The sequence below is a fragment of the Lutjanus erythropterus genome, chromosome 16 (assembly GCF_056507025.1).
Source record: "Lutjanus erythropterus isolate fLutEry1 chromosome 16, fLutEry1.hap2, whole genome shotgun sequence".
In the NCBI taxonomy this organism is placed as follows: Eukaryota; Metazoa; Chordata; class Actinopteri; order Lutjaniformes; family Lutjanidae; genus Lutjanus; species Lutjanus erythropterus.
In genome coordinates, this window is record NC_139332.1 from 3,511,638 (window position 1) to 3,655,816 (window position 144,179).

A 144,179-nucleotide genomic window follows, 5' to 3' on the forward strand; every position below is an offset into this window, starting at 1 on the left:
TTTTTAGAGTGCAGTATATGAAATGACTTGACAATATGGAGATTTTTTCAGCTGCCTCTGCACATGTGTGTTTTCATGTGTGATTTTGTATGAAAACACATCGTTTTGCGTTGAGCAGATGTTGTGGATGTTATCATAACTATTAGCAGTAATCCTGCAGGTTGTGACACTGATGATGAGTGTTAATATGTTGGAGTTGCATGATGAAGAGCAGCTGTTGTGCTGTGTTTGTTCGGGTTTGAGGCTCTCTGGTTTGGGGCCGGGTGGAGGAGGTGGAGGAGGGGGTGCCTGGAGTTATTGGCAGCGGAGTTGTGAATGTCAGCTCATTCATCTACATCAGGCGCACAAACAGCAGCCAAGGTGAAGCGCGTCTTCCTCACCAGCGTCTGTTTAAGAAAAAAAAAAACTTCGCTTTCTTCCTCCTCGCTGCGTCTTGGACCAATCTCCTCTCGTTTTATTCGTCTTTTCCTGCCTTTTTTCTCTCCCCCCTCATCTCGTCCCTCCCCCCTAGAGCGCGAGGCTCCCTGCTTGTGTTGTAGGCGCGTGTTATAAAGCGCAAAGCCCCGCCGTCCCCCTCACATCGGAGCGCTCCGACCGCTGCGCGCACCAGCTATCAGACAATCAGGACGCGAACCTGCTCTCAGCTATGACCCCGCTGCTCCATCTACCTGGATTAACTCTCAAGTAACCGCTGTTTGTCGCCCCCACCCCCCTCATACACCATCAGTGACCCCCTGCAGTAGCAGCAGCCTCCTCTCCGGCTCCTCCGTCCTGCGCCCCGCAGCCACCAACTCTCAGCTGTGTTCCGCGGTCATGGGGTGCGTAGTGTCCTCTCTGCTTGGGCTGCTGAGGGCTCTGACCGTGCTGTGAGGCGGATACCAGGTGGATTTATGGTCCGCAAAGCCGCGACTACCAGCCGAGGGAAATTAGTGGAACTTTGAGCTCCGGGAGGATGCAGGTGACGTGTTGGTGCGCCGTGTTCCTCCTGACGCCCGCGCTCTGTCTGGTGAGTTAGACGCCTGCACTACTAGCTCAACTTTATGCACTTCACACTGCTCACACAAAAAGTCTAAAAGACAAAAGTGTTGTTATTTTCTCACTATTAGAGGACTTTAACCGTGCGCGTTTCCACACGCGTCCCCGCCGCAGCTGAGACGCGGCTGTTCGGTTATTATTTCACTGTGTGGGAAAATGTAAAGAATGCCAAGTGTGTAAAGGACGGATTCGAACTTTGTCTACGCACTTTTACTTTGTTTAAGTGTTTGACACTGAAACCTGAACCAGGTAGGCCTTTCCTGTGCGTAATAACGCCATGCGTAAAATGCACATCGAAATCAGGCTTTTATGCAAAAAAGAAAAAAAAAAAAACGTAAAAACACCTGATGTGATGAAGGTGAAATCTTTCTAGACTGTTTCTATGATTGTTGTTAATTTGGTGGTTTAAACAACGATCACTAACCGGTGGCACAGGCAGTGGAATGGGCTCACGGGGGCGCTATAACAAACCAAAACTGCACATCGACAGTGTGGCTGCCTGGAGAACAGAGTGCTCTCTCTACAGACTGGGACCCAGTGACAGACTCCAGTCAGAGCGGGTTTGACTGGTTATTTAACCAAACAAGTGTAACAGAAAACAAAATTATGGAAAATCTGCTGGTGTAGTTCAGTTCAGTGTTTACAATGAGTCACCAAGGAAATTACAGCAAAAACGCGCCAGTAGATTAAACCGTAATTCCAGGATTATGAACTTAATTTTCTTGGTTATAAATATGAAAATATAAAGTAATACACATTTTAGTTTAAGTGGTTTGATATTAGAACAGTTTTTAATCGGACAAATGGAGCGAAGCTTTACTGTGCGTTATTTTACTGCAAATTCATGGCAAAATTTCTATTAAAATAGTAGATATCATCCTCTCTTATGATTCTTAGACAGCAAGAGTGTTAATGTACCACCGTAGAATTAGGAGTTTCATCTATTTGTCTGAATTTGGCAAAGAAACGCTCCAACAATAGATTTTGACACAACAAAAAGACAAAATTAGGCGACTGTACGCTGTCTTTTTCAAATGCACACAAGAAGAAAGAAAGAAGAAAAGAATAAATGCATTTGTTTCAATTTCCTAAATTCGACTAAACTGTTTTAGATCGTCAAATTTTATAAAATATCAGGCCTGGAAATCTAAGTCCTTATCTTCTCTAATTAGACACACACAATCAAGATTCAAAAGTGTCCAGTTTTATTGAATTTCCTGTACATATATTCCATTATTCTATTGCCAATTGATAATTGATCTAGTTGATCTCACCTGATGGATTTCACCCCACTTCCAACAGGTGTAATCTCTTAAAAAATCTGAATGATTTGACTTCACAAAATGATTTGTGTCAAATGTAAGTATTACGCATACTGATATGTCAGTAGTTTTCTTTGTAATACCGAATATTAACCGTGTGTTCAAAGCTTTTTGTGGCAGTGATGTAGCTTGTATCCACAGTGGGTTTAGTGCGCAAATTTGTGTGACTTCTTCATTTATCTAAAAAGTAACAGACAGTAAAACACACAGCTTGTGTGTGTGGAGCTCTCCAAGGTGCTGAAGCTATTTAAACACACTTTTCCCTTTTAAATACACACAGAACTAATATGTTTTATGGAGCCATGGGGGGGTTACGGGCCTTAACATTGTTTTCATTGAAAAATATACATTTCAAATTGACTTTCTAAATTAAAAATTAACGTTGAAAGCCGGGGTTTGACCTCTTTTTGACACCATTCTCTGCCTGTCACATTTTTGCCTGCAGAGCTGAAATTTTGGCCACTCTCCCTCCTCTTCAAATAATTCTCCTGATGTCCCTGCACGTGCCTCTTTCTCAATTAAATTCAGAATTAAAGCCTGAAGTCTGGTGTCATTAATAGACACCGAACGCACGCGTTAATTTGGTGTAAAATTCCTCGTGTCGAGGGAAAGGTGTGATTTTTAAACACAGCGCACGGCTGATGAAAAACCTCTATGTTCGCCGTGTTGTTTGAAACACACACACACACACACACACACACACACACACACACACACACACACACACACACACACACACAAAGCCATCCCGCCCAGAGTAAACGGATCTTATTGTGCAGCCCGTTAACAGTGAGTCTTATCCGCGGCGGGCGGCGGGGATTAGAGCTGAACTTTGATGGTTTTATTTCGTGTTAAAGGCTCTTGTCTCTGCTTAAGCCTCTTGTCTGAGAGCCGCGCCTTGACCCCGATAACAGCACAGGCAGCCCGGGCAGGTAGACAGCAGCACAGCACTGTATATACCAGCACAGAGCGGGACCAGCACCTATGGGTCCACTATTTAATTAACGCGCCGACTATTGTACCTGAACAGCAGAATTCCATCCGGGATTAAAGTAATTTTATATTCTGACTTTATTCTAATAGAAATCCCACATATTTAATTCAGATCATTTCAATGGATAAAATGTGAAAGGTGTTGTGTTCAATTCGGCTTATTGCTTTATACGTTACACTGCTTCATAAAGCTCCCATCCATAATCAAAGTGTAGGAAATCGTTTTAAATTCTCTGAAATTTTAAAACCAAACTGTATTGTTGTTTCCCCTGATTTTCCTCTTTCAAGTTGAGTTAACAAGTTGTCAAATATTTATGATATATACTGCAAATATATTAGAATTGCATGCAATGTATTTACAAACAGGAATAGTATTTGTTTCATGGTTGGATTAACACCTATTTGCAGCCTTTTGAAAGCAGAGATTTTAATTCAAGACTTCCAAACAGCTGTTTGATTTGAATTTTTTGCTGAAAATCCACATATTTTCAATTATATAAATCCATATAAATACTGCTGTCATCTAAATGTTTATTCATAGTTTACATTCTCAATCTCCCAGTCTTTTTAATCTCTGACTGGTCTGGTATTTATCTTTAACACATTTGTGTTGCTTAGTCCAGTTTGTTGAATTTGCCACTTTTGAACACTGTGTTGCTCTTCCTTATTGCTCCGATATTGTTCATATTTCTTGTTGTTTTCATGTGATTGTTCTTCTGTAGAGGGGTCATTAGATTTCATTTGGTCTCACCAGTTTGGTGTCTTCCTGTAGTTACGTGTATGAGCCCAGTCTAGAGGAATGATTTAAGGATTTGAGCCATGTCGACTCTGCTGACAGTGTTTTTAAAAATCTGGCAGATGTGGTTGTGGTCTGGGCCTCTGTGCCGCATTGTGACTTGAAGCCGGTCGGTGAGGTCTCTGTGGTTGCTGGCTCAAAACCAGTGGTGTAAGGCAGTTATGACGGGCCGCAGTGCATCACACTGCTATCACATATTGTTAGGGCTGCAGCTGATGATTATTCTCATTGTCAGTTAATCTGTTGAATAATGTCAGAAAATGGTGAAAAATGTTGATCAGTGTCTCCTAAAACCCAGGGAGATGTCTTCATATATCTTGTTTTGTCCACAAATCAGATTTTCAGATATTCAGTTTACTGTCTGAGAGGAGGAAAGAAACCAACAAATATTTACATATAAGAAGCTGAAATCAGAGAATTTTGACTTTTCTTCTTAAAAACACAGTCAAAACAACTATTAAATTATAAAAATAGTTGGCGATTACTTTATTAGTTGACAACTAATCGATTTATCTTTGCACATATCACCTAGCACTATTCATTGCTATACATGAGAGCTTGACCAATATCTGTCTGCTGATATTATCGGCCCACTATTGCTCTATCACAGCTGTATCTGTCTATATCGGTATCAGGACACATGTTGATCAATTTGTGGCTATTTGAAAACTTTAATTTATAGTTATTGAAATATCAGTAAAAGCTTATGGTCATTTATCATTTTAAACAGCCGTCGTTAAACTTTAAAATATCCTGCCTCCATTACATCTCTTTGTCACAAGTGATAAGAATGTTTTAGGGGCCACTGCAAAAAAAAAGTTTATATTCTATATTCTGTATATTATATTCTGTTAAAAGAATAACAGTTGATATATCAATCAGATTTTACAGTATGCGTCTGGATGTATATAAAATATCAGAAAATGGTGAAAACTGTCAATCAGTGTCCAAGATGACGTCCTCAAATGTCCTGTTTTGTCCACATCTCAAAGATATTCAGTTTACTGTCAGAGAGGAGTAAAGAAACCACAAAATATTCACATCGAAGAACCTGAAATAAGAGAATTTAGACTTTTTTTTTCTTAAAAAATGACTCAAACTGATTAACTGGTTATGAAAATAGCTGGTGATTATTTCAGTAGCTGACAATTGACTAATCATTTTAGCTCTGCATATCAGTCATCATTGCATTTCTATATATGTCAAAAACAGGAAAAGAGATAGGAAATTATTCATTTAATTGAACAGTTTTATCATTTATTTATAGATTTTAAACTCTATATTGCATATAGCTTTGTTATAGATTACTACTGAATACAGCTGAATAATATATCAATATTATATCAGTATCAGTGTATGAGTGTAGATATCATAGTAAATTTTGGATATTGTTATATCGTGACATAGCACTCTACTGTTCTAGATGTTCTATATTTGCCTTTTCTCACTCAGTCATTATATCCACATCATTGTTTAAATATTTTGTGAAATTACCAATAGTCATCATTGCAGTATTGTTGTAAGATTGATAAGAATTGATAGGTATTGAGATATTTGGTCAAAAAAATTGTTGTTGTCCATATCAACCAGCCCTAATCATGTTTGCACAATCTGAGAATTTACAGTATGTAATTTTAGAGAAAATGAGGATATTGATTATTAATATTAATGTTGTCAATTGACTATATTGATAAATATCGATACTGAATATTTGAAATGCTCTTTTTGTTTTTGTTTTTTTTTGCAGTGTCAATACTTTGGTACAAGCTATACTTTCTCAGTCTCTTCTCTCCAGTAACAAATTGACACACACATATAAGTTGCAGCGCCCTCATAGTCCCGCCTCCTCTCTCTTACCCACAGTGCTTTCTTCCTCTCATCACTCGTCTCATTGGCTATATCCACTCTATTGTTACAGCCTTGTTAGATTCATCTTTGTAAAAAAAAAAAAAAAAGAAAAGAAAAAAGAAATATTATGCCCTACATATTGAGTCAATTTTCCTCCGTAATCTTGAAAATGCTGTAGAATATTGATTTTTTTCAAGGTTTTGTATCAATCTAGGAATTCAAGTATTGTGGCAACACTATTTTTGCCTTTTCAAGGGTATATGTAGCAAATCTCACGCCACCCCATGGGGCTCCAATGCCACTGCAGTGCCTGCACTGTCTGTATTTACACCCCTGCTCCAACCCTCACCCCCGCCCACCTCTCCCTCCTCTCTCCTCAGGGAGCAGCAGATGCATTGGTCCCACCGGCAGCAGTCGTAACAGTCACATTAAGGTGTTATTATCAAACAGTGCAAATGGGGCCTGTAGCGTCAAGCAGCCTGCGCAGTGGGGAGCAAAGAAAGTCCCACTGAGATCACTACAGCACAGCTCACACAGTGTGAACCCCCCTCCTCTAACAGTGCCCCGCTGCCCCTCCATCCAGCCCACACACACACACACACCTCCAAATGAGCTCCTTATAATAAAAAGCAAAGTGTTTTCATTGAACTGTTTGAAGCTGAAATGAAGAGCGCGCAGCATTAATTCAATTATATAGCAAAGGCATCGGCACAAATGCCCCCATGCCGCGCAACTCAACAAACACACACAGATGTAGGCCGCACACACTCGGACAAGTGCATTGTGTGGCTGTCAAGTGAGCGCCGTGCAGAGTGTGTGTGTGTGTGTGTTATGTATTTTCAGGCCAGACGTCGACTAAGTGAACATTTCTCTCAGTTCCTTGTTCAACCTTTGTGCTACTTAGCTTTTAAAGCAGCATGGAGGCGTCACTTTGGAGCTATTCAGGCCCGGCTGCTGGAGAGAGACGAGCACAAAAGGGCTGAGAGTTCAGGTTCGGAGAACAACACTGCAATTCCCCCGCCACCACCACCGCCACTGCTGTCTCTGTGGCCTCAGCTCAGCCCAGTTACCCAGCTCGGTTACATTTGCTCAGTGACAAGTCATCGCCAGCTGAGGAAGATGCTTTTATATATTCTCAAAATGCTCATCCAGGGACTCCAGGGAGCATGAATGGGGTTTTCAGATGACCATGAAGGAGGTTCCGATGGTGCTTGAGGGATTTGTCTCGTTCTTAAGGAGGTTCCAGGTGTTATTGAGGAGGGTCCACAGGTCGTTAGCAGGCTTCATGGGATGTTCAGGGGTCATTCAGGGTGGTTGTATACGTCCTCGAGGGGGTTTTAAGAGTCCTTGAGAGGATCCCACATGTCATTGGCTTGTTTTTATGAATCCTGAAGGATGACAGATCATCTGTAGCAAAATGAAGATTAGATCAGTTTCATTCACAGCAAATGATCTCACTCAGAGAAGGTATGAATGACTGTTTCACTTTCACTGCCTGTGTTTTCATAACTACAGTGACACAGTTGTTGAATTCATTACTGGATCAATACAAATAGAAATATTCCCTCTTTGTTGCCATGTTGGAGGATCACACACTGAACGTTTTTATTCAGGTGACAGACGCTGTGAGGGTGTAATGAACGCTTCTACCCTCCAAGACCTCTCTTCCCTCCATGCAGCACACCCTGATGACCAGTTGGAGTTACAGTAGTGCAGTGAAAGATGGCATGATCCCTCACCGGCTTCCCAGCAGTTGTGTTTCTGGAATGCCGAATCAAGCCAGAGGTATCAAAGCTGGGAACTGAAGCCCAGATCTCAAGTCAAGTGAGTTTTATTGGAATAATATTCCATGGAATTACATCTATTATTGTAATTACTTACTAAAGATGAAACTAAATTTGATTGAAATACATCAGGGACAATAAAGATCAATCGATGATTTATCTTTAATTATGTGGTTTATCAAATAAAATTTAATTGATCTGCTAGAGAGATTATTTTTATGCAAGTGTTCCACATGTTATCCAATATTTACATGTATGTGTTTAATATGTAGGTCAGAATGTTTAGTTTATTTGATTTATAAAAGGACAGTGTGCAATGACACTGATCATTTACAAGAAGTGAAAACATCGTTGCACCAGATTTAGCGAGATGCTAACTTCCATCTGTAGTCCCACACATAACAAGATACAATAAATAAAATTATAATAAAAACAGTAAGTGCACACTGCACAATATGAAATATGAAATATACAATTAGTAAATTTTTTTTATGTGACCAAGTTACCAACGACCGCGGCTCACACAGTAAAAATGGTGGGAACAGGCTACACAATACAAATTACTTTATATGTTTCATGGGCTATATAATACAATATGTTGCTATGGAAATAAAGCTTTGATTGAGTGGGGAAAAAAACAATGGGTGTTTTTGATATAAGCTAAATTTTTAGTTGTTTATAATAACAATTAATTAATTAATTGATTGATTGATTGTTAATGTTACCAATGATCAATTAAGGAAAGTTTTTTCAACTGGTTGTATTGTCATCAGCATCAGAGTATTTATTATATATACATTTAATACTTGATTAATTAGTTAATTTAAGTTAATGTACCTTCATACTGTTCTTTTGTGTTCTTAATTTCCAAATTGTACTTGGTTTAATAAAACTAAGTAGCATAAAACCATAACTCAAACACTGAGGTCTGAACCCAACCACATATGAATCCTCAAGAAAATGTGTCTCTATGCCATGTGTTTTGTTAAAAAACCAAAAGACCAATCAACTGAAAAATCATATTATCACATTAACTCTTCAGATATCAATAAAGACTTATCAGTTTTAAACACCTAGTACCAATTATGTAATAACTAATTATATTTTAATAACTATAACCGGTCATTATATAACAGGAAAAATGCAAAAAATAGTCATTAGTCACTTTCTCAAGTCAAATGTGCCATCTTCAGATTAAATGTTTTGCCTGGCCGACAGCTCAAAACACAAAGATATTTAATCTACAATAATGTAACAGACTGAAAAGAAGCAAATTATCATATTTGAGGAGGAAGATCCAGATAATATCATTTTTACTTGGAAAATTACTGAAGCAATTAATCAATTATCAATCTTTTTTGTTGCTCTTTAATCTACTTAATCTAATTTAATTGTTCAGTAATTTTGTGTTCCTGAATAAAAGGGTAAAGTGAAGAAAAGAGAAAATGCAGTTTTCAGTTAAATATATGGATTATTAAATCACTCGTTCAGGATTCTGAACTAGGAGAATGAGTGAAATTAGAGTCCCAGAAATAAACATTTTATTGAATATATTTTAAAAATCTAATTGAAACTATGGTTCCATGAGTGAATCTGACCTTTGACCTTCAATCAGAGTGCTGCTGTGCATCTCAGTGGAGAGAGATTGATGGTGCACAACTCTGGAATTGACACATCAAGGTGACTCGTGTTGTTGTAGTGCTTTATATTGCGTGAACTGTAACCTCTGTCTGATCTGAGCTCAGCCTCCCCAGGCGGCCCGCCGCATGCTCCCACAAACAGCCAAAACAACACTTGACCTTGGTGTTTGGCCATAAAGTCAATGATAATAGCACCTACTGCGGTGTCTGGAAACGGCGCTTTGGTTATTTTTCTTCTCTGCATGCGTCGTCGCAGGATGACTTCACGTCCAGAGGGGGGTGAATGAGGGAAATCTGCCTCCGATCTGTGATGGTGTTAAATTAGGGGGGAAACTCCCTCAAATATTCCCAGTATAAGCACCCGGTCTGACTTTGCAGGCTGGATGTCTTCAGTGTGTGTGTTTGTGTGTGTACGGTGTGTTTGAGTCAGTCGGCGTCTGTGATTAATGACCACAGCCTCTATTCTCTCCTCCACGCGCTGCTCCAGATTTTCAATCGCGTTCACAGTTCAGAGGTCAGAGCTGGAGCTGATCGGTGAAGGGCGTTGTTCTCAGAAAATCTCGCCCGGCTCCCGACCCGGGTTTGATCCTGAGGGAAGCTTCACCGCCACCCCGCCCCCCACTTCTCCCCTCCACGCCTCCCCTTCCTCTCGGCGTAGAGCAATCCGTTTATGGTGAAGCGTGTGGTACCTTGATAGCAGCACTTTGAAGCAGCCCAGGGAGAGAAGTGTCTCTGAAGGCAGGAAGCGATTAGATAACCTCGTCCAACCTGCTTTACATCTCCAGGTACTCCTGTGACTCCAGAGTCGGCCGCCGCGCGCCCGGCTCGTCACAGCTGAAGTGATAGAGCAGACCTCTCCAACACTCACACTCACATCTGCATTCACATGAGATGATTCAACAGTCTGTCTGATGGCACTCAGTCCCTGCCTCCACCGTCTATCAGCTCTCAACATGTAAAATCAACACAGATAGGAGATGTGTATCTAAAATGTTACAGTCTGCACTGTGTTCACATGCTTGTGTAGAGCTGCACTTATCAATATTTTTATATTAATGATTAAATAAAAATGAAGGTCTGTAATTAAGTCATTTTTAAGACAAACACTTTGATAAATTCAAAATTTGGGGGGCAATGCAGCAAAATATAGGGAGGCCAAAATCAATTGTGCAATAGTTATAAGTGATAATTCTATTTCATGAGAAAAACAGTATTTGTACAATTTAGTAATATCAAGTCTGATCAGCCACTCTCAGCAATCAATACAAACACACATTATTAGGCTGTAAACTATTCAAACAAACCAATAACTAATCGCAATCAACATCAGACAACCTTGTCATAATTTAGAAGTTATCTTGTGTTTCTGTAGCCTACTGGTGACAAAATGTAAAAAAAAAAAAACACAAATATTAGCAGTTTGTATTAAACTAACTTATTGTGAGTCTAGCAATATTCTGATTTAACCTATTAAGCCATTGTTGAGTTGCTTGACTAGCGGGTGACTAGCACAAATTGTGCAAGTCTTGAAATAATCAGCTCAATTTAACAAATTCTATGCTGCAAAATGCCTCACAAGGACAGGATACTCCTCTATTGTTACAGTAAATCCCAAAATATTCAAGAAACCAGAAAAGAGACCACTGCCGTTCCGGTTATTTAGCTAACTTTAGCTTAGCTCAGTGTTTCTGTGTTGTCTGTGATAATTAGCGTTTCCCAGAACTCTGCTGGGGACTGCAGGAGGACACTCACAGAATCGGAAAAGAGAATCATTTAGAACCAGAATCGATAAGCAGAATTGAAATCAGAATCAGAGTCGCTAAACTCCAAACAATACCCAACCCGTCACCAAACTCCCTTTAAGAAATATGACATATGAACAGTTCCTTAAGTGTCTGTTAAAATGAATAACTCTACAAACACAAGATAAACTGTGTCAAATGTTGACAGCTGTCTTGTCAATAAACTTTACATTTGGGATTTTGCCACTTTATCTTGCTACCAGCCTATGTTAGCTAGCTGCGCTATTTAAATTTGAACCATTTCAAAAATTTATATTTTTAATTAAAATAAATGCTGGTTGATGGATTAGATATATGCCAAGTTAAACACAGATTCTATTGGGTTTGGTGACTGGTGCTGGTAATATATCAACCCATCAGATCTCACAGCAAGTTATAAACTCAATGAAGAAACGTTATGCTGTGATGAAGTTATGCAGCAATATCCTGATGAACTTTAAAACACACATGCATTAATACTTAGAATGTACAATATTTATGCTTACAACACAACTTTAATTGTTAGCTAACGCTAGCTTGCGGGTTAGCTGTTAATGTTTATCCTACACATTGAGGGAGTAGCAGAAATCTTGCACTACTTTTGATTGTCCACCATGATGACGGAGGCGAGGATGATGAGTTTGTTTAGGCTATTTGCTGTGTTGCATGTCGTTTTAAATGAGGAATGAATGTGTGATATGAACTGAGTCACTTTTGGTGACTAACACAGATGTCTGTGTTTTCCTTGTGCTTCATTGAGCCTTTTTACATCCTTCAGCTCATTGTTATAGTTTTACTGCCCGTAGGTTTACGGTCAGTCTCAGTGCTCTTCAACCTCATCTGCAGTGACAACAGTTAAAGCTGCCTTCTTAGCACCAAACAGACTGTTAGCGACAAGCTGGTGAACATACCAAAGTGTTTAGAACACTGACATGAATAAAGATGGAGTCCGTGGCTTCACTTCCTCCCACTATACAAAACTGAAGCAAAAACACTGTGGATATGGGCGCTTGCGCTGGTGAGTTGTGTCAAACCATGTTTGGTAAAAATGTATTTGATGTGTACTTTGATGTTTTACTTTGGGCCATGTCATATCTGCTAGCATTGAGGAGGCAGGATTTATGACCTGTACTGCAGCCAGCCACCAGGGGGCGATCCAGACGTTTTGGCTTCACTTCTGGAGAGCTCGCACATTGTCCATTTCTATATATAGTCTCTGATTTAGAAAGCTGAAGAGCCTGGTGTTTTTCTTAAGTATTGGTGGTGACTGAAACGGAGGAAAAAGGACAGTGAATATTGGGCTTTTATTCATCAGGTGGCCAAAAGAGTGCTAATGTTGCTCTGTGTGGTGGGTGTGTTAATAACAACTCTTTGCTAACACATTAGCCATAACAGCTTTAACTGGTAGTTTGTTACTGTTGTGTTTTCAGCTTGTTCTGCTGCCACTACATGACCAAAAATTAATCTAGGCTGCAGCTGCTTTTTTCATATTTGCATATTCATGAGCTAAATGAGTAACACTCATTTTAAATTGATTTTAGAATCCACTACTGTCATCAAATCCCAAATCTTCCCAAATTACAGCTATAAACTGTGTCAAGTTCCAAACCATCAAACGTACAAACAACACAGGTCACATTTTAATTCATTTTAATTAATTGAAATATTAAGACAGAAATAGTGTAAATAAAGTCCTTATTTTAAGATTTTCTGAAAAATGAAATCTCAGTATTATTAGCTAACGTGTGTGCATGAGTGTGTGTAATAGTGATGGCTTCACTGGGTCCATTTGCCACAGTTGGTCTGATCAGAGTCTGGCTGCCCCTCACTGATTCTTCTCCAGTGATGCTCCTTAAAATCTGCTCCACAGCTTTTCTCACGCTCTCCCAACTGTGACATTCTGGCAGCCTTATCTTTAAATTTTTTTTCAGTCCTGTTTGGTATATATTTTGGGCGCATCCTTGCCTTTATTAGAAAGTTATTAGATAGTAGAGGTGACAGGGCATGATGGGACAGGGGAAAGGGATGACCTGCAGGCATGCGTCCATGTGTCTTCAAGTCCAAGTCCACCACGACTCCTCCAGACTCATTTTTATCACCTAATAAAACAGAACTTTTGAGTACAATTTCATTAACACTTCATGGCTGCCTCGCGTATCCTGCGTCCATTTGGAGAGATGGTTGTGCGCGTCCTCAGAAATTAACGCTACGCATACGCGAACACAAATGCATGGTTAAACAGCAAGTATATCTCTGACCTTAGTTGTCAAGTCAATCCAGTCAATTCAATTTTAAGAGCCCAGAATTTGATTCAGATAAATTAAGAACTCAAACTCTTCATGTCCATTTAATTTTGTCACACTGCCACAATTTTGTTTATTGATATTCTCAATATATTACAGAGGGATATGATATGAAACCCTCTATGCTTAGACCCTCAATTTGGATAAGAAAAAATAATAAAACACTACCTACAACAAAAAGAAACCTGAAAAACAAACAGGAAAAAGGGAGAAAGAGAAATAGAAATAGAAAAGACAGAAACTTAAGGGACAAATTGTTTTTATTTGTTGGGAAGGTGTGTTGTTTTTCCTTACCTGAATCAAGGGTCTAAGGACATTGGGTGTCCTACATTGTACAGATTGTAAAGCTGAGGTAAATGATGATATATGATATAGTGCCACATAAATAAAGCTGCTGGATGCTTACTTCATACTAACTTCAATAGAAACTATATGCTATGATCAAGTAAATAAAGTATTTTCTAGGGGTGAAACAATACACTGATCTGGATTTATCGATATATCGACTCAGTGTTCAATGATGCAATATTATATATTTAAAGTGAAAATATCAATCTATAGCTTCATCTTTAAGAGATGCCTTTATTTTGAAATTCCCATGACATGTCTGTATCACAAATGTCTGGATGAGCTCAGAATTCATCGATTCAGAATTTAGTTCCTTTTTTGTAAGTTGTCATAAATGTAACTGAATATGTTAAATGACATAATGATATCATCTGATATGGATCGCAGACCCCTGAACTGAATCAGATCAAATCATATCATGGCAGATGTTGTGATATCTGCAAACATCGTATCATCGTCCAAAGAATCAATATATCATATCATGTTGAAACTAATAATTTACACCCCCAGTATTTCACCTTGAGACTTTAGGATATTTTTTAAAAACTTGTTTTTGATCAGCAGAAAAGTGAAAAAGACATTTTAGCTAAGATGAAAGCGACAATTTTTCTGAAATACCTGAAATACCTCACCTCTAATAGGCTATAATCAATCACTGATCACTTTATTTGAATATGATCACAGTTTTCAGGCTCTGCAGACTATTAGCTGCTCCCATTTTATTGAGAATAAACGCAGGAACAATTAGATAAAGGTTTTGTATATTTGCCCACATCTACACCGTGAAGAGCAGAATATGACATCATCTTCCCCAAAACACAAAGATGACTATGAGAATTTAAAATCACTGTGAAAAGCCAGTTTTATTAAAATAATAAGTGATGTTCACTGAACATCAACAAACTTCAAGTACACCATTAACACACTGATTGAAAGGCTTTTTTGAAATTAATGAAATACTTGCTGATGACTCCTCACGGGCTCATAGACAGAGAAAAAAATATGCCTTTTAGTATATTTTTTTAATTAAATTATGCTCAAAACTACAAAAGTAGGGAAAGTCGTTTTCTGGGATTCTCCTATTTTAAGAAAAAATATGTCCTGAAGGTTGAAAATTGAGACTAATGACTACATTTTTTTGCAGTGCATGACCAAGTCTCTTAATATCCATGTAGTGAGGAGATAAGTATTTCAGTTCCAGCTGCTCAGGCTGAATTAACTATGGTGAAAAGATACTGTACCACTAACACTGTGCTCTGTACCGACTGGATACAATGCAGGCGTTGGATCTGCAGTTGTATAGTGATGGATTGCCTTGCTTTCTAACCTGATGATGGGCTTGACTGACCAGTGAAACAGAGCAGGCTGGGATGCTGTACCCCTCACAGGAGGGGGAGGAGGAGGAGGAAATAGTGGAAATGTGTGTCTGAGTGTGTGTGTGTGTGTGTGTGTGAGCAGGGGGGATGCCTCCCTCCGCTGCGTCGGCAGTGATGGATCTGCCATCGGAGCTCACGTCTGCTGCACAGTCCGACAGTCACGGCACCCGCTGATGGGAATTACCAGCCATGTCCGTTATCTTCTCCTTTAGATCTTTCCATCCTGTTAGGTTACAGTGACTGACCATGCGGGCGCTGTCGTCCCGCTCCAGAGACATGTATGGATGACTTATACAAAAATCAATGAGTGATGAACACTCATGTGAGCACTTCTAACCGAGGGTTTAGAGCCATATATTGGGCGACAATATTGGGCTGTTTCTGCAGCAGGGAAATTGTTGCAGTGGAATGTGGGAGGATTTTACTCAACAGTGTAAAACCTGCAATGAACCCAGCTTCGGCCCGTCTGAGGAGCTGTAAAAGAATTCTATTAGTCTGAGGTTCACTGGAGAGTTTTAGTAGCAAATGCTCTAAGCGCTGTTTCAGTAGGATTTCCATCCTAAAATTGATAAAAAGCCTGAGCAATCTGCTGCATTAAATCCTGAATCTATCTAAAAAAAAACCATTCAAACACCATTACTGTATTTGTGAGACCTTTCAAGTTTGTCCAATCCTGTGTCTTCAGAAAACAGTGGGTGAAACTTTTCAACTTTAACCAATTATTGCCCCTTTTTATATGAAAATGTCTGTTCCAGAGCAGCTGTTACAAGTACTATGGCCTAACTTTGTGCTTAATTGGTCTCACAAAGTTATCTTGAGTTAAAACAAATGTTGCCAGGTAACTAATACCACCCAACAAATCAGCATGGAGGAGTTTTTGATTAGGCGTACATCCTGTTTAACTGTTAATAATAACATATTAATTGCAGTAAAATTCTTTCACATTATTCATGTTGGTTCAGTGCAGCCTGTTATGCTTAAACTGCGTTTCCACCAAAAGTATGCAGAATGTTTAATCCCAGGAACTACTTTTCAGATAACTAAAAAGTTCCTAGTTCCTGTGTTTCCAAAGTGGTCTAAAGACCCATAAAGATTAGGTAAACTAGTCCTCTGATATACGACTGTTTTTATGCTGCATTTTTGTGCAGGAACAGCAATGTCCTCAGCGTAAATGCTCAACAAGACCTGGACGATCCATCTGTCAAATGCATTTTACAATGAACAAAAGAAAAAAGGTTTGCAGCTGCAGATTTTTAAAAATGGTGGCTGAAATAAAATGCTGGAAGAACTCCATAAATCAGGAATGTTCTGTACTGCAGTCTCCTGTCCAAAGTTCTTGTATTTTTGGAAAGTGCTATCCTCTGAACAGAGACCTTTTTGGGGATAACCCCCCCCAAAATGTGCCCAGAGTCCCAAAGGTTCCACCTCCAGTGGTAATGCTGCTTTAAATTCCATCACTGTTGTCCCTGTTAGATGCTGCATTTATTCAAGTTCTTGTTGTCCCCTGGTGTCCAAATTAACCCTCAGGACTCAGTTGTCTACTTAAACACCCAGCAGACACAGAGCAACATTACTATTCTTTTGGTGTGGACCAAATTGGAATCCAATATTGACTTTGTCTTTTTAGCTCTGCTTTTGACTCCACCAACTCCTGAGAGCTCTAATGTCGGTTTGCACAGTCTTTTCTGTGCACCCTTGTGATCGGAATCAGCCTTTTTAAAAAGATATATTTTTCCAGTAATCACTGACTGTTTGTTTATGGAAGCGAGATACAAAAAAGAAGCTGACTATCTCATTTAGTACATGATTCAGGATTAAGCACAATCTAACTTTCACTTCAACAAACAAGTCTGCCAAAATAGACAAAAAATTTTTGATTGTCTTCTTATTACTACATTAAGATTAGAGGAAGTTTGTCGTCATAGTTACAATAACAAATGTGGTCACGTTTATTGACTCAACAGTCATAAGGTAAAAAAAAAAAAAAAAAAAATACTGACTGTCAGTTTGAAACAGGAAACAGGACAGTGGTCTCCTTTGTTGAAGTCAGATATTTTGTTCATCCATCCATCAACCCTGACCTCCTCCGTTTGTGGACTTCAATATCAGCTGACCCTAGAGGGCGCCGTCACTTCAACGCATACAGATATCTTTTTGTTGCACCTGCTGAAACGACTGATGCCGTCATTCGTCTCTGGAGGACAGTCTTGTTTTCTGTTTCACTGCCCCTCAGGATATACTTACAACTAGAGGCTGATCCAGGATAAACTAGGGGAAAAAGATCAGGAAACTGATTTATTGTATTAGCAAGAGTTTCTCTGTATTGAGGCTGCCTCCAGTGGGAGAGATAAGTGAATATCAATGTATCAGTAAGAAATATATCCGCCTTTCCATTAGGCTCTTGTTTATTATCTTGTCTTTCTTGTTTTTGGAGTTATACTGTGAAAGGATGGAGGCAGTTTCTTAGACCTAAGTGAACAAAACAGACAGACAAGCAAGCAAAAGATCACATAAAAGGAAAAAAAAACCCACTAACACTAACAAAAGTTTACTTAGAAACCTTACTAAAAAGCTAATAATGGTCATATAGTCCAGGTCCAAAAATTCCAGAAAAAGTCTATTTTTGATCCCCTTTGGAAAAGTGAGAAAACTGTAGGAAGCCAAGTTCTTGAAAAATAATGGTAATAATAATTCCTAGTGGTAGGAATTGTGATATTGGTCCTGGACCCGCTGAAAAGTAGGAGGAAAATTGTTTTTCCAAAATAAAAGTAAACATTTCTTTGCAAAGTGTCTTATGGTGATTAATGCATTTTTTTTTAGATCTAGTTGGAAATCTGGCCTATCATTTAATAAATACAAACAGGGCCAGCTTTTGAAGAAGTTTCTTGATGTAAGTCTAAATTGAATGTTTGACTGCTGTGCGTGGCATCCAGCATCAAAATTATTAGGTGTGTTCAAGATGCACCAAGCCTGACCGGAATCGATCAGCGGGGATCACCACACAAAGCATGCTGGTTAGATCTGTGGACGACTTCACCCCGACCTGCTCTGACTTCATGCACAAATGGGCAACGATACCCTCACAAGATCAAGGTGGCCACAGTTTTTGGAACCTGGCGCCAACTGCAAGAGCCTGGCAGTCACCTGATCAATGAGCTGACAGGCTCTGATTGGTTCTTGATTCAACCCATCACCATGTGTTGTATAAAAACTCATTTTCTGTGCAACACTAGATATATTAGTCTTCTGCTCTGCAATGAAGTTTTAATCTGTCAGCAAGCAAATGTTTTGTGGCTGATAATAATAATAAAGCTTTACTGTATATATGACTTATCAAACAAGTGTTTGACAAGGCAGACAAAAGAAGAGAGGTTCATGTAACAGAAGGAGGATCTCTTCTATTTCATCCTCAATCAGTGATCAAGAATGCAAGTTCTTTCTTCAGCTATGAACACAGTCTGCAGACTACAGGTAGCCTACAGGTGATCTAACAGGATGTCGGTGTCTCTTCCTGTACATTCTCTGAAGTCTGCTGGAAACTGTTGGACTTGACTGTAGCTTTTTTGTCACCATCTCCTGCTGCAGCGGCCTGAGCTCGTCTACTTTACAGGCGAGGTGTGGGTCATCTTGAACGAGCCTACTTTGTCACTGAGTCGATCATAATTGGTTGTTGCAATTAAACTAAGATGTAGCTGTAGCGTAGCGAGTTAATTTAGCTAGCCTAGCCCAGTTAAACAGTTGCTATTTCGGACTATGTTGTGCTGTTATGCTGCTTGTTTGTTGATGACAATGATGATGAGGATGATGATGATGGCGAGGATGAGTCAGGGACAGCTAAACACTACAGACAAGTCGCAATCTTTCTTGGCCACAGATCCACTCTGACCTTTTTGCTTCTGACCACTAGAGGCCCTTGTGCAAACATCGGTCTGAGGCATTTAGAATAACCAGCCACTCACACAAACCTACCAAAATGTGTCTGTCTGATTTAAACTTCATGAAGATACTTTTATAAATTGCTATTTTTTTGCAACATGCCACATAAAAAGCCACACATTTCATCTCAGTTATTCAGAGAGGGTTTTGGATATTCAGTCGCTTTGGACTTCTGTTATCTGAAAAACTCTTAAGATCTGCAAGCTGGTGTAGCTGCTCACTCCAAAGTGGGCTGTTTGTTAAACACTGCAATTATCCATGTGCTATATCTGCTCTCCTTCTCCAATCTTCATATCAGAGCACAGCAAAATCCTGGCATTAAAGCTTCAAAGCGGCAACTCTCCGCGACACCTGTGGTTCACTTTCAGACTTTGTAGTGCAAAGCCAGATGAAGTGAGAGGAGTGTGAGATGTGGAACAGAACTGGGGTAAAAGGAAAGGGAAAAAGGAAAAGAGGAGGGAGGTGAGCGTGAGTGACTCTCATGCTCGGCCCGCTTTACGAGTACAGTACTCCAATTTGTCGTCAACACCCACATGTCTGTCAGGCCGGGCTGTTTGCGCTGCTGCTGTCACTCCGAGCAAACAAGCTGATATTTAATGCAGCCAAGGAGAAGCAGAGGGGAAATTGTCAACACAGATGGCTTTTTGAAGAGGAACAAACGATAAAGTCGGATAGGTTTAACAACAAACTGACAACATGATGTTATTCCTCTCTGCTCGAAGATGGTTGGGAAGGTAGAGAGAACAGTTAGCATCAGCAGCTGTCAGCATTTCACTTACTTAAGAATATAGTCACAAATGACGTGCAGAGCAGGAAAGCTGAGGATTTGTGCGACCAGTTATAAGTTTTATTTCAAATGACTTCATGCAGAGCAGCTTTGAGTTGATTTATTGCAGTGAACACTGGTCAAATCTTCCCTTGGAAGGGTTGTTATTTGAAAATGGTTCCATCAACCTTACATTATGAATAATCCTCTGCACATCCACAAAACCTCAGTGGTCGTAAGGAGACACTTTGCTAAAATTCAGTATAAGAGAAACATACATTAAACCAATCAGAGCTCCCTTACTGGTCACGTTTTCAAATATATATGTGCAATAACCTGAATTAAAAAATACAGTACAGCTGGTACCTGACTTTTTCTAAAAGTCTGTATTTTCTTTAAAAGAAATTATGTAAATCACACAAAAGGCAAAGAAAATGTGATAATTTCTATCTGTTTCACACAGAAATTGTTACTGTTATATAGTTACTTTTTGCACAGTTGGAGATGCATCTTGGTTGCTTAGCAACGATCATTGTCTCTCTCAATAAAACATTGCAAGTGGTCTCAACTTCCAATTCCCCCTACATTAAAATACATAAAATTTGTTTTATGGGCATTCTATTAATTCTGGTACTTGACTGGATGGTGAAGTCATGTCCCATGGGTCATGACTTTGCCATCCTGGGAAAAAAAAAAAATTGCATCCTTGTGTGTCGCCAGAAGCTTCTCCCATTCACACACAATGGTTTGTTGGACATCCTGACCGGTGTTGGAGTTATTTTATTGAAATAACAATACACTTTAGACTGTTTAGCCGTGTTTTGTGTGGCTACCTGCTGCCAGACCCTTGTGTTCCTGTAATGTTAACTAGGCACGTTTGGTGACGTGTCGGTACCGTCCGCATCAGACTGAAACTATTTCAACAGACAGCTCAGGCATGTGACATTGAAATGAGGCACCATAATCTGTGCTGTGATTTGATCTGTTAAGCACTGGCTGTGTGGGAACCAGTACCATGTTGGCACTGGATTTTGGTACCCAACCCCAGACACTCACAAAGGCTGTTTTTTTTTTAGTTGTCCTTCACATCTGCCTCTGACGAAATATTATTTGAATCAGTCAAGCTGTCTACACACACCATGTAACAGCTTGTGTTTTACTCACACTATAAATGCAACCTAAAGCATAGATTTTTATTTTATTACTTATTTAATTTTCTTCAATTATATGCATTACCTAAAAAGAAAAAAAAAGGAAAAAGATGACAAATTTCTTTTACCATTTAGTTTGTTTCTTTCCCTCATGTATTGAGATGTTCTTTTGGTTACAGGCAGCTCTTTGAACCACATTATGGAGTTGTAAACATACTGAATACAAAAATTTAAATCAGCACAATGGAATTGGAGTTAATTAGGCTTCCTAAAATATATAAAATAATGAATAACATGTGATCCATGTAAGATGTATGATGTATGAGGATTTATATGCACATCATTGTATGAATATCTTGTCAACTTGACCTTTTTTACCTATTGTAGATTTGTGATATTGATGACAGATGTAGTCAAAAATATTTGATACTACATATATTCAAGCTTGGGCTGCCCCTTCATGTCCAGTTGACCCACAGGTCTCAGTTGTCTACTTACACATCCTGCAGCATTTTTTGGCTTTTGTGTCCAATATTCACTTCTCCTTTAAGCTCTGCTTTGGTCTCCACCAACTCCTGAGAAAAATATATGCCTCTACAGCTGCAAAATGCTCTGCTGTATTCACCAGTTCGTCTCTAATGTTGTCTGTCTGCTGTTTCGTGCTGAGCAGGTAATATACAGTGGGTTTTATCAGTGGGTTTTAACAGCTGAGAGCAAAGTCTGTGGGCTAGAGAAACAAAACCATTAGCGTTAAGAAGCTAAGAAGCTAAAAAGCTCTATAGAGCTGATTGTATCTGCAGATATGTGTTAATAATTATTAACTTTCTTTGGGTTCAGCCCTGTTGTTGATATATTTCACACTGTAAGTAGTCATTTAACCCTTATTCAAAATATTGATGAGTGCTGCTTTAAATGTCTAATGTATGTCACATTTTCAGTAATGAACAAACTCAGCCTCTTTTAGCTTGACTACTGTGCATTTTGAAATTTACATCTTTGTTTTTTTAAAAGGTTTCATAAACCTGGTGTTTGTACGAGTTGTAATATCTTCTACCTAAAACTGAATGAATCAAACATGAAAAAATTCCATCATACACACCAAAGTTACAAGGCAGCAATATTCTCCCCCTGGTTTCAAATTAGCTCCCAGCAGCGCAAGGGGATCATTTTTATCATTGCTTAGACGTAATCTTGTGTAGTGATTTGGTGAGTTCATGCTTAAAATTACTGAGAAAGAAGCCAAAATTATAGTTTTTTTTTGCTTTTTTTTTTAAGTAGAAAAGCACTGCAGAGAGCAGAAAGTCTGGAGAGTCAAAACTAGTGATTTTCCACCTCTCATAAAATTAAATTTTGGTCTGAAAGTGAGTGAATAATTGCTATCATTGATTAGAGATAAGTTGCCATGTGTCAATCAGCTGCACCCCACTGGGTTAAATGGGCTGCAGCTGCTTTAAACTGCTGCTATGGGTTGATTTTTTTCAGCATGCACGCCCCAGGGGGCGCTGTTGGGCACTATAACAAAATTATGGCATTTAAGTTTAATGATAACAAAATTAATTTCACTGCAAACACACTTAAATGTAGCTTATCCTCCCTCACTAATCAATATTACAGAACAGACCTTTAGTGTCCTTTTTTTCTATCTGGAGCGCGGGCCGCTCCGTGATGGAATAGACCAATCACAGTCCTTATCAGCTCCCCAATGCTGCAAATGACAGCGCCTCATTACTTACAGCAGCCCTGGAGATTGTGCACGTATTGATTTTCAGAAATACAATTCTATTTTTTTTTTTTTTTTTTTTGCCTGTGGATGGCTTCCAGTCACAGCGGAGGGCAGAGAAAACAGCCACGAGGACCGTGGTTTAACGCTGACAGCTGTCAATCACGTGTCAGCGGGATGAGAGTGATCCTTCAGAGAGGCGAGGAGGGAGAGGAGGAGGAGGAGGTGGAGGCGTTCCATTCCTCCCTTCTTATCTCTCTTTCTCATTTACCGCTCCTCTCTGTCTCCTTGTCTGCTTATCGCGCTCTCTCTGACTTTCTATTCTCCACACTCTCCCTCCTCGCGCTCACGTGAACAAGTCGTGTTATCAAGCCTGACCCTCGCCTTCAAACGCCGCCTTCCTTCCCCGGGAATCAGATGTGCTCCTCTTCATTGTTTGCCATTTTCTGGATTTATTTACCTCTTATCATTCCAACGCCATCAATTCATGTTTTTCTACCTCAGGCAGAGAAAATGAATTCCATGCAGGGTGTTGTTCAAATAGACAGTGTAAACACGCTCACATGTGTGTCCCTGTTTACTGTCAGGCCGCTTTGTTCACACTACAACAGCCAAGGCGCTCATTTTCAAATTTGTATGTGCAATAACTTTGTTAAATTAAAAAATACATTAGCTGCTGTTACATGACTTTTCCTAACAGAGTTTGTATGTAAGTATATATATGTATATTAAAATTACACAAAAGGCAAATAAAATGTGATAATTTTTACCTTTATATCATACAGAGAGTGCTACTATTGTTAGTTTTTGCATAGGTGGAGATGCATCTTGGTTGCTTAGCAACTATCATTGTCTCTGTCAATAAAACTTCACAAGTGGTCTTGATTTCCAATTTCCCGTCATTAAAATACAAATGATTCATTAATTAGACTCAATTAAAAATAAAGTAGGGGAGACCAGGGACAGTTGTAACACTTTTTGTCTCAGCAATGTGTCTTTTGGTATTATTATACATTTAACTGTGTCTCAATCTGAGTAATTCGAGATGAGATCACTGATGGTTATTATCCTACAGAAAAATAGTGCTGTGAATATATGCAATCTTTATGGGTTACTACACAGGATGGCTGCATATTTATAAATATTTAAATAAACTTAACAAAAGACATTTTGGTGTTAATTCATTGTTAAAAAGATAAACTATCAAAATAAATGCATTAATCTCTTATTGTGAGAGAACAGAATTTGGCATTGTGGGACTTGTAGTGTTAAAGCAGGATGAATTCAGAGCTGTGCTGTAATAGAGGAATGATTAAAGCAGGTGATGGAGACACCACAGCAGACATGCAGGGAGACGTTCCTTTTTCCTTACTCAGCCTATGTTCAGTCAGCAGCATCACCTTTAAAGCAGCACACACTGCTGCCATGTGTGTGTTTGCCTGCGGACATAAAGCCTGTTTGATTTTTTTATCAGTGTTGTGTCAGCGCAGCAGCTTATGCTGCCGTTACAGGACACCACTGCAGCTCATGTGCAGCTGAAATTCCATCAAGTCCGAACTCTGTCACAGACAGTCATATTATTAAGAGGAACTTTATATTAATTTGCTTTCAAGCTGGTTGAATTTTGCTCTTTAGTGAGGATTTATGTGATTAAAAATTAGAATGTTTACAGTAGATTAACCCTTAAATCGTCAAAGACTTATAAAATTAAATAACTGCTATTTTCTGACGTATGTAGGCTAAAATAACAAAATTTCATCATTTATTTAGCAAAATGTGAAACTTTTTTCTAATTTAAATCAACCCATTTATGATATACTTTTTTAAGATTTTCCTGTTTTTTAAACAGTTAATGTGCCAACTTTTATAAACAATTTATTAGTTACTTTCTTTTCTGTGTATTACTGATTAATTCACCAGTATATATTATATTGTTATATTCATTTGGTATTTTACAACCTGGGAATCAGACGCTTATAGCAGTGTATAATTATAGTCGTATATGTATCATAACACATCCCAAGGCATTTGTAATGATTTATAAGGTTAAGAATCATAATACCTGAAAGTTACTCACAAGAATTGTAGTTTACTTTCTCTTAGTTAAAATACATTAAAATCATTGTATTCTCATAATGCAAAATAATAAACATTTTCCTTCTCTGATTTAGTTTTTTCTTATGTCTGGCACTAATACTCTTCAATACATACAACAGGACAGTCTGATATGAATACAAATCTTGTATTACAGTACATTTGATTTTATACAACTATATAGATATATCATGATATCCAGTGAATTAATACCCAGAATACCAAGAACTTTGAGTGCTTGTTTTGACATTATTTGAACCCACTATTGCTTTAAAGTAGTCCAGCTGATTTACCCACAAAGCAACCAGGGAAACACTAAAATCTTAATAAACAGATTGGATAACAAAGACATACAATCTACAAACTGTTTTTACCTGACCATAATATGACACTTGCTGCCAGGAAACAAAAAATGTACCATTTAAACGTAACCTTGGAATATTATATTTATAGAAATAGATGATTTGGATGTGTGTTGTAACTCAATGACTACCACTCTAGTTAATATCAAAACATGCTATATAGTGGCATATGTAATGCAGTATAGTAGTGTGGTGTGTCTATTGTCATACATGTATTTTTTTTTTATCTCTAGAGTGTATTGTGGTTTTGATATCTAAAGATGTATATTACATATAAAAGCCAACTAGAGGCAAGAGTGTGAAAATTAGCAAAAGCTATAAACTCCCTCTGTTGAATACTCTGTATTGAAACTATGTCAAATTTCATTGTCCCTATCAAATAAAAATGAAATGAATAAATAAATATATTAGATATTGGTATAAAGGGTGCATAAAAACTTCTGATGATAAAGACTTCTAAAGACTTAAAAGTTATTTTATCCTATGTCACCCAATCCTGACATACAGTACTAATTCTTACTCTAGTTTGAGTCTGTAGTCCATTCACACTGAGAATTAATGACAAATTAATGTATTTTTAAATTAAAAACAGCAGGCGAGTATCTAAACAGCACCTCTCAGGAACCACTTACAAAACTCTGCACAGGTGCACTTAAAATGCAATACAATTACCCTAAACGCTTATCCAGAGAATTATAATAACAATGTGAAGTATAAATAATGCAAAACTATTCGACTAGAAGACGAAGGAAAACAAATTTCCCCTACAGGGGAGATCAATAACGGTACATCTTATCATTAAAGAAAATGTATAGCAGAGACTGCTGAGGGCTTTAAAACCAATGCAAGTATCTCACACTGAAAATGTAACAGTAAAATAATAATCTGTGTGGTCAAAATAGAGTACTGTCTAAATTGGTAGATCATGTATACTTTATTCAGATTCTCAGGAACAACACTGACCTAAAAGGAAACTCCAACTGGGAAAAGTGTACAAGTCTCTTTACACACTGTGATTTAAGTTGTCGCTTTAACTTACAGCTCTCTGTGGAAACTAAGCATTTTCTTCTGTGGTGTGAACCTTTGTGGTTGATGTTTTAGAATCAAGTGGAGTCAGAAACAGTAAAGTCTGTTTACTGTGGCACCCATCAACTTTTTCACAGGTTTCTGAAATACTGATGTCATGACATTGACTTTTTGATATCAACTCCAAACATGGAATGCACTTCTGTCAAACTCTTTTATGATGCCTTTGTCTATAATGCATTATAAACATACTTATAATGTGTTATAATCTCCCTAGAGCACTGTATAATTATAGTGATAGTTATACATAATACATAATACATACATAATAGTTTATAACAATAATCATAAAATATTATGACATGTGTGTTTATAATACATTATGAATATACTTATAATAGTATGTTATAAACTGCTCATAGCACTGTATTATTATAGGTATAGGCACTCATAAATATTCATAATTCTTTATAGCAATAATCATAACACATTATGACACCTGTGTCTAGGATGCATTATAATAAAATATACTATGTTATAACATGATTAAGGAACTGTGTAATAATAGCTATAGACAATCAGAAACATTCAGATTTATAACAATAATTATGACACATTATGAATCCATGTCTATAATTCATTATTAACATACTTGTATTGTGTTACAATCTACCTACAGCACTGTATAATCATAGTTATAGGCATTTATAAATATTCATAATGCTTTACAATGCATTATGACACCCATGTCTGTAATGCATTATTAACACACTTACTGTATAATATGTTATAATCTGCTTAAAGCACTTTATGTCTATAGGTATAGACACTCATATATATTCATAATGTTTATAACAATAATTAATTAAACATATGCACAAACATGTTAAGTTTTATAATGTGTTTATAGCACTGTATAGTATACTATAATTCTCACAGTTGCAATACATTATAATAATTTTATAATGCATTATAATCACTGGGTTAGAGGTTAGCATATTATAATACACTATAATCCTTGTGATTCGTGACTTTATAGGGGATTATAAAATGCTTTATAATGTGTTATAATTGTCAGAGATTATAACTACAGTGCTATAAGCAGATTATAATGCATTATAAGTATGTTAATAATGAGTTATAGACACAGGCATCTTAGAAAGTGTTAGGCCAGCATTTCTTTCCGAGGTGTTTTTTGGGTGGGTTCTCAGGCAGCAAAGTCCATTGGATGAATCACTTCATGTTCAAAAGTCTAATTCCAGTTGGAGCTGAGGGTGGTGAAGTTGATGGAGGTGAATCAAAAGTTGTTGTTAGAAAGTGGAAACAGGCGTCTGTTTTTATCAAACCTCGCCGAGTGCAGAACTTTCTCTCTGTCATTCTGTGTGGCTCTCCGTCTCCCCCCTCATCCCTCATTCTGTGTATGCTCGAGCATTTATCAAATCAATTACTGCTGATGGGAGTTCCTCCTAACAGGTAGTGAGGTGTCTCGGCACTAATTCATCCTGTCGCTTTGATGGATTCGCTCTGCGAGCGTCGGGCCTGCAGCTTGGGGAGAGCGCGGCCGATCTGTCAGGCCTCACAAGCCATTACTTAAAACATTAGCTGCTCGGGACGCAGGGAGCAGCTCCGCCATGAGGATGTACAAGAGGGTGAACGGAGAGCGGACAGTCAGAGATAGAAATTCTGTGATTGGCCAGTGCAGGAGATGTTTCGCAGGGAGAATATGTATGAGACAGGAGGGGCCCTGAGATCCCCCATGGACATTTTAACTGTCCCCAAGTGCTGAGGGAAAACTTCTGGTGAGGCTGCATTAAGTTTCTAATCTCACAGCTGTTAGAACAACTTCCCAGAGGATCTGAGGGAGGCTGAAGAGTCCCAAGAGTCCTCACATGCTGTATTTAAACATCACTTTCAAACTCTACTTTTTAACCTCTATTTTACCTCAAGAGCCTCTGTGACTTATTATTCATTGTCTAATTTTTATTTATTTTTTTCCTCTTTCACTCAAAGTTCTACATCTATGCTTTATTTTGCATAGCAGACATATACAAACATAAACAGACATCCTTTGTAAACATACATAATTTTTCAAGCGTTGAAGTGAAATGCAGTAAAGAAAAGCAATGAAAAGAAAATTTGGTGGACAACTTTTCATCAGTCATAACACAAATGTAGTCAGTAGTCAGCAAAGTCCTGTGTTATACAATAAACTGATGAATGGTGAACAATATTTTAGCCTGCTCCTCTATATTTAAATGAGCAGGTTCACGTTCCATGATGCCCATGTCTATAATAGATTATAAACATGTTCATAATGAAGTATAATCTGCTTTTAGCACTGTATAATTATGGTTATAGTCACTTATATTTGAAATGATTTGTAACCATAATCATTACACATTATAAGGCATTTGGTAACACTTCATCGGGAGGGGTGTGTATAAGACTGACATAAACCTGTCATAGCCATAACATAAAACCTGTCATGCACATGAGGGGTCAGTAAGTAACAATGGATCAATTGTCATTTTTAATATAAATTAAGTTAGCATAAATTTTCAATGTCTTTGTTATGACAACTTGACATTACTCAAAGACAGCAATGTCTTTATTATGATGAGTTCAAATTGACCAAGACAGCAGTGTGTTTGTTATGACAACTTGACATTATTCAAGACAGCAATACTTTTCATTATCTGTGTTATAACAACTTGATATTAACCAGAACAATGATGTCTTTGTTATGGCAACTTGACATTAGCCACAACAACGTCTTTGTTCTGTCAATTTGAGATTAACCAAGTCTTTGTTAATACAACCTGACATCAGCCAACACAACATAACCGGTCAATGTCTTTGTTATTTCAACTTGGTGTTAACCAAGACAACAATGACTTTGTTATGACGTTTTGACATTAACCAAGAGAGCGTAACCTGTCAATATGTTTGTTTGAACAATCTGACATTAATTAAGGTAACACTGTCTTTGTTAAGACAACTTGGCATTAACCAGGTATAAACATCCCATATCAGGCACAGTTATCAAACTTAAAGAAATTATCTAGCTTTATGTGTTACCATTACATTATACTGTCGTATGAGGTTGGTATTGACATTGGCTTTCATTATAACACCATTACAACTGTGTCATAAATATTTACCTTGCTCTCAACTACAGTTGCCCCCTCAAATATAGTATTTAAGTATTATAAGGACTTACAACATCGTATATCGTAATACTTCATAATTGCTGATCACTCACTAATTTTTTTTTTTTTTTGCAGTGCTATAAGCAGAGTATAGTCATTATAAGTATGTTTATAATGCATTATAGACATGGGTTTTGAAGAAAATGAGCATTTGGTTCACTTCTTCACATGAGAACAAACAGACTGGACCTGATCTCGGATGATGTGGACAGACACACACACCGCTTTCAGAAGTATAACAGTAAAGCAGAAGTGTAATGAAGTGTTGTGAATTACAGCTCCTGGATGGAAATAAGTCGTAAAATTACTTTTTGAGTAATGAGCCCCACATTGAATAGAACTGGATGCAGTATTGCTGTTGCAGAATGTCTCCTGTAGTTGCACATTCCCCAATAAAACCCCAGTTTAAATCTTCGACTCAGCTAAAATTTAAAAACTATTTGGCTCTAAGTCTCAAGTTAATGGCTCAGGCAGTAAAGCCATTCCAAGAAAAAAAATGCAGCGGAGTTAATTGAATGTGTTTGCTCTTGCAGATTTCTTATAGTCAGCATAAATGCAGAGTTTAGGCTGCAGCAGAGCAGGAGGAGAGGATGGGACAGCAAATACTGTACTGATAGCGTGTGTCCGCTCCTGAGAACCCAGATACCCAGCTCACTGTGTCATCCCGCCGTGATTGACACACCAAAAGCGTCTTTAACAACTCGCCAGCGTGTCGGAGGAAAGCAGGATCTTCTTCGCCGTGTTCGGCGCCTGAGCATCATTTCTTACAAGCCCCTCGTGCTCGCCTGTCTGCTGTTACTCACCGACATAAAAAGCACCTGCCAATCATAAATCATGTCCTATCATTAGTAAGACATTAGCATGAGTTCCTTTACTAATGTATTCCTCACCCCGGAGGAACGTTTATGTATTTGGCTGAATGTTTTACACACGGAAATATTTTTAATCATTAGCCTGAGGATTGTGTCTAATGAATCATGCATTGAAATGCAGTTGCTGCTCTGTTATTGCACTGTAAGACAGCACGTTTCCCCCTCTCACTGTTTATTTACACTCTGAGAAACAAAGGTTCCACAAGGGTTCTTTCTGTAGGGCTGAGGTTCTACCCAGAACCATTTGCTTCTGAAGAACCCTTTCAACAAAGGGGCTTGTCGAGGGTTATTTGTGAGAATAGGGGTTTCATCCAGAACCCTGTTCATCCAAAGAATCCTTATTGGAAGAAAGAGTTCCTCTCAGATTGTTGAAAGCATGGCTGGTAAAAGATGTTTTCTCAAGTTAAATAACGGGAACTGTGACACTGACTGTTAAAATGATGGATGACCACAATATACAATGTGTGGGGTTCATAATACAATACAGTTCTTCATAGAACCCTCGAAAGACAAGAGGGTTATAGGTGAAACCCTCAAGTATAGATTTTTAAATCCCCCTGTGTAGGTTCTACATGAAACCATTAGAGTCTAAAAGAGTTCTGAGTAGAAGCCCCTGGAAATCATTGGGATATTAAAGGGCTCACAGTAGAATCCCCTGGTAAAGTTCTAGGAAGAACCCTTGCAATGTAAAAGGGTCTTGGTAGAACCCTCTGCATGGGTTGAAGATGAAACCCTTGAAATATAGGGGGTTCTAGGTAGAACCCCCTAGCAGGGATCTAGGTTGAACCCTTGCAATGTAAAATGGTCTTGGTAGAACGCCCTTGGTGGGTTCTACATGAATCCAATGGAATATAAAAGGATTCACGGTAAAACCCTCTGGGTGGGTTCTAGATTGAAACCCTTGGAATATAGAAAGGTTCTTGGTAAAATCTCCTGGATGAGTTCTAGATGAAACCTTTGAGATTCTTGGTAGAACCTCCTGGGTCGGTTCTCAATGAGACACTGGAAATATATATGTTAGGCAGAACCCTCTGCAAGTGTTCTAAGTGGAGAGGGTCTACCTGGAACCAAATGGGTTCTGCTATGGGGACAAACCAAAGACTCCTATATGGTTCTAGTTAGCACCCTTATTTCTAGGAGCGTAGCTTATTAAGACCAACAGCGTGCGATTCAAACACACACACACACACACACACACACACACACACACACACACACACACACACACACACACACACATACACACAGACACCCAGGCCCATAGTGGGGGAAGCAGCGATGGAATTGGCTCTCTAATCCCCCTTTTTTAAAAAGTTGGACTAAATCCTCAGTGGCCACGAGCAGCTCTCAGTCACCAGGAGAAATATCCCGCACGGCTCACACTGCAGCTGCTCGAATCGCTGTGAAACACTGTGGCAAATCTACAGTTTAACTCTGCAGCATCACATCACAGCTCTGTGCCACATTCAAATAGAGGAGACACAGTGACTGTATGCAGCGTGTGTGTGTGTGTGTGTGTGTGTGTGTGTGTGTGTGTGTGTGTGTGTGTGTGTGTGTGTGTGTGTCTCTCTGTGTGTCGTCGAGCAGGATGAGTTGTGGATCAGGCAGGCGATGTGATGTGTCGCAGCTTAGTTCAACCCAGGGAAATCACAGATGTTACCAAATAAAGACAGCTGTTTGTGTATGGATTAGTAATGTGTCTCACTTATAATCACTGACTTATTGATCAGGAGCACAGCTTTATATTGCAGAAACAAGCATGAATGTACATAATGTGTGAGGTTTATTATTCTAGTAGAGAGATGATTCATTTCTGCCATTTTCTGCTGTCAAAACATGAAACATGACTACAGTAAATCAAATAGTGAAAAAGTCTAAAATACTGGCAGGGGGCCTTTATTTTTCTCAAATGCAGCGATAATCAGGCATTTATTGAATATTGTTACGATGTGCTATTTTTAAAGCACATTATGTCATATTTTAGAAAAACATGTCCTGATGCTGTTTGCAAAACTAACGTAAAATGAACAAAAGGAAACTTTAATTAACTGACTGGATGAGGTAACAGAAAAGGGCAAGGGAACACAAAATAACAAAATCGTGGCTGGAGTCCAGGCAAAAACAAGCTCAACAAAGAAAAAATCCAAACAAAAGTGTCCCCAAAACAACAAAGAATAAACCAGAATGTGAAATAAGAGCCTGAGGAACACTGGGGAACAGACACAGACAACCTGACAACTGAAAGAGGGAACACACGTAAGTACTAAGTACACAAACAACTAATTAAGGACAGGGGAAACTAATCAGGAACCAAAAGGCAAAAAGGAAGTAAAACACAAGGCAAGAACTACAAAATAAAACAAGAAACAGGTAAATGAAAACTAAAACTATTACATTTGATTTACATTTTACAGGTTTTAGAGTAATGGTTGTAGTAAAGTTGAAACCAGAGAAAACAATGGCTGATGATAAGGCTAATGATTATGATCTGTGTTAATAAACAAAGTTACCGAGGCTATAGTGCTCTTAATCTATATTTCTGGTTGGAGTTTTGGAGATGTCAGCCATAGAAATGTCTGCTTTCTCTCCAATATAATGGGACTGAATGCTACTCAGCAAAGCAAGAACATCAAAACAAAAGAAAAAAAAAAGTTTGAAAAATAAATAAGCCACACAGACTGTGTTGCTATAGTAGTTCTGGTAGATTCTACTGCAGAAATAAAGTAGTTCCTACATGAAACTGCTCAAAACATGAATTCTAGAAGGAGAGTTTGCTTTTGAGTTTTTTTTAAATGTATCTTGTTGGTGTTTTGAGTGCTATCTAGCCCATGAGAAAGAAGGCAGACAAAACTCTGTAATTCACACCAAAAACAGTATAGATGGATAAACAGCACCAGAGGAAAAATAAGTATTTTTGATCTTGGGGTGAACTGTTCTTTTAAGAAGCAGCCTTAGGGTTAACTTTGCCGTCGAGTACATTTCAAGAACCGAAACGATGTTTAGGAGGGTTTGAGGGAGGTTGAAATCAATACTTGTGTGTGAGTTATAACTCAGATGAACCCTTAAATGAAATTTAAGAGTAACTTAACATGCCCTGAAGATCTTGGTTCCAGAGGTTTAACTAAACTCACCAAGCAGTGAAAATAGTTTTGGTTTCAGTTGCCCAGTTTTGGAGAAATCTGTTGCAGAGATTTCTGCCTTCAGTTTACAATAATGGAGGAGAGTGGATTATCATTTACTGTGTTAACAGAACTGAAAATGGACATACAGTATAGAAAATTATATAGTGATATTTATTTGCACAATCACTGTCCCTGTTACTGTGGATAAACCACAGTACACAGTGTCAGCAGTCTATTTCTTTGATAGAAAGCAGTTCCAGTGAGTCTTTGTGCAGAGACAGACATAATTTGCAGACATATTTAAAGTCTGAGAGAAAAAACAGTCCAAGTGGTCACTAGACACATCTCAACACACATTGTAGTCTAAGACAAGATGTGATGTGGTGAAGCGTAACCAATGAGGTCGCAAAAGGAAATAGGAGACAGGTTTGGAGGGAGGAAGACATGTAACATGTCAGTGACATGTAAAAGAACCAGCACTGGAGGAGACGGAGTGGAGAATCTCATCCAGTATTAATTCGGATCAAATGTTCGTAGAGAAAAATGCATTTCTCACCAGAAAATCTCAGCGCTGACCCCCCAATGAGCAGTCATGTCGGGTGATAACAGAGTGTGGCGAATGCCATTTAAGGTTAAATCTAGCATTTTAAATCCACTTTCATTTGTAAGCCTGCTGCTTTCCCTGCCCTGCCATGTCTGTGAGTCATTTCCAGCTAATCTGCATTCCTCCCTCTCACGAAGTTGTGCATCAGACACTGTAAGTGTAAGCTGCTCTGAATGTCTCTGCCGGACCACAGAGAGGGACGTCCACTGTTGTGTTGCATTGTGTCAATCCTCTGTTAACACCTGAATTATGGGTAGGGAGGATACTGGTGGCTGCAGGAGGAAGGTGATTCTCTCACATTTATAATGTTTTGTTTTTCTTTAGATCATGAAAATAACAAAATTGTAACTTTGCCAGGACTAGAAATAAAATTAAGACAGACTGAATGGGAGGTTTTATTCTGTGCCAGAAAACTTCACATTTCAAGGCAATGGATCAGCAAAAGATTTTTGAGTCCAACTCAATTCTCAAGTTTTGAAAAAGTTTTACCAACTACTGATCTTTTGTTGAGATAATTTACTTTTTTCCTTTAGATAAACTTAAAGGTTTGAATTTAATAAAAATTCAAAAACCATTGCCTTTAAAAAAAAAAATAATTCATTGAAGTTGAGCATAAATCTTAACTTTTTTAAAATATTTTCAGTTAAAACTATTTAATTTTTCAAGCACAAAAAAAGACAAATTCACAGCTCATTGTGACCAATTTTTGATTTTCTTAAGTTATAAATTTAAAAAACTCTTTACTTTACAGAGCTCCTGGGTAATGTCCTGTGTTTGTTTGAACCACCTGCTCTGTATGCTCTTTATACTTCTCCTGCCATACTAACTACGCCCACTAGAGGTCGCCACCAAACAATAAATCTAAATATCAGTTGGAAAAAGCTGTTTTTTACATACCTATTATTGCTAATTTGACCACAGAATAAACAAAAGTGCATTTTTAATGCCTAAGGGAGGTCTATTATACTTTATATCAAAGTTCATGAAATAGTTGTGAAATTTAATGATTTGTGTACATGGACACAAATTTTCCATTGTTTTTGTTACACAAAACTGATGTTCAAACTAACGTATTATCCACTGTTGTCTCCTTCTGTGGTCAAGCTAGCAATAATAAATCTGCAACACTCAGTTAGCTATTTCCTTAAAAAAAAAAAAAAAAAAAAAACTACATTAACCATCAGTCTCACATGTCCTTAAATGCCTCATTATTACTTTGAAAGTAGTGCTGACTGCACTGCAATGACCGTTTCACAAAATGCTGTGATACTGAGCTGTATTCACATGTTCCATGCACCTTCCAATCACACATGTCCATGACCTTCCATCTTCCCATCCGTCCATCCATCGCCCGTAACCGTTTATCCTGACCCGTCACGGTGAGGCTGCAGCCTATCCCAGCTGACACTGGTCGAGAGGCGGGGTGCATCCTGGACAAGGTGCCAGTTCATCAGTGTCACACAGGCTCTCCATATAAAGATTTGCTGCTCTTTCAGTTTCCATACATAAGTGCTGACAAAAATCAAAGGAATTTCTCACAAAACTTTCTTACTCTCAGTTCCAAGCTCACTGGTTCTTAAACGGATAACAAATATGTAGTTTCTTTTCTTTTTTCTTTCTTTTTTTTTAAACTCAGTAATGGCTGTACAATTTTCAGTGGTGGATTAATCCACATTTGCTGCTCCAGTGCGGTCATTCCCAAACATGGGGTCGGGACACACCAGTGGGTCACATGAGATTTTGTTTGGGTCCACAAATAAATAAAATCCTATGGAGGAAATTATATATCGGCTGTACACCTTCTATAAATCATTTAAAATGTGAATATTATTTTATCCTGGGGCAGGAACGAGAGCCTATTAATTCTGTCTAAATGCACTTATTTTGTCTTATTTATGAAGTAGGCTAAAATGTCTCATGTTGCTTTCCTGATATGTTGCTGTTAAAGTCAGCCTAAATGTATTTATTTCATTTATTAAGTTTAACATGTCTTTATGTCTTTATTGTTAAGGCTTTTTGGGACTTGGGTCATGATGGTTTGTCACTTAAAAAATTGGGTCCTCAGGGTAAAAGTTTGGGAAACACTCCTCTAGTGAGTATTTGGGGCAGTAGGATGTTATATGTGGGCTTTGTGCTCCTCTGAATGCTTTTGCACCTCACTTAATTGCTTATTCTGCACTTTCATACTATATTTAGCTTATTTTAGTACTCTCAAAATACTTTCGTACCATCATATTTTCTGTTGCTCATTTTGTACTGTCACTTTAATGACTCTTGTCTGTTATTATACTCTTATTGCTAACTGAATCTTTATTCTCTATTGCCTTTTTTTTGTACTTTATGCATCTGTTATCACTAGGTTCTGTATTTCTGTCTATTTATTCTTTTTAAATATGTGTGACTACAAGCACCATTTTAAAGATGATGCAACTGCAATTTTGTTGTGCCTGCACAATGACAAAGTTCTTGAATCTTGAGTCAACATAAACTGCAGTGTAAGCCAGTGCAACAGTGTTGCTCACGATGTGTTTTTTAACATTTTTTGGACAACAATGGAGCTCTGTGGCACAAAAGAATCAGATATGTAAGGCCTTAATACTGAATACACATAAGAGTGGCACACACAGTTTCACACACCACCATGCACAATCCAGCCCTGTACAATTAGACCCTGCCTTTGCCATCAGTCCGAGGATGTCAGCCACCGCTGTCCTCTGTGATTAATGGTACACAGCGTCAGGCTGAAAGGCACACTGTGAGGACAATCAGCATTTTAAATGGACATTATTCCTACAAAAGCCCCATCGTGCTGCTGGACAATAGGCAAGGTCCTGACACCGTCAAAGTCAACCTGTGCAGCTTTTGTTCAAATATCAGGGCTTGTTTTCAGAGCCAGGTCTCTACAAATGGGCAGTTCAGAAACATGGCCGATGTTGTAAATGGGTTTTGTTCTGATCTTCTTTATGTATGCAAGGTTGAGCTGTGGTGACTTACAAAGTGAAAGAGACTTGGGTTTATTTTCAAATGTATGAGGTTACAGAGGAGGTAAAACATTCACATAGAGACAGCAGCAGGGATCAGGCACATATTAAAACATCTACATATGCTGCCTTCAGTGTGTAGCTCTGCTGGTGCTTGAGCATAGGGATGGTAATGCCAGTAAGTCAAGTTAGTCACCGAGGTTGTCCATCCATCTGTCCAACTTGGTTTTTGGTTCTTCTTTGATTTGGTTCAAAGCAAGATATCTCAGTGGACTACTGGCCAGACTGACTGTGATACTCACAGTTCCCTGAGGATGGATCATCTTGTTTTTGCGACCTCCCTATTGTTCCTTTAGCACCGCTAACTGGTCAAAATATCCCTTTGATCAACACTTTTGTCCATGACAAGGTGACTAAGGGTGTTTTCACATTTGTGCTTTTTAGTCAGGTTAAATTGGACTCATTCATTTTCTCCCTTGGTGAGATTCATCTGGGTAATTGCACTTGAGTGTGGACCAAACACAACCATACAGAGACCCTTACGAGACGGTGGTCTCTGTCTGGTCCCAAACAAACTCTGGAGTGGTTTGTTTGTGGTGGATTCCCAACCTCAGTCTGACTTAACCACCATGTTTAGTCCACGAGTTTAAACTGAACGGCTCATGTGAAGGCAGTCCATCATCTTTGCAAAGAGTAAAGAAGTTTAGTATTTCCAAGATGTATCCTCAAAGTGCAGTTGATGTTCTGCTGGTATAGACTTGCCCAGATAATTACCAGTTACCAGCAAATTCCAACTCTGCTATTGCTCCATGTTAAATTACACAACTTTTTCTCTCACAGAAATACATGTCTAGAACTTTGGATTTTTCTGTGTTAAAAGAAACCAAACAAAGGAGAAAACACTTGAAAACCATCTACAAACTTATTGACTGGTACGGACCAGAGCAAACCATCTATGGGTGTGAGAATGCCCTAATAATCCAACAAATGCAATTTGAGTGTATGGCTATTCATGGTGCACTGGTGAACTCTACTTACTGTGGAATTTGCTGAGCAAAACCTTTTGAGGACCACACTTATTTATACCAGTCCCATGTGGTGTGTTTGTGGTCTAAATACAATGAATTGTACAAATGACAGTAAGGCACATTTTTATCCTCAAAAGAATTTATGGTATTGCACTTGGTAGTGACCTTAACTGAAAATTCCTTATTGTATCTACTTGTCTGATGGTTTGTGTGTTTCAGAAAGTTACAAAAATTGTTGGATGCAGCTCCCATAGATTTCGCAGTCAAAATGGAGGTTAAAGACACTGTTAGACGATTCTGGGATAAAGGGTGTCTCCTACTGGCCATAGTAAGAATGACACAAGAAGTATAAGGAGCAATAAAGTCCACAATTTGAGGACGGATGGATGGCTCAAACAAGGACAGGACATACAGAACAGAGACTGCCGTTGAATCCTGCGTGAAACAAAAACACAATGTGGAGTTATTCATTGTTTTGTTATTGATGTCACAGCTGTCGCATCACTTCTGTCACATTTCATGATATACATAATGTGGTTATTTTAAACCAAACTACAATCTTTTCCTAAACCTACCAAGGAGGATGTGTTGAACGTAAGATTTTGTGGCTACAGGCTAGGGCTGCACAATTAATCGTAATTGCAACAAAATCCCAAAATGGCCAAATCGCAGGACCAGACTAAATCGCAGTTTTTTGAAAATGAAAAAGTGTGTGAGAAAACAGCATTATAATGAGGTCCTGTAGTGCTGCATTGATGACCTTGTTCTCACATGAAAGAAAACATGTTTGTTTGATACAGACCTCAATAAATATTACATGTTCAGTTAACATGAAAGTTTTCATGCAAAACTGATATTGTAATATAACGTTTTTTTTTACCAAATGGTGCAGTCCTACTACAGGCCATAGGACCATGGTTAATGTCGAATCCTGCTATGTAACAAACACTTCACTGTAGCATACTGAGGTGTGACAGGCTAGTTGGTCTTAATAAGATACATTCATTTCAGAAGTTATCCATACAAGAAGTCTAAGTCTACTGTTATGTCTATGAGAGGTTGTTACAGAGAATAAAACATTAAATGAATGCTTGTATCTTGCAGTCATATTGGTGATTCTGATATCTTGTAATAATCGCAAGACATTTGCCCTCCTGTTCCTTTAACGCCTCATTGGACAGCTGAGTGTGTACTTGCTTTCATTTCTCTCAACCCTTACATCTGTGGTTTGTCTCATTTATAGATCATTTTGGTGCTTTTTTTTTCTGCGACAGCCTGTCTACCATGATGTGACCAGTACATACCCCACTGCCCCCAGACATACCCATAGATGGGCCCGGAGCCCATCTGAAAAGGATGGGTGACTTTTAAACAGGTCTGCTATATGCCATACCTCGACAGAGCGCTTTGATACAACGATGTTGCGTGGCCGCTCAGTCAGATCAGAGCCGCTGAAGTGAGCATAGATCTGATATGGAATTAAAGGGCCAATTAGTCCTCAGGTAACGGATAACAGCTCACGTTCCTCTGCTGCTCCGCTTTGATGAGGCACGGAGAGAAAGACAGACATGGCATGAAATGCGGAGCGTGGCGTTCACTTAGCGGCCTCCACCCTCTGGCTTCAGACGCGACACAGGCCTTTGATTTTCCCATTAGCAGTCGGAATAGAGGAAGCTCTGCCTAAACCTACCTGGCTTATGATGTTCAAAAATGAGCAGTGTAGATAGCGTTTGGGCCCTCCTCCCCCTCCCCTCCCCTCCCCTCCCCTCCCCTCCCCTCACACAGGGGCTCCAGTCGGCCTGATAAGGGCTAATCTCAGGCTAGCTGCTGTTCATTTACAGCTGAGCTTACCCAGAATCCACATTAATGTTGTGTGGCGGGCCTCATATCCACTCATCCCGGCCTCTCAGAGGCTGCCGCACTGAGATGCAGGTGAGCACTTGGTCGGCTTCATTGGAATGAAAATCAACTCCCTCCACAGCAGTGTGTTTAAGAGGTGCAGCTGGCCAACATGATTTGAATGGGAAGCAGCTGGTGTGAATTTAATTGGAATAGAATGATAAGGCTGGCTGAAAGCCATCGATTGGCCGTCACTTTCATTCTATTAAAAAAAAAAAAAGCTGTGGGAATACTTTCAATTTCTGACTTCTTAGAAATGATTTGAGCATATTTATCTTGAGATGTTTTCATTATTATTAAAACATTTCACTTCATTTCTTGTACTTATACCAGTCCTCTCATAATAATTTCTACTTTATGATGACAGCAGTAAAAAACATGGTGCTGTTTCATCTTTATTGGAATATTCATGAGAACATAAATATGCTAATTTAGATCATTCATGAGCCTTACAACTGAAGCCATTTATTTAGATTTTTGTTACCAGATTTAAATGATCTGAATATGACAATTAATGCAGTATTTTGTGTTGAAGAAACAAAGTTCTTGAAATAGATTAATGATGTCTCTATTTATCATCAACCCAAGATGAAGAGTCGACAAACTTGGTAGTGGTTCTGTGGGGCTGAGGCACAGCATGCTAACATGTGCTAACTAGCAGTAAAAGTGAAGTTTATGTTGAACATTTTTAAAAAACTAAAAGAAAAAAACATACATGTAGAAAAAAAACTGAAACAAACAATACACAATGAGCAGACTTTCAGCATAAATTAACATATCATGTCTGAAAAGGAGTAGGAAGAAGAAACATGCTCGTCTAATCCTGCTTCTGTTCTTTACTAATGCATCAATAAATCAGTTACATACATCTGAATCTAAATTATGAGTCTGATATTTTTAATTTGTTTGAATTTTTCCCCTAGTGCATTCTGCAAAATCACCCTGTGCTTACTTTTAATATTTGTGTGAAAAACAACCTTGTTTCAAATTTAATTTCCCTCTTAAATTATAGCCACCCTCTCTGTCCAAAACATTGTTTGTGTGTCACCAGGAAGTTAATTATTTCTTGCTTTGTACATAATGTGTGCCATCCTAAAATCCACCAGGTCCCTGAATGTCAGTGTGTGTGACTTTACAAAAAACACACTGTTAGTCAACATTATTTATTATCCTTATAGCTCATTTTGTAGTATGCATAATGGTTGAGGGGTGCTTTTGTAGGTGTTACCCCATTCCCCTACACAATAATACAAGTATGACAGTAGCAGCAAACAGTACAGAGTGTGCAACGCTTTATGATCCAGTATGTGTCTAGTTTTGCCTAGAACACTGCTCACACTGCTCCTCGCCAGCTTTGATCGAACATATGTTATGAGGTTTCCAGCAGAGTTTGTGGTCTTTGTGTAATTAGTTTTATTGGCATTTGGTCACAAACCAAAGTACTGGAGAAATATTTACCAAAGTGTAGAGCATCCAAGTTTTTAGAATCCATCCTGAGGGGAACATGAATGCCTCTACCAAACATGATGGCTATTCACATCAACCACACATTGCTTCCATATTGGAAGCAATGCAGATGAGTAAAAGAATGAACATCAGATTGTTTCAGTTTTCTTCAATGAGGACGTCCAAACCTGCTCTGTGCGTCAGCAAACAGGCTAAGCGACATGTATTTTGTTTGAAAAAACACTTCCCCTGGTTCAGTTTTTGGTAAGTTTCGTGTATTTGTTTCATTATTTGGTCAAAATTGATGCCAACGTTTCAGGTTTTCTGTTTCTCCTCCAGTCAGCAGTCAACCTGAACAATGAGAGACTAATTTATGAGGTTGAGCAGCAGCACATCTTATATTTAAGAAAATTACATCTGTCAATTTTTAAGAATACTTTGATACTTAACTTATTAATTTGCAGATGGATTTGCAGATGGATAAATCACACCAAGCTATATCATATGGTTTTTCACTCTTCTTCCACTAGAGTTTACTTGCTCACTGTGTGACAGGAAGAGGTGTCATGGTGGCACCTGAAGTCAGAGGATGAATGAAGTGAGTAGGACTCAGCAATGAATCAATTTACTCATTGTCACATTCAGACTGAATGCCCTTGGATGCAAATTGGACCTGACTTTAACCACACAAGAGTAGAGACTGAATGGATGTCACAATTTAAATATTTAATTGAAAATCAAATGTAGTGAGCTTTCAACATCAGACATAGAACTGAAAGGCAGAGGCGGCAAATCTGTAAGTTTTATTTTTTTTTTTTCTCTCCAATAACATGTATTTGCTGTACCCGACTCATGTCTGAAGAAAAAAAAATTAAAAGAGGACACAGCATAGTTTACACACCATTATATCACATGTGGTACCACATAAAATATCATGAAGAATCATTTTAAACTGTAAATGACAGTTGTTGGGGCACAAAACCCATAATCTGTTGATCTTTGAAAATCAAGACTAGATAGTCTGACAATAGAGTAACCATCAGTTCAATAAAAAAAAAAAGTTTAACATGGAAAATCAAATTGAATCATGACCTTAAAAGTCATATCAAATTGTGCATCATGGTAACATCCCTAATAACTATGATGTTGCATATTTCACAGTTCCATGTTGGTGGCAGCCATCTTGGTTGTTTAGAAAAATGTATTAGTGACAGTGACAGTGTTTACAGTCACTGTATCAAACCTGTCCTATTAAAATGGTTGTAATTGACTCAAAATGATCCAGGACAGGTGGAAATCTGTCTGACCAGAGCAAATGAAATGTGAGCTGGCAGATTCGACTTGTTAAAGTTTAAAAAAAAAAAAAAAGTGATAAAGCTGCCATCATTCCTGTCAAATAATTTATAATAGTTAAAGTAATGCTTTATACACTGTTATTGAGATAATGATTTATTTGTTTTGCACTTTTGTCATATCTTAGAAAGCCATTTGTTCTCACTTGCCTGCTGCAAAAACAATCATTCTGTGACGTTTTTTTGTTTTTCATATATAACTGTATCTAGTCCACACAGGCCTGTACAGTAGTTATGCTGGATGCTGATAGCACTCACACACGCTGCATTTTTAATCATGAATTATTCCAGTCTGCCCCCCCAGGACACATTTAGTTTGTAATTGTCTCAGCCCTGTGCCCACATTGAATCACACTTGTCTTGGTCTCTGACACTCTTGTAGGTTGACTCCACTTATTCCTGCCTAACAAGATTATATGAAGTTAAATGCACTGATTAGTCGGGTATTGAGTAGTGTGTAGGAAACAGATCCAAAAGCTCTGCATGACTTCTTTATCCCTACAAACTCCCTTAAAGCTCTTGGAAAGACTTGTATACCGTTGATCATCTATTTTAGACCTTTGATTCTCTGTCTTTTGCCAGCATGTCGTACTGGTGCTGGCGTGAAGTAGTGCTGCAAACAGAGATTATAGCGTATAAATGTTTCCATTCTGCTGCCAGCTTTTGATGATGTGTTGGTGAGAGGTGTCTCATTTCCAGCAGTGTCATTTTACCACCTTGTTGCTTTCTGTTGTGTGATGGCAGTCTCTAAACAGAGGGTGATTCTAAGGGAGTTGAGAGGAATTTGCATGAAGCCTTACTGTATCTTTATCCCCGAAAGCAAATCTGATTGTGATTGATTTCCTGAAACATCAGAAAAGTCTTTTGATTTGATCTTTCATCAAAAACCTAATCCTAACATTCTTGAATTTAGCCTTTGCTCTCTCATTGTGACCTTGACTGCAACTCTTTTCTACATTGTAATTGTCCTTTAGGAACTGAAATGAACTTAAGTAAATCGAATAATAAAATCTTTGATTCAAATATGATCAGCTCATGAAAAGCTCATGTGTAACTAAAAATATTATTGGCAGCTCTGTGCCATTTACTGTAAGTGGAGTAAGTTATGCCTGTGGGCAGCCAGACACAATATTGGCTTCTGGAACTGGAACTCATAAATGAAACAGAGTCATCCTTACTGATAGTTCTCACATCAGTGCTTCTCTTGCTGTGTCAAGTCAAAAATATTGCCTAGTCTCTGCAAGCCCTTTCATGTCATCAAATGAGAAAAAAGTACGTGGAGAAAAGCTGTTTCAGTTTCATTTATTGATATTCTGTCCACTTGGGGGCAACAGAACAAGCTGTAACACAACACTGACCTATTATCACTTTTATAAAGTTCTTGCAAACCTTAAAATGTCAGCATCGCAAACTGGCACAGGATGTGTGCAATACAGCTACAGCCTGCTCACCCTGCTGCTGTCTGGCAAGAGATACAGAAGTATCTGCTGATGTACCAACAGACTGAGGAGCAGCCTCTTCCCTCTGCGAGGCTGTGAAACTCTTAAACTCATTTTCAGCAATCCACCATGGAAATCTACTTTGGAAAAATGTGACATTGCTTTTTTGTGTTTAGCAAAAAAGGAACTATTACTAAATCTTGCTGTACAACCATATGTTGTGTAAGTATAAATAAATTGTGTACCTTGGTCAGTGGCCCTGTGCTTCAAACAATGGCGCTGTGCCACTGCAGCAGCTCCAGAGTCAAGATAGCAATAATAAATATGCAACGTAGACTTTCAAAATAAAGGCATAACTTGGTTCACTTCAGGCAAGTGTTTAGGTTCAGGAAAAGATTGTGGTTTGGGTCATAATATCTAACTTGGTTGCAGAAGCTGATGACATTGATGTATGTTATATAATGCAAGAAACTTGCATTATGATACTAGAAATGATATTAGAGGGGTACCTACAGAATCATAGTTGGAAATATAGGGCCATTGAACAAGCTGCGTGTTTGACGCAATATTTAGTCTCCTTTGAGCTCTATATTTGGTTAGATTGCTCAGTATGTCTGTGTTCACCAGCTAGTTGCAGAATGAAATACAGACAAGGATTCACTGTAATAATACATTTTAGCATTCTAAACTCAGTTCAGTGATTTTGGCCTTTCATCCTCTTACAGAAGCATTCCATTGTATTTCAGGTTGAGAATGTCACAGACACACATTTCCAAGTTTTAAAAGTTGGGAACTTGGTTTTCTTGAAGGCAAACAATGTTTCATTGTAGTTTCTGCTGTGCTTTTAAGATCCAACACATTTTAGTTTCACTGATTCCAGCCTGCTGGACCATGAAGCTGGTTTTAAGAGCTCTTCACCTCTTATAGTAACAGTCAGTTGTATTTCAGGTCCAAGTCGTCTGAAGCATTCCCAAAGACTGAGTTGGGATCCACAGGTGGGTCACAGGAGATTTTACTTGGGTCCCCAAATAATAAAAAAAAAACTATGGAAGAAAATCTGCAAATGTAAGATTTATATCTGCACACCTGTACCTGTACACCCTTTTAAAGCATTTAAAATGTATCTATTATTTAATTGAGGAGAGAAAAAAAAACAAGAGCCTGTTAATTCTGTCTAAATACACTTACTTTGTCTCATTTATGAAGTAGGCTAAAATGTTCAATGCTGTTTTCCTGATAAGAGGAAATAAAAACACCCAAACGGCCTGTTAACTCAGATTAAATGAATTTATTTCTCATTTCGTTAAGTTTTAACATGTGTATATGTTTTCAATAAAGCATCATGATAACATCAAGTGATGTGGAAATTGCAGTAAAAAATTTTCAGGAATATTCATGTATGCACAAATGAATTTATTGATGAGGCCTATTGTGAATTTGGTTGCAGTAATTCATAATTTTTTTAAAAAAAAAGTGGGTCCCCAGGGAAAAAAAAGTTTGGGAAACACTGGTCACATTTCAAAGTCAGAAATGTTGGAAACTTGATCTTCTTGAATGCTAGAGGTTTTTCACCAAAAACAGCAGCCTGCTGCTGCTGGGAAAAGGGTCGATGAAAGCTGTGATAGGCCATGTTAATATCATAGCCTACTAATATGTCTGCAGAATGTCTCTATAATGGACAAATGTCTTTTTTTTGCCCTGGAGCAAAAGACAGATTAATTCAGTCATGCTCAAGTAATAATAGTAATCATGTGAATAATCAGAATAATGAAAACAATCAATAGTTGCAGCCTTCATTTACTCATTTCAGTTTTTATCTTCTGAGTGCTGCTGCATTCTGTTCACATTCAGATAGAGCTTCATTTAGAATTGCTGATTCAGTGAATATGCAGTAACTCGTGGGTGGTGGATCATCCCCCGCTGCCCCCTCCCCTTCCTCTTTAATGTCACCCCCTGACCTGGAAATCAATGATAGACAGTCCCAAACTAAAAAGCATTTCTGAAATGCAATTACAGGCATCCAATAGAAGGAGCTTTGGTGACCCTGTGACTGTATCTTTTTGTCTCAGCTCAGTTATTTATGCCTTCAGCTCTTCTGTCATATTGATTACATCTTGTCAGGGGGATGAGACGAGGTCCTCTGGTGTCAGTGGAAGCAAAAATGGTACTTCATTGGATTATGGCTTTAATTTGATTTCAGCCAACAACTCTGCATAGTGATGAGACGTGGCTGCGCTCCTGTGGCTCTCTCTCCATACCTGACTGCTCTTACTCCCCATCCTCACACCAGACCCCAGGTCAGCTCCAGCCCACTGTCAATTCAGCTCTCAGCATCTCTGCTCTTGAGGGAAGAACAAACTTCATTATGCGCGTACAAGCAAATCAAATAAAGCCCCAGACTGGTCTCCATCATACTGCTGAATATATGTTGTGCGTGTCCTGCGGGGTCTGAGGAGTCTGGGGTCCGACACAGGGGAGGAACAGGAGGGTCAGTCCAAATAAACAAACTTTATCAGCCCTTCAGTGCTGCTGTAAATATGTCCCTGCTAAAACTTTGATGACATCCTATCTGTAAATATCTTGCTGATATCATTTCAATAACCTTTCTTGTTCATTTTTAGGTGAATAATTTAAATTAGCTATAGGGTATGAAGGTATTGTCACTGCATAGGGAATGATAAATTATCATTCCATGTCTTTTCACTGTCCTCAGGTTGTGTTTGGCCATCTGTCATTCATTGTCAGTAACTTCAGTGACACTTTCTAGGAAGCACATGTCTGTAATGCATCATAAACATATGTACAACCCGTTATAATCTGCTTGTAACTGTGAATAATTATAGTTAAGATACTCAAATATTCATAAAACCAACCAGAATAATTATAACACATTGTAAAGTATTCTTTAATGACTTATAAGGTCAAGTCATAATACCTCTTATTATACAGTTTTGTTAAATGCTTGATTCTGATTGGCCAATTACAGCATTCTAAGGTCACTGGAGAAGCAATAAAATAATTTTTAAATCGATAATTAGGGATGAGTCAAGACTCTTCCTCTTAATATTGGGGACCTGCATCATCCTGTTGGGGTTTATTTCATCATAATAACCTGCTGACTATACATTATCCATTACTCATTACACAGCTTTGTTAAATACATGAGTCTAATTGGTCCAATGCAGCATTCTAAGGTCTACAGAAATAAAATCCTTTCTATAAATGATAATGTACAGTGAGGAGGTCGTTATAAAATAAACCACAACAGGGGTACTGAAGGGGTTTATTTCATAATAGTGTCCTGATCACTGTACATTATCCCACTTATTACCATGGTTGCCAAAAATAAAAATAATAATTTGAAACAAAATATTAATTTAAAACTGATTTTATGATTTAAAAAAGTATTTTATTTCTCCTCCAGAGTCTAGTGTCAGAACTGCGTCCTTAGCAACAGTCTGTTCTTCATAGCAGTCTGTTATACAATGCAATGCAATGGTCTGCTATACAGAAATGACAGACATCAGAATGCTGTAATTGACCAATGAGAATCAAATAGTTAACAAAGCTATGTCATAAAAATAAGATTTTGTATCATTTTTTGTTTTTTTTGTTTTGTTTTGTTGTTTTTCCTTCAAGTAGCCATGTAACAAGACACTGTCTGTGTTTATTTTGTAATAATGACCTGCTCACTGTATATTATCACTAACATAATTGCTGGTCACTTAATGTATTTTCATTTTTTACATTATACACTATAGTCATATTATAATGCATTATAATTACTGCTATGATGCATTTTACTATGATTATAATGTGTTAAAGTTATTTTAATTAATCACTGGGTCTTTAAAGGAAGTAATGAAAAAAGATCAAGCAATTAACATTGCTGTTGTAAATGTACTCCTGCAATTTATCTTTAATTTAAGCCACTCTCTAAGGGTTGAGGTTAGTGTATTATAAATCACTATACTCAAGCAGTTATAAGCATTATGGATATTTATGAGTGTTTATAACTATGATTACACACTGCTATACACACATTATAATACATTATACATAATGTTTATGATGCATTATGTATGTGGGCGTTGGTAACTTTGCTTTGCTGAACAATGTGCAGCACTTGAGAGTCATAATCATTGCTACATTCAACAAAACCACAGCGTCGGTATTCAGAAAACAGCAGAGTCAAAATAACAGATTTCCATTTTGCCATTTATTTCTGTATCATTTTTCATCAATAAAACTGGACACTTCCTGCAAATGTTTCACATTAAAACCAGGAAAGTGAAGGCTTATCAGGCCTATAATGCTTATCAGCAGTAGAAAGAAATCTAATCAAACTGGAGGTGGAAATAATTAGCGACTGTAGAAAGAGCTTCTGTTATACAAGTAAAAGCAGCAGGATGGTGAGTCTGACATGATTCTGTTGTGCTGATAGAATTAGTGCTGTGGAAGTGACATTACAGAGATGTGGGCATGTTTTAATGGATTGGTATCAGCTAAAATAAACCAGATCAAACAGCACCGCTTACTGTCCTCCACTGTATTTGTCCTCCTCAGCGTGGTACTGTAGTGTTGCAGAGCTGCTCTCCTGTACCACAGACGACCGTACAGTCAGAGGTGAATACTGATTTTGTTTTGTGCTTTGTGCTCTGCAGAAGTAGTACAGACATTATATAACATGTCCCAACACAAACTGCAACAGAAACTCTTTGCTCAAAATAACTTATTGACCCTGTTTTCTTGCAATATCTTTGTAATGAAAGTTGAATGAATTTTGAGGTGGCAATTTGGCAGTCAAATATTAAAGTAATACAAGTTTGCTATTTTAAAATTTAAATATAGTGTGATTTTTGTTTAAATTCATATTTTTAGGACACCAAAAAGTGGTACCAGAGTTAAGAAAAACCTCTGAATGATTTTAATCTCTAAACACTTTTATATGTTATAGAAGAGACTTTTATAAGGAATAAACAGAAAGATTCTGATTTTCTGTCGTAGCTTGTGTGAGGTTCACCCCTTTATTAACTGCCGGCTTTCAGAGAGGCATTTTTGGTAAGGATATATTTCTTTTCCCTTCTTTCCCTTCATATAATTCTTTAATTTCTCTCACATAACATACTGAGGACACAAAATATCTTGAGTTTGTTTAAGTTGCAGTTTGTGTGAGGTTTGCCTACACTCTGGTAAAATGCCTCTCCATACATCTGTAAAAAATCACTGCATCTGTCAGAAATCTCAAATAATATTGTATGAAATGACAACGTGAATTTGTGCACCTCTTCTGCGTATGAATCCGAGTCATAGTTTTTAATCCTTTGAATGAGCTCATGAAATGATGCTGTTTATCTGTATTTAAATAATAATGTTCAATTTAACAGCGAGTGTGTTTGGACCAACCGTTGTCAATCAGCTGAACAATGTTCCTGCTTGATGTCTTATTTATTGAAGAGCATGTTGTCTGAGAAGGAAACAACATCCCTGCTGTACTGAACCAATTTGTGAATTAGATTAATACTAAATTAATAATCAAAATAATTATGCTAATCCCACAGCAAAATGTTTGAACAACACTTCCTGTGTGTTTGTGTGTGTGTAGACAGCGGCAGACTAACAGGGGGAACAGAAACTCTGCATACTTTACTTCTGAGTTCAGCTCAGACGTCAGGGGAATTCCCTAAAAAACACTCAGTTCAGAAGGAACAAATATTAGTTTAAACTTCTGCTCTGTTCTACTTTGTTCTTGGTTTGTCGTTCAGGAGTATTTGTGTTGTTTCTAGAGACTCAATAAAACACACATAACAACAAGGCGTTCACTAAGGGGAGGCTGTTGAAGTCATGGTTCAGCACAAATATAGTAGCTACACAGTTATCTAACCCTAACCAATGCTCCCACTGCCCCCATCTGTTCCTGTGCTCTACTAAACATGTCATTTATTTTATATTTTTTATTTCTTCAATGGAGGGATTTTAACCAATCAAATCTGGTTTAATAAGGGATGTTTGAAAGTATTTCTAACACTTACGGCCCCTGTGAGCCCGTGCACCTCATAGCATTCAGTTAAGAGTGCCACATTTTAACCCCTACCTAACCCGATACAGTAAAATACAGAAATTATGATTTGTATGTACAGGATATACTTATTTGCTTGATTATTTAATCTACAGTGTTTGTCATGATGTTACTGTTGAATTTGTATTTGTAAAGACCACAAGAACAGAATGAATTTGTGAAAAATAGCAAGAAAAAAGACATTTTCACATTTTGACATGAAATAGTCATCAATAGTTTCATTCAGGTCAAACACAGTCAAGGTGCTGCTACTGTGCATCACCGGAAAGGCTCTGCTACACTAAATGGGACGGGACATTAATAAGTGTCACTGGTAACCCAAGTGTTTACACTGCTATTTCATATCAATGTGTCTGTGGTTAAAAAGGTCTGTTGTTCACTACAAATCCTGGTAACCCAACACATTCTCACTCCCAACTCTTCAAATACTGCAGCTGTAGGTACCCCTTTACAGTCAGTTTTGTACCTGTGGAGTTCCAGGGTCAAGTTAGCGTTAATAAATATGTAACATCCAGGTAGACTTTCAAAATAAAAGTACAAAAATAACTTTGTTAGGTTTACAAAAATATCATGGTTTTGGTTAAAATAAATACATTAGTTACATAATATAAATAACATAACAAAGTCTGACAAATAAAGGGCACTCACCAGCTTCTGTAAAGTTAGGGCTGGGCAATACATCAATATTATATCCATATCGGATGTGATTACATTGTGATATGTCATTTTGATATGTCAGATGTCATTTTCTGAACTCACCAGACTGCTCTAGATCTTCTATTGTTTGTGTTGACCCCTTTAGTCATCATATCCACAGTACTGATGATTACTTATTAAGAATCTCATTGTGTTTTTATTTTGTAAAAGCACCAACAGTCATCCCTACAACGTTGTCGCAATATCAAGGTTTGGTTTGGTCGACATGAACTCCTGTCTCCTGGGTGAAAGTCCTGTGTTTGTTTGACCATCCACCCCACCTCCTCCATTCTAGCGCTGGGTGTCAGTACTCAGCACCTTTAAGGCATCAACTGAAATGACACTGTATCAAGTAGTATCGAAACTCAAACAACACCTTCAACCCATCCTTTTCGTACCCAGATCTAGAAAAAAAAGACTATTTTTATGGTTTTACTTGCAAACAACACAACAAACGGTTTTCATAAAGAAGAAACTTTGACGAAAGGTGTAGAATGAAGTAGGGTACTGATATTGCTATCACCGTTTTTTTCATTTTTAAAAATGCCCTACTCCATACACTGACTTTATCATTCTTTATGCTATGTCACCTGACTTTAATGGCACATCAACATAAGAGGGGTGCCTCCAGACACGATGCCACAGGTTTACCCACAGCATCATAGGACAGGTGCACTGACCAAGCTGCCATATTTTAGCGTGTTGGGAGAGAGGTCACTATGGCGCTTGTCTATGTCGCTGTTGTATTTCTCTAATGCAGTGTTTCCCAAACCTTTTTTGTGGGGACCCACTTTTTAAAAATGACAAACCACCGTGACCGAGTTCACAACAGCCCTTATTAATAGATCTCGGGGGAATTAATTTGTGCGTTAATGAACGTTCCTGACCATTGTTACTGCCATTTCCACATCACCATATACATATTAAATACTTTATAACAGAAAAAATGCATTTAGGCTGAGTTCACAGGCCATCTCAATATTTTTTATTTCCTTTCATCAAGAAAACAAACTAACTTCAACAAGTTTACTGAATTTTTGATTTTCGAAAACTCAAACGTTCAAATTTATCTGAAGAAGAAAAGTAAATTATCCCAATCAAAGATTAGTTGGTAACACTTTAAGAGCTCAAAACTCAAAAATCTATTGAAGTAAGTTACCTTGAAATTTTGAATTTTCTCCATTTTTTTTGTTTTTACAGTATAGAACATTTAGCCTACTTCATAAATGAGACAAAATAAGTGCACTTCAGTGGAATTAATAGGCTCTTGTTTCAGCAAATAATTATATACACATTTTAAAAACTTTCTTGTAGATGTACTGCAGATAAAAATCTTACATTTTGCTGAATTTCTTCCATTGTCTTTTATTTTTTAGGGGACCCAAATAATGACTGCTCTTGTGCCACAAGAACAGACTGAATTTCTGAAGTCTGACGCAACTGAACAATTATCCTGAGACCAGATGTTGAGCTAAGACAGAGCACTTTAATGTCTGAGGTTAACAATCAGACAGAAAATAGGTTTTCATGACAGCAGGAGGGGAACAACAGGATCTGGTTAAAGTTAACATCTCTGTGCGCACGAGTCAGGATGATAATCAGCTGCTCTCTATTAGAGCCTCTCAGTAGCCTGAGAGATTAACAGCGCACTAATCAAAACACTAATTACATGAAATAAAACAGCCTTTGCAGATGGCAACAGTCAATTTGTATTTAATTTAACTAATGTTAATATGCATATTTATCTTATTTTCATGATGTTTAATGACTCATTGTTTATTCTCCAGGATTGGTGAAGCTGCAGAAAACTGCTCATTACGAATAATGAAGCAAATAACATCACACATTTAACACATAGTGTAGTTTGAGCTGTGCACTGTGAATAATTCAATGCGATTTGTATAAGTAATAATCCTTCATAATGCATCCTTCACTGAGAGGAGGAGGAGGAATAGGCAGAAGGTGCAGGAGCGGTTGCTTAAAAGCAGTTCGAGGCGGCGGTGGGAATGGCGATGGCGGCGTGTGCTGGGGGAGTTATTGCTCCACTTACTTTACAAACTGGAAATCTCATTAAGTGTGACACTGAAGATTAGTTGAGAGGGACCAAAGTGGAAAGAGAATGAACTCACAAAGGGGCTGTGAGGAGGCTTTGGCTTTGTTTGCCATCATTAATTCAGCATTGAAACAGCTCAGGGGGAAGCTCCGAGCCGCTGATCAGAAGAGCTGCGGATATGACAGGCGAACAGGTGCCCTTTTTCCTCTCCAAACACTTTTCCCTCTTAGCTCCCCTCCTCAGGTCTTAATTGAGGTGAGTTGTGTATTTGGGCCATCTGCGTGCTGACAAAATAAAGCCGGCTTTGATTTATGGCACCTCGAGACATATTAGCTTCTGAATCTCAGCAGCCAGAATCTCAACTTCTCCTGTAAACTCAAAGACAATGAGAGAGGAAAGGATTTTACTAGGTTTAGGTTTTACCAGAATATATACATCAGGTGTGAACCAAAATGGTAATTATTCATATTGCATGGTTGGTAAAACTTTCTATGATGCCTATGTCCATAACATGTTATAAACATACTTAAAGTGCATTGTTGATCAAAGCTTTACATAAAATACACAACTACATGAAAAATTGTTTTGTGTACTATCTATTAGTCAATTGAGACTTCAGAGTGAGTTTTTCAGGGAAACATTAACATTAGTGAAATGTAACACATCATTCAGTTGTGTCAAATTCAATTGTGTTAAATTAGTTTTACAGAATTTTTGTTGTCTTGCATAAATTTATGTTTTTTTTTATTTTAGTGATGTATAATTTAAATCGTTCTCTACCTATACATCAGGAAGTTCATTACTTCACTTAAAGCACCCAATGACCACTAATAATAACTTATAATCATATTTTAATGCATGATAACAGACATTTTAGGCTAAATAAGAGATAATGTACAGTGAGTAGGTCATTACTGTGAAATAAACCACAACAGGTTGATGCAGAACTTGAATTATATTGATGGGGTTTATATATAAGCTGCTTACCAACATAAATCAATAATTTGACACAAAATATTGATTTAAAAATGATTGTCTATTTAATAATGATTTGGTTGTTCCTCCAGAGTCTGAACTGCGTCCATAGCAATGGTCTGCTCCTCATAGCAGCAGTCTGTTGCACGTAGAAACGGTCTGCTATACACAAATAACAGATCTTCAAATGCTGTAATAAACCAATCAGAATCGAGTATTCGATCCAATCTGATCACTTACAAATAGCAGTGCAGTCTGTTTTAAAGATCTGATTGGAGGAATAATTTGATTTGCCTGCAGTCTTAACCTGACACGCCAGGTGGTTTGTTACACAGAACCATCTGGGAAGTCATCCTTAGAAACTGTCTGGAAAAGGGCAGGCACTTAAAAAAAAAAAAAAAACACTTGGCAAATGACTGAATGAACCATCTGTCCAACACATTTAACATGTGCTTCAACCAATCAGATCAATCTCTTGCTGAAGCCAGTCGGGAGAAGCGTGAAAACATCTTTTCCGTGGAGAAAAGCCTTCAGTGCCGTTCTTCACTCTTCTTTCAATGATATAACTGATGCTATCACAGTAGCTACGTTAACGTCTTCAGAAGCCACCATTGTTTGCTCAAGAAGAGTCGTTTCCATGGACGCCTTTCGCTGTCATCATACATAAAACCACACTTGTAGCTGCCAGTCCTCCAGGGGCGCTGATTAGCTGCACCACTTCTGGCAAAGCAGTCAGTGGTATGTTTGCTTGTTCAGTCCAGGATTATTAAGGTACTATCAACACTGTGTCATCTAAGGATGCTAGCAGCACTTCAGATGTTTGATCTCATTAACAGAATTCTAAATACATCATCCTCATTTTACCACAAGTCATTACTATAATTTGATTTCTGAGTCAATATTCATATGAGTTGAGTTCCTGCACCTGCATGACTCTGTCACAGTGTCTGGATGTAACAGACGTGCCTAAACAGAACAAGGCAGAAAAATAAGACCAAGAGCATACAAGGCTGAAACACACACACACATGCACCGTGTGCACATTTGCACACATACACACACAGCAAGAGAGTCTGCTCTAATGATGTGTCTAACAGTCTGCTTACATGACCATTAGGCAGCTCAAGTACATGGGCAAACTGTGATATTCCAGCAGCACTTAGCAGCAATGTGGCGCCAAGCACCAGTAGTTTAACTCACATCGCGTGGTGTGGGTGTTGATGGCTGTTAGCGGCTGTGTTTCATGGCTTATTGTCTCTGAGGAACACTTGATGAGATGTGGACACAGGGACTGAGAGCGGCCTCTGAATGCTTCAGTCGTGTCTGAATGTGCTGCTCAATGTAGCTGAGCACAAAACACATCAGAGGATCGTTTGTAATCTGCGTTAACCACAAAACTTTTCCCCACATGGAGAATTTATTTGGGCAGCCCGCCCTGATATATATGTTCTGTATTCTGCACTTTTCTTTTAGTCTTGTTTTGCTGTTTGCAGTCTTCCAAATGCAAAAAACACGACACAATCATACTCTGGACACCCGGAAATGGCACTATTCAATTCACTCTATGATGTGCAGTAGTACTTTTATCCTGAGCAGTGCTTGCTGTGCACCACCATATACAATAAACTAGGGGTGTAAACACTAACTGGAAAGACAATACAAGAGTGAGAGGGCTGTACTGATACACAACCACAGATCTGAAGCAAATTTGGTGTGAAATCAATACAACTGTGAAAAATCAGTCCAGGCAGCTGTCTTTTTCTCTGTGTGCTTACTGCCTGAATGTGTGTGTCAGCTCTCCTCTATTAAGTTCTCTAAACACACCAGCACACTATAAAAATTAATACCTAAAGTGATTATGTGTTGTAAGTAGTGAAAACTTACTTCTTTCATTTGTGTTTTTTAAACTCATATTTTTTGATTAATGAGTGAAATAAGATCCCTCAAAAGGTCCTTAAAATACACATTTTAAGAGATGTTAAAAATCTGTTTTATTTATTACTATACTGAGTTTACTGAACATTAAATAGTGGGTTTCATACTTAAAATTTATTCACTTCCTCTAACTGATTGCAATGAGAGGGGTGAATGACAATTCTGAGTTGCTTACTGAAAATATTTGAGTTGGCTTTATCAAGTATTTTAATTTAACTGTAGTCAAAGAATGAATGTAACACTAACTCACCATATTTAAACTTTTGAGTTTATGAAATCAAGAAAATTGTGGCAACTGATTGGCTATTTTTTGGAGTACCGCTGACTTGTTCAGGTTTACAGTGCAGTACTTTGAGCCAACTACAGATAAAAACTTACAACTTCAATAAAGTTGCCATGAAATCTTTACTTTGCATTTGCAGTGAAACTGAAATTGATTCTGGCTTCATCTATATTGTTTATTGCAACAGTACTTACTTTTTACTGAAAATCAGCCGATGATTAGACAAAAGCAGGAAAAAATAAATGATTGGGGCCAACTACCCCACATTAGGGTTAACTCTTAACAGGAATTGGAACCTTGTGGTTGATCTTTTTCATCACCGTGCTGTTTAAAAGAAAGAAAAAACATATTTGGCTGTTCTATGTTCCCCTTTTTTTAATGCCGATTATATCCACTTGCTGGAAATGTTGCAAAAAATTATTTTTTTCCAAAAGCCAAGGAAAAAACAGATGTTGACTGGTGTGAAGCTGCTCTTTGGAAATGACCTCAAGTGAAACTTAAAATTGAAGTGAGAAAAAAATCTCCTGAGATTCTCTGTACAAGAAACCAAGGAACTTGATACTGCCTCCTGACTCACTAATTAGAAGTAGACTCAAAAACAAACAAACACTGTAACTTGCAAATGAACTGCTTGTGATGCATTCACTGTCGTAGTAAATTACATAACTTTCAATGCCAATAGACATATAACACAGTATTACCCATTATATGACAGTACTAATAAAACAAGGTTATAGCCCACAGTTTTATGAACAAATTAACCCAGGGGGTTACATAAATGTAGGCTAATAAAAATGTGTAGATTCTTCAGCCAAGGGTTGCATCTTAGATTCTTTAGTAACATGATACTAAGCACACCACAACAGTGTGTGAGATTTATCATATCTGAAACCTTAGTATGTTACTAGTTTAAATGGTGGTAATATTGACAGCAACATAACAGGAATGATATCAAACTTGCTTCCTCTGCACAAAGAACAACACTGTTGCACTGGCGACAGACTGACAGGCAGCAGGTTGTAGAGACAGGTTTGACAGGGTAGAGGGAGGGATTATATTTTGTGGTGTGTAAATACTCTAAATAAATAACAAAAAATCCAAAATAGATAACGAAGTTGCAGTTGAGACGTTTGGAGTCATTTTTGTTACTACAGAGAGAGAAAAGTACCCATAAAAGGTACCAGGATTTCAGTATTGGTACCCAACCCTACTCCACATCCACTGTCCTGTCACCTATTGTCTCTGCTGCATTTGCTGAATCCTGCTGGAGCTTGAAGACAGGGTTTACATCACTGTTTTCAGTGTCAGCAGGTAACAAAGATGCTGTGGGTTGTGAGTGGGAGACATGAGCTGTTATGTGGCCAGTGGAGACAAGAACATGCACATATTTGATCAAGATAGATTTATGGTGCTGTCATACCTGTGGGCCATTATATTTTGGCCAAGGGAAAACACTGTTGCATTTTAGTTCATACTCACACTAGTTTTTTCCAAATGAACCACAGAGTTTAAACCTGAGGTCATAGACAGATTGACAGGTAACTCATTAATTGGTTTGTTGATCATTAATTCAATTTAAAATATTCAAAAATAACTAAATTATCAACAGAATGTGAAGAAGTAACAGTTTTGACATTATGTCTAAGATGTTGATGTATTGTGTTGCAGAGCTATCTAATGAAGTTAGCACACTAACCAGCTAGCCCCAGCCCACAATACTACGTTGTGCCTCAAGAGCCACTAAACCAATAGTAGAGCTCTCCTGAACCAACTGTGTCTTTGGTCTCCCTGGAGGCAGAGTCCTGGCTGTAGCCGCTGTAAACCACCTCAGTACTGTACTCCCTGTTGTCAAACTGGTCTCTGTCGGTCTCAGAGGCTGTGTTTGGTCTCTGCCTGGACTTGTTCACTGGGAGGCTGCTGAGACCGGTTTAGTTGCCTGTTGTGCATCTTCACTCTGGGCCTGAAAACCTCCTCCTCCCAGTGGTCCAAAGCTTCTGTGCTACTGGGCTTCAAGCTCCCAGTCCCGGCAGTCAGCTAATTGAACTGTGACTAGTTTCATGGCTGGAGCTAGTAGCTCAAATCTGAGCACACCATTGAACTGTTACTTACAGTATATTCCTGTTTTGGTTTGTGCCTTTTTGACATATTTGTAATTTGTAGATCTACTTGTAATAACATTCATTGTTGAGGCAAACCATTTTCTGAGGGGATTTTGATTTTTTCTCCTCAATTATGCTGGAAATATATTATAAAAGATCAAACCTTGTAATAGACCAACCTTACGGTGGCCAACAAGGGCAAATGCACTGCATATACAAGAACAAGTTACATACGCACTGCAAAGAAGAAAACAATTGAACAAGGAAAACGTTGCATATCCAGTCATACAACAGAAGTGCTCCAGGCCTCTAGGGGCAGTGCTGAGCTTCCACCCGAGAGACAGACAACAGACATATCAAAGTATGGTATGGAGCAGATGAGGGAGTGAGTGAAAAGAAGAAAATTATGGTTGGAGGAAAGTTGGAGTCAGGAGAGGCCACACAAAAAGGTACATATTTTTCACATTTTATCTTTTTTATGATACGTCCGTTGCCTGTCTCTCAGGTGGAAGCTCAGTACTTCCCCTAGAGGCCTGGAGCACTTCCATTGTAGGACTGGATATGCAGCATTTTCTTGTTGCATTTGTTTTCTTATCTGCAGCACATTTCTGTATTTGGAGCACTTTCCTTTTGCATTTGTTTTCCTATATGCAGTGCACTTCTGTATTTGTAGTATATGGACATATGTATATGCCATGCATTTGCCCTTGTTGGCCACCATACAACCTCCTTGGGATTTAATTGTTTATTATATTTAAATGTAAATCTGACAAGTTGATGTCTTACAGAGTTGACAAAATGTTCCATTTTTTAATGGCACAGCACAGTGGTAGTGAACAGCCATTTTATTTTTTAAAGTGTCTCAGAGTTCTCTAAATGCTAATCAAAATACACATTAAACCATAATTCTTGTTTAGCTTTGATTTGGAAGGACTACAGAGTCGACATGTTATGGCTGAGATACATCTGATACCACCAGCTGAAACGCTGAAACACAAAAACAGTCACTGATTAATGTGTAACTCCCAAAGTAAGAAATAATGATACCTTAGAAAACATGTTAATAGTACATGTGCACAGCTCACCCTGTAAAATGAACATCCTTACGGGCCTTTATATAATGTTCACTTATCAGTGTGGAGCCTGTGAGGGCTCAGTTTTCTCTTACACTCAGCCGAACTGAAGGTTAATTGTCCGTATGTTCAGGGTCACTCCTCCTCAGTCCTCCTCTTCCTATATTGTTAAGCTAACACCCTCAAATTTTCCTCCCTTTCTCTTCCTCCCTTTCTGTTTTCATTCTCGGGAGCTTTCAGAAGCCTTCTTTCATTCGCCACATTGTGCTCGGGCCCTCATTCTTCACCCAGCATTTTATTCCGGCCCTGCTTTGCAGCTCCCTCTGCATGAGTCTGATGATTGGAAATTTTCAAAAGAGCCGCAGAATCTGGAGCTCATCTCATCTCAGATCTTTTGTCTTCTGTCTTAAAAAAGCAAATGAGATGGTGCCAGCCCACTCATTCTACAGAAACCAAAGCCTGGGATGTCATTCTGTTTGACTCTGTTTAATTCTTGTCATAATTAACAATATATGGTAACTGCTTGCATGTTCCTCCTGTTTCTGTTGTACAGTATGAATCAATCCAGTCTGCCCTCTCAGGCCCTTTTGCCTCTCCAGTCACCGAGGTGCAAATTACCACAGAGCTCACAATACAACATGGATTGCAATGCAAGTGTTGTGATTTGATTTATCGTCCCGCTCTTCGGCTGTTGGCAATAACACAGCCACATCAATAATACCTGTGTGTTCAGCAAAAAGCGACAAGTTAATTACAAGAACAAATGAAAGAACTTCCAGGAATTCTTCTAAAGAGAGCACAGTTAAGGACACCACAGGGTGAATCTGGAGCTGATTTTATTATCAGGGCTTGTCCTGGATCCAAATGAGGCTTAATGAGTTGTTGATGATGGCACTTGGAGCACTTGAGCTGGATTTACAGTAACAGCATGTCTGTCATTGATCCTTAGGTGCTGTATCAGTGTGTTACTGCTGCTTGGTTTTGGTCGATGGGAAGCCAGAGAGGGATTCTGTCTTGTTTAGGTGGCCTCCTGCTCTTGGTGTTTACCTGAGCCCACAAATTTACATTAGGGTGATATATGGGAAAGTTTCACAAATATTAACCATCATAATTTAAATATTCATAATTCAATTTATTATGAATATTTTTACTATTTTTGCAGGTCATCAGTTCTTTTTTGTAAAGTGGTATCAAATCTCTATGTTGGGTTTATGAAGCTGTAATACAGTTGGCCACTGAGGCAAAGCCCATCCTCACCAGACGAATGACCAAACTGCAACCGATTAACAATTTGAACCATGCACTGCTGTCAGAGCTCCTGCAGCCTGCCCGAGCTTCCCTCAGTCTGGGGAGGAGGGGGCGATGGGAAATAATTTGCTTCAACCAAAGATTGAATATTAAACAGGACTTCAATCTATATAATAGAACATCTATGGCTCCAACTTGCTAATAAGACTTCTGTACTCATTTTTGCACGCACAATATCTACATATTGCTCTTTTAAGGTCCAGTGGTACTCTCCAACGGTCATATATTGTTTTGAGAGTCATCAACAATTGATCTGTTCTGTCATTTAGATATAAGGACATGATGCAAATTGCAACAAGGCTGACAGACAGACTGACTGTGTTATTTGTTTGTGTTTTCTGCTCTGTTGCTGGAACTTAAGGTTCCACTTAAGCTCAAACTTTGGCAGGCTGTCAGGTGACTCCGCTCCTGACTCCAGTAAAATTTGTTGTTCAGTTCCACAATTCAATCAACATTGTTTTTTGGACTGTCTAACTTTCTTTTTGTCTAATTTTTGATGTTGTATATGAGTTTTGGAACACCACCTACTGCCCTGCTTCAAGCCAAATTACATCAACAATCAACAATTGTCAGTCATGTTCAGCTCTGGGAAATAGCTTTTTTATGTGATAAGCACGCGTTGCTTTATACGTTTTACAGTACTAATTAGGATACACAATATTATTTTTTTGTGAAAATATAATTATTCAGTGTTATAAATGTAAGAACAAGTGACAAAAGTATGATTTTTTCCTTGTCTTGCCACAAGTACACTTTCTACAAGCTTTACAGAACTTTAGCTGTTTTAGTACATATATCCTGGTGAATGGTAAACTGAGCTGAAGCTTAATTAGGCTGTAATTATTGATGCATTAAAGCTGGGACAGGCTGGGGTACACTTCCTCCTCTTGGCTCTGTTTTTAGGCTTTAGAAAATCTAGCCTGTGATGGGAGACTTTGGCCAATCACAGGTCAGTACGATACTTGATTGTTGCTTCTCATTCCCAAAATGTCAGTATCTGATGACCTGGGAATGAGATTCAACAATCAGCTATTTCTCTACAGAATTGCTTCCTACACCATTAATGCGTACACGATGTGAGTGTTTCAGCTGGTTTTGTCCTAATTTTAACTACTTTATATTCTGCTGGGTAGCTTAATCCTTAATAATATATCAGAACATATTATGTGATTAATATTTTGTATTTGTAAACTGACCTAATGTCAGATAAATGTCATGGAGTAAGAATTACAAAAAACTGAAATACCAAAGTAATGTGCAAATACCTCAAAATTGTACTTCAGCACAGTACTTGAGTGAATGTACTCACTTGCATTCCACCACTGGTAGTTTCTATTAAACTAAGGCTCAAGGCACTGAACCCCAAACATGGGAGCTCGGCAGTGTGTGTGTGTGTGTGTGTGTGTGTGTGTGTGTGTGTGTGTGTGTGTGCAGGTGGATGTAACATCGGGAGGCAATCTGTTCTGTTCTCAGGTTAAAAGCACATTATATGAGTAGTTCATTTACATTTTGAATTCCTACATACCTCAGCTAAAACGCTGGCGCTGTAATCTTGCAGGTAGCTTCTGACTGCTGCACAGATTTTACTGCCTGCTCATTTCAACCAGGAACTAAATGAAACACACCTGGTTCTGCTCATGATTTTACTTCATCCACTTCACTTCATGCAGGGTTCAATCTGACTGATCTTATGTCCAGCACATTAAAAGAGGACTTGAGCTTCATCAGTGTGTGTTTACAGGTGTCGGGGAGTACTCATGCACATGTGAAAATAAAGCTGTATAAAGCTTTTTGTGGCTCCAGAGGAAGCTGTATGAGGTCTGATAAATATCCTCAGGTGATGTCAGCTGAATCAACATCAGTCTGCTCTCTACAAGTCTCACAATGAAACTAATCTTAAAAGATGTGAGCTCACCTCTGCTGCAGACCTGTACAACCAGGCTTCTACCAACATAACACGTGCCAATATCTGACCCAGCTGTCAGCTGTGGAGGAGCATTATGGGTAATGTAGGCACCAGGCTTTGAAGAAGTACAATAATGCATGGAATAATAATATACATCGATATTCATCTTTTTTTAAACAATCAAACATAGGCTGCAATGAGTGCAAGGGCATTGATTAGAAGAGTATCAAGATTAGACATAATTGGAAATAATTGGAAGAGGAATTATTATTATTGTTATTATCATTATTGTTTTTTTATTGCACATTTCAGGAAAAAAGTCAAAATGTCAGGAAGAGAGTCAAAATGTAGCAAATAAAGTGGAAATGTCAACAATAAAGTCAAAATGTTGAGAACAAAGTAGAAAATAATGAAGTCAAAATGTCAAGAATAACGTTGAAATGTTGAAAATAAACACAGAATGTTAAGAATAAGTTTGAAATGTGGAGAATTAAGTCAAAATTTGGAAAATAAAGTCGAAATGTCACAATTTTGAGTATCAGTGCCGAGCATAGAAAAAATAAACTCAGGATGAAAGAAAAAGTTTGACTCTGTTCCTGATATTTTGATTTTATTCTTGACATTTTAACTTTTTGCTCCACATTCTTCTATTCTCCACACACCTATGTTTATTTACTGACGTTTCAACTTCACTTTTGAAATGCAAAATTAAAAAAAGAAAAACTTCCCTAACCCTCCTATCACTTTTCCTTATACTCTTCTGTACACCGATAGATGTTTATGAGTAAAGAACCTACATGAAGAAGCTGTATAGTTCATAATTTGTTGAATGCTGATACTATACTCTCCTGTCCTGCCTGCTTTCTGCTGCAGCACACATTTCATCTTTTAAAATCCAGTCTGACTGTACCATTACACTAAGTATAAATCACAGACAGCCATCAGACAGCCTACATCAAACACTCACACACACACACACACTGTGGCAAATGACCTGTGACTGGAAACAGCTGAGACATCTATCGGACAACTTGACACTGTTTCATAGCAGCTGGTATAAAGCTGAGGTGAGAAGGTCGAGCAATATGTGAAGAAGACGGGAGGGAAGGGGGAGTAAATGGTGAAGTTACAGAGAGCAAAAAAAAAAAAAAACAGCTGAGGCAGAGAGCAGGGAGCAGTTTGTGTTGAGAGGGAAATAACCGCTTTATTTTTAAAGTTGTATTGAGGTTGAAATGTTTCGCTTGAGAGGAGCTTGACACTAATTAACACCCAGACATAAGATAAAAACGATGTATAACACAATATTCAGTCTGGGTGTTGGTACCATAAAGCAGCAGCTGCCCAGCGTGCAGATTTTATGCACTGGTTAAAGCCGAGGATTTAAAATCCACACAAATATCTCTTTATGTACCTGATAAATAACAGAAATAAAAACATATTTGTCATTCACTCAATTTATAGCATACATAAGTGTGGAATTATTGTCCTGTTAGCACATGTTGTCAGTGTGTCACCAAGTGTCCAACACCACCAACCACCAGACATGCAATTCATAAGTAATGACACAAGTAAATCCACTGTGACAATTTCTGGCCTGAAAGGCCATTAATGCTCTCCATAAGGAATATTTTCTTTGATTCTTACGTTTTAAAAGATTTAAAAATATATATTTCATGAGCTAGGATAGTACGACGAAGGGAAACTTTGGACAACATAGCCCCTTTTCACACACACAAAATTAGGCTAAGCCTAGGGTTAAACAATTCATGCTGCACTTCTTCTATCCCTGGTGAAAATGTCTGATGGAACAGTGAATAATGTTAATATTAGAAAAACTACTAGAATGATAACTTAAGGGCTAACCCTACTCTGATGCAGAGCCAGAGAAACCTGGGCTAAAGTCGGGGTTAGCCCACTTTGGAACGTACCAGCATTGTGTCAGTATGACCGAGATCTTAGCCTGGGGCAAAGAAGGCTTATAAGGGCTTTTTAAACTGCACTTAGCACAAGTTTAAAAGCATTCTTAGAACCTTCATAGCCCTTGACAAAGTGGGCTAACCCTGACTTTAGCCTAAGTCTTGTTTTTTTGCCCTGCCCTGGACCAAGGTACTCTCTGAGTTTGTGGGGTTATTGCCCAGAAAATCAATTAAACTCAGGGCCAAAAGATGCCAGAGTGAAACAGGGCTAAAGGCTGTTACAGAGTAGTCATGCATCATTCTAATGTTAACCTTTGTTACTGACTTTTACACTGGGGCTACAAGAAGGACAACGTGAATCATATAGTCCTGGGCTAAAGTTAACCCTGTGTTAACAACGTGGAGGGCTTGTGTTACAAAGAGGTTGTCATTGATAACAATCTGTGGGTGAAAAGTGAAAGTGAAAAGTTATCCCAGGGTTAATTCTTAACCCAGGGCTACAATACATTCCATATTGTCCCCCACCCTTTGCATTATGTTTGTATTGTTAATAGTTCATCATTGTGGTAATTTGATAAGGTACAAATATATATTTAGACACTTCACGACATTGTGAAGGCCCACTCACATAGTGCTTAAGTGCTTAGAGTTTGATTTCTACTTCATCAGAACATTTAATTTTACCTCCATTTGTTCATTACAGTAAGCCTAATTAATGTTTATTGTAGATACATACAAGTTAAACAGTATTTGACTCACACATGTTGCCATTAGAAAAGTTTTGAGATCTTTTCACACTGCACTTAACTCCAGGATAAGAGAGCTGTCAGAGTTAATCTCAGCGCACTGCACTTTTTCTAGCCCTGCAGAGTTAAATGTGTGTTGGAGCATGCGACTAATGTTTACATTCTAACATTTTAGCCCGGTATTTTGTGTATTTTCAGGGGATAACCCCACAAGCTGGAGGGTAACCCTGTCAGAAAACTCTAGGTCTTGGTTAAAGTTAGCCCACATCGGAATGTGCCAGAATGCTTTTAGACTTGCACGGGCTACGTGCCAGGTGTGACAAGACCTTGGCACATTCCAAAGTGGGCTGAAACTGATTTTAGCCCAGGGCTAGGGCTTGCTGGCCCTGCACTGGAGCAGGGCTAACTTTGAGTTTGTGGGGTTATCCCCTGAATATAGACTTAACACAGGGCTAAAAGGTTCCCGTGTGAAACAGGACTTTGTTACCTTTATCCTGATGTGGTGTCACTTTAGCAAAAGGGAGATGATGTTTAACACCTTTATACTACATGTGTGGGAATTGGTCAAACCCAAAACGTGGATTTAAGATGAACTCAAACCTGACTTTCTATCTTCTGTTCAGCAAAGTAATAATGTGGATTAAACTGAGAAACAATTTACAGCTGATGTTAATGATTAACATTTGACTTGAATGTTTTTCCTTGTAAACCTCTCTGTCTGGTCAAACAAATGTTCATCTCTTTGTCTGTCATCTTGGTGGGTTCACTGCTCATGCTACAGTACGAGTTCAAGTTCTAGTGAAGTGAACTCAGAGCCTTTGAGACACCTGAAGGTCTGGGGCCCCAGGGCAGTTCCCTACTTCTCTGGCTGGTAATCCAAATTTAGGATTATAAAAAGCACCTTAAAGCCTCAGACGGGTCCTACCTGCTGCTTTTGCATCAGGATAGCAGAATATCTTCCAGTTCAGGATTTCAGAGGTGAGAGCCAGAGGCCAAGTTTTTCTCCCAGCAGCTGTCTGCCAGGACTCAGTCACACGTTATGTGTCGGACGGCAGTGGAGCAGCAGCACATTCCCCCTGACTGATAAACACCCATGTCTTTAAAACTTCACACCCTCCATTAACAAGTTGTAGTCCCCAAGCTCTTGGAGCATTTAATAAAGATCCTCTAGAGTTAGAAAAGACAGAATACAACACTCTTCACCAGCTGAGTAGGACTCGATCTGACAAGCAAACAGATGTGTAAAATCAGCGCAGTGGTGCTCCACTCTTCACATTGTGTGTCTCAATTCAGTAATCAATTATTCTGGCTTCCATCCTGTCAGGTGTATAAATTCAAGGTTTGTTAAATTATGTCATGCATTAAACTTGTGTATTTCTTTTAATGAAAATAAATGGCTTATTTCTGTGACATCAGTCTTGAATGTAAAAATGATGATTGGATGAGAGGTACAAATAGTCCGTCCCCATCATAAAGACTTTAGGTCATCTGTGCAAGCAGCTTATTACGACCCACATTTACGTTTGTTGTGAGCTGACAATGGTTATTGGCCATAATAATGATGAGGGAGCAGTATAAAGAGTGAGCAGGAGGTGATGTGGACAGATGGGTCAAACACAGGAAAGACTGGGGTTCATATCCCGTACAAAGCCAAAAGTCAAAGTTGACTTTTTTTTTAATGTTTTAAGTTTCTTAAGTTACATAATGTAAGTCTTATACATTATTTAGGTTACTTATGTCACACGATGTACATAAGATACTTCTTCCTATTTTTATAGTTCCCCCGTTTATAATGGTTATATTTTTTATATTACAATTTAAATTGTTAATATTTTAATATTTCTTCTTGCTGAATTTCATTTTATACATTTTTTATTGATGCTTCTTTTTATTTTTGCTATCCTCTTTGCTACTTTACACCATAAATTTCCCTGTTTTGGGACTAATAAAGGAATAAATTATCTTATGTTAATTGAATTCACAGTCTTTCCCAGAGGTGAGAAATAACTAAACAGACATCAGTACTCTTTTTAAGATCAGATTAAAGTCAAGTAAATGTTTTACTTTTTTACTTTTACTCCCTACATTTTAAGACATATATCTGTACTTTCTACTCCTTATATTTTCAAAACAAGCTCATTAATTTAGTTTTAATGTATTTCAGGAGAAATATTGATTATTTTATTTTACATCATTGCACACCGCCTTCTGATTTCAACCTAAATGGATGAAACAATAACACCTAGAAAAGATGGTTCCAGGTGTATGCATCAGTGTATATCACACACAACAGACATAACAAGATGAAGACGTAACAATCAAAAATTATGTAAAAGATATAACAAGATGAAAACTTTGTAAAAGACATAAATCAGAAATTATGCATAAGATATAAAATGAAAATTCTGTAAAAGACATAAAATGCAAAACATGTAACAACAATGTAAAACACGCAGCAAGACAAAAGAGATGCAACAAGAAAAAAGATGTAACAAGACAAAAAAGGCTTACGCGTTTCTGCACAAAGCCTTCATCAGAGCGTTTGTGACGAAGGCTTTGTGCCAAAACGCGTAAGTATTTGTCTTTGTGATGTGAGCCAAATAAATAACTGAAATGTGAGTATTTTGTCCTCCCAGACTTGAGATGTGCTACCTTTTTGATCTTTTGGAGATGTTTACTGGATTTTGGGTTTAGCACTCCACTGAGAATCCCATTGTTGAAGCGCAACCTTGGCGCAACCAAGACAAAAAAGACGCTAAAAGATGTAACAACAAAATTTCTGCAAAAGGCATAGGACAGAAATTATGCAATATGCAAAACACGTAACAAAAAAATAAAACATGAAAGATGTAACAAGACAAAATCAATGTATAATATCAAACAAGACAGAAATGACCCAACAACGAACACCATATACCAAGACAAACAGGAAGTAACAAGACAAAAAACAGAACAACAGAAAAAGATGTGACAAGACATGAAAGAAAAAAATCTAACGAATAGACATAACAACATAAAAGACGGAACAAAAGGAAAAAGACGAACAGAACAAGAAAGTCAGAATGAGACACAAAAAGATAAAACAGACAGAGAGGGAGATTTGACCAGTTAGCTTTGCACAGGTATAAATGTCCTTCAGAGGACAACTTTTTACTTTTATACTTTGAGTACATTTCAGAGCCTGTACCTTTTCACTGTTACTGGAGTAAAAAAAGTGAAGTTGGTTGGTAAACTGTCCAAACTGTGACTGTTTCACTACATGTTCAACATGTGACTTACATAACGAACTTAAGGTACGATGTTGCCTGTCACTGGTGCTCTCCAACAGTCTGTTGTTTTTGGAATCACTGTCAGTTGAAGTATTCTGTTGTTGAGGTAGGAGGCCGTGTTGCACAAACCACTGCAAAACATCACATCAAACTTTTGAGAGCAGTCAAGAAATTTAGAATTCCAAAGTGCTCTGCAGCATGTGCAGAGACTTTAGTAAAGAATTCATGTTTGGACTGAGACAGAGACCGTGCTGCTTGCCTTGCCCAGCAGTCTTCCTTGCCTGGGGGCAACCAACTGGCTGTCTGGCCGGCAGTCAGGTATCTGCGAGGCCTGTGCTGGCCACGGCGCCGGCCATGTTTACCAGATGCACCGCTCCCTCAGGTGAGCGCACCACAGCTGGCAGCTCCGGGATCCAGCCAACCCGCTGGCCCTCGGCCCGAAACGTTCTGGATGATGCCTGAACCTGAGAGCTGCACAGATAAACATGTCTGTATGCAGCGCAGAGAGCCCACCCACCGGACAGGACAAACAATGAGTACAGACAAACAGACACACGCTGCACGCTTTATTCTCAGTAGCAGTCGTATCACAACACTGCAATTAGCTGGGATTTAGACAAGTGTAGTTCTTCAATAGTGTAACATATTAAAACATTATTATATCAATAGCAGATTCTCTTCAGAGACAGAGTGGTATGAATTCCCAGGGGAACATCTTTGACCTAATTCAAGCAAGCTATTATGCACAAAACCAGAATAGATTGTCTAAAAATAATCATTTAGGGAATGTTTCATCTGCCTGAATTGACTGAGTTGAACGAAGTCTGCTGGTTTATTGTAACAGAGCAACATCTTAAGATGCATTGACTTTGAAACATTACATGGAGCGTAAAGGGGCAATATTCTTGGCTTTCCAACTGTCTTATGTGAGGAGCCAAACCAACAATGAAGGTATACATAAATGTATTTTGTGTGTATCAGAGCCTGATTCATCTGTGCCTTAAGGTAGATGTTTTCAAAAAGGTTTACCTGAGCGGGTTGTAGGGGGTCATCAGAAAAAGGAGGAACAGAGTATTTTAACTTTTATGGCAATTTTTGGAAGTTCAAACAAGAACAGACCTTGTTTGACTTCCAATTGACTAATTATCTTCAAACCTGAAAGTTTCCCCTAATTGTGAGTCTTTGGTCTAATGTCTATTTATAATGGAGGTTCATTGCTTTCAAAACTATGAAAAGCACATCAGTGAGCTACACTGATGCACTGACACGTCCCTTCAGCATGAACATGGTCAAAGACATTTATTTTTTAGTCCATCCTTCATACACATAGCTTTGTTCTGGACATCAGAATCACTATTTAGAATCATGATTCTAAATCCCCTTTCAAACAGGTCTGCTGTTGTTCTAGTTATGGTGCTGTAAGAATGAATTAACCAGTTAGACCTCTGAGGGGAGGATTTAGCTACATAGCCAGCTAGCTACTTCCATGCAAAATACTGAGAGAAAGATTGGCACAAAAAATGTCAAGAACTGTGAACGCAACTGATGCAGCAAGTCGACTCATCGATAAACATCTCAAAATGCTGTTTCCTCAATACCTGTGGAAAACATTAATGAACTCCTGGCTAGCTAACTGCTAATTATACTGTCTGGACAGCCTGATCTCACAAAATGGTTTATGAACAAGACACTAATGTCTTAAGTAATTTTGCATGTTATTATAACACATTTTTTGCTTTATGCGTGTCATATCCTTTCATCATTTAATCTGTACTGACGTATACAGAGATCGCGTGTCATTTTATGAACAAATGTGTGGATAGAATGTGATAGATTTCAAAAATGTATGCAACATCTTATGAAGAGAGACAGTCCTCATATGGAGGAGGTGGGGTTCCCCAGAGGACGTAGGTGTATGACTTATTTTAACTTTAGTACGTTTACTTAACTGTAATGTACTTAAAGGAGAAATCTGTAATATATTTACTGTAGTAAATCATAAAATGACCACAATGTGTCATCAGAGATCAAGGACATATGTTGAGTTAAAATAATAACTTCACACGAACACTTCAGCTGCGGTGTCCCCTTTGAAATTTGTATTCTAGATTAGAATAACTGCTCTGTATGTCTGTTTAACATTAATCAGAGTTCAAATTAATGCTGAATTTTTGCTGAATGAGTAAGTGTCTGTTTATGAGCTGTAAGGAATCATTAATAACCTTGTAGAAGGAGTAAATGTTTATAATTGTTAAATTGAGCAAAATGTAAATGAAGTTTGGCAGACAGTGAGACAGGCAGCCACTAAATGAAACATCCAGAGTGTGTTATTTCAGAGCAAAGAGCTTTTCAGTATAACAGGCTGAACTTAACATTGACTGACAGTTGACAGTTATAAACAGCTGATCAGCTGACAGTGGAGGACTCGTTCCCGCTTGTTATTGTCAGTTTACGAGGTTGTGCACATCCTGCGCTCCTGTTGAGCAGCCTGCCTGTCTCTGCCATGTCTAGGGAGGAGGGGGTCAGGGAAACATCTTGCTTCAACCATAGCTTGTTTACTGAACAGGAATGAAACCTATTTAATATACAGTCTATGGCAAAAAGCTTAGAATTCATACACATGACTCACAAAATGTCCTTAAAAGTGGTGTTATTTATACACTATCTTACGTTGGTCTGAGGGAATATGTCACTCACTATTGACAGATTTGGGCGACACAAAACAAAGTAAAGGTGAACAGAAATCGGCTCATGAACAAAATGTCAGCCTGAATGAAGATGGCAAAACAAAATGGCAATTCAGTTTGATGATCAGACTAACAAATATACAGTCCTGCCACTGTAAATACTCACCATGTGCATTAATGCACTGTTCACCCAACAAACACACCATTTATCTCTGTAACATTTGCTAAAATGTCCAGCTGTTGTAGGAAGAAGGTAACTGTCCAAAGAACCCAGAGGCTCAAAAGGCCCTCAGTTGTTCATGTGGTTATTACTTTGTGGTTTGACACTATGCACCAGTAAAGACCAATTAAAAAGTGAAAGAATAAAGACTCTGAGGTGGCTCCTGCATTCTTACCCAATATATTTTTTTCCATTGGGGTGCAGAGCTCATTTTGTTAAATGAATGTCCAGTTGATCTGGTCCTGTTGTACTGAACTACAGTACTTGTACCTGTGCTTTGTTTTTTAATGTTATGCTAAACTTTTACTCCACTTCATTTCAGAGACAATATGACAATATTAGGTGTAGTTACTTTTACTTTCTTTTGTAGATTAAGATTTTAAAAATGCATAAATGTGTAAATGAAATATGAGGCATTCCTATACATGACATAGTGTATGTATACATTAAAATTACTCCTATCTCTTCCAGCATAAAAAAGCATCAGTAATAATATCAAAACCCAATAATATAATATGCAATAATGTAAGATGAGTACAATTTTCAATAAAGCCATTCATGAGAATTGTTAAAAAAAAACAAAAAAAAAAAAACTTTAAGTTATTAATACCAACACTCTAATTCCATTTTCCTTGGTGAAAATGTATCTATTAAGGATTTATACACATGAAATATATGTCATTTTTGCTTTAAGTTTTTCTGATTTTCTTGCTTTCATTATTTGTCCCAGACAAGAATTCACAACTTCAAACAATTTAAAAATGTGATAAAAGTCTTCAAAATCTAAAACTAACAATACCTACTGACAACAAAGGTACAAAAATGTGCTATTATAATCATTTTTGTTTGAAATGAAAATGTTAGTCTTTTAAAGTTGTGTCAGATTTCTACCACAAACTCTGTTTTATTATTTTTACTAAAACATGATTTAATCAGGCATAAAAAGCGTTACTAGAGCTATACCCTAAGGACCCCTGTCTCACTTCCTGGTTTAAAAAAGGCGGGAAATTTGTTCAAGCACTGGTAAACTTTCTATTTTTAGACAAATTCATTCAATAATATTTCTATCAGATGTGTCTCAACCATAACATGTCAACTCTGTAGTCCTTCTAAATCAAAGTTAAATAAGAATTATGGTTTAAAAATGTTATTTTGATTAACATTAAGAGAACTCTGAGACACTTTAAAAACTAAAATGGCTGCTAACGACAACTATGCTCGGAAATGAAAAATGCAACATTTTGTCAATTCTGTAAGACATTAAATCTGTCAGATTATCCATTTGACCAAGTTTACATCTACGTTATATATAAAAAATGTAATCACCAAGAGGTCGTCCTGTTACAAGGTATAATAGCCAAGAGTTTGATCTTTTAGAATAGATTTTCAAGACCCTAAAAATATGGTTTTGGCCCAGTTCTCGAGAATGAGTCAGGTATTTACATGCAGTGGTTTATTTAAGTCCATCTGCAATCATCTTCTGCTGCTTAAGATAAAATAAAATCATGTCTGATGCTGCTGTGCTGCTGGTTTGTATCATATTTTTTTATTTTTCAGCTGACTACATGTGTGAGGACTGAATTTCTATGAGGATTAGAAGAGAAAAATATGATTTCCCTCAAAGCAACTGCATCTTAAGCACTTTGTCCTCTGTTTTTAGCTCATTTTATAATAAATTCTATTGAATGCACGGTGAGAGAAGGGACTTTTCCAGATCCTTTTCATAAGCAGGCATATTATCATAAATCCATTCCAATGTAATCCTCAGCCTGCACCAACCTGGGAGGTTCTTCAGCATGAGAAGGCCACCTCACCTGTGTGAATAGGAAATGATTGCTGAGTGTGTCTGCCTCGCGCAGCCAAGTGCTTTCTGAGTTTAACCCTTCAGGCTAAAGATAGATCCCTGGAGACCCTCTTCAGCTCCACTCAGCGAGCTGTTAACTTCACTCAGCTTCTGTTTGTTTCTTTCGTTTTGATTTTCCTCAGTAGAACACGTTCTCCAGGGGCTGACTGGTTTATTATTTAACGCTCTGTATTTAGTGTACAGTTCTCTCTGAATGTAATACATTGATTCATTGATTTGTTCCTCTTAACTCCAAAGCTTGGCTAATGATGTGTTGATCAATTAAGAATTAATTGTGGCACTTGATTGTGAATATTACTTTCAGTCATGTTTAAGTCATGATTGTTAGTTTTAGTCGACATAAACTAAACATTTCATTGTGCATTTTTAATTATTCTGTCTTATAAGCAGTCTGAGGCATCTTTGATGTGTACAGTTACCATGGTTACCAGTGTTATTCTCATCTATCAGGACATCAGCAGCAAAGGCACTGTTTATCTGTGTATACCAGACTGTAATACAAAGGGGTTTCTCTGTAGATCCAGTTCCTAAACTCTGGCTGTTTGGACAGAGCTGCTAACTCTCTGTGGCTCTCGCTCACTGGTCATTATTGCAGCTACCTGTTTTCTCCATGACAGAGCAACATGATCATTCAGAAGCTGGCTTCACTGCGGCCTAAAATACCTGATTTCATGGCAGCTAATATAAAAAATTGTGACACATGTTGCAATGTTTTTAGCGGTTTTTTGCATTGTAAGAGAAACTGAAAATTGCAAAGAAATGTTTAAATTTTTTGAACCAAAGGTAACTCCAGTGCTCCAGTGAGAATTCAACTGCGCTCTGTACTGAATTCTTACCAAAAAGTCTCAGGATTATAAAAACCCAAACAACATATGCTTTATTTGTGCACATGGGGGGACATTTCACAGAGGAGCTCCCACTCAGTCAAAACAGCAGTGCGCAGAGCGTTGAATGTTGGCGTGGGGGACTACTGTGATTGGTGGAACTCGTGGAAATCTATGACAATTGGTCAAATTTGTGGAAAAGTTGTGGTAACTGTACAAAATTGCAAGGTGGTGCAGAATTCATGGATTGAATTTGTGTGAATTGTTGTGACTGCAACATTGCAGCCTCCTGGAGGGACTGCACTACATGTGGGCAATACTGCAACACTGGGCTCTGTCCCAGTAGTAAAACTTGTTACTGTATGGTACCTGTATGATGCATACAGTTCCTGTGTTTTTATGCTATGGTCGACAGTTGGTAGCAATTGTCTAAATCTGTTTTTTTTTTTTTTTATTCCCCTCCTACAAATGTTGAGCAATTGTCACCAAATTTGGTAGGAAGCATCTCTGAAGCAAGGCGGAAAAATGTACTTTTACTTATTTTAAATGTACTAATATTTTTTAAATTACATACCGAAAAAAAAAAAAGCCATATCTCCAGTTCGCTTTGTGTTCTTACAACCACATTTGGAGGCCCTATATATTGTTGAATAAGGTTGTGTTTTTATGCTTGGTTGTTTTGTTGTCATTTCTCATTATTGTTTTAGTGGATTTTTGTATTCTAAGAACTGGTGCATTATAAAATGACTGGCATAACATTACTGAAATAGAAGAACCTGCTTATTAGGTAAATCAACTACTGATACACTTTTTTTCATCATCTTTGTAAAAATTTTCACTAAGTTACCTCTGGTGTTGATAATATGACTTAAGACAACACTGCATAAAATTTAGCATTTTTTAAAATTCATACACTGCTGTGGTGAATACAGCTTTGTTATGACGACATTACTTCTGATGAGAAACTAGTGGGTTGAGAACTTTGTTAACACAGCCAAACATCAAGCAAGTGTAACAGCACAGCACGAGATGTAGCAAGCTGCTAATGTTACTGACTAGTCCGACAACAAGAAGGCCAGCTCGCCGTCTGTCTGTTCTCGCCAACCAGTAAAAGCGAGTCTCACATTTACTCTTGTCTGGCGGCCTCCTGCTCAGTTACTCTCTTTTTCTCTTCTTAGCTTTTTCCTTCAATGTATCTTTGTCCCTGCCACGATGGTTACCTTGCCCGGGCACCTGGCTCCGGTTCTGGCACGGTGGTGCGGCACTCCTGCCCTGTATCAGAAAATAAAGACCAACCGCAGCTAACTGAGCTAACAGCTAACTAACTAACAGCAGCTACGTTTAGCAGCAGTTACTTCACTGTCCATCAGGAAACTCTATATCAGAGAGTTGAGGCAGAGCAGGAAAGAGAGGGAAAACCCAAAAAAATTTTCTTCATAAATGATTCAATTTAACAAAAATCAGTGACGTAGTTGGTGGTGTGTGACCTGGCGTTCAACACTTTTTGCAAGAGTGCAAGAACTTTTAGCCTCTTGTACATCAGTGCAGCATCACAGTGATTTTGAAGTTATTCTAAGGTTGGATTGTTACATAATTGCTTTAATTGTTTGATAACAGGCTTGATGTAGGTGTAGGTTTCACTGAGACACAAGACACATACTTTAACTTTTTAAACTTTTGAGCAATGCAAGCGACTCTGAGGCTGCAGTTGAGAGAAATTCTGGTGAATGTCTGCGCCAAATTTTGCAAAAATCCATGTATTCATTGTTAAAATATTTCACTCCCAACCACAAATGTGAACCTCATGGTGGCGCTGGTAGAAATGTCAGAGCCAACATTGCTCATCCTCCTGTAACCATGAATGTCTGTGCAAAACACAGCAATCTGTCCAATAGATTTAGAGATATTTCAGTTTGGAACCAACAAGCTGACAGACCAAGATTTCCTTCCCTAGAGCCAAGCAGCTAACATGACTTACATTTGCATATGTAGCTCAATTTCCCAATGTCAGTTATTTAGTGCTGTGGAAGGAAAGACTTGAACAAAGACAGAAAAGAGACAACAAATATACACAGATCTTTTAATTAACAAATCTTCATCCTTTCTTTTATGTCCTGTAGATTACAGTTGGGATTTATATTAGAAGTAATTCAATACAATCACTCTTCCTCTCAAGCTTTAATCCTAAACTCAGAGTCTCCTCTGAATCATATCTTGATTTTTATCCCGGTTCTCAGTCTGTGACACACTTCACAGTGCAGGTGTTGTCTCCATGTAACAGTATGTGTAAAGCTTTCTGTATGTCCCCATGGTGTTGAGAGACGCGCTGTGAGGCAATTCAATTCAAAGGGCCGACTGATTGGTAGCGAAACCTTATTTTCCAAGTATTGATCCTGGGGGCAACCCGCAAAATGCAAAAACCTCAGCAAGACGGATCTGCTGTCACGTTTTACAGTAGAAATCAGGCAATCAATGTCACATACCTCCACCAAGGCCTGTATGAGCCTAATTCCACTCATCGGCGCTAAATAGTGAAAACTCTTGGGTTCATCAATCATCAATTCAAGGAGCACTCTTTAGTTAATAGTCTGGTCTTTACCCGCTGAGCGGCCACTGCATTTATCTGTGCGAGCCAGCGGATACTCCCTCTATTTGACAGAAGGAGGAGATGGGAACAATATGTTTCTCTATTCTCTTTCTCGCTCAGCTTGCTCCACTATAATTCCCAATTTGTGCCTGTCTGCTATCATGATTTGAAATTGAGGCTTGCAGCAAAGATTGATTATCTCTAACCCCAGTGGAATACATTTGATTGGTCAATTTTGTAGAAAACTGCATGCTTGACTGTGAAAGTCAATATTTCCTGAATGATATAGATAAGTAATATCTCATGACGCATCATTTCACCCAATACAGAAGCATGGTCTTGTATCGGCAGGGTCGCCTCAAGCATTTCTGGGGCTTTAAACTGAGAACTCCCTCCTGTGCTCCAAGCCTTGAAATTTCACAGGATTCTTTAGGTGAGAATGGTGGCAATTAGGATGTAAATGACTAAACAGGAACACAGCAAACCAGCAACTCTTTTAAAAAATAGTTGTTTTCTTACAGCACCCTCACCTATCTAGATTGTTGACTTCCTTGTGTTGCTGGCAAATTTGCTGCATGCCGTCACCATGGAAATGTACATGTTGGTCAAAAGTGCAAGGAGCATATTCCAACTTATATGTCACTTTATTATTAGGCAGCATCCCCTGGTGGATGTAGTAAGCATGACAGAAGAAGTGTAAGGAGCAAGAAAGTCCACATTTGTGGAAGATGTGGTGGATGGATGTCTCAAACAAGCACAGGACTTATTTTTAGCAGTTATTCTAAATCCAAAACTGCAACTGTTATCTCGACAACCATTTATCAGATTGACTTTGCACGTGTTGGGTGTATTACTGAGGACCCAAGGGAGTGCAGTGTTGAGTGTGAAGTCAGTCAAATGATAAGTTCTCAAGAACAGCCACCGCAGCCCTCGACAATGCTTCAAGAAGCACTTCAGGGGCTGAGCGATCAGCCCACCCCAAACAATCGTACATTCTGAACACCCATGCCCCGAACATGCATGAGTTAGCTGCTAATTATAGGGATAACAGAACTACTATCTTTAAGACTTAGAAAATATTTATTCATTATTCACGTATTTGGATAACTCAGTTCTCCTTAAAGAAGTTGCATACTTGCCTAGTCACAAATTTCACATTTTTGTGTTCTCTGCTCCCATGATATGCACTGACTCTTAAATTTCATTAGTACACAAGTTATTGGAGTCAATTAACTGGCAGTGACCCAAATTACACTTTTTCCAGAAAACATTCTTGGATATTTAACATAACATAGTGTTACCAAGTGTCAGTTCATCTCCTGTGCACTGTCGAAGTGCCCTTGAGCCCTTGAACCCCCAGCTGCTCCCATCATCCTTCACTTTCCCACAAGGGAGAGCTATTTAGTCCTAATGACTGATGTTCTTCTTAAATGTTTTACGAAATTTGTTCAACACGTTTGTTGGGCATCAAGGATATAGAAGAAAACAAGACAGTACACTCCACAAAATAGCCATTCATTAACTAAACTCGCTGCAGTCTAACAAGCCTAACAAAGAAAATAATATATAATTATTTAAATGATGACAATATGGAACAAGGAATTCATCACATTAATCACACTAAATACCATCTGACAGATGTTTTTCTCTCTTCCACAGGTTACAAGTGCCCACGCCTCAAAGTCGGACATTGTCAAGTCGGGAAGCCCCAAATCCACACTAAAGCATATATGGACAGAAAGCAGTAAGGATATGTCCATCAGTAGGCTGTTGTCACAGACTCTACATGGCAAAGAAAACAGCACAGCCTTGGACCTTCGCTATGACACTCCAGAGCCCTACTCTGAGCAGGACCTGTGGGACTGGCTGAGGAACTCCACAGACTTGCAGGACTCGCGGCCGCGGGCTAAGCGGCGGCCAATGGTCAAGACGGGAAAGTTCAAGAAGATGTTTGGCTGGGGGGACTTCCACTCCAACATCAAGACGGTCAAACTCAACCTGCTGATCACCGGGAAGATCGTGGATCACGGCAATGGCACCTTCAGTGTCTACTTCCGCCATAACTCCACAGGCCAGGGCAACGTGTCCGTCAGCTTGGTCCCTCCAACCAAGATTGTGGAGTTCGATGTGGCAGCTCAGCAGTCAGTCATTGACGCCAAGGACTCGAAGTCCTTCAACTGCCGCATCGAGTACGAGAAGGTGGAGAAGGGTGCCAAGAACACGCTCTGCAACTTCGACCCATCCAAGACCTGCTACCAGGAGCAGACCCAGAGCCACGTCTCCTGGCTCTGCTCCAAACCTTTCAAAGTCATCTGCATCTTCATTTCCTTCTACAGCACCGACTACAAACTGGTGCAGAAAGTGTGCCCGGACTACAACTACCACAGTGACACTCCCTACTTCCCCTCTGGCTGAAGTTCCCATGCACTCACGCACAGAGAAGTGGACGAGTGGAGCACAGACTGGGGCCTCTACCCATACCAGAGAAACGTGTATGTTAGCCGTACTGTCCCTAAACATGTCCATACCAGAGTGTCAACCATCCCAACTTATTTCCCAATTTAATGTTCTGGATTTTGCAGTGAGAGCAGTTACCTTTAACTGTTGAAAAGTTGGTATAAAGGACTGTAAAATGCTTAAAAATTACCTGAAAAACTCTGTGATTACTATGATTATTATCAGTTAGAATTTTGTTGTTCCTTAGTTATGTTTTGTCCCTGTTGAACAGTGTGTAGATAGCAGAGGCTTATTGGTCCTTCTGGGATTGTTATCACGGTTAAACTCTGCCCTTTGTTGTTTACTTCATGTTTAGTTCACACTTCTTTTCAAACTTGATGTTAATGACTTTGTTTTTTCTCTTTTAGCATATTTCATATCCAATGCTTTAACTCTCTGGACTCCAACATATGGACTGTTCGCCCCTGCTGTGCTATTTACGCTCTGCAGTTTATCCTGCATAACTGGAAAAACAAAATTAACTCCTCATTTAAAAAGAATTATAAAAAAAATATGACGTTTTTACAAAATCCGCAAGGCAGCTGAAGAGGACAGTGGAGGTTCAAATACAAGTTAGAAATGGAAGGCGGTCCCTGCCTGTGTAGGGCTGAGCTGGAACTGAGCAGGCTTCTCCCTCAGGCGAGTTTGAGTCAGGAGAGAAAATGTGTTAACACGCTCAGATACTGTAACACTGTCGATCTTCAGCTGTCGCCAGTGTTCCTGCTAGTGCAGCTAGATGTTGAGTTCGTCGGACGATCAGTTCATTCTGGGCTGAATGAATGTCTGATCGCCTGACTGATTGTTTGTGGGGGATGGGGCTTGCTCATTGTCACTTAATATATCAAATGTAATGTATTGAATTCTATATCTTAGAGCCTAATTTGTATGAATGGTTTGTATTGTACATAGTTTATCCCAATTGCGCTGCTTCTGTACATGCCCCCCATGAGCTGTGTGTTTACCCCCTTACCCGCTAAACCCTCTTGTTCACTCCATTTATGCTTGTTCTTGGTTCCTCTAACAAAGAAAATGACGTTGCTGCCCTAGATGTGAATTTCATGAAAACAGCAATCCTGTACAGAAGCTGTAAAACTGACTAAATATATTAAAAGTATTCATTGAAAGTTTCTTTTTTGGGGGGGAAGGTTGGGCCTGGAGATGTACATATGAATTAAAGAATACAGTAAATTTTATCAATTGAATTGTGGTGTGTGTGAGTTCTTTCTGAGTCAGTGATCAATTGTTCAAGTCTGGTTTTATATCACTGCACCTCTCAGCTGGTTGGAGAAGAATTAGCTACAACCCCAGGCTCCTGTGTGTGCTAATACACTGAATCACAAAAAAGTAGTTCCCAAGAGGCTTTACAGAAGAATTAGGCAGCACAAAGAAAACTGAATTTACTATATTGTGCACTAGAATGTAGATGGTTACAGTATATTATTACATGTTTTGGAACTTGTTTTATTTTGGCCCCAAGCTATTTTTAATCTGAATCTTGAAAGATACATTAAGATTGTTTGTAGAAAAGCAGCAGCAAATCCCTAAACCTCATGTTTCATTATTTTATATTCAAATTCAAGAACAGTTAGAGAACTTTTTTAAAATGAGGTTTTTCAAATATGTAGCTATCCAGTCCAGAATATATTATTTTGCATGTATTTATTGTAAAATTATAACTGGTGCCAGCTATGGCAGCACCAATGTAGGCTACATCAGCTGCCTCTTTACTATAAGTCACATTTTCTCTGTTGCTCCTCATGTTTTAATATTCAAACATGGAATTTTTACAGTATGGAAAAGTAGAAAATAGTTTAACTTTGAGATTTCCCCAAGTCCTAGGTGAGAGTCCTAGGTGTTCATGCAGGGGTCAGAGACCTCTGTGTTTCACACATTATATGAAAATGAAAATGGTTTTTAATGCTGCTCTAACATATTACAAAATCTGTGCAGATTAAGCTCATGGTTGTGTCAAATAACACTACAACCCTGACTTGAAAGAAGTTGGGATGCTGCATAAAACATCAGTAAAAACAGAATGCAATGATTTGCAAATGCTTTTTGACCTCTATCCAATTGAAAACCACACAAAGAAGAAGTATTCCTTGTTCAAAGTGATACATTTTGTTGTCATTTAATAAATATACAGTCATTTTTAAGTTTTTTTTCCTGCAATGTATTCCAAAAACAGACTCAACAAAAGACTGTGGGTAAATCCTAGACATATATACATAGACGCTGCATTGGCCTTTGGATTGTACGCCAACATTGCTGCCATTTTCATCAGATCGAGACTGACCTGTGAACAAATATATGTAAACGTTTTTTCTGGATAAAAAGCACTATGTTTATTTCTTAGCTGATCTAAATTTTTCCTAACTTACTCCACAATGATCATGAACCTTTGATTTATAATACCACTCACCGAGATTGATTGAGAAATAAATTTAGTGTTTTATAGAAAATGCAGCTTCCCTGTTTACATCCATTTGTGCACAGGTGAGTCTTGACCTGACAAACATGGCTGCGAAGTTGACGTAATGCAGCACCAAACCAAAGCAGTCAATGCCGCATCTACATCTATATGTCTATGAGGTAAACAGATTAATTAACAGTTGTCATCATGATTGGGTATGAAAGGCTGGCAAGCAAGGATGGGTTGAGGTTCACCAACTGTGAGACCAACTACATAGGCTTGGGACCACTTCAGAAAACCAATGCTGGTAAACACAGTTTGTCTCTACATCTACAAATGCAAGTTAGGACTCTACCATGCAAAGAGAAAGACATATATCAACAACATCCAGAAACACTGCAGACTTCTCTGGACCTGAGCTCATCTGAGATGGACTGACACAAAGTGGAAAAGTGTGCTGTGGTCTGATGAGTCCACATTTCAGACTGTTATCACAAATCATGGACATTGTGTCCTCTGGGCTAAAGAGGAAAAGGACCATCCAGATTGTTACCAGCACTAACTTCAAAAGACAGCAGCTGTGATGGTATGAGGGTGTGTTAGTGCCCATGGCATCATGGGTAACTATCACATCTATGAAGGCTCCATTAATGCTGAAGGTACATACAGGTTGTGGAGCAACATATGCTGTCATCCAGACGACACCATTTTCAGAGATGTCCCTGCTTATTTTTGCAAGATAATGAGACACATCGTATCGTGGCTTCATAGTTAAAGAGTTCAGGTATTAGACTGACCTGCCTGCAGTCCAGACCTGTCTCCCATTGAAAATATGTGTTGAATTATGAAGCACACAGTGCAACAACAGAGACACCAGACTGTTGAGCAGCTGAAGTCGTATATCAAGCAAGAGTAAGACAGAATTTCGCTGTCAAAACTACAAGAATTAAAGTCCAATTAAAGTCCAGTTTTTTGAAACATATTTGTACTGTATTCAACTGAATATTGGTTGAAAAGGATTTGCATATCAGCACCTGCTGTTTTTATTTAAGTTTTACACAACATCACAGCTTTTTTGAAAGTGGGTTGTATGCAAGATGCAGTTAGGGTTAGGCCACTAAGACTGTGCCTGTGGCAACAAAAACACAGAACATTACATGTATCATGGGTTCGATTCTGGTCTGTGACCCTTTGCCATATGACATCCCCACTCTCTCCACTCTTTCCCGTCTTCTCTTCAGCTCTCTCTAGCAAAATAAAGGCATAAAAAGTCCAAAAATTGCACAAAAAAACAGAACCATCCAATATGAATGTAATTGCTTCTGTAGGGATACTGGGCTGGAAGTCACTAATGTCACACAAAACCATCGCTGTGTTAGACAGAACCTGATCATAGAACAAGTAAACAGTCTGAGCTGAGATAATGCTGTGAGAAAAAAATCTCAAGACACAGACAGTGTGACTCGATCTGTAAACAACCACCTGGAGTTCACCTCTGTCTGTGTTTGTGAGTTTTCTTGCCTTTCCCATTCCAAACAAGACAACCCGGAGCAACTTGAGCAGTGATGTACTGAATACTACTATTCTTTGTCTAACGCTGTTTGCACTGTCGAAGAACAAACACCTCTAAAATTCTACAGACAATGGAAAACCTCATAGTAACAATCACCATGCTGGTAAAATTCTACCCCTCATACACACAGAGGAAACCATCATTTCTGTTGTTTATTGCTCAGTGAATACTGTGAATACTCAGTGAATATCCTAGTGAATACTGATGGCCAAAGCTACATGCATAAAACGGATGTTGCAGTATATGACATTTTTCCTTTAAAGCTACACACCAGGCCTATTCAAGTGGCAGCCCAAATGAAAAATTTAAAATTTTTCCATGTCTCTCAAGAGGCTTCCTGCAGCCTCAGGTTGGCATACATGTGATATGATAAAACCACTCTGCACCTTTCATCCGTTCAGTCAAGCCTCAAAAGAACAGTGAAATTCACACAAACTCAGCTAACAACATGCTTCAAAATTTCTCTCTTGTGAAAATCACAGATTCCAGAGCAAATTGACTGACAAACATTTTGCTTTGCTAGCAGTGAGCTTGCAGATTGCAAACATCCCGTCTCACTGTTGCCTTCCAAGTATGTAGGAGAACCTACTTTGGCTGTGAAACTCACAAAAAATGCGGAAAGCCATATCTAGAGCCAGTGTTTGGTAACAGTTTCTCACTCCAAACTCGTCAAATCAGCAGCTTGGTCAGTGACCATACGAGGGGCATTCAAAAAGTTCTAAGACAAATGACATAAATTCAAACTGAGTCAAAATAGTGTAACAAAATGACCTTGAATCGTACCACTGATGACTTATAAACAAATTTGACAAGTTACAGCATTCTAACTTTGTTATTCAATGTTCCAGGTTACATATTACAAAACCAACTTTTTTGACCGTCCAAAATGAGCCAATTTGAAGTTCGAGCAAACATCAAATTTCTAACAAAACTTCAATGGAAACCTACAGAAGTCATTGAAGCTTTGCAAAATGTTTATGGAGACTCTTCACCTTCTAGAGCCGTATTTTGAAAGTTGAAGGAACGTTTGAAAGGAACAAGATTTCAGTCCATACTTGAAGCGAAGAGGGAGGTTGTGACCTGGTTGACTAGACAAGCTCCAGAATTCTATCAAGAAGGAATTTCTCGGTGGAAACATCGCTTGCAGAAGTGTATTGAGTTAGGTGGATCTTATGTTGAAAAATAATTTTGTATCTTTCATAAATAAAGTTTTTTTTCAATTTGTCTCGGAACTTTTTGAATTACCCTCGTACCTTCAAACTATGACGCTGTAGGTACCCCTCCAACATCAAATTATGATGTGCAAGGCTTTGCAGTCAAATTAGCAATAATAAATATGCAATGTCATGGTAGAAATAAACACTACTTGGATAGGTTAATGAAAAAATAATGGTTTGGGTTAAAATAAGTACATTACTGATGTTACAAAACAGTTAAATAAGAAGTCAATGTTGAGTTTTGGTTTCACATGATAAATGAATCCCAGTCTCCTGGGTGAATGCCCTGTGTTTATTTGACCTACCCATCCACTCCATCTCCTCCATATGTGGACTTGATGGCTCTTTATACAACATCACCTTATTTCGACAGCACATTAAAATTTAATGCTAGAGGGGTACCTCCAGAATTGAAACTACAAAGCTACCTACATTGTCATAGTTTGAAGCATTGGGGCACTGAGGCAGTGACTGTATTTGACATGTTGGAAGCAAGAATGGGCTGGTTTAGTCAATTCTGGACTACTGTAGATACAAAGCAGCCTGGCAGTGTCCGTGGAAAAAGATCCGCCCCATCTTTATATATAAAGGGCTCATTCTAAGATAACAAAAACACAATAATTCTTATTCTGAGGTGATTATACACTAATGAAAAAATACTAATTGTACACATAATATATTTCATTCCTACTATAGTCTGCTCCCTAAATCTTGCACACTGGACCTTTAAGATTTTTGAATCAGTCACAACACTGGGGGCGTGTCCACTCAACTGTCTCAGTGTCAAACACTACTATGACTGGAAAAACACCTGCTACATGGACACTCCACATAGCAGCTTTATTGGAGGTGTCCAGACATGTTTGAGCCACCAGTGCCAGAGGACAGTGACAGGATGGTATGTCTTTTTTTCTTCTGAGTCGGGTTGTTGGAACTGAAGTGAGATGAAGTGAATTGCTGGGCTGATTTGGACTGAGAAAGTCACTGAAGGTAGGTTTACAACTTACAGTTAAGGAAGGTGAGGGGAGGAGGAGGCGGTGTGTCAGTTCATGGGGCTTCCATAGTATTGGGGGACCATGGCTCCGGCACGTGACAAGTCATGTTTCAGATCCGTCCCAAAAATTCTGAACACAGAAATCATGTACAAAAATTTAACAATCCAGCTCCACAAATCAGTCCTACATAGTTCTTAATGTTCAACACTACCCAGACAGCACACCTATGTCTTGCCGACGTCGGCACGATGAATAAAGTTGCATCACCATGACCATATGGAGAGCGTTTGCTCATTGGGACGATGTCACCGAGATGTCAGTATTTGGTGCTCTCCAGATGATGTTTGGACGATGTATCAAAGCTGCACAGCGTAGCCTCTCTACAGCTTCTATGACCTTTATTTATTAAGGTCGAATCATTCTATCAGCAAATATCTCACTGTCTTACTTATAATGTAATAGGAATATGGCAATATGACAATAAAAAAAACAATATGCTTGACCATCAAAATAGCTTCCTAATTTAGTGTGTGAACAAAATAAAGAGGCACAAATGATTCAAGTTCATGATCACACATTTATTTCAGACTGCATAGTCAAAACAACTCCAGCACAGAAAAAATAAACAAGACAGAACAGATAAAAATATACAGGTGGCCGGTCGGGAGACGCACACGGACAGCATGGTCTGGACTGCTGGCAGACTTATGAACCTGCAAAGGGGAGAAAAAGACAAAATACATGAGCCCGGGTTACTTCACAAATAAACATGTACAAATGGACATACCAAGGAAGGAAAACGTAGCTGTGCCATTTTTCCCGGCCGCTGTCTGACCTTACAGAGCCACCGTAGTTGATAAGAGACCTGTAGCTAATAGTATTAGCCCTATGCTCTTTAGCTATTAAACGTGTTAAAAAGCACCACAACAAGACCTCCAAATAACCCATGTTTAATACAGTGTCACAGGCAACACTGTATGAAGCACCAGCAGAAAGTATGACTTGAAAATATGAACCACAAAAGGTTCGCGTGTATTATTTTGCGGTGCGGTCTGACAGCCACGGCCTGACTGCAGATAGCTGCTGAACTCCGGCCAGCTCTACAGGAGAGGGGGAGGGGCTTGGCTGGAGGGACATGACAGAAACAACTGGAGTCTGTTGTGTTTTCCACACACCTACGTGAAGTGGATATTAACTTCACTTACAGTGCAAACACACCAACAATACTCCATAACCAGTACCGAACTATGAGAAAATGTTACACCGAGTCATATTTACAAATGGAGCAGAGCAGAGCTTCCCTTCATTAGCTGCCAGTTAACCGCTAAAGTTAACTCCGCAGCTGTAAAAACACCTTAGCCCACCAGCTACTAGCTAACAGCTAACGCTTACTAACGTTACCTGACCCTTTCCCAAATTCAGCACTGATTTGTTGTCCAGATGGAGACTGTTCACGTGCTGGAAAGACTTATGGCTACCTAACAATGGCTAAATGAAGTTAGAGCTAGTTGATACATTTGCTGGTCAGGTCTAAGCAACTAATGTTTGCCAAGCTAGCTAGCTAGCCTGTTAGGAGTCGGCATCTGGGCTCTTCACCTGTGCTAACATACCCAGTCAGGGCTTAACAACTTATGTTGCTAAATCCTGACTTATCTTGCTAACCCTGAATGTCATATTTATAAAAAAAACAGCTATATTTTTTATATATTTACTTTAAGTGAGCTTACCCGAAGAACAGTCGTAGCTGACATGAAGTACCCTCTCTGTCTCCAACGCTTGCTTTCAGTTCTGTTGGCACCAATTGGATAACATGCAATGTATCGATCCACAACTGACCTATCACCGACTTTGAAATGGTGTGCATAATCCCGCCCTCTGGCAAACCATGTCCCTGCTATGGGCCGATGCTTCTCCGATGCATTTACAGACGTCAGGAGTAGAATGCTGACACACGATCTGAGGCCGACGTCGGTGAGACGTATGTGTGCTAACTGGGTAAAATGTAGGGTTGGTAAATGAAGGTCTGCATTGTATGACAGTGCTTTTCAAACATGTTTCAGCTGTGCAATGAACTCATAGTTGGTTATCCTCACTGGTTTAATTTATCTCACCATGACAAACAATTGTTTTTTCTTGAGGTGGAAAAAATGAATGACTGTATTGTGCATATGTTATGCCAAACCATGCAGCCTCCATATTTCTCATGTGTGTAGTGTACAAACAGAGTCTATGTAAACAGTCTGTGGAAAGCGTCACATTTTCTCCACATTACAGGGGGCCCAGAACACATAAGCTCCATGCCTGGCTATAATTACTTCTTGGATCTTCTTCTGATTTCACACCATGTGTGATCGAGCAGATTTCCTAATAATTGAGCGTGCCAGAAAGTTGGACACATAGAGGTGAACTTGTATTTCAGTCCCTGGGAGATGTGGAGATTGGGATGCGAGACTGATAGCGTCTGTTCTGGGACTTCACAGTGGCACCTGCCATCGAATCCTCCGACTCGGCAGTTAGGATCAGCAGTCGGCTTTAAACAGATTAGGGGCTCTGGGGGAGGGAAATCCGCTGCCTTTAGCTGGCTCACAACTTATCAGTAATTAAAGTGGATGCCAGGTTTGTGTGTTCATTGGCGGTCCGCGGAGTGCTTTTATAGCTGTCCTCATTAAGGAGCTGCCTCCAAAAGTTTGCCCTCAATGCTCACTTTTAACAAGCCAGCAGGGATTTCATAGTGTATGGCTAAATACCATCAGTGTAGAGGCAAACACGTAAAGAAACATGTAATGAACATGATGCCAGTTTTTCAACCTTACAGCCATGGAGGGAGGAAATGTTTTGATTGGATTTCCATGCAGAGACCCATAGGGGATTGTTATATTTCACATGGGCGCTGATAAATTATGTACGACTAAATAAAGAGGTACAACCGCTGAAGGAGAGAAAACACTGAGAGCTGTGAGTGAAATGAAGGATATAATGTACAGGCTGGCTGGTAGAATGGTTGTTACAGATGAAAATAAAACATTGGCAAATGACAGAGGGAGACTTTCATTAAACTAGATGTGATCCTACAGACACATTCGATGGATTGAATAATGTTTAGATTCCAACATATGAGTTTAAAGTTTTAGGAAAAAAATATGTTACTATTACACAAGTACAAGTATATATTCTGAACAACCCTGAATTAAGTTCAGTGAATTTCCTTTCACATCCGGTGCCCACATTTTAAAGTCTGTATAAAGGAAAAAGGGTATTTTTTCTTTTGGAGACATTATACATTTTTAGGCAGACCTGAATTATGGCTTGGTAATGTGCAGGAGCCATGGTGCCCCAACACTGACACACAAACGACACTGCCTCCCCCTCCTCTCACCAAGAGTCAGTTGCAAACGTACCTTCAGTGACTCTCTCAGCCCAAAACAGCCCAGCAGTTCACTTCAGCTCACTTCAGTTCCAACAACCTGACACAGATGAAAAAATACCATCTTGTCACCGTCCTCTGGTTCTGGTGGCTCAAACATGTCTGGACATGTCCAATAAAGCCGCTAGATGGAGCGTCCATGTTTCAGGTTGTTTTTAGGTCGTAGTGGTGTTTGACACTGAGACATCAGAGTGGACACGCCCAGAGAAAACAGCTCAGTATTTCTTGATTTTGAGATCTAATTAATAAGTAGCATTTTTAAGCATTCAAATTTGGCTAGGTGGTTAATAACACACATTTCACACACCAGTGTCTTAAGTCATTTTATGTAATTATAGCCCCTTTCTGTGTGTCAAGCTTTTCACGTTAAAGTTCACTTATGTAACATACTTATGTCACGCAGTTACATCATGTACATAATGTATGTTAACTTGCGTACATATTATGTTTCATTGTTATGTTACATACATAATGTAGGTTAACTTGCATACATAACTTAAGTTACATAACCAATAATTAATTAATTGCACACTTAACTCTTTCCCCACCATTGATGAGGTATCTCAATAACTGAGCAGCAGAAGAGGAAGATGGTGTTATCTAGCATGGAAACATCAGTGCTCAGTTGCAGACCATGGGTCAAAGAGCATTATGATCCGGCCACAGAGCAGGGATGATCATGCTGCAGTCCCCAGACCTCCACAGCAGTCGTGATACAGTGAGACTGGGACTCACACTGCAGTCGGGGCAGAAAACACTCCAGCACCTGGGCCTCTCACACAGTGTGTTTCAGGTGGGAGGCGGGTGACACACACAGCTAACGTTAACCACACTGGTGACGGTGATGTCACACATGTAATACGAAGTGATAAAATATTTCAAGTCAATATCCATAGCACTGAATATTCTATGGATGTTTAAAAATCAGTTGTCAAAGCTGTCAAAGTTGTCAATTTGTCAAAATCGCTAACTGGCAACTTTATTAAAAACACTGGTGGGGAAAGAGTTAATTTACCCCAACTCATGATCTTTTCATCAACCTGATCAAATAGTTTTGGTGCCGAAACGTAACCACTGTGACCATTTTATGGTCTGCAAATTTTAACCATGACGAATGTTCATCAGAACAACTAATGTCACCTGACTGAAGTTTACATGAAGGACAGGTGTATCACCTGCACACAAAATTGTACTTTGGTATAATTGCACATAATTTGAAACTATGAAGTTGTGTTATTTGTACGCAGATTGAAGAGACCAGGTTGGGTACTAAATCTGCATTGACAGAATGGCAACTACAGGGTGATTAAGGTTAGGGGAAGACTGTGGTTGTCAGCATACTCTGACCCTGGTTACTGCAAGGTTAAAGGAAAATTCCAGTTTATTTCAACATATTTCCAAATGATTTTTTTACATGAATCTTCTCTGAGTCTGACACAAGGTAAATACAGAAAACAACCACCTAGAGTGGCCAGTCAACTCGCCATTTCACATAATCACCCAACATACTCAATTACATGTGTAGGCACAGTCTTGTTGTACTATCTTCTGAGAAAACTCAAAAAGCTAAATGCAGAGGCAGATTATCCCATGGAGTATTATGACAACGATTATGAGTCATTTCACTTTGATGGCCAGCTGTATTTATTTCAACTGGAGTAGACGAAGAACAAGCGAGTACATGCAAAGAGCTAAATCAAATGGAAGAGGAGTCACTAAGAATCGAGGCAGAAAGACAACAGACATTAGCAAACTGGCGGTGTGGACTGCTGTGCACAGCTGACTATGGGGAAAAAAACTTTATCTGAAGAGGTTTTCATACAGATTATTACAACATGTAAAATGTATTGAGGGATTACAAGTGTAACCTGCCAGCAATAAGGCTAGTATCTAGTTAAAAATTTCCCATTGTTGGACACAAGTGCAAATTAAAGCTGCAAGCAGTGATAATCGGGGCCCTCGCACCTTTGCTTGCGATCGGGTGTGTAGGGCCTGCAGCCTCGTAGTCGACTGACGTTCATGAGGTTCACACATTAAAGTGCTGTTACAGGATTTTGCACACAGATTATTTAAAATGTAAGTAAGCAACCGATTTGTATTGTCTTACTCAGTTTCAGTTTATCACTGCCAAATGCACACATCAGTAACAAAATCAAGCAACAGCAGTGCACAGTGTACTGCTGCATAATGACTTGGTTTCACTTGGCAATGGAGGGCAACAGGAACACAATACTACCAGTCGACTGTACCTGTCAGTGCCTGTGTCTTTATTGTATTGGTGGTGGTGCTGCTGCTGCAAGGCAGGCTTCCAGAGAGTCAGAATGCCTGGACCCTATCTGGTCAGCAGGCTGAGCTTCTGCTTCTCTTTGTTGCATTTCCTCAGCAGTGGATTTTTCTTACACAAATCTGCTTTGTTCAAGGAATCTAAATACTATTGACAGTAGTTTTTTTTTTTTTTTTTTGCAAGATTAAATGTCAATCCTGTTAGCCGTGCTAAAACGCTAAAGGTATACAGTTTATCAGTACACTGTTTGCTAAGCATTGGGCAAAAGGAAGGACACTAGGAACTATTCAACAGGATGAACCTTCAATGGACATTTATGTACTTTTTTGCCAAGAAAGTGGGTTACTGCTTGAATCCATAACAGTTGCAAATCCCAGCTGAAAACAGTTAACACCCTCAAAGTACCTGCAAACTTTTCAGAGCCACTGTGTCCGTCCGTCCATCCATCCATCCATCCATTTTCTTCTGCTCATCCATGGTCAGGTCGTGGCAGCAGACGGCTAAGCAGGATATTCCAGACATCCCATTCCCCAGCAACATTTTCCCGCTCCTCTTGGGAGAACCCGAGGTGTTCACAGGCCAGATGAGATATATAATCCCTCCAGCAAGTTCTGGGTCTACCTTGGGATCTCTTCCCAGTTGGACATGCCTAAAAACCTCCAGAGTACAGGAGGCATCCTAATCAGATGTCCAAACCACGATGTGAGGGAACAGCATCTCTACTCCAGCTCCCTCTGGGTACCCAAGCTCTTCACCCTATCTCTAAGGCTGAGCCCAACTACCCTACTTAGGAAACTCATTTTGGCCACTTGGGTCCACAATCTCATTCTTTCACACAACTCAAAGATCATGACTATAGGTCAGGGCTGGAATGTAGATCGACTGGTAAATTGAAAGCATAACCTTCTTGAACTTTGAGCTTCTTGAAAATAAGTTGCTGCTCCAAGGAAGTACTCTGTAAACAGAGAACAAACACAAATGTCATATTTCCATCCTATTTTCTGCATTGCTTTTCACTACTCTTTCAATTACATTGTCTTGTTGCGCTCTCTTCTTCTACAATGGTACAAAGATTTTCAGGATGTTAACTTGACACTGCCCAATGCTTATCTCAGTTAACCAACTCCTAAAAATTGTGGAATGTTAGTGAATAGAAACAAGCATTAATTGGCATTTTCTTTCACCAATTTGCTCAAAAATTTGTCAAACTTTGGAACATATTTGTATGGAAACCAGTCCCTCCAGGAAGCTGTGATGTTGCAATCGCATCAGTTAATGCAAATTCAACCAATCTTCCTGAATTCTGCACAACCTTGAAAATGTATACAAACTCTGTGACTTTTCCACAAATTTGACCAATCATCATTGCTTCCCACAACTGCTACCAATCATAACACTCACCTGTGCAAATATCATACATGTACGTCTCAATGAAACAACTCAATGTTTAATTATTTACAAATTTACACAATTTTTGTATTTATATTTTGTATTTTCTCACTGGTACTGAAAAGAACACAAGCTTTTGTCTTTGTTATTGACATTTATCACCACTCTTTTGATTTGCTTCTCATGGTGTCAGCGTTTTTGTAATCCTGAGGCTTTTTGGCATGGTTACTCACAGCACTCAGAGCAGAGTGTGTTTTGCAGAGTTGCATTTGATTTTTAAGGAATTATTTAATTGTAAAGGAAAAACTACGACTTCTTTTTGGAATTTTCACTTGGTCCCGCAATTTTATTGCAAAACAATGTCTATAAACATTGCAACGTCCATCTGGAGTTTTTAGAAATGCTGCCATGAAACCAGGCATTTTAGGCCACAAGAATCCCAAAAAAAGGCCCGTGAAACCCTGGAGGGACTGGGAAACACAGCTATTGTGTTACTTATACACCTAACAAAAAAACAACAATTTACTATTTAGTGCAAGTAACAATGTTTATGACTGCAACTCCATAACTAAATAACAATCTGCTCCATCAAGCGAACATAAAACTATTCTAGTTACTTTTATGTGACTGAACAATAAATGTGGCTCATTGGATGATATATAGTATAGTAGTAGTATAGTATTTTTGCCAATATGAATGCTAAAACGGTTGTTTTTTCCAGTATAAATACCTTAATATGCAAGTAAACAGACTCTGGATAAAATCTGCCCTGAAATAAAATACGATCTGCTCTCCAGTTATGTAATTGACCTTGTTAATTTGCCTAATCTGTAAATCTGACAAAAAATTGTTTTTTACTCTGGTGGCTCAGGATGACTTCTGCATCGGCTACTATAATTAAGAGAAACAACACGTATTTAGTATCCTGCCACTGGAACAGTCCAACCCCCCCTCCTCTCCATTCAGGAGCTCATAACATTATTTCATGTCAATATTTCCCTGCACAGGTTGTGTCCCACTCAGCTGCATGATGAATGCCTGTAATAACTGCAGATCTGATATGCAGCCTGGCGTCCTCTTGTTCACGATAAGGGTTCTTCCCATGAGAAGACATATCTGTGAAATCAGGGCATCAGAACAATGAGTTTGGGATCCTGCCCACATTAAGCCATCTTTGCCAATCCCATCCTGACCTAAACCACGCTTTTCCCCAAACAGAATTTCTGCTTTAATCAAAAGCGGAATGGAAAAAGGACCCCGCGTGCCTCTGGGATATTTTTCCATTAACCATTTTGACACATGACTGACTGTGGGGGATTATTGGTTTTTGAAGAACTATTAACAGCTGTACATTTGCATTTTAATACAGTTCTCCTCAACTTACTAATGCAATTTGCTTCTCAGCTTTGTTGCCACCTCATTCCTTCAGCAATTCAGACTAACAGCAAAAAGCCCTCCAGCTTTAATCATTTTAATTGCCATGAAATATTAGTTTTCATTAATCACTTCTGAATCTTCACAATTAGACACCGGCCATTACAACTCCTCTCCACACTGTTGCTCGTCGCTTCCCGCAAGGTTTCGGGTGATCCACATGGAATTCTAAGTGGTGAGAAAAGGTTCATCTTGGGTTTGATGAGATGTTTACTTCATTAAAATGTTTGCTCTCCAGGCTTCTTTAGTTGTTTTTAAAGAAACTCCTGAAGAGAATTTCAGGAACAGAAACACCCGAAAGGTAGCACCGATTCCAGGAAACTTGAAGAAGGACATTAAAATTCACCAGCGCTCAACTAAACCTGAAATAACCATTATGATTACATTAATACAATAATAACTCAAATTTCCTATTTCTATTTTCCATCCCTGGCTGGCCTCGCTGGATTGGTGGGTGAAAAGGTTCTTGGAAGTTTGATAGAGGTGCCTGAAGGTCTCTGTACCACTGTGAAAAAGTTCCGCTAGATGAGTAATTCGAATTCTCACAGCACTCAAGCGTCTCTACAGAGAGACAAACTATCTGTACATCTGTCATACTTGTCCTCAGCAGGAGCTCGTCCACCTTCTTTCTTCAGCACAACGCATTAGTCACTGAATATTACCTGACTGTGACTGAGCAAGAAGAGTATTTGCATGACATTTTCAAAGGACAAAAGTAAACTGAAGATGTGCTTTTTATTTCTACTTTCTGGCATTTTGTGAATTGTCAGAAAGAGACATTTTGTACCAACAAATAATTTGGTTAAATAAGCCTGGACGCTGCAGGGATCTTTCCATGGAGACATTTTGAAAGGGCAGTGACAAACTGTTAGCATATCCAGAAGTTCTCTGGTGGGACCAAAAGCTGTATAGGAGAACACTGGTGTAGAATCATGGGCCACCAACATGTTCTCAACCCAGGTCGTCACATACGACACAAGAACTATGTTATGTTAAACGTAATGTGTTGTGATGTAGTGGACAGAAACCCTGGCCTCTTGGGTGAAAATCCCATGTTTGTTTGTCTCATCAATCCACTGTGACCTCCTTTATGTGCAAACTTAATCATTCTTAAAACTATGCCACTGAGCATGGAGTGGTTTGCACTGAAGTTGCAGAAGGACATTGCAGAATGTCTGTAATTCACGTCCTGGGAATGAGAACGGGCTGTGGTCACATGCATTACCTCGCAAAATCCATGTTTTTATTGAGCTTTGTCCACAAGTTTCCTGGTTTCAGCTGACTTGCAGGTCAGAATTCACCTTTTTTTTTCAACTTTATCCATTAATGCAGATGTGTAAGGTCAGCCAATGGAAACTTTGATGCATTGAGTTTGGAAGTGAAGTGTGTGTGTGTTTTAATACGCTATCACAACTAGGTGATCAGGGCGGCATGGTGGTGCAGTGGTTAGCACTACCACCTCACAGAAAGAAGGTCCTGAGTTCAATCCCCCAGCTTACTGGACCTTTCTGTGGTTCTGTTCTCCCCGTGTCTGCGTGGGTTCTCTCCAGGTTCTCCGGCTTCCTCCCACAGTCCAAAGACATGCATGCTAGGTTAATTGGTGACTCTAAATTGCCCGTAGGTGTGAATGTGAGTGTGAGTGGTTGTCTGTCTCTATGTGTCAGCCCTGTGATGAACTGGTGACTTGTCCAGGGTGAACCCCGACTCTCACCCAATGTCAGCTGGGATAGACTCCAGCAGCCCGCGACCCTTACGGAATAAGCAGATACAGAAAATGAATGAATGAACTAGGTGATCATTCTCCTCAATATTTATTCATTGCCCATGTCAGAATTGTTAACTTAGAGGCAAATAATGAATTGCAAATGCTGCAATTTAATGAAGCACCCTTTATAAAGGGTCAGCTAATAGCTTTATTAATGTTAATCATTTACAAATGAATTAAAGATAAGTGATAATCCATAAATAAAACTTTGGGTTGGGTTTGACTCTGTATGTAGTCTCTGACTCAACCCCCGTCTGGACTCAGTCTGACCAGTTCACTACAAATGTAGCATAAATGGCCTGGTCAGTGTCCTTGTGCTTTAAACTGTGACACTGTAGGTGCCCCTCTAGCATGAATCCTGGAGACACCTGCTAGTTTTATGTTTTAATGGCCCATCAGAGTCAGCTGACATTATAAAAGGGGCGCAAATCCAAATATGAGGAAGGTGAGATGGTCAGCCAGGTAATTGGATTTCATGTCCAGTGTGAAACAAGTCAACAGACTTCTTTTTAAGATGTTACTTATAATATATATGTAACAATATAATGTGTAACTTATGTTAGTTACATAACTTGCATACGTTATGTTACACACAAAAACACACGCAAAAAGGGACCTACACTGCCATAGTTTAAATTGTAGGGCCATTGACTTAGCAGCCATATTTGAAGAGTTGGGAGTTAGAATCTGCTGCTGTGTTATGACATGGCACAGACTTGGACTTTTCTGGTTGTGTCTAGAAGGGATACCTTGATTTGCAAAATTCTTGCAAGATTTGTACGTGTTGTGCACTCATTGTGCATGTTGTAAATCTAATTATGTTAAATAATGTGACAGTGCAGTGGGTAAGATCTGAGTAGGTCCATCCATTCATTCATTCCGCTATTGGGTCTTAGTAACACCAGGCTAAGCAGGGTTTTACAGAGATCCCGATCCCCAGCAATGCTTTCTAGCCCCTTCTGAGGGGTGTGAAGTGTTCTCAAACCAGATATAATATGTAAGCCCTCAAGCAAGTTCTGGGTCTACCCCAGGAAAACCTCTGAAGGAAGGGGTCCATCCTAATTAGATGCCTGAAGATGCTCTATTCTGAGTTTCCTTTGGATCTTTTAGTTCCTCAACCTATGTCTAAGGCTGAGCCCAGTGAAGGGCACTCATTTTGGCAGCTTGTATCTTCTATTTCATTCCTCCAGTCACTACCTAAAGCTCATGATCATAGGTGAGAGTTGGGATGCAGAGAGTTACTGGTACATTGAAAGCTTTGCTTTTTGGCTCAGGTCCCTTTTCACCTCAACGGTTCAGTGCGGACACCACACCTATAGGCATTGAGACAAAAACACTACGCTCAGAGAAAGATCAGAGTCTGGGTTAAAATGATCGCTCTCGCAGGACCTTTTGTGGATCTGGGGTTCCGTTCAAGACACGACCAACTTTTCCCTCAATAGACTTGACCACAGCCCTGCATTTTAGCTCAGTTTTTGTCTCTACCAACATCTGAGAGAAAAAAAAAACCTGTCCCTTTCACTGCTAAACGCTCTACTATGTTCCCTAGCTAGTTTCTTACTGTCTGTCTACTATCTGCTGCTGGACAGGTTGTCACAAATACCTACCTCTGTTCAGTCATTTCTACACATCTCTGTTTTTCCAGTCATTAAGCTGCTGTCATTTCAGTTATCTGCCATTCCCCACATGCCCTGTAACTGCCCTCAGTCAAACAGTGCTTGAACATCAGGCTTGTACAGTGGAATCCTTTTCAGGGATTTAGACTGATAAAACAAGAGTATTATCACTTACATCCCACCTTTAAGTACCTATTATGTTTTGACATAATCATTATTTAACATATGATGACCATATAATAGGAGCACATCAGTGTGAATCACCTGAATTAATGCATCTTGGCAAACTTTATCAAACTTCTAACCGCCTCCCACTCTCATTCCCAAATTCCATTAGACCTACATCAGTGAGTCTGAAATGACACAGAGATAAAGGTTATCCTCATATTTAATGATACAGATTTCCCAGGGGACTCAAGGGAGCTTTCAAGACAGCTATAAGGGCCTCTCAATGGGTGTTTGTTATCCTTATTAAAAGTTCAATAACACTATGGAAAACAATTTAATTAATACTGATTGTGTCTGAAAGAGCACTGCCTCAGGGCCTCGGAAAATGTCTGATGAAATATGTAGCTTTTTAATCTAAGGGAACTAATTACCTGCTGGAGTACACACCCCTCTCTGCCACATCCCTTCCAGGTCTTATCTTTGTGACCTTTTCCCCGTCTCCTCCTCCTCTCCTTTCTTTAAGCACACTCCCCACCAGAACTGCTGCAAACTGCTCCTCTTTGTAAACTTTTCTGGCTGATGAACTCGGAGCTGGCAGAAGTCTCGGGCTCTTTTGACTGGGGGTTAATAGAGTCGAATGCAGGGCAGGTCACTTTCTCCACACATCAATATGACCCCCGGGGTCAGGCTTAAGTGTTTGGTAATAGGGGGGATTATACACATGTGCTATGGAGATACTTAAGAAAGAAGGCAATTTTTCCACACTTGTACTGAAATACTATTAAGTTAAAACTAAGTTCATTATCTGCTAAGCCCATAAAAAGATAAATGATGCTGCACTCTGCGCTCACACTCACTATAAAATACTTCGCCTGCAGCCATAACAGCAGCTGAACTGAAATTTAAATAAGAAAATACAGCACTAACTTGAAATGGAAATGCTTGACTTACAACCATTTAAATATTCTACATGGATCAGTTATAAGCAGCCATGGATCATTGTCAAATTAACTGTAATACCTCAGTACAATTACTGTAAATTATTAAGACTATTGTTACCCTTTATATCAAGCTACTATGGTGCTATGGAGACCACATTTCCTTTATATAAGGTCTTATAGGATATTAAAAGTTCATATAAGATGATAAAATGTATTACCAGAGGGTGTGGACTCCAGTCAGACTCAAGTTACAAATTTAATGACTTTAGACTCAACTTGACAAAATTGAAAAAGACTTACTGGACTTGTGACTTGACCTGGACTTGAGCCTTTTGACTTGAAAATACTTGATACTTTTACAAGTCATTGAAAAAGTGTGCAAGTAACACTTCATATCGAGGTGCTTGTAATAAGTGTGAGATAATATGTTATAAATCCCTTATAAGATGTTTATTAACATTAATATGTCTCATAAGAGTTTATAAGTGTTAATAATAGCATAATAAACTTTTTTATTAGTTTATTGTGAGATTATAAACCATTTAAAAGCACTTTATTTAGAAGAAACCTGTTAACAGATCGTAGACTGCTTAAAAACATTAATAAAATCTTTATGAGATTCTTATAATTGTTTATAATAGCATTATAAACACATTTAGTGAGTTTAACTAACTTATTATGTCACTGTTTAACCTTTATTAAGTTTTTGTTGTTGCTTTGTTAAGACTTATTATGAATTTATTAGCAGTCAATTATCCATGATTATGAATAGTTAACAATTCATTTTGGGGGTACCAGATCTATAGTGTGAACACTGCTTATTAATGTTAATTAATCTTTTATTATGCACTTACTAACATTTAACTTGACTTCTCTTTTTAATTATTGGTATTTTGAGGCTGTTTGCCTTTATTGGACAGTGAGCTGCAGAGAGAAAGGAGAGGGGTGAGAGTAATAAAGTTGAGTCTTTATTTAGCTAGTGTTACATGAGAAGTATGTGGTGTTTGCTTAGCATAAAAACTGAGAGCAACAAATGAAATTCACTAAAGCAAGTCATTCTGTAATGCTGAGATTTACTCTGTTTGTGTTAAAAGGCCACTGGTGCAACTCACAGCAGAAGTCATGCAGTCAGTCTGTGTGACTGTGACTGTGTCAGTCTGATTTTACTGTAAAATCAAAGATCACCCACAATCTAAAAAGTTCTCTAAAAGCTTTGACTCACTTGGTGTTAGATTTCAGATGGATTCATCTGGAGATTTTGGCTTTTCTACAGCGCTGCTCTGAGAGAGGTGCATTTCACCAAAGCCCACTGTTAAATGTAAATTTGTCATATGCTGCCAAAGTGTTCTGGATAAATCGTGAATCCAGTGCTCTTGCACGCTTCAGGCTTTCGCCTGGAATTTTATCTGAGATAAAATTCTCAAACGTCTCAGCCAATTAGTCATTGAAACTCAGTCCAACGCGTTTGATCCCTCATTCACAGAGCGCACACTCTGCATCAACATTGTTCAGTTTTTTGAAGTATTTCCATATAAAGCTGGTGGCAGAAACTGTGGTGTGTTAGCATCAGTTAGATTGTATTCCCATATGTTCTATATGTCTTAAAAACTTTTTTCCTGTTCTTATATCTCCTTGGAAATAGGAGATGGTTTGGATGGGCATTCCTGAGAATAGCGGGATTAAACCCTATCATATTATAACACATTTACACAAAAGTTTGCACTATATTTGAGCTTTTAAAATCATCCCATTGTTTTTGTTATTACTTGTGGTTACAGTGGCCAGCTCGCTTTCAAAGACTCACCTTAACCATAGCTGTCATCATCAAATAATACAAAATGTTGGTCTGAACCACCATTGGCATTGGACATAAATCATGCCCTACGGAGTCCTTCAGCATGAATGTAATTCGTGGTCAGACTGGAATGCCTGAACAATCCCTGATGAGCCAACTGGAGCGAGAACAAGTGGCTGTTGAGCTCTCTGATTGGACACTTGACATCAAGTCAACCATAGTACAGATACAGACAGAAAGAAAATATATTGACCTTTGTTTTATGAGTCATGATTGTGTGATATTGTATTATTTACATTAGAGTCTGAACAGAACTATGCCAGTAGAGATGATAAATTAATTATGACAACTAGAGTGTAATGGTTTAATGTACAATATACTGTATAATAATATACTGTCAAAAAAAAGAACTGACTTTGTGGATACGTTATATAAATGCATACATAATGCTGTGTGTGTGTATGTGTAGATATATATATACACAACAAGGTCAAGAATAAAAACAATTATGACATGGGTACAATTACCACGGAAGTCCTCAGTCCTTCAAAATAGACTTGAATTCTCCCACAGAGATCAGCTCTGACAATTTGACATCCTTCTGTAAATTACTTCAGGATGAAGGGGCAGCAAATTTAAAAGCTTTTTTGTCGAGTTCTGTTCCAACTCTCGGGATGAGCATCTGTAGAATATTGTGAGAGCAAAGGCTGTATTGAGTTTGGTTTCTGTAAGTCTGTACACAGATAAGAAAGAACCAGGCCAATAATAGATTTATATATAAAAGCTAACAAATGCAGGAGCCTATGGACATTCAGAGAAGGCCATTTAGCAGTGGCATACAGAGCACAATGATGTATGTGACTTCCACAGTACAAAGCAGACTGGTACACAGTGCACAACTTCTTTAGGCACTGGTCAGGGGCACCCAAAAAGAGCAGGTCACTGTGATCCAATAAAGGTAAAATCAAATGTTTCCTTGCCAGGAGGGAAGAACTGGATTTGTTCCTAAAAAAGAAATCTAATTTAAGTTTCAGCTTGGAAACAAGGTTTTCATTATGTAATCTGATACCTAAATATAAAAACATATAAAGTTGTGACTGTTTCAATTTCGCCTCCTTGTGAAGTTAAGATTAGATGTTAAGTCACTGCTATTTGAAAACAACATTCAAACACCAAACAGAATTTGTTTTTTTTCTGCATTTAATATCAACTTAAGTTGATGCAGTGGGCAGCATTTGATAAATTTTCACAAAGATTGCTTACATATATGGAGAACAGCAGTGGTCCCAGTATGGAACCCTGGGGCACACCTTTTGGCACAGGGAGGAAGGCAGAGGAAGACCAGGCAAACTGGGTGCATTGTGTTCTAGCTGACACATATTCAGAAAACCAAATTTTCAGAGTCAATATTGTAGTCTATCTGCAAAGGTGACATGGGAATCCTTGGAGAATCTCACAAGTCAAAGGTCAGATTCATAAGAGCTTGTCTTTGAATTTGATTGATGGACACTACAGTGTTTTTTATTTTAGCAATAAAATAAACAACCTGTTTGCCCCAAAGGTGGTCACAAATATTAGAAAACTTGGACTGATGTTATTGGGTATCAGATCACTTTGGATAGAACCTTTCGAAGGCCTTATGAAAATATGAGAAATTTTGTTCCACAATACCCAAAGCCAAATGAAAGAGAGCAAAGAAAGAAATGTAAAGGTATATTTCTCCACACGGGGATCAATACATGACAATAAGAAGCAATCGATCTGCAGAAACAAGAGAATGATTGTTGGACTATGAGCAGCAGGCAGTCACTGGACTCAGATGATCCTCTGGCTGTCAAAGTAGAGAAGATCTAGTGTGATGCAGGAAGTGGACCACAGTGCCAGCAGTCACACAGCTCACCTTAAGACTCAAAATACTATGTGAGAGCACTTTCTAACCCCCAGTCAGAAGACATCTAATTGCTAATCTATAATCCTTTTAATACGCTTTTGCCTTTTTCCGATTGATCCTTTTCCAACCGGAACAGCAGCACCGGGGGCTACATTAATCCTGTTATTGAAAGCCTGGAGTGTGGCTCTAGAAATCCAAATAGCTCTTTTTACCCTTGTCACCCACACTCCCCACCTATTGGGTCCCCTGTTATTGTCTGTAATTGATAACCCCATCAAAATGAAACAAAAGGAACATAAGACAACAAGGGCTTTGTTCAGCGGCAGGAGGAGAGGAGTCTTCTCTGCTTTGTATCTGCTGACAAATCTTCTCTTTTCATGGAGCAATATGTCCTGCAGCCTGTAAATCCAAACACTTCACCATTCATGCCATTGAATGTAAGGTGACTCTTTAAATAAAAGTGCAAGGGACTGTCCAAAAATGATTTGGTTGGTAAGGAAGGGATGGACCTCTGTTCAAAATCTCAAAATGATATAACAGCTAAATCAGAAATTATTTGAGATGGTGTACTTTTATTTAAACCATAGAGGGAATCAAAAATATATATATTTCCCTCTTACCTGTAGTGCTATTTAACCATCTAGATTTTGGGGATATCAGCTATGGAGATTTCTGCCTTCTCTCCAGTGTAATGGGACTAAATGACAGTCAGCTTATGGTGCTTAAAGCGTCAAAAAACACTTTTGAAAAATGTCTTAACAGTGGAAAAAAGTAGTTCCAGAAGATTCTAATGTGTCATTTTATTCATTGGTTAAACAAGTTTTGAAGATAATTGAATTAGAGCATATTATAAGCTCACCTTATGTAACACATTTTAATTTATATTAAATGTGGTTAAAAATAATTGAAATTATTGAGAACTTATATCTGGTTTGTCATGGCAACAGCTGCATATGCAGATGATTTTTTCTGCTTTATTGCTGAAACAAACAGTACATAAATACATTTAATTATTGAAATTGAAAGGCCCCTCTGTATTCTTCCAAAGATGTCAAGAAAATAGAAACAAGATATATATAACCCTCCCTGCCCGCCCAATGATTGTCATACGCTGGCTTTTCAACATCAGGTCGATTAACGGTTCAATTAATTACTGGATGATAAAGTTCAGCAGTTCAAAGCCTGTCCACAATACACAAAATGTCACCACAATAAATAACAACTAACATTTAACACAGGTAATAACACCATCAGAAGCGTTGCATGCTCCCATAGAACAGTGCAATAATGGGATATTGAACTTCTGTCACCTTTAACCTTTCTGCTAATTATCAGAAGAATATTGTATTTAAAGGTGAAGCACCTTTTACTTCAACATCAATAAATCAATAGCATATTTCATTCTGGAACATTACTATCATTACAAAATGAGATGATTTGCAGGCTTCCCAGTTTATCTGGTACCTCATGGCAAAAAAATTATGAAGTGACACATGTTTTTGAGTGCAAGAGAAACACGGGTGCAGGACAAGTTAGGCAGACATGGGGAAGGTGGGAGGGGATTGATTCTTGATGACAGTAGATGTGCAGCCCTTTCTCACCAGAAAAATGTGCCCTAGTTGCAAGTGCAAGCAGCTTATTCCAATTGATGTCCATTTATTGTTAAGAAGAAAGCTCTGGTGTGAATGACAGGGAGAAGTGTAAGGACTGAGAAAGTCTGCATTTGAGGGGGATGGATGGCTAAAAGAAGCACAGGACTTTCATCCAGGAGACTGGAGTTCAAGTCCTGTGTGAAAGTGAGTCTGTGTAAGGTAAAAAGGGAGTTCTTATGCTTAACAGTATACATGTTAGAAAATAGTTGCTGAAAACGTGAAAAGAGTGAGAAGTATGTAGTACTGAAGTGTGGCTGTTGTTCACAGTTTCTGTGTTCAGTGTAACATGGTTTGGTGTCACGCTGGTGCCGTGGTTCCCCTACACTATATAAGCTCCACAAACTCACTCAAGTACAGCTGGGTGATTAATAACATGTTTCCGTGGTGTGACAAATTCAAAACATGTTTATTAATGCTTAGTTTCTTTGTGTACGTGACTTCTGTCGACTCACTTCTGTCACGTAATGAAGTTATTTAATCCCAACCATGTTAAGTAGATTTACTGCCTGTATCTAACCAAACTGCGACCACATGAACAATGTCACACAAGTTATGTCATGTGATATTAGGTGACATAGTTAAGGTCCAGTAAGGCTGTCACTCTTGGTACTATCCACCGATAATATATCTGGTTTTGGGAGTCACCTACTGTGTCATGCAGGTATGAGGATGTGTTGTTATATGTCATCAGCTGAAATGACTTACATATATGTCTGCATTAGTAATAACATTGTTATTATCCTTGTTCCTGTGAACTTCCAGGTTTTCCTTTTTTTTTTCCTTTTACTATCTGATCAAGTAGATAAAAAGTAAAGGGACTGTTCACCTCTAAATAAAAAAATACATAATTTTCCCCTGGTCTGTTGTGCTATTTATTCATCCAGATAGTTTTTGGTGTGAGTTGCAGAGTTTTGGAGATAGTGGCCGTAGAGATGTTTTTCTTCTCTCCAATATAATGGAACTAGATGGCACTCAACTTGTGGTGCTCAAAGCACCAAAAAAAATCATTTGATAAACTTAGCAGTGGTGTCTTCTTTCAGAAATCATGAGCCAGTTACTCAAGATAATACACAGACATTGTTGTGAGCAGTGTTGTGCAGGAGCTACTTTCTTTCTATGGTTAAATCTAGTGGAACGACTTTCTTTCTGCAGTAGAATCTATGGAAAGTACTTCATTTCTCCGAGAAGACAGTTGTTCTGACATGAAACTGCTCACATGGATTGTCTTGAGTAACCAGGTCATGATTTCTGGAACAGTTTTTTTTTATTGTGGAACATTGCTGACCCATAGAGTTTGGTTGCTTTGAGAGAGCGATTTTCTGGCTCATATAACAATGGTTTCCTGTCAGAAAAAGCTACTTTCTTTCTGCAGTAGAATCTAGAATCTATGAGCACTACTTTGAACACCACAAGCCGAGTGCCATTTAGTCCCATTATACTGGAGAGAAGGTAGACATCTCTACACCCGAAATGTATTTTTGTATTTTATTTTAAATTTGGGGTTAAGTGTGAATTCTGGTAATAACTACTCACCTGCAAAAATAATTAGTTCAGACTTTGACTTGCAGAGTCCTGCCTGTACAGCTACATGCTGTATGTTATATATTATGTATAATAACCTCCTCCCCTCTCTGACAGCAGTTTTCCAGGTACTGTCAGTAAGTATGAGGTGCTTTTCAACACAAGAACAACCTGTAACCCAGAGTGCTCCATAACCTGAACCTGTAAAGTCATCTGGGGTCTGTTCTACATTTCCACTGTGTTTTTCAGATACATATAAGTCTTTGAAAAGGTGACACCACTTCAGATGCCAGGACATTTACTTGTGATGACTTTTAAAGGTCAGTATCATTAAATTAAAGTGAGGTAAGGCCCTCCCTGCAGGAAGAATTCAGCAGAATGGTGCAAACAGAGTACAGACAGGCAGCAGACTGGCTCCCACCACACTGACTGGTCCTCCACAGCTGTGTGTGTGTGTGTTCTGGCAGCTGCCAGAGCACCTCTGTCATGTTTCTAAATTCAGTTTGAGTAAGGATTAATGGGCAATTTCATGTTTAAAGTGTGCTTGAGCGGAATTCTGTGTTATTGCAATTATGGACATATGCAATATGATTGCGAGGCAAATTGCATGCAGAAAAGTTAGCAAACTAGCAAAGTGTCAAGACAGCCAGAAAGTAAGAAATGAGCAATGCAGTACAAACACAAAGCGGGTTTCAGAGGTGAAAACTGAAAGAAGCAGTAAGTTGGTTGTACTCAGTGTTGGGAAATTTATTTGAAGGGACACTTCATCTCAAAAATCAAAGGGTGGACTATATAAAATATAAAAAAATCATTTGAGCATGATTCACTTTCACTTTCAGTTTTTAAACACAATGTTTGGGGGTTTATACAACTCAAAGATTAAAGTTTATCTAAGAAAAACGTTAATTATCACAACAAAAGATCAGTAGTTGGTAAAACTTTTTTTTCAGAACTTTGAATTTGAGTTGGGCTCAAAACTAAAATTCTTTTGCAGTACGCTGCCTTGGAGTTTTGATTTTTCTTAGCTTTCATTTTTACAGTGCTAGACCTAACAATGATAAAGCAGCACAGATGCTACTGAATGATCATAGAAATATTATAGGAATACTAAAGGCAGCAATGTGCCTCTATGATCCTCTCACTCCTTCACAACTACACTTTGCTACTTGTCACTTTGATCATGAAGGTGACATTACTGAGAATACAGGCAACACTATTGTATAGAATTGAGTATTTATAGTATATAGTTTAGAGAATTTTATAGAGTCAAGACAAAGCTAACAGAGACGTGGGACTGAAAGAAAAAGGAGCAATCACAAATCCATCTGCTACTTCATGAACATCTCCATGTTAGACAGTCTGTCTTAACTGTCACAAACCTCAGTGACATGAGGGATCAGTGAGTTACTCTGGATGCTGGTGGATGCTTTTTGGTAATTTTGCAAACAACAGGGGACAGCAGACTCAAATAATGTCTGTCTCTCATGCTGATTGAAGGTCAGGTTTAGTTTTTTGGTTCACAAAACACTGCTGGAGTTTCACAGGAAAACCAGTTTCCAAAAACAACAGTTTTTGCTTTTTTTGCAAGCTTAGGAGACTTGAATTACACCAGACGAGCGATATGGAGGCATTTTATGTTTTTATTCTGTTTTTCTTTGCATTTGAAAACTCATCACCATTCACTTCCATTGTTTGGGAGATTCTGCAACACTGTTTTCCTGTGAAACTCCAGCAGTGTTTTGTGGACTAACAAAAAAAAACCCTGACCCTCAATCGGCATGAGGGTGAGTAGATAATGACTGAATTTTCATTTTTGAGTGAACTATCCCTTTAAGTCTAATGGGACTAAATGGCACTTGACTTGTGGTGATAAACTCTACACCAGTGTCAAAATAAGGTGGTACAACTAAAATTCTTAGTGTTGTTTTCTTTAATCATTAATGCCTCTTGTTAGAAAGTGAAACATTATTGTATCAGTGTGTCTGTGAGCAAACATTAATAATAATATTGAATACCTCAGCTTATAGCAATTGTTCTTGCTTTCTGTGCCTGTTTAAATGAATCATGATGCATCATATGCATCTCCTGTTATATTACTGGGTAAAATGAAAACTGTAAAATCTAAAATGTAATTCTCTACCACACAAAGCTGTGGATACTGTTCATTTAGCACTAGCTGTGGATGATCACTCATGTTTGTAAGGCCATTGCATTCCCTGCTTCATTTGGTTTCTTCCACTGTGCTTCAGCTACAGATCCATATGCTCCTCAGAGAGCAAAAATAAGAAAGATCCTTCACGAAGTGACCTGTGACAGGCTTCACACGGCATCAGCTGTGTCTGCGCCGTCACTGTGAGCTGTCTGAATCATTTGTTATGTCCAAGGTGACTCTGCAGGGTCAACGCAGGCAGATAGGGATCCTGGAGAATAAGAGATATTTCTACCACTTATACCTCACATCAAATACAATTCATGTGACTATACATCATCTGTCATTTTTATTAAATAACACATAGCAAAATAAAAGTCACCAAGGTCAGCACAACTTTGATCTGATGCGAGTGCAATCTGACCATAGCAAGGGAAAAATGATTTTGCTTTGGTTACACAGGACAATTCTGATGGAAGATCATAGTACAGAGTGTGACATGACAGCCTTTTCTCACATCCAACATGTCAAATATGGCGACTTGGTCAGGTCCCACTTCAAACTACTACAAGGTTCCTCACTAGCTTAATTTCTGAGGGAGGTTATGTTTCTTATGTTCATATGTCAAAAGAGCAATGTGTAGCCAAATACAAGTTGCAGCCACAGAATGTATATTAAATAGGTTGTAATCCTGTTTCATATACGATCTATGGTTGAAGTTAGTTGTTTGTCCCTACCCCTCCTCTCCAGACATGGTAGGGACAGGCAGGCTGCAGGAGCTCTGCAGGAGCTCTGCAGGAGCACAGCATTCACACATCTTCATAACTGACAATAACAAGCAATGATGAGTCCTCCACTGTCAGCTGATCAGCTGTTTATAACTGTCAGCTGTCTGTCAATGTAAAGTTCAGTCTGATATCCTAAAAACAAAAGCCCACTGCTCTGAAACACACTCTGGATAATGTGTTCAGTGGCTGCTGTCTCATTGTCTGCCAAACTCCATTAATATTTTGCTCAATTTAACAGTTAGAAACATCTACTACACCTACAAGATTATTAATGAGTTTTTACAACTCATAAACAGACACTTACTCATTTGGTGAAAATGCAGCATTAATTTGAATTCTGTTTAATGTGAGACAGACATACAAAACGCTTATTCCGGAACACAATTACAGGAAATTTATTACAGATTACTCCTTTAACATCCATAGCTTATGGACTTACATTAGTCCAAACCATGTTTTCCTACACCTAACCAAATAGCTTTTGTGCCTTTATTTTGATATACTGCGCAATTATTAGCCCTATTTATTACTAACTTAACCACAGAGCAATCTAACATGTCATGTCTAATTTCACTTGTGAAACCAATAGGCCACATTTACTTCTTTTTAACTAATGTAACAAAGTTATATAAAGTTGGAAAATTATGTACCCTAAGTTACAATAGGTAAATTATGTAACTAACATACTCATTTTGCCCAAACTATGTTTTTTACCAAACCTAATCAAGTAGTTTTTGTGCCTTTATTTTGAAAATCTACCGAGCTGTTGCATATTTATTATTGCAAACATGACAGTAGAGCCCTGCACTTGCAAAACTGATGTCCCAAGCTGCTGCATTTGGCAAGCTGGGATTGAGAATGTGTTGAACATGGTGGAAAGAGGAAATGTTCCGCTTTAATGATATTGATTAATTGGTTGACTTATCACTTTTCTCATCCAGCACCAACTCTGAAAGAGTATGTAAAGTATATTTTCTGCATCTTTTTTAGGATAACCAGGGTTATTATGTTACCCTGAAATATCTGATGTGAATAGTTTCACTCAGGCTCTTTTTTTCATTATATAGCTAAAGGTAAGCCAGTTACAAAATGCATTTATCAGAATTCCAAATCTGATAGCTACAGAACAGTAATCAAACCAATCAGTGAAATCAATGAGGTTTCTGGTGACAACACCATAACTAGTGAATAAACAGGCGAAAAACGAGAAAGTGCAACAACAAATCTTTTACTCAAACTTTGGACCAGGACCTGCCCGTCATGGACATTTCAGTCACTGATCTACTCATAAAACTAGTTATAGGAAGAATCTTCAAAATACAAACTTACTGGATGATAAGAAATCTAAGTTTAAACCTGGAATTAAAACATGACAAGCACCAGAGAAATGATGATTGATTCAAGATAGAAAAATGTCTTCTATTAAAGCCAGCACAAGGCAGGCAGATGGTGGTTATCCACTGATAAGACATAAGACACTTTGTCATTGTAGGCACACAACAAAATAATGTTTGAATTAAAATCGCTGACAGGTAAAGTGAATAACATTGATCATCTTGTTACAATGTCTCCTGTCATGCTGTGGGATATATTAGGCAGTGAGGGAACACTCAGTTCTTCAAGTTGATGAGTTGGAAAAATGAGCAAGCACAAGAATCTGAGTGACTTTGACAAGGGCCAGATTGTGATGGCGAGACGACTGGATCAGAGCATCTCCAAAACAGCAGCTCTTGTGGGGTGGTCCTGTAGTAAGTACCTAGCTAATGTGATCCAAGAAAGGACAACGGGGTCATGGGTGCTCAAGGCTCATTGATGGACCAGGAGGGTGAAGGCAGGCTCGCCTGGTCCCATCCCACAGAAGAGCTACTGTAGCACAGATGTCAGAAGATATCAGAACACAAACAACTCACAACCTCAAAAATGTTTAAGAGTCCCATTTTAAGACAGCAAATGTTCCTCAAAATGGTTAATTTTGGTTAACCAAATATAAACTCATAAGAATAACAAACTTCTCATTTGTTGACTTTGTTAATAAATTGGTTGAGGAACAATGTTTCAATTCCTCTTATGTAACAGATCCAAAAAGTTGCACTAGTTGTTTTAGAAATAATTAAAGTCTTAGATATTTAGGAAAAAGTACAAAATGTACAGATCATCAATCTTGGCTTTCACAGTGCATGTCATTGATGAACTAGTGTGCCTCTCTGCCTCCACACAACATGGTTTAAGCATTGGATGATATCTACCATACTGGCAAATGACAATATCCACAGTGAAACACTGCAGTGGACAATGATGTCATTGTTGTTGGAAACACAATAAAAGCCGCCCACAACAATGAAACGCAGCTGCCGCCAACGAAAGGGAGCATCTTGGGTTCACCTCACTGGGCAGGTTTAGTAATAAAATGATAAATGCAATGACCAGCTTCTTTTTATTTTCTCTCCCACGTATCAAAAACAGAACTTTGTCAACAACGCCTGCCAAAACAAGACCACCCTAAATACAGAGGGTCCTTTAAATCATGATGTTACGATGGTAGAGGGCGAAGCTGTCGATGACTGTCAGCCATCACGATGTGAATGATGGCATTGACCATCATCCCAACCCTGACAGTGTTGTAGACTTCCAAATCTTCTTCAGCTGTGTGTGGGCTTGGTAAAAACATGGTAGTTCACTATGTTAGGATAGAAAACAGAAAACAGAACTGTCAGATTATCTTTCCAAAACGAAATAGCCAGCTTATACAGATCTTCACCAACTATTAATTTTAGTTTCTCTACATGTTGCACCCTTTCCTACAGACCCAGCCCTTCTCTGTAAGTGTTAGCAGCATCCACGTTTTCCTGAACTTTTCCATGGTTTAGACATCCTAAAATCATCTTGGACTGAATATTCAGCATGTAAATCTATTCTATCTAATCTATAGGTGTAAACACTCAATAGCTGCAAACCAATCATAGTGCTTTTTCCTGCCGATCGAGTCCTCTCCCATATGTTTTCCTGACCTTTTCTGTGGTTTAGAAATCCTAAAATTGACTTGAATGAACCATTCTGTTGTACAGGTTACTGACCAAAATGTGATATCAGTGCAAACACTCTATAGGTTTTGACCAGTCAGAGTGCTCTTTCCTGTGGACCAAGTCCTTCTTTGTAAATTTTAGCAGCATCCACACATTTTCCTGAGCATTTTCATCCTAAAACTGACTTGAATAATAAGGGTGTAATCCATTGTACTTTACATCCTGATATGTCCAGGTTACTGACCAAAACGTGCCATCAGTGCAAACATTCTATAGCTTTAGACCAGTCAGAGCGCCATTTCCTGCAAACCAAGTCTTTCTCTGCAAATTTTAGCAGCTTCCACATGCTGAATGTTTCCGTGGTTTAGACATCCTAAAATTGGCTTGAATTTGATATTCAGTACGTAAATCATTCTGTTGTTTACATTCTGATTGCAATCTCATCATCTTGAATAATGTGTAATCAGTTCTGTGGTTTACACCCCTGTATGTCCAGGTTACTGACCAAAACGTGGTGTTGGTGCAAACACTATAGTCGCAAACCGGTCAGAGTGCCTAATGTGACGGCTCATCCTTCTGGTTCCCTCTGCTCCTGTTCTCCTTTTGGGAGAGAATGGGTGGGTCGTCAGAGGAACTGGCTGCACCTGATATCTGGGAGGAGCCAGAGGGCAGGAAAGGGCTGCTCTCCCCAGACTCCTCTCTGTCTCTGGCTGGGCTGCTTCTGCAACCACTCCTCATGGCCTACTCACCATTTTAGTGTGGGTTTGAACTCTTCACCAATCACACACACACACACACCACACACACCACACACCTGATCGAGCATCTGTGGTATGTGCTGTAGCAACAAGTCTGATCCATGGAGGCCTCATCTCGCAACTTACAGGATTTAAAGGATCTGCTGATAACATGTTGATGCAGACACCACAGGACACCGTCAGAGGTCTGGTTGAGTCCATGCCTCGACAGTTCAGAGCTGTTTTGGTGGCACAAGGGTGCACAAGGTGGACTTGGACTATATTACAATTTTAGACAGGTGGTTTAAAATGTTGAGACTGATCAGTGTGGTTTTATTATTCTGTAAGTGTTTTCACATGTATGATATTTTTGCAAACAAACTAATCCCCATACCTACATAATAACAGATCAAATCTTTGAAAATGGTCCATAACAAAATGCTTCCTGTTTTTCTCTTTTTGCAATAACGTTAACAGGTTTCTGGCAGAGTTTACTGGCCTGCAATTCACATAAATCACAAAGTTACTTTCCTCCAGCAGAACTGGCATCCAGCAGAACTGTCTGGAGAAGAGATTATATATCACTGTCCTAATGCGAGGACAGTAATTCTGCTTTGTCATGTGCTTTTTTGGTTGAAGTTGGTGTGTCTTTCATCCCTAACCTTTCTTTTCTCCCTAAACGCTGTGACCAGATGGCAGACCCGTGCTTAGCCAGCTCCAGTGAAAGCCCTCAGCAGTTTAACATTAAACACCACTGTGTCATTCTCCAGCTCTCTTTATCTTCACTTATAAATCCAAGTATCATGACATCATTAAGGTTTTCATCTTGCACTGTCAGTAGAATGAAATTGCATACTGTCGTTTTGCCTCCAAGACTGTGTAATATCTAAATACAAAGCAGTCAAGCCTGGTTTATTTGTTCATTTCCACACTTGATGAAATATTTCTCCAACCGGCGCCTTTTCCACATTACTTTTCACCTTGAATCATAAAACTGAATTCAAAATGAAAAATTCAAATGAGTGTATTCTGGTTGAATGTATCCATGAATCTGCACTTTTGGAGGAGTTATGTTTGCATAATAATCCATCTATTTACCGAGGAGCTCATTTTTAGGACTGACAAGATTCCATATTTGTTTTTTTTAATGAAAAAAACAGATAACCTGGTTTAAAATTTAAATTTACTGTCAACATATTCCAGCCTGTTCTCACCAGAAAAATGTGTTTTGGTCACATGTCCCAGCACTTTATTTAGACTCATATTTCCACTTATTGTTGGGCTCAGTGTCAAACACGACTACGACCCGAAAACAAGCTGAAAGGTGGACGCACCATCGTGTTTGAGCCACCAGAGCCAGAGGACAGTGACAGGATGTTTTTTTTTTTCTTCTGTGTTGGGTTGTTGGAACTGAAGGGAGCTGAAGTGAACTGCTGAGCTGATTTAGACTGACTTTACTGTTTAGACTTTTTACTGTTTTAAAGTAAAGACCTATGCTTTGTGTTCAATCAAGTGCATGAATTTTCTTTGAGGAGCAGGGCAAAAAAAAAATGAAAGAAAACTGTTGAATATTAGTTCACACCAGAACATTGACTTATTTTGTATTCTTTCCAAAGATTTAATGTAAAATTAAAAGTATTTAGGATAAAAATGTTGCAGTGTATTTAGTTTGTTATATTCATTCTTTAAAAGTCACCAAAATCTCTGAAAATTAAATTTTTTGGGTTCCAAAATCCTCCCAGTTTTTGAGGTCTCAGTGTTAGCAAGAATGCTTTTTGACCATAAATAATGTAATCATTACAAATGCACGTGTGTAGCTGTCCATATTGACCACAGCCGTGTATGAGTGAATCAGCTATACTTCATTAATAGGAGTCAATAAAAGTTTACAAGACACTAAATACATCAGTATTTGTCAGTCACATATTGAGATGTGGAGGTGAGGCCTGTTTTCCTCTCTCCTCTCTAGGTTTTGTTCTTTCAGCCTGAGTTTCTGACTCGGAGGAGAATTGAAGCAGGAACTGGACTGTGTCCAATCTTTATTGATTTCTGGCCTACCTTGCCCCGTGTCCTGGTATTGGTGTAAATGCGTAGTGTGGGAATGTCTAGAAACAAATGGACTCCTTCATTGGTTGTGACAGCTGTGCGGGATTTGACGGACAGGAACTAATTTTTCCATCATACGCAAATAAAAACAAAAGGAGGAGAGCGAATAAGTGGCTTATTAGAGGCAGGTGTCGAGCAAACCCTATAAATGCAAATATCAGTTAGCCTGCTTCTTTTCCGTCATGATAGATTTGCTGTTGTTTTTATTTCTGCTGAAAAATATCTTCAATATGACGGTGGAATCATTAACATTGACCTGAGCCAATGCAAGAGAGGCCTGTAGATTCTTAGATGTTACTCTGGGGTTCTTTAGGATCTCCTGGAGTACACACATCGTTCTTCAAGAGTCACAATGGTGTGGAATTCCTTCATCTGTACACGATCTGCCTGATAATGAATTGTAGTTAGGCCGAACTTGTTAGAAATGGTTTTGTAACTTTTTCCAGTGGTGACCATCAACAGTTATCTGTCTGAACTGACAAACACGAGATCAGACTTTGAAAGTGAAGACCCTGGTTCATATTCTTTCAACAAGGCAGGGACCCAAAAAAACACACAGCTGACTGTCATTCTATTGATTGAAACACACGACTCCAATTAACCCTTTAAAAGAGGGGGTTCATAGAGTTCCTATCAGGGGCCGCATTAACCGAATATTTTCCGTCGTTGACCGGTTTTTTAAAATGGTGACGGAAAAATCTGAAGGTCATCTGTCATTTTGACAGGTTGCAATTCACACCCCTGACCACTTGGTGGCGAGTGAGCATATTAATTAGCTATTAGGTTCGTTCGAGATGAACTGCGCCTCGCCTGGAGAGTAGACGAGATCAGGCGGCCGCAGCAGGAGGTGGAGACAAAAAGCTGCAGTCAAGTCGGACAGTTTTCAACAGACTTAAGGAGAGAGTAGAGGAAGAGACACGAACATCTTGTTAGATCACCTGTAGGTTACCTGTAGTCTGCAGATCATGATCATAGCTGAAGAAATAAAGTGCGTTCTTGATCGTTGATTGAAGTTAAAATACAAGAGATCCTCCTTTTGACGCTTGTAACATCTGTTCTTTTATCTGCCTTGTAAAGCACTAAACTGTTCTTTTGATAAGTCATGACCTTTATTATTATCAGACACAAAATATCTGCTTGCTGACAGATTAAAACTTCATCACACAACAGAAGACTGATATGTCCAGCATTAAATATTACAATTACACAGAAAATTAGTATTTTATACAACACGTGGTGTTTGTTGTCAAAATTAGGAGCCAATCAGAGCCTGTCAGCTTGTCAATCAGGTGACAGCCAGGTGTTTGCAGTTGGTGGAGAGCAGCTGCGGCATCTGGCTCTACAAACTGCGGCCGACTCGATCTCGTGAGGTTATCGTTGCCCACATGTGCATGACGTCAGTGCAAGTCGGGATCAAGTTGGGACACAAATCTAACCGGCATGCACTATGCGACGATCATCGCTGATCAATTCTGGGCAGGCCTGGATCATCTCAAACACACCTAATGTCACGGCAGCTGAGTGTCAGCAGCTGAAGTTTCTTCAAAAAGCCCAATAACAATGATGGTGTTGATAAAAGAGGTACGGTGTGGATTCTCTGTTCAGCTTGTTTGGACTGAATATTAATTAAAAATGAATGAAAAGTAAATGCTATTGAATATGTAATTATTATTATTTTAAAAATTAAAGTGACAGGTAAAAATAGATTATGACGGGATTTTTATGACCCTGTCAGTCAAAATGACAGACAACGAAAAAGTCTAGTGCAACCTCTGGTTACTATAGTCCAACAAAGGATGGATAGTTTTGCCAAATATCTGAATGATTAAGTATAATTTGTTTTTGTAGTATTTGCTTAAAGGGATAGTTCACCTAAAAATGAAAATGCAGTCATTATTTACTCACCCTTACACTAATTGAGGGTCAGGTTCAGTTTTTTAGTCCACAAACCACTGCTGGAGTTTCACAGGAAAACAGTGTTCCAGAATCTCCCAAACATAAAAAAAAAACAACAGAGACTTGGATTACACCAGACGAGCAGTATGAAGGCATTTATGTTTTTTTCCAGTTGATTTTTATGTTTGAGAACTGGTCACCATTCACTTCCATTCTTTGGAAGATTCTGCAACACCATTTTCCTGTGAAACTCCAGCAGTGGTTTGTGGACTGAAAAACTAAACCTGACCTTTCGTCGATCATGAGGCGGAGTAGATGACTGAATTTTCATTTACATTTTTCATTTTTTCACAAAAGTACAGAATATTCTAATTCTGTTTTTTCCTTTCTGTTGCTCTGTTCTAATAGTCTTTATTTTTGAGGCACTAAGTTTTATGGGGGGTTTTCTATAATTATAGATTATTTAAAGGGACAGTTCACCCTATAATAAAAAAAAAAATACATTTCCTCCCCCTGGCCTGCAGTGCTCTTTACCATCTAGATTTTTTTGGTGTGAGCAGCAGAGGTTTGGAGATGTCCGCCTTCTCTGCAATATAATGGAACAAACTGACACTCGGCTTGTGGTGCTCAAAGCACCAAAAAATACATAAAAAAATATATATATATCAACACCAGCGTCTCTTTTCAGAAATCACAACCCAGTCACTCAAGATAATCCACAGACCTTGCTGTGAGCAGTTTCATGTAGGAACTTCATTTTTATCTGCAGTGGAATCCAAAGGAACAAAAGCCCGGTGGCTCAGTTGGTGGAGCATTCACCCCATGTACTGAGGCTGTGAGTCCCACCATGGGTTCAAACTCCTGCCTGTGGCCCTTTTCATTCATTTTCTGTGGTATTGTCACCTTTGAGCTCGGTACTAAGTAAGGCTAAATGCTGTGGTTTGATTGTGCATTTTAGCAAGTAAGTCCCAGTTAGATGCTTGTGAGGAGAAAAAAAAATCAGGCAGAAATAAAAACCTTCTACATCAGTGTGTTCAAACTTCTATTACTCAATGTGAGTAACACTTACAGTGATTCAGACTGGAGGGGAAGAAACTCCAGTGTTACCTTTTAAAATAGGTCTAAAGCATGCATGTACACCAAACTTTTAATTTACTTTGGATCTACGTCAGATAGGCGTTTTAGTTTAATTTTACATGAATTCACACAGGACAGGCTAATGTTAATAATGTCTGTCCTTGAACCCTGCAGGCTCAGGGACTAATAAGGTATTGTTTTGTTTTCTGACATTAATATCAGTGTTTTGTTCCCGTTGTCATCTGGTTCCTCTAACAAAAAAAAACAAAAAAAAAACAAAAAACATAGCTCCATCTGAATGAGACTACATGATTAGACAGAGAATAAATGATAATGACATGTAATTGAGTATCATCCTGACATGGTGTCATGGAAATCCCCAGCCAGTCTGTGCGCAGCAGCCTGTTTGTGTGCAGAAGCCCGTCTTTTCAGCGCGGCTGCATGTTTTTGCTTGATCACATTATTCATCATTTCAAAAGGCAATCATGCTTGAACATCCAAAACAAAACTATTAGGCTGTTCAGCAGACGGGACTGTGCTGAACGTTCTGTCCTATTTTTATACCCACATACACATGCAACACTAGTATGACTATGATATAACAAAATAAATCCAATTTAAAGAACAAGTTCTTATACATGAGCATGAGAGAGCAGACCAGGACTAGTTCCTAATATGTTTGATTATATATTAATGATCACCCACCCAGCACAGAATTTAAATAAACATTTATTTAAATATTTAATATATGTGTCATTAATTTCAGTGTTTTGTTATGATTAATACAGTCATAAATTGTGGCATGAACAAGTACTAGTTTCTAATACGTTTGATTATGTATTGGTAACGCATCCAGCAAAATTGACGTTGAAAAGACGGCTTTGCCAGTTTGATTCTGGTTGAAAGTGAAAGGTGAAAAGACGTCTTTTTCATGTCACTGAAAGAAAGCTATTCAAGGACGTCCCTCCTACATCTGATTTTAGTTGAAGGTGAAAGTGTAAAAGATGTTCAATCAAAATTATATAAATTCAACAGCAGAAACCATAAAATAAACATTTATTTAAATATTTAATGCCAGTCTCATTAATTTCTGCATTTTTGTTCTGAATAACTACAATCATAAATTGTGTTTCAATCAGTCCTAGTTCTTGATATGTTTGATTTTATTTTAGCCCTCTCAGTCTCAGCCATTGTTAATGTAGCAGAGGGTTTTTACCATGACCACAGAAACAGAAAAACTGCCTTCACTTTATAACATTCAGATGTTTCCAGCCTTTTCTCACAGGCTATGATCAGTTCTAGGTGCAAAATATTATTATCAATATTAAAATAACATGTCTACAATCTTATAAAATACATTTAACTGTTTCTCCTCTGAGTAATTCTTGATGAATCTAAAATTTGAATCAGATCACTGATGGTTATTATCCTTCAGAAAAATACTGCTGTGAATATATGCTTTCATTAGTTTACTACAAGTGATGGCTGCATGTTCATAAATAAATTTGAAAAAATTAAAATGACATTTTAGTGTGTAAAAAGAAACTAACAGAATAAATACATTATTCTCTTAGTGTGGTATTTATCATGAGAAATAAATTATGCTCATGGCTATTCTAGTTCTTATGGAATTCTGGCACTTCTAGTGTCACAGTCATCCTAGTCTGACTCACTGGATGCACACTGCCAGTGGTCGCTTGTTTCTAGTGGCATCGTGGTGTCTGTCTATGTTTTCAAAGTCCCCAGGAAACAACAAAAACCCTCCAAGCTGCAACCTACATGCTGAAAACAGCAGATGATAAACAAGCTAACTGCTGTTAGCTTTTCTTTAGCAGTGATGTAGTCACTGCATCCTGGCCTTAGTGGCACCCAAGACGTTTGTTATGGGTTTAAAGGAATGCAAAAAAAGCAGGGTGTTTTTTCCCCCATAGCAGTTTTGTTTGATTTTTTTTAATCATATTCTATTCTGAATTTAAATAATTTTGTGTTGCATGTGTGTATAGTACAGAGGAACTACAACTCTCATTTTGTTATGCAACCTTGTGTTGTATGATGACAATAAATTACCATGATACACTGAAAAAGCCTCTAGCATTTCCTGTTTGCACTGTAACCATGGATACATGGAGACAACAATCACTGGTATGTGTGGTTATATTTGACAGTGTCTGACAAGAAGGAGTACAGTGGTGTAAATGGTTACAAGTTGCATCTTGTAGCCCCACCTCTCTCTCTCTCATATATATATATATATATATATATATATATATATTTTATTTTCAGTTTTGCAAAATATGTGAAACATTTCTCAACTTCCATAGAACAAATATTTTTTGTTACTTTGTTATGTGTTCTTGGCCGATCGGTCTCAGCATCAGTGCCCTCTCAGTTTCGAGTGGCATCATTTGCTATTTTTAGAATTTATGGCTTCACTGTTTTCTCATTGGAATGCTTGACCTGAATTTATTTTAATGAAAAATTGGAATTCTATGCAAGTTTTCCTCACTACAGTAAATTTATTGTTATTACCCCGAGTTTCAGCCGAGAGTGTTAGTGTCCCATAGTCTAAGTGCTGAGCTTACTAAGGGCATAAATTATAGAGTAATTGGAATGCTGCAAATATGTGAAATGATTCAGAGGGAAATTTCTAAGGTGATTACACTCAACGAGTTCAAAGCACTTATCTCAGGACCATTAAATCAGCCATTACAGCTCTGCAGATGACACCTTAAGGTGTTGAAAAACGCTCAGAGGGAAAAGACTGGAGGATGGGGGTAAGGTGTGTGTGTGGGTGTATTTGTGCGTCTGTGTGCACATGTACTGCAGTGCATGGTGGGAGGTGGAGCAGAGAATCCTCTGAACAACATGTTTAAAGATGTATTAAATTACTTGTTAGCTACCCTGAATGGCCATAAGTGAATTTTTAAAGACTTTGGTGACGTCAGTGAATCCCTGTCCTCCTCCAAGTAACAACTCTGGTGATGTCAGCAGAGATTAAAAGGCGTCGTGTGTTAGTCCCAAAATATATTAATCCCCCTGATGTTCTACTTTTGCAGAACACGACTACAAACAAACTAATGTTTGCATGACTCATGACTAATGTTTGTTATTTAACAAGACTGAGAGTGTACAGTGGTTCTAGTAGCTCAGTGAGGCTCTTATTCAGGCACAGTGGTGCTTTGAGCAAAATGCTAACATGTTTACAGTGACAGTTTGCTAATGCTGCAATAAAGCTGAGGCTGGCAGAAATGTCTGTCATGTAGTTTTGCAGGTATTTGATTATAAACCAAAAAATAATATAAAATACTGAACTTTTGACCTGATGATGACACTATATGAAAAAGTCAGAGGATCACTAAAGCTGTTACAGTTCATCCTGGGGGGAACATGAACGTCTCTACCAGATCTTAAGGTTGCCTGTTTATGCCATATTTGGGAGTCGATTTGGGTCAAACAATGGGTGGAAAAAATGTTTGCCAGTGTAATCTTAGATGATGAAATGTGGTGAGGAGTAGGGATTATTTTCCCTAAAAATTTGACATTTTCTATCCTGGGAACACGAGCACCCTGTCCTGATATATGTGGGTTCCAAAACTGACCACTTTAGTGTATTATCTGGCTACATTAATAATTATTCAGGCAGAAGAATACCATTTCACCATTTGCCAACATTATAATGTATAAAATATAGAGTGCACAGCAACATTAACTTCGCTGCTGCACAATTTATACAGTATATTGTTATACAGTGTGTCTAAACAGCTTCATGGAAGTGATATTTTACAATTACTCATATTATAAATAAACACACTTTGGTAAAGCAAGTCATTTATTGTTCAAACATCAGGCTAAACAATTTCAACATATTTTATATTGAGGCAAACCAAAAGTAATGGAAAGTAATCAGATTGTATTACTTTAATATTGTTATACTTGGATTAGGTTACTGACTACATTTTTTAACAGGTAATTAGTAAGTTGTGATACATTTTTAAAGTAACCCTCCCAAAACCTGTAGATATGACAGCAGAAAGAAAATAGTTCCTATGAAACTGGAGAAATAGACACTGCTGTTAAACTTATTTTTTACCACATGTCGAGTGTCATTTAGTTCCATTATATTAGAGAGGAAAGAAATGGGTTTGGTGATGAATGTTCCTTTAAACATTTTAACACCAGTAGTTTTTTGGTTCATTTTCATACACAACTGGAGATGCAGAGAATATTTTGATGCTCTGTACGAGTGGTGTCTTCAAAAAGAATGCTAAATGTTTGATGACTACAGCCACATGTGCTAACAGCCATGCTAACAACTACAAATGCTAACAGCCACACATGCTAACAGCCATTCACACTCACCTGCACAGGTTCATTTCATCTACAGTCAATCACACCCAAACAATTCACATGACACAGTTTGTTTGATGTGGATCTTGTTGATTTGCTTTTCATATCTCACTCTGTTTAAATGGAGTGAACACATTCTCACACTGTTTAAATGGAGTGAACACATTCTCAGTGTTTAAATGGAGTGAACACATTCTCACACTGTTTAAATGGAGTGAACACATTCTCACTCTGTTTAAATGGAGTGAACACATTCTCACACTGTTTAAATGGAGTGAACACATTCTCAGTGTTTAAATGGAGTGAACACATTCTCACACTGTTTAAATGGAGTGAACACATTCTCACTCTGTTTAAATGGAGTGAACACATTCTCACTCTGTTTAAATGGAGTGAACACATTCTCACTGTTTAAATGGAGTGAACACATTCTCACACTGTTTAAATGGAGTGAACACATTCTCACACTGTTTAAATGGAGTGAACACATTCTCACTCTGTTTAAATGGAGTAAAGACATTCTCACTGTTTAAATGGAGTGAACACATTCTCACTGTTTAAATGGAGTGAACACATTCTCACTCTGTTTAAATGGAGTGAACACATTCTCACACTGTTTAAATGGAGTGAACACATTCTCACTCTGTTTAAATGGAGTAAAGACATTCTCACTGTTTAAATGGAGTGAACACATTCTCACTGTTTAAATGGAGTGAACACATTCTCACTCTGTTTAAATGGAGTGAACACATTCTCACTCTGTTTAAATGGAGTGAACACATTCTCACTGTTTAAATGGAGTAAAGACATTCTCACTCTGTTTAAATGGAGTGAACACATTCTCACTGTTTAAATGGAGTGAACACATTCTCACACTGTTTAAATGGAGTGAACACATTCTCACTCTGTTTAAATGGAGTAAAGACATTCTCACTGTTTAAATGGAGTGAACACATTCTCACACTGTATGGTTAAACAAGCTCTTTTCTGTTATATTAACCATGTGTTTCTTTGTCTTTAACTTACTGTGGTTGTTGGGGTCGGTTCACTTCCTGGTTCAGCAAAAGGTGTGTCTGAGGGGTGGAGCCTCTTAAATCTGAAAGCCAGCTCATCAGACCAAACCATGTGCTGCCAAGTCAGAGGGGGGGATCAGGCTTTAGTTAGGTTTTTGCCTTGTATTAGTTGTAGTTGGCGTCTATCTTGTTTTCCCCTTGTGTGTTATTTGGTTTGACTTGGTCACTATATATGTTCACTGCTGCCTCCACAACAGTGTGTTCCTTCCTTAGCCACAGAGACAGCTGCTCCATGAAAAAGACTTTTTTTTTTTATTGACTCACAGGTACATTAATTAGTTGTATGAAATGTTTCTGAGTGTTCATGTTAGAGGTGACAAATAGAGGAGAACTTATTTGACTTTTGTAGTTTTCCCAAATGTTATTGGTTCTCTGGCCTGAACTGGTGTGTATTTAAAGCTTTTGTCCAGTCTGCACAAGACAGACTTCATCATACTCTAATGTCCAGTGTCCTTTAGTTTGTTTAAGTGTAGTTTTAAGTGTGTCATGTTTATCTCAGCCAATATAAAATGACATGTTCCACCCTTTCCTGTAGTCCATAATGTCCTCATCACCTGCAGCAGTTTTATACATTAATGTCCTGTTGAAACCAGTGAGACCAAATGTCCTCCTTTCTACTTGTACTGATTTCTCTCATGTCTCCTACTTTCATTTGAATGCTGTATTAGACTGAGGTAAATGTGTGAAGCAGATTCAGCAAATTAAACTGTTTTTAAAGATGCTGCTGTGAACCTAAAGTGTCAATAGTTAACTCTAAACATTGTAAATTGACTCAAATTTCTAACTTCACCTCTGAGTCTTTAATCATGTATAATTGAAAGAAAATTGAGGGGAAAGTGAAAAAAACAGATTTAAAGCCTTTATTAACAACTGGAATATACTTGTAATCAAAATTCTTTGCTTAAGTGTGTCTAACACTGCCAGTTTGACATAAAAAATAGCACTAAGCTTGTGTCAGTTCCTGTGAAACATTCTGGAGTGAAGAACTGAGCCTGACCACCATGTTGGAAGTAGCCAACCAAGTAGCTCAAGGGCGCCTCCTGACACAGCTGCTGGGGGTGGGTTCACTTCACTGTGACATCATCATGTTCATCTCTATCAGTCACTCTTCTGTTAAAAGTTACTAAAAGATCTCTTAGCTCTCATTGAAGGACATCACTGTGGTGTGGTGTCAAGTTTTGATGTTTCAGCATGAAACAGGATGTTTTAACTTTGCACTTCACGGTTGAATCCAGCCCAAATGTTACTTGTTTGATAAGATAGTCGGCCTAAATACATCTACAGGACAATATTTAATCTGTGTTGCAAAATGGCTCTATCGTGCCCCCTACAATATTTCAATGAAGCCAGGCCCGCGGTAAGTTTCATCAATGTGTGCAAAAATCAGTAGGTACATGGATCAACAGGAAGTTGGCCATTTTTCAATTTCATGGTCAATTTCTGTGCTTTCCATGCATTACATATATAAATTAGTTATATTATATATAACAAACTCCTCCTAGAGAATTGATCAGATTGATTTCAAAATCGGTGTGTGCAATCTAGACTAGTTTGTAATCAACAGTTATTAAAATATTTGGCTGTTGTTGAAGGTCAAGGCATGGTGTCACTTTTTGATGTCTCACCATGAAACAGGAAGTTGCTATAATTTGAGTATAAATGATCCAATCAACCCCTTCACGTGTTTGATAAGAGTCCCTTCATGATCAAATTTACATCCCAATCAGGAGTTAAACTCATTGTGTAACCTACTGGCAACAGGACGTGAGCCTCGTGACAGTCATCATCTGATTTACATGAAATTTTCACTGTTGTCTACACTTAATATATGGGAACATAGCATATAATTAGTGGCTGTTCTGTAGTGCCACCTAGCGGTGAACCCCTTTCTGTGGTATCCAATACATGTCACATGTCAGAGCCTCGTGTCCAGTAAATTAACATTTTACAAAACTGAAAAATAGGCTACATACAAAATAAAACAATGCACATTTAAAAATACTCATGAAACAGTTTGTTTAAACTAAGGTCCTGCCTCTCAAGGGACAGTTGACCAATCACACTTGTAGATGATGCGGTGGCCAATCACATTTCAGGGGTGGCCAGTGTCCTCTGGCATATGTTTTGGACTTTATTCCTTGAAATGCCTAAAACATACTGACACTTTTGCATTGGTTTCTGATGAGTCCTAAAAATGGATAATAAGGATTATTACTGATATGTTTAAATGTTCTCAAATCAGAGGTACAAATTTTGAGTGAAAAGGAGAGGTTTCTGATTATGTTTGCATTTAGTCTTTTGCCCAATATTAGGTCCCCTCAGTCAGTCAAGGTCCAATAATGCTGTCTTGACAAGTCCCTAGTCTGCATAATCACTCCTGTCACAGCAGACGAAGGGGACACCATGAAGAATTTCCTCCAGAGTCATCATTGTCATTGTGTGGAGCCTTGTACTTAGCCCTGTCACCTGCAATTAATGTCAGTGGGAAAGTGCGGCCCGGCTGACACTGAGTTTAACTCTATGACAGGCTGTCAGCCGCCGGGACTTTCTCCATCGCTGTGTCTCCCTCTGCGCCTCACAAAGGGGAGCCTGAGAGCAGGCCCACTCAGATCTGTTTCCTCTATCAAAAGAAATATGATTTGTGTTGGTGAGGATGGAAAATAGCAATATTACATGGTGACAGTTGAACTAACAGCTGATAGGCTCTGGTGTAGTCAGTGATTGTAAGAACATTTCTGTTTGCTTATTTATTTAATTAGATATAGAAGAGTCCATATGTCCAAAACGCCTACTCTTTTGGTATTCTTGACCTCTTAAATGAAAATTTTCTGAAAGCTCAGAATTCACAAGATCAGACAAGTTTACATTCTCAGAAATGGATAGTTTTTCTTCGGAACAGTGTTGATATTCCCAACAGCCTCATCTTTTCATTATGTCTTTTTATTTCCTGCATTACATTACCTGCTTGCTAACTTTCTGAATTCTTAGCCTCGGTGGCTTGATGCCAAGAGTATTGGCGTCTATGTTGCCGTTGCCTAGCAGCTGAGTTCACATGACTTAATTACTAGAACATTGAGAAAGAACATGTTTTATTTCTTTCTAATTTTATTCTCATCTTAGTATGATTCTTTGTGTATTCTTAATTTGAGTGCTGAGAGTCAGCCTTTTTCTTTAATTAACATACCTCTGTGAATAAACCTTTTGTTGGCCCAGCTGTCCCCTGAATCACACCTTACCTCTCCCCAACCACTCACCCCTTTTAGTCTGTGGGTTTTCAATACAAATTGTGTCCTTGATCACAGGAGCTCATTGCTATTGTAATTACATACACTTTCACATTAGGTCTTGAGCATCATGGTCCAAATTACAGGGGAGCTAAGGGGAGCTCGGTTCCCCTGAAAAGGACGTAAGTTTCTCTGAAAACCTGCTTTGGAACTTTTGAGGGGATCTCTTAAACATGGCAGTCCTGAAGTAAATAATAGTGAAAATATGCCAATGTTGTGTGTTTGTTTGCGCGTCATCTTATAATTTCTGAACATGTATCTTTACTAATTAACACAATGCTGTGTGCGCCACCCTGCCCGCTGCACTGTCCGTGATTCTGACATGGAGAGGAGGTGATTGATGGATAGACAAACAGAACATGTTGAGCACCTAGTTCTCATTTGGGTTCAGGAAGCTTGTTTCCTCCCTTCTGGTAGAATTTTAATTCTGATCTTAGTGTAGTAAAACTGTATATAACCTGACAAACAACCCTTCTGAAGCAGACAGTATCATGCCACATGTTGTGAGGCTATCTCCACTGCACAGTGAATAAAACCCATCTTGAACCAGCCAGACTTTGGACCTTTTCTTCAGCAACGCTAAGCATATCATGAACACAACTTATGTCAAAACCTACAAGCTCACCTATTTGAAGGCAGCAACCACGCTCTTTTAAAAATGTCAAAATAACCAATGATATTTGTCTGGTTATACAGCATGGCAGAGGTCACAGACAAAAGGAGGGATTTTAAAATAATATGGTGACACTGTCACACATAAGTCTGATGGGACGAGCAACATGAGCACACAGACAAACCAGCCGGTTGTAAACCATCATCACGTTACTTGGAGGTAAAACCTAAAGTGAGTGTACCCATAATGATTAAGTAAATGAGCTAATTTGCTAGCACATTTACAAGCCCACCACCACTGGCTGTGGTTATTATTACAATCTTACCTTACATAGATCAGTATTGGCTGTGTGTTTCACAGTGCTATATCATGACTTTCCATTAAAAAAAACGTAAGACAGAAATTCTTACGTAACTTCTCTAGGCAACTTATACAATAACTGTGGTTTTCAAAAGAGTAGAAGATTACAGCCTGCAGTATGCGTTGCCCAGCTTACAATGCTACCAAACTGTAGCCTACTGTTAAACACAGGAGCAGAGACTGCAAATGAGCCTCCCTAGTGAGAATCCTTTTAGTTTGTGCACATTTTGTCACTTAGTGTGACTGCATGTTGGGTGGTTGAAGATGCTTCCTATCCCCATTGTAATTACAAGCTCTTGACCACAGACTGTAACGTTCGGCAAGGCACTGGAGTGGTTTACAGCCGAGTGTGACACAGCTGGGAGTCGGTACCTCCAAGTCTGGGGTCATGGTTCTCTGCCGGAAAACGGCAGATTGCTCCCTCCAGATTGGAAGCGATTTGCTGCCCCAAGCGAAGGAGTTTAAGTATCTCAGGGTCTTGTTCACGAGTGATGTAAAATGGAGCGAACAGATTGGTGCGATGTCATCAGTGACAGTGTTGTGTACCTGACGGTTGAGCCAGAAGGCAAAGTCTTTCCTTTACCAGTCAGTCTGCTTTTTGACCTTCACCTATGCTCATGAGCTTTGGGTAATGACTGACAGAAAGAGATCGCTGATACATGCAGCCTTGGAGATAGAGTGAGGAGCTCAAACATCTGGAGACTCAGAGTAGAGCCATTTTTCCTTTGCATTGAAAGGAGCCAGCTGAGGTGGTTCGGGTGTCTGATCAGGGTGCCTTCTTCTGGAGACCCCAGGGTAGACCCAGAACTCGATGAAGGAATTAGACCTTACATGAGGCCTAGGAACAGCTCAGGATCCCCCATGAGGAGCTGGAAAGGGACGTCTGGGATACCCGACTTGACCATGGATAAGTGCAGGATGATGGATGGATGAATGAATGGATGGATGATCACAGTCTCTTTTTGAATCCTTAAAAAATGTGATGTGTTGACTCAGTGCAGTATGATAGCAGCAGTGGAGGCTCAAAGATTATTCTTGTTATTGGGTGGCCTGGGTGATAAAACAACAGAGATGTCTATCAGCGATAGACATGTGAACCAGGCTCTGGGACAAACAGATTACATGTAATGGGATTATCTAATCTGGATACAAAAAAGAGGTAACTGTATTCCATTACAGTTAAAGATGAAAATATGTAATCAGATTACAGATGCATTTAGTACTAAAATTGGGGATTATTAGTAGGATTGCAGTTTTAAAACGCACAGTACACACACAGCTGCCAATTCATTATCATGGCCTCTAGTGAAAAAATGCTTCACTGGGTAGAAATTAACATTTTAGTCTTTAAATCAATCAATCAATAAATTGTGCACAAAAAAGAAGGAACAGCTGAACAAACACTTAGAGGAACAATGATTAATCTATTATTAATCAACTGTTAAATTAATCTGCATCTATTTTAGTAATGTATTCATTGTTTAGAGTCATCTTCTAAGAAAAAAGCCAAAATTCTCTGATTTCAGCTTCTTAAATGTGGATATTTTCTGGATTCTTTATTCCTCTCTGACAGTAAAATCTTTGGGTTGTGGACAAACAAGACACTTGAGGACTTTGTCCTTGGCTTTGATAAACACTGATAAACATTTTTCTGACATTTTCATAATTCATTGCTTAATGAAGAAAACAGTTGACAAAAATAATCAATAATGAAAATAATTGTTACAGGAAAGACTTGAAAAATAGGTCCGAACATGTGGAACACAGGGACATACCTACTTTTCAAGTGACATGATTGTGATAGGATTTATTAATTGATTAATCATTTTGTGTCATTTTTTAATTCTGATTTTAGCTATTTAAATGTGAATATCTTCTGATTTCTTTACTCCTCTCTGACAGTAAACTGAATATTTTTGAGTTGTGGAAAAAACAAGACATTTGAGGACGTCATCTTGAGCTTTGGCAACATTTTTCACCATTTTCTGACATTTCATGGACCAAACAACTAATTGATAAATTGAGAAAATAATCGTCTGCTAAACCAAGGGTCTGCAACCTGTGGCTCTATAGCTGCATGTGGCACTTTTGTCCCTCTCCAGTGGCTCCCTTGACAAAAAAAATATATGGAAATGAAGAATAAATATTTTCTGTACTATTTTAATTTTCGTTGTAGGTCTTGCGTGATTCTTATATTCTCCAATTGTGAAAGAGGTTGCCTATAAACAGATTCTACTTTCTTTTTTTCTGTTTTAAATCTATGTCTGCGGCTACACACCTGTTTCCTCTATATGTTGTTTGACTGTACCGAGTGTCCCTAGGCTATCAATTGATCTCAAATCCCTAAAAAGAAAATTCTCAGAGCAAAATAGAGAATTTAGCATTTGTGGCCCCAGAAAGACTTTTTATTTTTATTATTATTTTTTATTTTTGTCTGTTTCTGGGCACAAACGGCTCTTTTCAGAGTAAAGGTTGCAGACCCCCGGGCTAAACAATTTCACTATATTTTATTTTGAGATAATGGTGAAGTAACATAGTAATCAAGTTACCTTACTTTAATATTGTGATACCTGGATTACATTACTGACTACATTTGTGACAGGTACTTAATAACTGTATTAGATTACACTTTTTAAAGTAACTCCAATCCCTGACTGATCGAGACAGGAAATAGATTTTTCTGATAAATAGTCAGTGCAGAGTGTGTGAACATATAGATCATCTTCTGATTTCCTCGTTTCATTTCATCTCTCAGTATGGGGGTAAAATCAGGCCATCATCTCCCCGCTTCTCATTTTCATGTCTCACATTCACTTCAGTAATTACGAGGTGTTATGCGATTCTTGTGTTATTCGGAACTAAATTGTCAAGTCTTGATTTGGCTCATTGTTGATTTCATTAGGCCGAGCGGCTCCAGACAACAAGATCTAATGAAAAGCTAAAGTGAAAATGCCGGGCCTGTTGTAATGCTGCATTCTGTGGGCTTAATGGCATTAGTGTTTCGTTTTTCAGAGGCTAACGATGCATTGTGCTCCTACCTATTTGCGCTCCGAGGCAATGTCTCTGCATTATGAGACATTTTTAATCGGCTTTGGTCGCCTGTGTCTGCTGACTGCGAAAACAGACTGCATGTAATATCATCCAGGCCCAGGTACCGCTGTTGCTATAGCAATCGTAATTACAAAAGGTTCATTAACTCACAACAGTTTTGCCAGTCAAAGGGGGGTTCACATTAACAAAATTTACATATTGAGGAAATTAACACAATTGGCATGAAACCAGGGTCATTAAAATGCGAAGCAACCTAACAAAGAGGAAGGGAGGCGGCTGGAATGTGTACATGGAGGAGGAGAGTTAATGCATGTGTTGTGCCTTAAAGAGAGAACTCTGCAACGAAAACTTTATTCATCTGCAGTCAGGAGTTTAACACGATGTTCTAAATGCTGTTTCACTCACTTTTTCTTTATGTGGATTCCTGATAGTTGCATAATTGTAGCTGCTAACCAGCTCTTACACACATACGTACATTATATGACCAATTTTATACATAGAGACAACTTCATCTCAACTTTTCCCACAAGTTAGATACCCAGACGATGAATGTATATAATGTATATAAAAAGTAAAAAATAATTCCTCTACATTTAAAAAAAAAAATTACAATCCAGAGGTTTTATTCTGAGGAGGATATTGAATTTTATTTATTAATATTTTGTTGTGAAAATGATCCCTTTAAAGCTACTACAATGGGTTCTTAACTGCCTATGAGACAATACTGATGCCTGTATACACTCTTTGAAATAAGGGTTCCAAAAGGGTTCTTCTCGTAGAGCTAAGGTTCTACCCAGAACTATTTGCTTCCCGAAGAACACTTTTTTTGATTTACGGGTTTATCAAGGGTTTCTTTGTAAGACTTAGGGTTCTTTTTTTATTCAAAGAACCCTTTTTAAAAGAGAGCTCTTCAAGGGCTGTTGAATTTTTTTCATCTAGGGTTCAGTGTACCGTAACATAAAAGGGTTTTCAGTAGAACTTCCTCTGTGTGTTCCAGCTAAAATGCTTGGAATATAAGAGCGTTCTCTGTAGCACCCCCAGATGGGTTCTGCATTAAACCTTGGGTTAGAAAAGTTCTCTGTGTGGATTCTGGGTAAAGCACTTGGAATATTATATAAGTTCTTTCAGGAGAACCCTCCAGGTGGGTTCTAGATAGAACCCTTGGAATATAAAGGGGTTTCCGATGAAGGGAACTATCTGCTTCTGAAGAGCCGTTTTTTGAGTTATGGGTTCATCAAGGGTTCTTTGTAAGACTAAGTTTTCCCCTTTTCATTCAAAGAACCCTTTTTGAAAGAGAGTAGTGGTGGGTCACAGAAAAAAACACTTAGAATGTAAAAAAAATAGTATAAGAAAAATAAATGATGTTGAATTATTATTCAAGATATCACCTTCATGATCACAGTGAGGGGACACTAGAGTTGTGAGTTCTGAGTTGATTTTCAAGCCTGTACTTGTGCTTAAGTATTCATTACATGATGTAATCAACTTAGTTACTTTCAAAATTATACCTGAGTGCAAGTTGAATTAATGTCCAAATCTTTGATGTGAATTTTTGTAGTCAATAAGGTGATCTGACACATGGACAAAAGACTTAACGCTGTAGCAGCACATGTTTGAAGTATGGATGTTTTGATAAATCATTCATTGATTAATCAGCATCAAGAATATGAACAATAAAACTGTATCCATGGATATTTAATCAACACCAGTACCTTTACTTATTTAACTGTAATTGAGTTTTTTTCAGTAATGCAACAGTACAGATTTTCAGTACTCTTTTCACCACTGGCTGCCTGTAGTGTTCCTATAACATTTCTATAATATTTATGTACTCATTAATTTAATACACAGTTATAAAAGACAATTCTAGATGTGAGAGAAGGAAGATAACTGGATAAATTAGACCTGTGGAATTAGAAATCTAACAGTTATGGTTAAGGTGTCCTGCTATAATGAGCCTCTAGTTATAGTTAAAAGTGGAGTTGCAAGATTAGTGCCAGGCAAGAAGAGGCATGTCAGTTAATTTTCACCTGCCGTGTTGACGTAATGTTTAAAAATATACATATTATCAGTTTGAGTTAACTAAAGATCCCTACACTCTGGGAAAAATATCACACCAAACTCCCTTAAAGAAATATGACATATTAACAATTCCTTATGTGTCCGGAAAAACTCATAACTCTAGAAACACAGGCGTATGTGAACAGTCTTCTTGTCAATTCTGCATCAATATAATCCATAAAGATAAAATGCAACTCTGAAATTTTGGATTTTATTGCTTGAACTTGTTATGAGCCTCTGTTGGTTAGCTGTTCTACTTCAGTATGAGAAGAATGTGGGAATGTGTTTCAAAAAAATTCTCAGTAAAATAAGTGCAAACGCATAATACATGGCAGTGCTGCAGTGAGTTCAAAAACTCAAAAGTTGGAGGTTATCAGAGCTTAAACATATGGAGCGTTGTTATGTGAGCTCTTTGATTACAGTAATATTAAAATCATTGATTCAGCCAATCAATTTGTATTTGACTCGTGTCTTCTTGGCCGTTACTAAAGTTACTTCCTGGTTTGCTAATTCCTGTTTGTTGCTGGACAGAGTGCAGATTCTTCCCAATGATATTTAAGATGTCTGATTTTATTATGATAATGAACTACATGATCAAAAAGTGAGGATGGAAAGAGGTCTTAACAATGGGGGTGCAGCAGCTTCCTCCATCGCTCAGACACCTATGGGAGGTGTACATAGGTGTGTGTGTGTGTGTGTGTGTGTATTCATTAACTTATCCCCCTGTTAAAAATTAACAAATCAGGGACCAAAGTGTTCTGGTTTTGAAATATATCCCCTCATAAAAACATGCTAACAATACATAACTTTATTTTTTTTTTAAAAAATCATCAATACTGATGTTTTCTTTCTGTGACTTTTATTTCCCTGCATTTTTCAGCAGGAAATGACAAAACAGAAGATGAATCAGTCAAGAAAATATTCCTCCTTTGAAGCGCTGAGGAGGTTATTAAACTCTGAGCTGAAGCAGTCTGTCTGTATAATTAGGATGTGTTAAAAAGAAACAAAGCTAATAATAAAAGCTACTACATCTTTCTGTCAATACAACACACTTTTGTGTTGCCACTATGTAATTATTATTGAGAGACACTTCATATGTCATGTTTGCACTCACATGCAAATGAAGGCAGCATGATAATCTACACAGCATTAAAAAGATCAATGAAAATATCAATATATAAATGTTTGTTGAGGTCATTAATGAATTCATTTATGCAGTCTGATGTGTACTTATCAAAAATTATAACTGATTTGTAGCATTCCAGCTCAATAAACCCTGTAATATACAGTATGATTTGTTTTCCTCTAAATTACAGGCTCCCCCTCATTATTATGAAAAATACACTCCTCTGAATTAACTTAAGTGGCACCATCAAACATATGCAATTAAGATGTTAAACAGTGCTGCTGGAAGTGTTGGTTTAGTGCTCAGTATTGGTTTGAAATGTAGGTATTTAATGAATTCTTTTTGGAGAATATGAGCTGTGGATAAGTCACTGGATTGAGAGCAGCAGCTGAACCCATCTGTTGATCTATCCACTCTGTAATGAAAAGCACCAAACACATTCTTTCATTCCACGGCCTGGCAATGATTAAAAATTCACCTTTATAATATGGAAATTTCTTGATGCAATGGAGGGGAAAAAATGCTACACAAGTTCTCTCAGTAATAAAAAATGCGTATTCTTGGGTTACTATGTGTGACATAATAATCTTAATACATGCACCACCTACTACTGCTTCCTCAGAGCTTTCAACCACTTCTCACAGTCTTCTTAAAGTCTTTGTAAAGGAAAAAGGGAATGCAATATACATGTTAGAACATAGTTGCTGAAAACATGTAAAAGACAGAGAAATCTGTAGTACTTAATTGTGGAGATAGACCATCAAACTGTTGTTTAGGATTTTTTAGGCGGATCTGAAACATGGCTCAGTGATGTGCCACGGTCCCCCAATGTTATATAAGCCCTACGAACTGACACAGGAATGATGGTCAGCGGTTAGTTAACAACAAACCTTTGGTGACGCCAAATCAGTCCAGCAGTTCACTTCAGCTCACTTCAGTTCCAACAACCAGACACAGAAGAAAAAAAATACCATCCTGTCACCGTCCTCTGGCTCTGGTGGCTCAGACATGTCCAATAAAGCTGCTAGACAGAGCGTCCATCATTTTCAGGTCATAGTGGTGTTGAAAACTGCTAATTTTTAAAAATTATTTTGAGACCTAATTTTTTTTGTACTGAGCAATTAAAAAAAAATGAAATTTGGCTGGGTGGTTAATGACACGTTTCTATTCTGTCAGCTGTAGTTATGGTTGCTAACCTATGATTGGACAGGGACTGTTGGGGCGGGGTTTAGCACATTTAAACATGATGCTGTCGGTCTGACAGTGTCCCATGAGTAAAATCAGTTTAACTGACTGAAGATGATGTGATTAAATAGGATGGACTTTCTGAGCTGCAATATCAGCACTGCAAGAAAGACCTTAAATCATAAATAGTAGTATATAGTATTCAAAGTGGGCTGTAGCTGCTTTATCATTATCATAATTAGTGTATGACTGATACATTGGGTGAATTTAAAGTGATAATATGACCTGAAGCAAACAGGAAAAATGACTTCATCACCAAACGGAGGTTCCTGTGACAGCACTATGCTTACAGTTTGTGCTGCTGCTACATTACATTATGTTTCTACATTATATGGCTTCGCTCAGTGATATTATGAACATACTGCTCAGTAACTTCATTTTTAACATCTTCCCTCAAGTTTATAATCTACATCACTCATAAAGAACTTTGTTAAGAAAAGAATTAGTTAAAGTGCTGTGCTCTTTTACAGACGATTTAATCTGAAACTCAGAGCATAACCTGCTCCTGACCAGGATGTGAGTTCAGCAGAAATTACCATGGTGATTCATAGAAAGCGTTGTCGTAGGGAACTGGACTTGGCCATTGCCTACGACAACCTTTTCTACGAATACCATGATCTGGTTGACAGAGTTGTTACCATGGTGATCTAGCCAGGTTAAAGGAGAGCCACCATCGTGACAGTGAAAACTCAGCCCTCTGGACTGTATCTGACAGACAGAACAACACCAGCCAGCATCACCACCCTCTGGCCTGAGTAAATAAATCAAATATTTATGGATTGTGTAATTTTGCATCATGTACCACTATATTTTCACCTTACTCTAGGCTGGATTACCAACCAGACCAAACAGGCAGCCTCCATGAGCACCCAGAATTCCAGGGATGAAGAACCCTCCAGGCTCAGCGTGTGTCAACTGGTTCCTGCTAATTTAATTGAAAATTTGCTCCGTAGCAATAAAGCACAGTATCACCTGGTTAAGGAAGAATTTTTCAGTTTTGTGCTGATGGGTGTATGTTTCATATTCTGAAATTAATTTGTTCATTTTTAATCAAATTACCACACAGCACAGCCGAGGCCAGCAAGTCCTCCAGCACAGAAGAAGAAGAACTGTATACATTGCACAGGAAAAGGGAGGAACAGGGGGAAGTTTATAATAATACTGTCTGCATGTGTTGAACTTGATGGACGAGGTCTGCGCGAGGATTTAGGGCTCTGTGCTGCAGATATGAACTGGAAGCTCAATTACACTGCTGTTTCATTACTCTTAATAGTTATGAGTAGAAGCAACACTGGGTTAAACAGCGGAACAAATGAAATGAATTATAACTGCATAATGAAACTGAATTTCTTCATTATTATCTTTAAGGTCACTGGGGTCTCGCAGAGATTCTCCAGAGGTTCGTCCGGTTTCATTTGGAAATTCCCTCAAAGCTTCCTCACACAGTGCAGACACCGCCTCACTACTTTTTTACTACTCCTTAATTTCTGTAAGATACATCAAAGACTATTTTTAAAAAGTTTAACTGAATTATTGAAGTTCAGTGAATCCGTTATAGGTGTGTTAAGGTCAGAAGAAAGAAAAAATATTTGAAGGGAGAAAAATGGTTAACTGTGAATTTTTATACATTTTTGTGCATACAGCATTGTGATCTGTGAGGCCCAGTGTGCATTTACTTATAACTATCCTTATTGACTGACAGCAGCAACAGCAGCTCTTCTAATCTTGGATGTATTGCAAACTCAGTTGTTTAATATTATATATGGGCTGTCAAGAGATGGGAAAGGAAAACTGTTTTTTTGAGATGTCTGTCTACAGTGAAACAACATAAAAATGGCTAAATCTCCTCTTCTTCCTCTTTTCAGTTGGCAAACAACAAAACTGCATCACTTCTTCAGTACTGACAGCACTCTGAGAGTGCTCTCTGAGAGCTGCACTCACTGCACAAATAAGACAAAATAAGGTACAGTATTTTGGCGCAGAGCCTTCATCGGGGTGTTTTACAGAATAAGTCAAAGCACACACTTTAATAACTGTATTTTTGTCAGTCATCCATATGTACTGAATCATCAAATACAGCAGCCTGGTCAGGGGACACTGTCTCTGTAGGTAGGTGTACCTCTCTAGCAACAGGATCCATGCACAGGGAAAGTTAGCAATTTTAAATTTATACCATCTGGTTAGACAGACACTAAAAGTATTTAGGTAGATTTAAGAAAAGATCATTCAGGTTAAAATAAGTAACTTTACCTTAGTTCATGAATGTGACATCACTTACCATGGATGTTTCCAGATGTTTTCTGCTGGTGTGGCCTGAGTGGGGCACTGATTTATGTGCACACCCACATGCACAAATTAATGTATATCTACGTTAATTACTAGGATTACAGGATTCTTGTGTCTAGATTTTTTGTGTTTAAATAATTCTTTCCTCAGGCAGTGAGGCTCCTTAATTCATCCTCCATACTCCTGAAAAATACTTAACCTTATAAAACATTAATAGAAGGCTACATACAAAAACATAATGCAATTTTAAAAAATATGCATCGAACAGTTCAAAATAAGTCCTGCCTCTCACTGGACAGATGACCAATATTGAGGAGGATAGTGGGATGGCCGGTGCAATTGCCCACCCTCTTGACCTCATGTTCATAAAAGCGCCCTCAAGACTGGCCCAATGTCCAAGACATTGTGATAAATTGCCTTCTAGGGTGTCTTTCTAGTGAAAAAAAAAAAACATTATGAAGGGCCATATAGAGTGCCCTTCCAGTGGACAAAACATGATAAAATGTCCCTAGAGCGCCCTCTAGGTGGATAAAAGGCTAGAGTGCCCTTCCATTGGATGAAATGTGACAAAGTGCCCTCTAAAGTGCCCTTCTAATGCACAAAGCATGATAAAGTGTCCTTCATAGTGCCCTATAAATGGACAAAATGTGATAAAGTGCCCTACCTGCAGTGGCTTTTTATTATCATCCAACCAGACAAAGTCGCCAGAACTTTCAGAAAACTTGACCTTAAATCACAGTCATGAGCAACTCAACATAAACTGGCTTTTGTCCTCAGTTCTGTCTAAGTCACGTGACAGATCCTCTTTAGGGAAACCATTAAACTAAACATTGAACTTTGCAGTAAGATTCTTCCTCACATACAGTTTGACATTTTCTTTTCTAATCAGAGCGCTCTACCTGCTGAGTTAAGTGGGGCTGCTGCACACAGAGAGCATCTTTAGAAGCATTTCTGACGTCCGTCACTCACCCATCTCACAGAACAATCTCAATCCACAGTTTCACCCCGCGATCCTCTGCTTTTTTAACCCTCCAAGTCTTTTATTTTTGCCTCTGGCACACTTAGTGAAGTATAATCTCCACAGACATCACACACATCTGCCAGTGTTTATATGTTCTGAACTTATTAACAGTATCTGTAATGACTGATCAAGGCTCCTGCTGAGCTTTATCGCAACCACAATCAGAAACAGGATTATTGCCAAGAAGGTTTTCACATACAAGGAAGGAAGAGTACTGCAGAAGTCTAGCTGTAAAATAGAACACCTACAATGGGTGATGAAAAAAAATCACTAAACTGATAAATAGAGACAATGATTTTTTTTTTTTCTTTCTGTATTCTCCTCATGGAAGCAAACTGAGGTTGGAGCTGATGTGGACTGAATGGACCAAATGCTTCACTTACACATCTAAACTTTAATGTGGACTCCCAGATCCTAGCATGCTTGACCCCAAAGTCCAGTTCATTTAATAAGTGTGAACACTGCGTACGGTTTATTGATCCATGCCCAAGTCTGTTTGAAAAGGTTATGTGACATAAAATATTAATTTTAAAATGATTTTATGCCTTCATTTCACAATAGAGACCTGCTCACTGTATTATCCTGTCTGTGACATGGTTATTTACTAAAAAGAAAGAATTTACACTAAATGTAAATTTTAAAATGATTTAACAATGATTTTGTTGTTCCTCCAGAGTCTGTGATCAGAACTGTGTCCATAGCAACGGTCTGTTATACAGAAATAAGAGACCTTAGAATTCTGTCATTGACCAATCAGAATCGAGTATTTAGCAAAGCCATGTAATAAATAGTTAATACAGTGCTCTAGGTCTGCACGGTTATGGCCAAAGTGATAATCACAATTATTCTGATCAATATTGAGATCATTGCTTTCACTTCCATGTTGTCTTTATTTGATGCTGATGTACAAATCTGTGCATCAAAACATGGCTGCTCCTTATTCACAATCCATCTACTCAAAGCAAAATCTAAATCAATTTTTACCCCAGATTAAATGAACAGATCACTGCTTTCACTGTTGTTACATTCATACAGTGACACACTTTATAAACCTCTGCTGTTATGGACATACTTTTTATAGTCCTGGTCCTCCCTCATGTGTCTTGACTTTACTTCCTGCACTAGCTGTTGTTTTTCTTTGTTTGTGTGCCAGTTCGTCATCATCCTTTTGTGTCAGTCTCCTCTGCTTTGGATTATGCTTCTTTTTTGGACTTTTCTTTTTTTGTGTTTTGTGTTTTGTGTTCCACTTTAGCTATCTAGCTTTGGATTTGTTTGCTTTTTTCTGGATCCATCTTTGGTTTAAAGCACCCAGTCTCATGTGTAAGCCACATTTTTGGGTCCAACATCTTGTCTTATGTGACATGTTATGACACATTCTTCTTCTTGGCCTTCATGCGTTCATCGTACTACAGTTTGTTTTTTCAGTTGGTTTAACAAGTCAGTTGTGTTGCTTTGCAGCGCATGTGATTTCTTCTTGCTCAACATCACTTCCTGAATGATCCATTTCGAGGGACTCGCTGTTTTCCTTTTCCTCCGGACATTTGATTTTGGTTTTGTCCGTCTCTTCTACTCTGGACTGCAACTGCAACATCCAGAAAACTTTGCACTGAGGTGTTTGATTTGATAGCAGCAGAGTTTTATATGGAGCAGTGCACACATTTAAAATGTCGATATCAAAGTCGATCATGTTTATTTCATTGCTCAAAGCCAAAATTAAGATTAATATTCAATTAATTGTGCAGCCTATAATGCATCAAACACCAGCACTTAAAAAGTCAGTACTGCTCTGAGTAGTTTTTGAGATGAATCTTTTTTACTTTTACTGTTTGTGAAAACATACAAAACTAAAAATGTGACTTTGTGCAGTGCACTTTGTCTCTAAGTGTTGTCTACTGCTGCTGTTGTTGTGTTTAATCCAATCTAAGTGTAATCATGCTTTAATTATGTATATATTTGGGTTGTGTCATGTTTCTGCGTGCGTCTCTAGCCACCCGTGCTGTAAAATATAATCACGCCAGGAGGTCCTTCCTCTCTGCGGGCCCATTATGACTGCTGGTTATTGACCCTTCTTGTCACATCATGTACAAGCTTACACTCTGTATTGCCATTCAAGCACATAATTAATCACCGTGGCAGTGTGTTGTGACTTGTAGCGAGGCGCGGCCACTGCAGACTTGATAAATCACCCATAGATCGAAGTACACTCTGCGCCAAAGGGCTTTGAACAAAATACAGCCACCTATGAGCCTGAGACGGAGATCAATGAGGCTGTTGACCCGCTCGCTCGCAGCTCTGGCTGCGGCTTATAAAAATGTGGAGGCTCGCAGAGAAAAAGCCAGTCAGACTTTATGTGTAATTATTCTGCGCTTGAAGTGGATATTTTCTGTGAAAGATAAAACTGGTTTGTGCTTTTGCCTTTTCACGCACACTCATGAGTCATGGGATGTGCTCTTTCAGCTGTGGCACTTTATTAATGACAAAACTATTGAGCTGGCACAAAAACAAATTTGAGCTGTAATCAATCTGCAAGTCAAGATTCGAGAGCGCGCCGAGACGGATTCAGAGAGCTGAAAGAGGAGGGAGCACAGACTTCACATCATGAGAGGGTCCACAAACACACTTTAAAGCCTCACTTCAGTGGATTTTGGCATTTTTATATTTCAGATTTTTCTGAGTCCTGACACCGATAGACCACACTGTTCTCCAAATATCTTGTGATATAATAACATTTCTGCTTTGAAGGGACAGCTCACCCCAAAATCAAAAATACATATTTCTCCTCTGGCCTGTAGTGCAATAATCCATCTACATTTTTTTGATGAGTTGCAGAGTTTTGGAGATTTCGGCCATAGAGATGTCTGCCTTCTCTCCAATATAATGGGACTAAATGACACTCAGTTTGTGGTGCTCAAAGAACCAAAAGCTACATTTGAAAAAATCAAAACCAGGGTCTCTTTCCAGAAATCGTGACCCAGTTACTCCACATGCCTTGTTGTAATCAGTTTTATGTAGGAACTACTTTCTTTCCAGTAGAAAAGAAAATAATTCTGGAAAGTAGTTCCGGTAGATTTTGCTGAAGAATGAAATGAGTTCCTCAGGTAGGGTCTGTGGATTATTTTGAGTCATTAGATCATGATTTTTGGTAAAGAGACACTGGTCCTGAAATTTTCAAATGTTTTTTTTTTTTTTGGTGATTTGAGCACCACTAGTTGAGTGCCATTTAGTCCCATTATATTTGAGAGGAGGCAGACATACCATCTGCAGCTTATTTCTCCAAAACGCTGCAACTCACACCTAAAACTCTAGATGGATAAAAAGCACTACAGACCAGAGGAAAAATACGCATTCATGATTTTGAGGTGAGCTGTCCCTTTAAAAAAATCTTAAAACACTATAGGGCCTACATATGCAGCCCAGTCTCATTCTCATTTTCACTTTGTCCTTTTCATGCATGGTACCCATTGGATGATTGATGGATGGCTCAAACAAACACATGATTGTCACTCAGGAGACCGGGGTTCATGTTCCATGTGAAAACTGAAACATTTATTCAGTTGTAAGATACATAACGCTGCATGCATGCATACATGTGCCTAAAACTAACCAAACAGCAACGGTTTCACAATGTTAAACACATTAAAAAGTCTTTCTGCCAGCGTCTCATACAGCTGATAAAGGGTACCTTGTGCATCAATATGAGACGCTAAGCGGCAAAACATCAGTATGTGATGGGTTGGGATGCGCATGTGTTGACATACGTTATATATATTTTGTTATCCCAAATGTTTCCGTCAATGTTCAAACACAAAGAAATCTGTCATTTTATTCAAGATAATGGTGCATATCCCACAAGATGCTAGTTTGCTAAAACTAAAAAATGAAAGGATTAGTTAGTTCTCAATGTTATAAAATTGAAGTGGTGGCTAAAGAAGAATACTTATAGATGTTATATGATGTTATGAAAAGAAAATTGAACTGTGTCATGGTGGCAGGACAGGGTTATAACTGAGGGTTACTGTGGGGATGTAGCATTAGATGGTTAACTGGGGATGTAGCTTGTTGGCCGCCAGAGACTAATCAGCTATTTGAAGGGCGGTTCACCCCAAACTCACCCAAAGTTTTGGACATATTGGGCTTCTCTCCAGTATAATGGGGCTAAATTACAGTCAGATCTTGTTGTGAGCAGTGTCATGTAGGAACTACTTTCTTTCTAGCAGAAAAAAAATAGTTCCAGTAGATTCTAATGTAGTTCCTGTTGATTCTACTGCAGTAAGGAAGAAGTTCCCACAACAAGGTCTGTGGTTTATCTTGAGTAACCGGGTCATGATTTCTGGAAAGATACATTGCTGCTGAGTTTTTCGAGTGTATCTTTTCGGTGCTTTGAGCATCACAGGACTAGTATCATCTGGTTCCACTATACTGGAGAGAAGGCAGACGTCTCTATAGCAAATATCACCAAATTTCTCACAAATCACAACAAAACAGTATAAATGGATAAATAGCACTACAGCCCAGATGAAAGATATGCATTTTTGATTTTGGGATGAACTGTCCCTTAAGTAATCTGTTTACAAAAAAGGAACTGTAATCAGTCCATTACATTTGATAAAAATGTGTGATCACATATGTAGCTATAGTTGCATTTTTAAGAATATTAATTAATAATTTGTAACTGACATTTCAAAGTAATCTGACCCATTAGTAATCTCATGCACCCATTGATGGATGTTTTTCTCACCTAAACAATCGACCACAGTTCTGTACAACAAATAAATACATAGATAAATAAATACTACACTAGAGACAGGGTTGATTTTTAGAGCGGTGCATCAGACAAAGCAGAGAAGCTGCACTGATTTGACACGATTTGAACGTTTTTCTGTGAAGCTGCAATCAGGCTTCTCATTGTGGTGTAAACACGAGGGCTCAGCCTGCCGACACTCTGAGCTGCTGATCTCTCACAGGTCATCTTTAATTTGATTCCTAGAATGTCTCAGGAATTTCATGGAAAACCTTCAGAAGTCCGGCGGCATCGTCATCCCTGAGGGTGAATTAGGAGCCTTTTTAGGGACCTCGGATACAGGCTGCAGTGAAGCTTTTAAAGGCTGACATCCTAAAGAGTAAAATGGAGAGAAAGCTCGGCTCTACCACAGGTGGATGACACTGACGGACCCAATAAAAGGCCAATATTGACAAAGCCATAAAGCACAGCCGTGCAGCGCGACCATAGAGGCAATCATGCGTCCTCGGGGACTCAGAGGAGGTCAGAGGAGGAGAGATATGGACGCCACGCAGAGAAAAAAAAAGTGCCCTTGCCACAGCTATGGAAATCAGAGGAGCATGTTGTAATCAACTGCACAAATACAGAGGCGAAGAAAGAGCCAGTTAGAAAGCAGATTCCCTGAAGACAGCTGAGAGCGAGAGCTAATAATCAGTTTGTACTTTGCTGATTACAGGCTAATCATGGCTTGAATACAGACTTCCGCTCCGTCTCTTCTCTCCCGCGTCACGTGACGAGCAATCTGCAGCGAGAGGAGAATGAAATCAATGCCTATTATCTATTAAGAAGCTTCCCCGGAGTTCTGAGGCTGATAATATTTACAGTATGCAATTAAAGCTCCTAATTTGCATCAAAATGTACACACAGCGAAGCAAGTAAACATGAGAGGGAGAAATTATCAAAAGACAAGGGAATCCTTCTTTTTTTTTTTTTTGCTTTAACCAACAGCAGATATGACATTTACATGAAACCTTTGAATATGAACGGCTTTGTTGACTTTAATGATGAACAGAGGGATCATCGCTTCAAGCAGGGACATTTTAGGAACAGGCTGAAGGCTGAAGGCTAATGGCATGTAAGCATGATAAATAAATGTTCAGTACTCCAGTGATGTAGCATCATACTTCTATAGTGTTGTCGGAGTTATAATGAAAGAAAAGGGTCAAAATCAATACAGCAGAACCAGAAATGGACCAGTTCAAAGTAGTAAAAATCTTAAAATAGGGGGGCAGACAGGATCCCTTGTTAGGACTGATCCATGGATATTCTTTATTATATTCTGTTAAAATGATCTGTGTATATGTCCATATAGAGGCTGTTGATTTGCTGTCATGCTCTAATCTCTATTATTGAAAAATAAAATAAAAAGTTTATCTTAAAATAGAAGTGTCTTCTTCCCATAATTTTGTACTTCTGTAAACTGAATAACATATGAGGTTCATATATCTAGTAATTGTACAGTTAATTTAGTATTTTTTGACAGTTTCAGAATATGTTTCACAACTACACAATAACAAATATCATAATAAGGTTTACACTGGCTTTTTAAAATTTGTCTTACATCTACATTGAAAAAAATATTTCTAATTTTTTTAAAAGGTTTGCCCATTCTAATGAATAAAAACTAAAATTTTAACCAATTTTCCAAGCATAATTTTTGAGATTCATTGTGTTTTCATTCCCATTCTATTTCTAAACGGCCTAAAATTAATCATACTGATTTAAAAGTTAAGTATTCATTGATTTTATTATACACTGAACCAAACTCTATAATAACATCTTACTTTATAATGTGATATATTTTATTTTTGACAAAACATCCCATGTTT

At 38.5% G+C, this 144,179-nt stretch overlaps 1 protein-coding gene across 1 annotated transcript; it reads left to right on the top strand.

Moving 5' to 3' along the window:
* Nucleotides 1-342: 342 nt before the first annotated feature.
* Nucleotides 343-80,451, top strand: nxph1 (neurexophilin 1). Its single transcript, XM_084739865.1, has 2 exons — nucleotides 343-1,006; nucleotides 78,413-80,451. The coding sequence occupies exons 1-2, from the start codon at nucleotides 953-955 to the stop codon at nucleotides 79,166-79,168; spliced, it is 810 nt and encodes a 269-aa protein (XP_084595991.1). The 5' UTR covers nucleotides 343-952; the 3' UTR covers nucleotides 79,169-80,451.
* The last annotated feature ends 63,728 nt before the right edge of the window (nucleotides 80,452-144,179 follow it).

Coding starts and splice junctions, on each gene's coding strand:
- nxph1 (XM_084739865.1), top strand. CDS start 953: ATGCAGGTGACGTGTTGGTGCGCCGTGTTCCTCCTGACGCCCGCGCTC. Junction 1,007..78,412: donor TGACGCCCGCGCTCTGTCTG/GTGAGTTAGACG, acceptor TCTCTTCCACAG/GTTACAAGTGCCCACGCCTC.